At 43.2% G+C, this 104,502-nt stretch overlaps 8 protein-coding genes and 2 long non-coding RNA genes across 15 annotated transcripts; 6 read left to right on the forward strand and 4 right to left on the reverse strand.

The window, feature by feature from the left end:
* The first annotated feature begins 10,562 nt into the window (after positions 1 to 10,562).
* Positions 10,563 to 19,382, forward strand: LOC129842542 (transcriptional regulator QRICH1-like). Of its 2 annotated transcripts, none has more exons than XM_055911127.1 (12): positions 10,563 to 10,650; positions 12,171 to 12,446; positions 12,682 to 12,762; positions 12,974 to 13,078; positions 13,198 to 14,343; positions 14,897 to 15,056; positions 15,280 to 15,434; positions 16,165 to 16,279; positions 16,499 to 16,607; positions 18,058 to 18,218; positions 18,477 to 18,567; positions 18,745 to 19,382. In XM_055911127.1, exons 2-12 carry the CDS (start codon positions 12,201 to 12,203, stop codon positions 18,932 to 18,934), a joined length of 2,559 nt encoding a protein of 852 aa, XP_055767102.1. In that variant the 5' UTR covers positions 10,563 to 10,650; positions 12,171 to 12,200; the 3' UTR covers positions 18,935 to 19,382. The 2 variants fall into 2 exon arrangements, with proteins under 2 accessions (XP_055767102.1, XP_055767097.1); XM_055911122.1 differs by lacking the exon at positions 10,563 to 10,650 and adding an exon at positions 10,768 to 11,089.
* Positions 19,383 to 19,554: 172 nt separating this feature from the next.
* Positions 19,555 to 26,485, reverse strand: LOC129842889 (uncharacterized). 3 transcript variants are annotated; one of them, XR_008757705.1, is made up of 5 exons: positions 26,399 to 26,485; positions 23,229 to 23,316; positions 22,865 to 22,985; positions 21,815 to 21,884; positions 19,555 to 21,690 (listed from the first exon to the last, which is right to left on the reverse strand). It is a non-coding gene; the product is annotated as an uncharacterized LOC129842889 (long non-coding RNA). The 3 variants fall into 3 exon arrangements; XR_008757704.1 differs by lacking the exon at positions 26,399 to 26,485 and adding an exon at positions 24,080 to 25,147; XR_008757703.1 differs by lacking the exon at positions 26,399 to 26,485 and having other exon boundaries at positions 23,229 to 25,144.
* Positions 25,657 to 36,670, forward strand: LOC129842744 (WD repeat-containing protein 82-like). The gene is made up of 9 exons (XM_055911376.1): positions 25,657 to 26,001; positions 26,461 to 26,561; positions 26,953 to 27,019; positions 27,106 to 27,205; positions 29,957 to 30,073; positions 35,000 to 35,155; positions 35,471 to 35,540; positions 35,804 to 35,946; positions 36,084 to 36,670. Exons 1-9 carry the CDS (start codon positions 25,841 to 25,843, stop codon positions 36,111 to 36,113), a joined length of 945 nt encoding a protein of 314 aa, XP_055767351.1. The 5' UTR covers positions 25,657 to 25,840; the 3' UTR covers positions 36,114 to 36,670.
* Positions 36,671 to 42,645: 5,975 nt separating this feature from the next.
* LOC129842906 (uncharacterized) lies at positions 42,646 to 50,095 on the reverse strand. Its single transcript, XR_008757707.1, has 2 exons — positions 50,006 to 50,095; positions 42,646 to 43,395 (listed from the first exon to the last, which is right to left on the reverse strand). It is a non-coding gene; the product is annotated as an uncharacterized LOC129842906 (long non-coding RNA).
* On the forward strand, positions 49,381 to 51,635 carry LOC129842759 (cytokine-inducible SH2-containing protein-like). Its single transcript, XM_055911400.1, has 2 exons — positions 49,381 to 50,180; positions 50,778 to 51,635. The coding sequence occupies exons 1-2, from the start codon at positions 49,772 to 49,774 to the stop codon at positions 51,245 to 51,247; spliced, it is 879 nt and encodes a 292-aa protein (XP_055767375.1). The 5' UTR covers positions 49,381 to 49,771; the 3' UTR covers positions 51,248 to 51,635.
* A 3,411-nt stretch (positions 51,636 to 55,046) lies between these two features.
* Positions 55,047 to 61,112, forward strand: LOC129842815 (transforming protein RhoA-like). Its single transcript, XM_055911473.1, has 5 exons — positions 55,047 to 55,156; positions 56,265 to 56,422; positions 56,753 to 56,873; positions 58,691 to 58,821; positions 60,414 to 61,112. Exons 2-5 carry the CDS (start codon positions 56,267 to 56,269, stop codon positions 60,585 to 60,587), a joined length of 582 nt encoding a protein of 193 aa, XP_055767448.1. The 5' UTR covers positions 55,047 to 55,156; positions 56,265 to 56,266; the 3' UTR covers positions 60,588 to 61,112.
* Positions 61,113 to 61,531: 419 nt separating this feature from the next.
* Positions 61,532 to 71,072, reverse strand: LOC129842699 (transmembrane protein 43). Its single transcript, XM_055911331.1, has 12 exons — positions 70,822 to 71,072; positions 70,293 to 70,436; positions 69,933 to 70,067; positions 69,438 to 69,532; positions 64,194 to 64,243; positions 63,884 to 63,953; positions 63,657 to 63,727; positions 63,403 to 63,530; positions 62,900 to 62,974; positions 62,516 to 62,617; positions 62,222 to 62,339; positions 61,532 to 62,084 (listed from the first exon to the last, which is right to left on the reverse strand). The coding sequence occupies exons 1-12, from the start codon at positions 70,834 to 70,836 to the stop codon at positions 61,882 to 61,884; spliced, it is 1,206 nt and encodes a 401-aa protein (XP_055767306.1). The 5' UTR covers positions 70,837 to 71,072; the 3' UTR covers positions 61,532 to 61,881.
* A 5,175-nt stretch (positions 71,073 to 76,247) lies between these two features.
* On the forward strand, positions 76,248 to 81,069 carry LOC129835265 (rab GDP dissociation inhibitor beta-like). Its single transcript, XM_055900827.1, has 11 exons — positions 76,248 to 76,289; positions 78,050 to 78,157; positions 78,247 to 78,343; positions 78,478 to 78,612; positions 78,816 to 79,014; positions 79,098 to 79,229; positions 79,347 to 79,446; positions 79,617 to 79,788; positions 79,926 to 80,070; positions 80,195 to 80,249; positions 80,517 to 81,069. The coding sequence occupies exons 1-11, from the start codon at positions 76,248 to 76,250 to the stop codon at positions 80,667 to 80,669; spliced, it is 1,338 nt and encodes a 445-aa protein (XP_055756802.1). The 3' UTR covers positions 80,670 to 81,069.
* Positions 81,044 to 84,702, reverse strand: ndufaf3 (NADH:ubiquinone oxidoreductase complex assembly factor). Its single transcript, XM_055911461.1, has 5 exons — positions 84,502 to 84,702; positions 83,867 to 84,062; positions 83,552 to 83,618; positions 82,915 to 83,015; positions 81,044 to 82,624 (listed from the first exon to the last, which is right to left on the reverse strand). The coding sequence occupies exons 1-5, from the start codon at positions 84,633 to 84,635 to the stop codon at positions 82,529 to 82,531; spliced, it is 594 nt and encodes a 197-aa protein (XP_055767436.1). The 5' UTR covers positions 84,636 to 84,702; the 3' UTR covers positions 81,044 to 82,528.
* A 96-nt stretch (positions 84,703 to 84,798) lies between these two features.
* Positions 84,799 to 103,193, forward strand: LOC129842555 (NCK-interacting protein with SH3 domain-like). Of its 3 annotated transcripts, none has more exons than XM_055911154.1 (13): positions 84,799 to 85,494; positions 92,725 to 92,837; positions 95,295 to 95,472; positions 95,592 to 95,667; positions 95,935 to 96,506; positions 97,907 to 98,077; positions 98,428 to 98,514; positions 98,700 to 98,838; positions 99,246 to 99,326; positions 99,534 to 99,662; positions 100,401 to 100,490; positions 100,665 to 100,837; positions 101,032 to 103,193. In XM_055911154.1, the coding sequence occupies exons 1-13, from the start codon at positions 85,324 to 85,326 to the stop codon at positions 101,245 to 101,247; spliced, it is 2,196 nt and encodes a 731-aa protein (XP_055767129.1). In that variant the 5' UTR covers positions 84,799 to 85,323; the 3' UTR covers positions 101,248 to 103,193. The 3 variants fall into 3 exon arrangements, with proteins under 3 accessions (XP_055767129.1, XP_055767138.1, XP_055767146.1); XM_055911163.1 differs by lacking the exon at positions 84,799 to 85,494 and adding an exon at positions 85,506 to 90,889; XM_055911171.1 differs by lacking the exon at positions 84,799 to 85,494 and adding an exon at positions 90,905 to 92,535.
* The last annotated feature ends 1,309 nt before the right edge of the window (positions 103,194 to 104,502 follow it).

A 104,502-nucleotide genomic window follows, 5' to 3' on the forward strand; every position in this document is an offset into this window, starting at 1 on the left:
CAGACACAGATGCATAAATGTATAGAGAAATAAGGTTAGTTAGATTTGTGTATTATTTACTGTATTTCAGTGTAGTGGGAGGGTTTGGTATAAGGTAAGCAGAAGATGGATGTATACACAGTTTACTTCACAGTATATGTAAATATGCATGACAAAATACTCATAAGAGTGTAATGCCGAGTTAGGGTGGTTATAAGAGTGTAGAGTTTTCCACTAATGTCTAGGTGTGTTTGAGAATGTTTGTATGTACAGTACCAGACAAAAGTTTGGACATGCCTACACATTCCAGGGTTTTTCTTTATTTTTACTATTTTCGACATTGTAGAATAATAGTGAAGATATCAAAACTATGAAAAAACACGTGTCACGCTCGTTGATGGAAGAATCAGACCAAGGTGCAGCGTGGTAAGCGTACATCATTTATTTTGATGAACACGAAAAAACAATAAACTACAACCGAATGTGACGCTACATGCAGTGCAGAAAGCAACTACACACAAACAAGATCCCACAAACTAAAGGTGGGAAAAGGGCTGCCTAAGTATGATCTCCAATCATAGACAACGATAGACAGCTGCCTCTGATTGGGAACTATACCCGGCCAACAAAGAAATAGAAAAACTAGAATGCCCACCCAAATCACACCCTGACCTAACCAAATAGGGAATAAAAAGGCTCTCTAAGGTCAGGGCGTGACAATATGGAATCATGTAGTAACTAAAAAAGTGTTAAATCAAAATATATTTTATATTTGATATTGTTCAAAGTAGCCACCCTTTGCTTTGATGACAGCTTTGCACACTCTTGGCATTCTCTCAACCAGCTTCATGAGATAGTCACCTGGAATGCATTTCAATTAACAGATGTGCCTTGTTGAAAGTTATGTTCTGGAATTTATTTTCTTCTTAATGCGTTTGAGCCAATCAGTTGTGTTGTGACAAGGTAGGGGTGGTATACAGAAGATAGCCCTATTTGGTAAAAGACCAAGTCCATATTATGGCAAGAACAGCTCAAATAAGTAAAGAAAAACGACAGTCCATCATTACTTTAAGACATGAAGGTCAGTCAATCTGGTAAATTTTAAGAACTTTTAAAGTTTCTTTAAGTGCAGTCGTAAAAACCATCAAGCACTATGATGAAACTGGCTCTCATGAGCACAGCCACAGGAAAGGAAGACCGAAGGTTACGTATGTAACCATGGTTATGTATGTAACCACGGTTATCTGAGCTATTTGGATCACTCCAATATATTGGTTTCACTCCGCGGCGGAGGGATACATCGAGGTAAGGATTTACAGATTTACTCCTGTGTACACCTGTGTCACGGCTGGGGTCCGCCCCTATATATAGACCCCAAGGCCAAGACACACGTTCTCTACATCATCTAGCACCGTAGAAGATTGGAGTGATCCAAATAGCTCACATAACCGTGGTTACATATGTAACCTTCGTCATGTTTCACTATATTGGATCACTCCAATATATTGGTATACCCATACCAGATTAGTCTGTGCTAGAGGGACCTGGCCAGCCAGCGGCGAAGACCCAGCACGGGACCAAGGCTCAGGGTCCGTCAATGTGGAAGGGGGGTCCCGGTACAGTCCCCAGAAGGGGAGGCGACGCCCAGGACCGCTGAATCAACCGCAGAGGGAGGTGCCACATTTACTATCAGCTAAATTGTAATTATTCGATTTATTGCCTACCTCATGCCTTTTGCACACATTGTATATAGATTCTCTTTTTTCTACCATGTTATTGACTTGTTTATTGTTTACTCCATGTGTAACTCTGTGTTGTTGTCTGTTCACACTGCTATGCTTTATCTTGGCCAGGTCGCAGTTGCAAATGAGAACTTGTTCTCAACTAGCCTACCTGGTTAAATAAAGGTGAAAAAAAATAAATTTAAATTAAAAAAAAAAAAAACTTGATAGTACCTAGCAAAGGTGCAAGAGGAAGCCCGGCTGGCCGCAACACAGATATCAGCAAGGGGCAATCCTCTCAGTAGAGCCCAGGACGCAGCCACACCTTGTGTTGAATGTGCCACCACAGATCCCAGCACTGGCCTGCCAGCCAGGCGGTATGCTGTCTTAATCATTTCCGCGATCCATTGAGAGAGCCTCTGCTTTGATAGCCCAGCCCTCAGGACTTTCTCACCATAGCAGACAAAGAGCTGGTCTGTTGTTCTCACTGACCGTGTCCGCTCCACATAGACAGCCAGTGCCCTCACAGGGGCACAGCATGCCGGAGGGAGGCCCAGACTGCCCCGCCACTGCCGGGGGGTCGTGAGCAGACAGGCTTAAATGGATGTTCACATGCCTGTCTGACAGAACCTGCACCAAGGAAACACTAATATTGTGCACCAAACACTTCCTCCCTGTCTGACAGAACCCTGAATGAAGGGATGGGGCGGAGAAACACACTCCTCCCCTCGGGGTCCATCCGGGAGCACTCAGAACTTACCGAAAGAGCATGGAGCTCACCCACCCTCTTCATGGAAGTAATCGGTACCAAGAAAGCCACCTTCATAGCGAGGTGTTTCAGGGAGGCAGACTCCAACGGTTCGAAAGGCTGCTTTGCCAAAGTTCCCCCGGCCTGAGACAGCAGGTCCAGTCTCAGGGGAAGTTGCCAAGGTGTCCCAGACAACAGCGACAGGAGAAGGCTGAACCAGGGTCGTCTGGGCCAGTATGGGGCCACCAGAAGCAGACGATGCTCTGCCAACCTGGTCCTGTCCAGCATAGCCTGGATCAGGGGAAAAGGGGGGAATGCGTAAAGCTCCAGCCCTGGCCAATCGTGAGCCAGAGCATCCAAGCCCAGAGACCCTGGTGGCTCAGACATGGAGTACCACAGGGGGCAGTGCACATTGTCCAGGGAGGCAAACAGGTCCACCTGCACCCTCCCAAACTTGTCCCACAGGTGGGGCACCACCTGGGGATGTAGGCTCCAGGCTCAAGGTGGTGGGCCGTCCCTCGAGAGCATATCCACTGCCACATTCAGGATGCCAGGTACATGTGCTGCACATACAGTGTCCATGCACTTTGTGAAAGTGCGGGTGCCAAGGAGAGGCCGAAGGGAAGAATCATGAATTCGTAAGCCCTCCCTTCGAAAGCGAATCGGAGGTACTGCCAATGAGCTGGGTGAACAGGAACATGGAAATACGCATCCCTCAGGTCCAGCGTCACAAACCACTGGTCCCTGGACATGGCCTGCAACACGCGGGCTGGGGACAGCATGTGGAACCTCAGTACCTTTAAGTACCCATTGAAGTTGCGGTGGTCCAGAATCAGTCGAAACCCTCCATCTCTTTTTGGCACCACAAAATAAGGGTCCGACACCCTGGGAGATCTATGTCGTGGCCCGCTTGAAGGAATAGGAACCGGGTGAGGGATCAATTACCCAGTTCCTCTGCAAATACAGGGAAGACCCATGTTGGAAAAACAGGCAGACAAAAAACAGCAACCAGGTAATGGATTTGAATTATGTGCTTTTTTGTGTTTTTTTTTTATACCAACTGCAATATTACCTAGCTGGTTTAATATCCAAGCAGTAAATACTGCACCACATGATGGAGTAACTCTGTTAAAGAACTCCAAAGTTAATGTCTCAACGTAGTGGAGCCCACCACAATACTCTTACATTCTGCAGGGGAAAGAACAAGAAAAACAACTTGTAGGGTAATTAACAGAGAATCCGCGCCACAGCATGTCAAGCAATTCACAACACACACAGAACAAGCCAGTCGGCAAGTTGTGTAAGGTAAATACAGTTTGTGGCAGCAAGAGCCACCAATATTTAAAGGATGCACACGGAGTTGTAGTGTAACGCTAACGAAACACAAACACGACAAACCACAGGCGGAAGATACAGATCAACTGCGAGCAGCAAGTGTAGCACTCAAGAGGAGGGGTTGGCCATGTGGCCAGCTGCTCCAGGCTGCAAACAGCCAGTGAGTATACTTCCACGCAAGATATTACACTTACCAGTGACTAACAAAGCGAACTTCAGAAAGTTTGTACTTCAAACCATACGGACGTCCGCCGAGAAAATGAAAGAGAATGTGTGTCGCGGCCATGGGGTCTATATATAGGGGCGGACCCCAGCCGTGACACAGGTGTTCACGGGAGTAAATCTGTAAATCCTCACCTCGAATGTATCCCTCCGACGCTGAATGATACCAATATATTGGAGTGATACAATATAGTGAAACATAACCAGAGTTATCTCTGCTGCAAAGGATAAGTTCATTAGAGTTAACTGCACCTCAGATTTCAGGCCAAATAAATGCTTCACAGAGTTCAAGTAACAGACACATCTCAACATCAACTGTTCAGAGGAGACTGTGTGAATCAGGCCTTCATGGTCGAATTGCAGAAAATAAACTACTACTAAAGGACAACACTAAGAAGAAGAGACTTGCTTGGGCCAAGAATCACGAGCAATGGACATTAGACCGGTGGAAATTTGTCCTTTGGTCTGATGAGTCCAAACTTGAGATTTTTGGTTCCAACCGCCGTGTCTTTGTGAGACGCAGAGTAGGTGAACGAATGATCTCCGTATGTGTGGTTCCCACCGTGAAGCATGAAGGAGGATGTGTGATGGTACTTTGCTGGTGACAATCTCTGTGATTTATTTAGAATTCAAGGCACACTTAACAAGCATAGCTGCCACAGTATTCTGCAGCGATACGCCATCGCATCTGGTTTTCGCTGAGTGGGACTATCATTTGTTTTTCATCAGGACAATGACCCAAAACACACCTCCAGGCTGTATAAGAGCTATTTGACCAAGGAGAGTGATGGAGTGCTGCATCAGATGACCTGGCCTCCACAATCATCCGACCTCAACCCAATTGAGATGATTTGGGATGAGTTGCACCGCAGAGTTTTTATTATTATTTTTTATTTCACCTTTATTTAACCAGGTAGGCTAGTTGAGAACAAGTTCTCATTTGCAACTGCGACCTGGCCAAGATAAAGCATAGGAGTGTGAACAGACAACAACACAGAGTTACACATGGAGTAAACAATAAACAAGTCAATAACATGGTAGAAAAAAAAAAGAGAATCTATATACAATGTGTGCAAAAGGCATGAGGTAGGCAATAAATCGAGTAATTACAATTTAGCAGATTAACACTGGAGTGATAAATCATCAGATGATCATGTGCAAGAAGAGATACTGGTGTGCAAAAGAGCAGAAAAGTAAATAAATAAAAGCAGTATGGGGGGTGAGGTAGGTAAATTGGGTGGGTAGTTTACAGATGGACTATGTACAGCTGCAGCGATCGGTTAGCTGCTCGGATAGCAGATTTTTAAAGTTATTGAGGGAGATAAAAGTCTCCAACTTCAGAGATTTTTGCAATTCGTTCCAGTCGCAGGCAGCAGAGAACTGGAAAGAAAGGCGTCCAAATGAGGTTTTGGCTTTAGGGATGATCAGTGAGATACACCTGCTGGAGCGCGTGCTACGGGTGGGTGTAGCCATCGTGACCAGTGAACTGAGATAAGGCGGCACTTTACCTAGCATAGCCTTGTAGATGACCTGGAGCCAGTGGGTCTGACGACGAACATGTTGCGAGGGCCAGCCGACTAGGGCATACAGGTCGCAGTGGTGGGTCGTATAAGGTGCTTTAGTAACAAAACGGATGGCACTGTGATAAACTGCATCCAGTTTGCTGAGTAGAGTATTGGAAGCTATTTTGTAGATGACATCGCCGAAGTCGAGGATCGGTAGGATAGTCAGTTTTACTAGGGTAAGTTTGGCGGCGTGAGTGAAGGAGGCTTTGTTGCGGAATAGAAAGCCGACTCTAGATTTGATTTTGGATTGGAGATGTTTGATATGAGTCTGGAAGGAGAGTTTGCAGTCTAGCCAGACACCTAGGTACTTATAGATGTCCACATATTCTAGGTCGGAACCGTCCAGGGTGGTGATGCTAGTCGGGCGTGCGGGTGCAGGCAGCGAACGGTTGAAAAGCATGCATTTGGTTTTACTAGCGTTTAAGAGCAGTTGGAGGCCACGGAAGGAGTGTTGTATGGCATTGAAGCTCGTTTGGAGGTTAGATAGCACAGTGTCCAAGGAAGGGCCAGAAGTATACAGAATGGTGTCGTCTGCATAGAGGTGGATCAGGGAATCGCCCGCAGCAAGAGCAACATCATTGATGTATACAGAGAAAAGAGTCGGCCCGAGAATTGAACCCTGTGGTACCCCCATAGAGACTGCCAGAGGACCGGACAACATGCCCTCCGATTTGACACACTGAACTCTGTCTGCAAAGTAGTTGGTGAACCAGGCAAGGCAGTCATTAGAAAAACCGAGGCTACTGAGTCTGCCGATAAGAATATGGTGATTGACAGAGTCGAAAGCCTTGGCCAGGTCGATGAAGACGGCTGCACAGTAATGTCTTTTATCGATGGCGGTTATGACATCGTTTAGTACCTTGAGCGTGGCTGAGGTGCACCCGTGACCGGCTCGGAAACCGGATTGCACAGCGGAGAAGGTACGGTGGGATTCGAGATGGTCAGTGATCTGTTTGTTGACTTGGCTTTCGAAGACCTTAGATAGGCAGGGCAGGATGGATATAGGTCTGTAACAGTTTGGGTCCAGGGTGTCTCCCCCTTTGAAGAGGGGGATGACCGCGGCAGCTTTCCAATCCTTGGGGATCTCAGATGATACGAAGGAGAGGTTGAACAGGCTGGTAATAGGGGGTGCGACAATGGCGGCGGACAGTTTCAGAAATAGGGGGTCCAGATTGTCAAGCCCAGCTGATTTGTATGGGTCCAGGTTTTGCAGCTCTTTCAGAACATCTGCTATCTGGATATGGGTAAAGGAGAAGCTGGGGAGGCTTGGGCGAGTAGCAGCGGGGGGGGGGGGGGGGGGGCGGGGCTGTTGGCCAAGGTTGGAGTCGCCAGGTGGAAGGCATGGCCAGCCATTGAGAAATGTTTGTTGAAGTTTTCGATTATCACGGACTTATCAGTGGTGACCGTGTTACCTAGCCTCAGTGAAGTGGGCAGCTGGGAGGAGGTGCTCTTGTTTTCCATGGACTTTACAGTATCCCAGAACTTTTTGGAGTTAGAGCTACAGGATGCAAATTTCTGCTTGAAAAAGCTGGCCTTTGCTTTCCTGACTGACTGCGTGTATTGGTTCCTGACTTCCCTGAACAGTTGCATATCGCGGGGGCTCTTCGATGCTATTGCAGTTCGCCACAGGATGTTTTTGTGCTGGCCGAGGGCAGTCAGGTCTGGAGTGAACCAAGGGCTATATCTGTTCTGGGTTCTGCATTTTTTGAACGGAGCATGCTTGTCTAGTATGGTGAGGAAGTAACTTTTAAAGAATGACCAGGCATCCTCAACTGACGGGATGAGGTCAATATCCTTCCAGGGTACCCGGGCCAGGTCGATTAGAAAGGCAGAGTGAAGGAAAAGCAGCCAACAAGTGCTCAGCATATGTGGGAACTTCTTCAAGACTGTTGAAGCTGGTTGAGAGAATGCCAAGTGTGTGCAAAGCTTTCATCAATGCCAAGGGTGGCAACTTTGAAGAATCTCAAATATAAAATATAACACTTTTTTGGTTACTACATGACTCCATATGTGTTATTTCATAGTTTTGATGTCTTCACTATTATTCTACAATTATTGTATCTTATAGGAGTGGGAAGAAAAAATGTGCTTGTGCATTGATAAACACATCAAAGCACACAAAAGTAATAAAATAAAGATGGCACTTCTAAAAGCCTATTTCACACCATAGCCTGCTGAATTGAAATTAAAATATGTGGCACTGACTTGGCCAGGTTTGAGTTTCAGCATTGTCTAAACGAAGAGTTTGGCGTTCAGCTAGCCATGTGCGACATGCACACACAGTTACAAACCTGCCCGAGTGAGCGGGATGCTGACGAGCGGTATCCACCGTTGTAGTATGGATGAAGCCTGAGCTGGAATGGGAAGCTAACTGAAGATGGCTATGTTTAGAAACCCCTGTAGATCTAGCTTCACTCGAAGCATACCGCTCTGGTGTCACTGTCAACCAACAAACACAGACTAGCTCACAGAAAATAAGAAACACTCTTTTACACTCCCACGCGCAATAAACTGTACACACTGAAATAAGATAACATTCCTATTATTATATACTACAAACTTATACAAACTAAGCAGCAATATTCCATGAGAAGGCCTCTCATTCCACAATCATAACACAGTGCCCTTTGTTGTGTGTGCTGTGAACAGTTCAGAACAGGTTGACATCATGTATTGGGTACAACTTGGGATAAAAGAAACATCCCACCTCTCATCATACACACCTCGTGCATTAACTTGAGTATGAGTGGTCCTATGTGTGTGTCACAGGAGGTTGGTGGCATCTTAATTGGGGAGGACACGTCGGCTTGTGGTAATAGCTGGAGCGGAATAGGTGGAATGGTATCAAATACATCAAACACATAGTTTCCATGTGTTTGATGCCATTCCATTCGCTCTGTTTTGGCCATTATTATGAGACGTCCTCCCCTCAGCAGCCTCATGTGGTATGTGTACCATATTTTTAGGTGTGAGGAGGTCTATTACAAGTGTTCTGGGGAATGGAGCCATGAACATATCCACTTGACAGCCTTCCATGGGATCATAGAGAGGCTAGAGGAGAGACCGTGGGAATTAACTCTTTCCTGTCCACTGTCCCAGCAAGGTACTATACACATGCAGCACATCTCTTCTGGTCCACCTTAAGAGAGCGGAGAGGCAGCCTGTTGTGGGTAGAGCAGGGGTAGGCCCTCACTGGCACATGCCTGGCTCTTTAAGGCAGACTGGGGCAGTTGTATTCCTGTTTAAAGGCACACACACACAAAAAGTTATACCTCCAAATGAACCTTGAATACTAACTTCTACTCTAAATTAACCATTACGCAGAAAACAGTGTGGAAGCATCCAAATTAAGTTCTTTACCTTAACACAGTAAGTTTAACACTCCTTTCGACATTAAAACATAGGCTTTTTAACATATGGATTTTTTTCCCTCCGCAATTGAGGAATTATTATAATATTATATAATATAAATTATTATAAACAGCCTATATATTTTCATGAGGAATTTGTTCTGAATGGCAAGCACAGTATTGCATGTGCAACTAATTTTGCTATTGCAGTGTACATTTGTTGTGTCACATTTTTAAAAATTAGTCCACTGTTCATACAGCACCAAAATGTTTTACATGTCAGCAGTAAAGTTTTCAAGATATTGCATTTTGCATCATCATGTGGCCAGTGACAATTTGCTTCTTGAAAGTCCAATATCTTGAAAATTTGATTGCTGACATGGAAACATTTTGGGACTGTATCAACAGTGGACTGATTTTAAAAAAATACTCAAATATATTTTTGGGGAGTGGATTTCTACTTTAAGAACCAGGGTTGTATGCAAACCTTCAGAGTTCATTATTCACTGAAAAAATAAGGATGGAGGAGATTCAATATGAGGACAGCATATTGTGCCTCTGTGTTTCAACTCATTGATCCTCTACTTCTTGATTCTTTGAATAGAATAGGCCTTAAATATCCTCATACTGAGCCTCAAGACTGAAGCAAATCTTATCTACTTGCATCCATGCCGTACTCGTGACCCTTTCCTAGCGAGTAATCGTGAGAATATGTGCATATCCATTCAATCTGAATGTAAAATGGTGTTCCAACAAATGTGTAGGAAATTGATCAATTAAATGTTGAAAGAAAAGTGCAAATTATTAGTGAAAGAAAAGTGCAAATTATTAGTCAAATAAAAATGGCTGGGCCTTGGAGGATTTACAAGTCACATCCTAATTTAAAGGAGATGTTCGGTCATTATAACAGGTAAACCCACTACAATAAGGAGGATATTTGTTTGGGTTCTGTACTACAACCTTGCGAGCGCTGTTCGCGTACATGCGGGCGATCCATTTGTCGCGGGGGCGAGCTGGACTCCAATACAGGTGCTGATGAGGTGTTCAAACGTACAGAAGTGCAGATAAATAAATTCGCTTGAATAGTTACAAGTAATGTCAAACTTTATTTAAAGTGCATTGTCACGAGGTCTCAACAACACTCATTGACTGTACAGAGGGAATAAATAATAGAGTAAGAGACTTTAGAGCAGACTGATAGAAAGAACAGAAGGGAGAGGACAAGGACAGTTGATGGGATGTATTCAATGTTGCCTAATAAATCAGACTGTGATACCAATTATTGGTATCCATTCTGAAGCAAAGCACTGCAAAACGTGGAAAGTTTCCTTACAAGCCTGAATGTTGAATAAAATTACATTTGAACTTACTTTGCTGGTTGTCTTTGTGGTTGGTCCATCAGTGTTTCGAAATTTGAGGCAAAATATCCACTAGAAAGTTTTATTTACCCTACTTTCAGAGACCCGAGTTTTAAAGTTGGTTTAGTAATACTTGGCTGTGGATATTTTACCTAAAATGTCGACCCACTGAAAGACCAACCCCACAAATAATCAGCAGAGTAGATCAAATATAATTGTATTTAATATTCGTGATAGACAAGGGACGATTAGTTTTTTTTCTATGTAATTGTACTTGGCTATTGCGTGGCTAAGACAGCATAGGTACAGCGGGACTACTACAGTCAATTATGTATCATTGGATGCATTACCACACACACACACATCTCATATGTAAGTGTATGTTGACATTATCTTATTTATCTAATTTTACACCCTATTCATAATTACTATCAAATAATGTATGTCGTGCAATAAGAAAATAGTTGCCCGCGGTGTCACCAATCTACTGTCTCGGGGGCACGCGATGCTCGTTCCCGTAAATATGAAATGTGTCGTTACCTAGACTTTGCAAGTGGAGAATTTGCGGTGTAGCCGAATGAGTGTCGCGACCTACTCGCTCTGTTTGATGCGGCTGTTGAGTGTCACAGAAGTCCGGGGATTGACGTTGTTCCATCGGGCCTACTTCCATAATTCTCTCTGTATTGATGAAATACTTTTCTCTGAGTAGTTAGACAAATATTATCGATTAACGCTCAGAATTTTGCTGGAGAAACTGTGGGCGAGCCAAATCTGTGTGTATTTTCCCCATATTGTTTTCATCGAAAGCAGGGTAAATATCGCTTAAATACTCACACGATGTAGCAAGCTAGCAAGCTAACGTTACGATATTGTTTAGTTTGCTAGCTAGCTGTTTAAATTCATAATTCTTGCAATTTATTCCATCGCTATAAAATGAAGACTTTACAAATGTCATTTGGAACGCAATTTACTTGGAGTTTATCGCGTTTTATTTTTGAACGCCGTGTCTTGGCGGAACCGAGGGTTTTGGTTTTATTTAAGGTAGCATGGGAAGATGCACTGGTAGCTAGTTAGCCAGCTAACGTTAGCAACTAGCTAGCTAGCTATTATAGAATACATAGCACAAGTTGCACGTATATCCATCACTCAAGGACAATTTATTCGTTATTGAAATGTTAACTTTATTCAGATTGTGGGATTGTAGTAGCTAGCTGAACTTAGCAGCTAGAAATAGACAAAAAACATAAGCAAAAGTAATTATGTGATATATGGCAAATTATACAGAGGCTGATGGCTCTTTACACTGCCCCAGTAGTACATGTAACTAGCTAGCTAATCATTACATCATAGTAATAACAACGATCATATTTTTTTCATAGACAGATACTGTATACCACAACCAATGATGTGCACGTCCAGAACATAGTGCCATGTGATCAGATAGTGTAATAATTGGTTCAAAGTTCGTCAAGGAAAGGGGTTTGCCTGTGCGCTTTGGCCCCATCTCGCTTCACCTACCGCTCTAATGCAAACAGGTAGCTTGGCCTTTTAATGTATACTAGACTTTGAGATGTTAGGCTGTACTGATGACAGGGGCTGTAGTCTTAATTGATACCAGAGTTAAATGTCATGCAGTCCTGCGCTGTGATGCTGTATAGGTGTGTGAACAATTGCTGCATTCAAAACAACTGGGCACTCAGAGAAAAACAAGCTCTAACTGGGAAAAATCTTTTGAAGGGTCATCCAACTTGGAATTCCAAGTCGGGAACTCGGGCATCTTTCTAAAGCTCAGACTTTCCAACCTGAAGATCCCATACCTCATGATTTTACCTAGTTTTTTTTTCTTAGTTCCCAGTTGTCTTGAACGCATCGTATGTCCCCTCCTTCCTCAGAAGGTGCAGTGGAGGGCATAGTGACTTGTCATGAACGAGCCCGTAGAGAGCGGTGTAGTCTCGTTTGACGAGTACGTGCGTCAGAAGGCCCGCAGTGTGCCCCAGCACCGTATGAAGGAGTTCCTGGAGTCTCTGGCCAACAAGGGCCCCGAGGCACTGCAGGAGTTCAGCCAGCAGGACGGCGACACCACCACCATGGTGTACCAGCAGGGGGGCAACTGTGTCTACACAGACAGCACTGAGGTGGCTGGCTCGCTGCTGGAGCTGGCCTGTCCGGTAAGAGGCGAGACCTTATGTGGTTCCTCCAGTAGTTCAGTTCTTTTGAATACACCTCAGGCTGCGTTTGTGCCCTTTTCCCTCATCTAGTCTATATACTTTGAAGAACAGATCACTTTACTAAATTGAGAGTAAAGCCCAACTCATACTTCAACATTGGTACTACCTATCTTATTGCTGCTATCATTGTCACTTTTGCTCTGTGATTGATTGATTTTCTCCTCTGGCTGGACAGGTGCAGGTGAACTCTGCACAGATCTCACCCCAGATGGCTGCTGGTGTGCACCAGGGGTCTGAGCAGCAGATACAAGTACAGGTGAGGCCTTATTGATTCCCACTCAATTATTTTCCAGACTGGACTCAATGGCCTCCTTATCCAAGGCATATTACCAAAAGCATCAGTTGAAAATGCAATAGTACGGGAAACACCGACCCTAACCACCCTCAGACATGTGGCATATAACGCATGGTGGATGTGACAGAAGTGTATGGTGCACTGTGTTTATTCTCCTTCCCTGTGTGGTCAGGTGCAGATCCAGGGACAGCAGGGTCAGACGGTGGACCTCCAGGGCATCCCCACAGCAGCACAGCTGGTCCAGCAAGGAGAGCTCACAGAGGAGCAGCACCAGCAGGTACACACGTAGCACTCTGCATTATTGAGTACACACACTCACACCATGTATTCTACTAACCAGGTAAATGTGTTGGTTTTGTATACACCAGCCTCAGGTATTTGTTCTGTGGCTTTTAGATCCAGGCCCAGTTGGTGGCAGCGGTGTCAGGGGGTCAACAGATTAGACTACAAAGCGGTCAACAAATCCAGCATATTCAACTACAAGGGGGCCAGCAAATTCAGCTCCAAGGAGGTCAACACATTCAGCTTCAAGGGGACTTACAGGGTGGCCAACAGATTCAACTTCAAGGGGGTCAACAGATCCAACTTCAAGGGGGTCAACAGATCCAACTTCAAGGGGGTCAACAGATCCAACTTCAAGGGGGTCAACAGATCCAACTTCAAGGGGGTCAACAGATCCAACTTCAAGGAGGTCAACAGATCCAACTTCAAGGGGGTCAACAGATCCAACTTCAAGGGGGTCAACAGATCCAACTTCAAGGGGGGCAACACATCCAACTTCAAGGGGGGCAACAGATCCAGCTACAAGGCGGGCAACAAATCCAGCACATTCAGCTACCAGGTGGTCAACATATTCAATTACAGGGTGGGCAGCAGATCCAGTTCCAGACAGTGGAGGCCATGTCTCCTCAGCAGCAGCAGGGCTCTCCCCGGGAGGCAGAGAGGAGAGCGGGCACCAGCGTCCTCCAACCTGCCAAGAAGCGCAAGGTGGACGTCCCCATCCAGGTGTCGTACTCCCTCCCTCAGGGCCAGCAGGGCCAGCAGGTGGTCCTGGCCCTCCCCCAGGGGCAGGGGCAGCAACAGCAGTTCCTGTCCCTCAGGCCCGACCTGCTTACTGTGGACAGCACCCACCTGTACAGCACCACAGGTACCATCACAGGTCCTGCCGGGGAGACCTGGACCATCCCTGTGTACTCCGGGGGGCAGCAGGGTGGCGTGCATCACATCGCCATCCCCCAAGAGGCTTACAACACGATGCAGGTGTCCTCCTCTGGTCACCACGACAACAAGGACAATAGGGTGGCCCACTCCTCGTCGTCGGGGACTGGGTCCGTCCAGTCGGGCGCCACGGTATCAGTCTCCGAGACGACGACGAACGAGGAAGTGGTGCAGACGCTTTTCCCGGCGCAGTTCATGAACGGGAACATCCACGGCCCGGTGGTGGTGCAGACAGTGGGAGGGGCTTACAACACCACGCAGCAACTCCACATCTGGGACCCCCAGCAGCAGCAGGAACACCAAGAGCAACAGCTCCACCTACAGGTCAGAACACGACCTACATTACCTGGGTTAGACCTTGACTTTGTCTTTGACTCAGATTCCAAGGTATTTCCACAACAGTGACGTAGATTTAGGCTGTAGTCTCCCCCAGTTAAGCAGGGGATGATTGGCTTGACTAGTGTAACACTTCAGCCTATTGTGGTGTTTTGGAAGCAAATTTCCATGTCACTAGTTTTAATGTCCCGAGTGGCGCAGCGGTCCAAGGCACTGCATCTTAGTGCAAGAGGCGTCACTGGTTCGAATCCAGTCTGCGTCACATCCGGACGTGATTGGGAGTCCCATAGGGCGGCGCACAATTGGCCCGGGTTTGGCCGGGGTAGGCCGTCATTGTAAATAATAATTTGTTCTTAACTGACTTGCCTAGTTAAATTTTAAAAAAATCCATATTTTCAGTGTTTGTGTAGAAATATCCAGTAATTTGGTGTATGGAATTGATATTTTCTACAATGAAGTCTACTCACAGGGTAAACCACAAATCGAAGAAGCATGGTGGTGTGCGTGTTAACATTTTAACTTCCTGTGTGTCCCCCTGCAGGGTCATGTGGAGTCAGAGTCCCAGGTGGAGGCCCCCCAGGAGCTGCTGCTTCCCATCTCCCTGAAGCCTGAGGAGGGCATGGACGTGTGGCGCCTCTGGGTCCAGCGCAAGAACACAGAGTTGGACAAGGACGAGCAGAACAAGCTGGCGCCCATCGGACGTGAGTCAACACAACACAGACTCCCACTCACTCATTAAACCACCCTCTCCAAGTATGTGTACTTATCTCTTTTATACTCTCCTTCCTGTCTGTCTTGTTGGGTTGATTCCGAATACTGAATATATTCCACTCTGAATATTGACAGTACTATTAGTTGGAGTTTGGATAAAAACGTCTTCTAAAGGACCATCTGACCTTTTTCTCTCCCTGTGTCTCTGTGCAGGTCGTCAGGCACTGCGCTTCCAGGAGGACCTGGTGTCGAGTGCAGTGGCTGAGCTCAACGTGGCTCTGGCCCTTATGACCCAAGAGGCCCGAGGGTTGGAAGGAGAACAGTTTGAGCCTGACGCCCTCTACTACATCTTCCTGTGTATACAGAAGGTACGCGTACCACTACTACACACACTCTCTCAATGGAATTCACATATCCATACAGAAAGGATGCATTTTCACTGACATCCTTAATACACACTCACATTTTCACTGACATCCTCAATACACACACACACACACACAGTTGTGGGAAAAAGTACCCAATTGTCATACTTGAGTAAAGTAAATATACCTTAATAGAACATTTGTATTTGGTTTTAAATGTACTTAAGTATCAAAAGTAAGTATAAATCATTTCACATTCCTTATATTAAGCAAACCAGATGGCCCCATTTGTTTTTTTTATTTACTGATGGCCAGGGGCACTCTCCAACACTCAGACATCATTCACAAACAAAGCATTTGTGTTGAGTGAATCCACCTGCTCAGAGGCAGTAGGGATGACCAGGGTTGTTCTCTTGAGAAGTGAGTGAATTGGACCATTTTCCTGTCCTGCTATTCATTCAAAATGTAATGAGTACTTTTGGGTGTCGGGAAAATGTATGGAGTAAAAAGTATCATTATTTTCTTTAGGAATGTACTAAAGTAAAAGTTGTCAAAAATATAAATGGTAAAGTACAGATACACCAAACAACTACTTAAGTAGTACCTTAAAGTATTTTTACTCAAGTACTTTACACTACTGCGCGTGCACACACACATACAATACAGATACTGACTGAAGTGTATTACAGTTGATTTGAGGTTGTTAATGCCGTTCTCTATTTTCTGCTTGCAGTACCTCTTTGAAAACGGACGGGTGGATGATATCTTCTCTGACCAGTACTACACACGCTTCTCCCAGTGGTTACACAAAGCCCTGGACGAGTGGAGGCCTGTCATCCATCCACTAGGTAAGATACAATCGGTTTGTGTTTCCGGGTGTAAATGTAAGAGAGAGTATAGGGAAGAAACTGCTGAAGACCTAAGGGTCAAAATGTTTTTATTTTTTTTATTTTTAAGCAAGTCTGTTTTTGTGACTTCCATACCTGAGTACATTTTTGTGTTTTGGGCTGCTTCCTGTCTCTTGAGAGGAGAATGTATGGTGATTGGCCACTGCTCTCTCCTCCCAGGGTACATCATTCCCAGTCATGTGACAGAGGAGATGCTGTGGGAGTGTAAACAGCTGGGTGCCCACTCACCAGCCACGCTGCTCACAACACTCATGTTCTTCAACACTAAGTGAGTCATACTGGACACATGATTCTTATTTCATACTCATCGTACTAATGTATCCTGTTCACCCAATAGACTTGTGGGTCATTCCATTGGATTTCAATCACTTTTTGACCGCACCCCTTTTGATTTGAACGAAACCTTCCATGCATATTTGTCCCAAGTGCTCAGAAAGTGACTTTTTGGACCTGAATGCCAAATCATTAATGCTCGATGTTGACCCATTTTTGCATACCCCACCCTGCCACGAGATATCCATGTCTTCATCACTGGAAAAGATAGACTGTTGACTTTAATATCATTTAAAAGCTTACAGACGCGGTTGTCAAAATATTTTCTAGTTTCTGAAATTTAAATCAAATGTATATGCATACGTTGTAACTTGCATTCTGCTTTACATCATCTGAAGTGTTTGTTGTGCCCGCCATCTGTTGAAAAACAGCATGCTCTTGAATACAGGGTGGCTGTCGTGTTTTGGGTACGTCTGTTAATTGGAGTTATATATTTTTTTATCCCCTTTTCTCCCCAATTTTCGTGGTATCCAATCGCTAGTAATTACTATCTTGTCTCATCGCTACAACTCCCGTACGGGCTCGGGAGAGACGAAGGTCGAAAGCCATGCGTCCTCCGAGGCACAACCCAACCAAGCCGCACTGCTTCTTTAACACAGCGCGCCTCCAACCCGGAAGCCAGCCGCACCAATGTGTCGGAGGAAACACCGTGCACCTGGCCCCCTTGGTTAGCGCGCACTGCGCCCAGCCCGCCACAGGAGTCGCTGGAGTGCGATGAGACAAGGAAATCCCTACCGGCCAAACCCTCCCTAACCCGGACGACGCTAGCCCAATTGTGCGTTGCCCCACGGACCTCCCGGTCGCGGCCGGCTGCGACAGAGCCTGGGGGCGAACCCAGAGACTCTGCGATGCAGAGTGCCCTAGACCACTGCGCCACCCGGGAGGCAGGAGTTATATTGTTTTTAAAAAATAATTTACATTTAAAGGTTACATTTTTTAAATATATTTATTCAATATTTTATGCAAGAAATTATAAGATAGTAAATTGTTTGTAAACTTTTAAATTATATAGAACTCAACCGTTTATCTTTTCCAGTGACGAAGACATGGATGTGTCATTGTGTGGTATGCAAAATGGCTCGACTTTGAGTTCCTCCATCTCCGAAATGTTTTGGCATTCAAGTCCAAAAGGTTCATTTCTGACCGCTTCTACCATGGGCAAATGCATATAGAACATTTCGTTCAAATCCAAGGTGGTGCGATTGAAATAAAATGGAACGACCCTTGTACTTGCCAAGTCACAATATAATTGTAATCCTATGTAGCTTTCATGTGATCAGGCCTAGTGGCTGTTGTTTTGATGGATGCGGGGTAGCTGATGTATGTGAATGCCGGGTTTTGTCTGTTGCGTGTGTGTTTTCGTTAAACGATTCTCTCTCCTGTAGGTATTTCCGTCTGACAACGGTAGAGCAGCACATGAAGGTGGCCTTCTCCAAAGTGCTGAGGCACACGAAGAAGAACCCGTCCAACCCAAAGGATAAGAGCACCAGTATCCGCTATCTGAAGGGCCATGGGCCCTTAGGAACACACCATGCAGGGCAGAAAGGTGAAGTCATCTTTAGAGTTCATAATAAAGAAAAATTAAGCTTTGTATATTTTAGTCACTCCAGATTTCCATTTTCCCAGTCACTCACTGACTGGTATTGGTCAGCTATGTGTTCCATACATTCAAAACTTTCCCTTTGGGTGCAAATTCTTTGCGCCTCTCTGACCGACCCAAGTTTGTCAACATTATGAGGTCCATAAGCCCCATCACTACTGGCTGATGATCACCTCTGACCTCTGTGATGTTTGAACTTTGCAGTGACCGATGACATGTATGAGGAGCAGACTGAGGATCCTGAGAACCCTCTGCGATGCCCAATTAAGCTGTATGATTTTTACCTCTTCAAATGGTGAGTAATGAGAACCCCCCCCCATTCTCAGTACATTTCTAGTCGCTAAGAGGATGCCCTTGCACAGGGTGACATTTTCCATGGTGTTAAATACATGCCAGAACATGCGTCTTCTACAGGAGCTCTTTGATTCATTTCTAATGATCCAATCAACATCTAACCCCCCGTCTCGCTCAGTCCCCAGAGTGCTAAGGGGCGTAACGACGCGTACTACCTTACGCCAGAGCCCGTCGTGGCGCCCAACAGTCCCATATGGTACTCCACTCAGCCAATCACAAGTGAGCAGGTGGAGCACATGCTCACACGCATTATCATGGTGCGGGAGATCCAGGAGGCCATCGCCATGTCATCGGCCAGCATGCACTGAGGCCGGGAGGGGAGGAGGAACTGAAATGGACACACTAACCCCTGAAATCAGCCCTCCTCTCTCTCTCAAACGTTAATCTTTGTGGTACCTCCTTCACTCAGTAACTAACTCTAAGGACCTCCAGTGGCCTCAGTCTCAACCCATCACACCTGCCAACCATAGGTGTGGGGGAGCGACCGATAGTGTTTACAGAGTGGACTTATGGGCCTTTTTTTAAGGAATAGACTCCTGCGTTTATTCATCTAATGGCACTTATGTCACCCTCAATGCTGTTATCTTTTTTGGGATGGTCACACGTGTACGTAAGCCACCACTTCACTTCACCATAGAATTGTTTCCTGGACTGAAGAGACGAGTGAGATGGATTTTGACAGTCACTAAATCAGAGCTCATCATGTACTCCTGTAGGCCGTTGCAGCCCCCAATAAAGATGAAATGGTCAGAAATGGATGGTGAAATATCGGATATATATTCAGTCATATAAATATATTATACATGGTGACTTCAGAAAGTATTCGTACCACTTGATTTAGTCCACATTTTGTTACAGCCTGAATTAAAACGTTCATTTTTTAATCTCACCCTTCTACACACAATACCCCATAATGACAAAGTGGAAACATGTTTTAGAAATGTTTGCACATTTTATTGAAAATGAAATGCAGAAATATCTCGTTTACATAAGTATTCAAACCTGAGTCAATACTTTGTCTAGGCACCTTTGACAGCTATTACAGCTGAGAGTCTTTCTGGGTAAAAGGCGCTGCATGGTCAAGCCATACAGCATTTACTGCGACGCGGCCTCCGCAGAAGTCAGAGCAAGCATATTTTTTGCGCTTCGCTGAGCTGTTGTCAAGCATAATTTGGCTTCAAGTCTTTAAGAGCTTTCCACACCTGGATTGTGCAACATTTGTCCATTATACTTTTCAAAATTATTCCAGCTCTGTCAAATTGCTGGACAGACATTTTCAGGTCTTGCCATAGATTTTCAAGTAGATTTAAATCTAAACTGTAACTCGGACATTCGGGAACCATCACTGTCTTCTTGGTAAGCCATAACAAATGGGTTGAATGCTTATTGACTCAAGATATTTCTGATTTTCATAAATTTGTAAAAGTTTATAAAAACATAATTCCACTTTGAAATTGTGTGTAGGCCAGTGACAAATCTCAATGTAATAATTTTAAATTCAGATTGTGTTACAATGTGGAAAAAGTCAAGGGGTGTGAATACTTTCTGAAGGTGCTGTACACTTCCCTATGTATTTAGTTGGATAATGATAAACCAAAAAATGATTAATTTGGCTCTGTATTCCAGCATTTTGGATTTGAGATGAAATGTTTCATTTGATTGTATTTTCATATGTTTTACTGTTTAGAAATGAAAGCACTATCTAGTCCCCCCATTTTTGAAGGTGTCAGAAGTATTTTGACAAATTCACTTGTAGTATTAAAGTATTCAAAATTGTAGTATTTGGTCACATTCCTAGCATGCAATGACTACATCAAGTGACTACAAACTTCTTGGATGCTTTTGCGGTTTGTTTTGGCTGCGTTTTCAGATTGTTGTTCGCAATAGAAATGAATGGTAAATGTATTGTGACATTTTGGAGTCACTTTTATTGTAAATAAGCTTATGTTTCTGAACACTTCTACATTAATGTGGCTGCTACCATGATTATGGATAATCATGAATGAATTGTGGATAATGAGTGAGAAGGTACAACGATCATACCCCCAAGACATTTGAACCTCTCACCATGACAGAGGTTAGCATTTTTGTTGTTGTTGAGGAGCATCGTTCACTCATTATTCAGGATTCGTTCATGATTATCCATAATCTTGGTAGCATCCACAATGTACTGTTCAGAAACATATTTTATTCTTACTTAACAATAAAAGGTGACTCAAGTGACACAATACATTATTCACCATTCCTATTGGGCAAATCATAATCTGAAACACAACCAAACTGCAAATGCATCCAACAAGTTTGTAGTCAAGTATGAAAATACCTTCAAATAAAAGGTGGCATTCTGTACTGTCGCCTCATAACATTTGATGTCATCCAAGATGCTAGAGTATAGGGCCAAATGTACATATTTTAGCTTCACTGTCCAAATAAATACGTAGGGGTATGTATATGGAAATGTACCCCCTATAACATGTTAGCCTCCACAGGGACTCTCCTGTGCCTCTTGTCCTCCAAGCTCTCAGGTCCCAGACAGGACAGGAGCCAAGAGCAGAGTGGATTACACACCAACAGACATTTAATGGGAACTCTGCTCACTTTTTTTACATGTATTTTTATTGCCATTTATGATCTCCTGTATGTATTGATATTCTAGTGGTGTTGGATGCTAAATAAGAAAGTCTGAAGAAAAAAAACGTGCCTTTGTACTGTGAATGAGAGTGTGTGGCTTTTTAAGAATTTCAGTCAGGCCTTAGCTCTTGGACTTGGGACAACCATTAGGTCATGGGTCACTTGAAGTGATGCCGCTCCGTATTTCTGATTTTAAAAGAGTCTTCTGTATCCTGTCTGCTCTGCAGAGGAGCCGCTGATGCATCATTCATCCTCTTATTTGGAATGGGGATCTGCAGTCATCGCAGGGTGCTGGTGGTGAAGTACTTCAGCAGGGCAGGACACAGTGATATCACTGGCAGTGTCAGCTGATGTGTGTGCAGGGTTAGGGAAGAAGGCAACGTGCCTTGCTTTGTTCCAATCCCAGCCTCGGTAACAAACCGTCCAGCAGTTTCTGAAGTAAAAAAAACAAAAACCATCATTGCATGCCAGTACAGTTAACTTAACTGGTACCAAAGAGGTCTAAAGCTTAGCCAACACTTTGTTGTAAAGCATCTATATTGTGAAGAGGTGTTTACCTAAGGTGGGAGTATTTGTGGTCCCCAAGAATATGACATCCCAGAACGTATGCCATATGGATCCTCACCCCTATGAGCAGGAGAGGATGGATGAGGCAAGAGACACAGTGAACAGGTTGCTACGCTGGTTCACAAGGTTGTTCAAACATGGTGCTACTATTAAAAGGAGCACAGTGTCTTCTATGACCTAGGTTAATGTGAGGTATTAGCGTGTGGCAGACCCCTCAACAACACGAAGACTAAAGAACAATGCAGGTTTTTTGAAGGACTTTTTACTGACTCGAGAGTTACGATACAATTCCTCTGATTTGACTCATTCGTTTTAAGTCGTTTGTTTGACCTGCTGGCCGCAATGAATTCTACAGCAGGATTAATACGGACTCCTCCGTTGACGTGCTCCGAACAATAACTGTCGGTCATATATTCTCGCAAGTTCTACACAGCTTTGTAGAACCAAAACATACACAGCCTCTGCTCAACAAACTCGAACTTGAGAATGAATCATTTGGGATGCTGCAGATCGCAAACAATATTATGCTTATCACCCTCAAGGCAGTCAAGCAATGCGTTCCGCCAAGACTCGCTCGCAATCTAGTCGAGTTGCTGCCACAACTCATTTCAAATGTACCGAGAAATAATTGTATTTAATGCCTAGCAATCAACAAATGTACATTGTCTAAAGCACCCTTTTACAAGTCTCAGTCACAAATGACAGCTCCAATAAGCCCCTTATGGTGAATGAGAGGGCTTGTAGAATCATGACTATTTTGAGTTTTCAGTTCATCATTCGCCGGTAAGGGTCCTGTGTTCTCTGGGCATTACTGACTCAAATGAACAAAATAAGTCGAAAGATTTGTTCTTTTGACTGAACGAGTCGAAAAGATTAGTCAGTAAAAAAGACCCGAACTCCCCCCCCACTAATGAAGACAGGTTCCATGTCATCTTTTTTGAAGTCATGTTATATAGCAATCAGTTAGGATGTGTGGAGTGACTGCAAAAACAGATGACTTGGAACCACACCAGATTCAATTACTTCAGAAGTGTCGCTACCTGTGATGGGCTGGAGCTCCACAAGGCTGCAGCCATTGCTGCTGTCCAGGACACGTACTGGGACACTGCCCCCTGGGCCTGCACGTTAGTCACTCCCTCTGTACACAGGACTCAGGCCTATCTGAGAGGGATTATGGGCCTTTAGGTTAGGTGTATACAATTACACAATATATTATGTACAAATATAGGATCTATAACAGATGCTAACTTCAAAACCTGAAGAACATTGCAGTATCTGCTGAAAGCCACCGATACAAACATGACGAGTTATGCACTCTACTGTCAATGTGTCACTAGAAGACTACAGCAATTGCCAGCATTTGGTAAGAAGCTTATGATATATTGTTCGAAAGCAGTTTGTTACCTTGAAATGAGCCTGAGCCCAGGTGAATTCTCTCTCTATGAGGGTTGTCAAGTCATCCCCTCATAGGGAACAGGCCACAGCAGCAATGCTGCATGGGGGAATAGGGAAAAAGGAAGATGACTGAAAGTGTAATGTAACCAGGAAGTAGCATGAGGTTCAGAGGCTACGTCACTGCTTGTTAGATACTACTGCACTGTCGGAGCTCGGAACACGAGCATTTCACTACACCCGCAATAACATCTGCTATGTCTATGCAACCAATAAAGTTTGATTTGAGGTGTGAATCGAGCCCAATAACCCTTGGGTCCAGGGCCAGACACATCACCGCTGCTCCAAGAAAACTAGGGAGCTAGTTGTCAACGGCAGGGTCATTACAAAAACTCTGCCATATGATGAGCTGCCTGGATCCTTATCTTAAACTAAATCTCTAAACACACAGACATCCATACACCAATATTTCCTCTCCACTTGGTGTTTTTTTGTGGAGGTTTTGTACATAGTCCGGTGCTTCATCAGTCCTTGCCAGCAAGAGGGCCCCTGTTGTCTCCTTGTCCAATCCAAGGCGGACTTTCAGCTGGGAGTGGGGCTCAGCCCTCAATGCCATCCATCACCTTGGCAAGGACTGGAAGATGTCCATGATATTCCTTTGACCCATTTAGGGGGAAGATTATTGGATTTAAATCACAGTGATTTTTGAAAACACCTCTGGGTATTAAGATGTATTTTTTACAAGTGACATTCAAATGAACAATCTCTTTCATGATATAATCCTTGACTGTGTGTTTGACCATATAAGCCTTATGTACCATAATGTAATAGGCATGTAAATACATTGCCTCAACACCCAATACCTTGAACAGAAGCTCCATATGGCTTATTGATGACAGCGAGCTCTGGATGTGGGAGAATCAGACCTCTTTGAAGGTGCTTGGCCAGAACGTTGGGGTGAATATTACTCAGCTGCTGAGTGAGCTGTCGCAGCTCGATGAACCTCTTTTAGCAGTGTGGACACTTGCCGCAATCATATACCGGGCATCACTGCATCTCAGTGCAAGAGGCGTCACTAGTACCTAGTTCGAATCCAGGCTGTATCACATCCGGCCGTGATTGGGAGTCCCATAGGGCGGCGCACAATGGTCCCAGCGTCGTCCGGGTTTGGCCGGAGTAGGCCGCCATTGTAAATAATAATTTGTTCTTAACTGACTTGCCTAGTTCAATTTTAAAAAATAAGAGTCGACTAGCATATGAACGCGGCAACTGACACCGAGGATAAGGGTGTCTATTCTGATCCACCACCAGTTGCATTTCCTTTCTGTTTCTCCTGGCGAATTTTGCGTGAAGGGTCCATGAATCTCAGATTCGGTCTCTTGTCAGAGAGACCCTGGTGCTGGTGCCTCTCGTCTCGATGCAGAAGCATGTGTCCGCGTGAGCAATGATGCTGATGCTCCCCTCCGTATGTGACAAATATTGCTCGTTCTCCCTGAGCGAATTAGCATTTCACATGTGCTTATAACATCCTTGTTACAATTCAGCGTTCCCGTCCTGTAGTTGTTTATGACAACTAGCCTACTTAAAAGATTTTATAAAGCTCATGTCGGCTTGTGCCTGAAGCTGAAAACACTGTAATCATAGTGGTGGTTGATTTCTTCACACCGGAAATTCTGTATATTGACTTCCCATTTTTCAGATTCGCACAAACACGTGAATGATTCTACAACGTTAGAAATGCTGCAGCTGAATGGATATCCAGTCTGAGCTATGCATTGTGCGAATAGGCTACGCAAATACTTTCATAATGCATAGTTATTTTGGAGTTGAGGCTAATCGTTTTGGGAATATTATTGGAGGGAAGGGAACATTATATTCAGTCAGTGGGCACACGTGTTTCATGAACAACATTATCGTGAACAACAATAGTGAAATCGGTGGTTTGCCTTAAAATTAAAATTCCCGCATTGAAACATGTAAAACTGATACAAATAGTGGAATCATGACGCAGACTAGATCCCGGTTGGCAATGGCATGTTTGTTATATATATATTCAACAAAATACAATAATTTGTTCATTTGAAAAAAGAACAAATCAGTTGAAATTGCACTGTGGGTGTATTAGACTTCAGAATTGCATTGGGGCTTATACATTTATGTACTGAGTTTTCATCAATATTAGCGCCATACCTATGGATCTTGGCACCCACAGAACACAACTGTGAAGAGTTTACACAAACATTAGCATTGTAGCGCTTATTGAAGGACTTTAAATGTGGGAAATGAACTCATTGTTGATGTTTGTTGAATTTATATAATATTCCAATTTTGTTTAATATTCTAGTCCAAGTGTGGCATGACTAAATTATTTTTGCGTTTGCAGCTGATTTAATGGGGGACTTTTATTTTGAAGTCAAACCGCAGATTCCACTATTGCTGCTCAAGCTAATGTTGTTCACGACACACCACACATGGCCCGACATTCAATGGACCAGCCTGCAAATTCCGATTTGTCAATACATCTTGCTGAGATGTCAGTCCGCCATTCTGTCCTCGCCTAGAGTGATAAAAAAATAAATAAAATAAAAAACATTGATTGATGTCCAAATTCTGCGGCTGTCGAGATGAAGATTACGGACAGCGTGTTGCGAAGTTTTAGGGTTGCTAGGACATTCCGGGAGAATTCGCAGAAAGTCAATTGTGTGGACTACAGCTCGAACGGCGAGAGTGCAATATCTAGTAGCGACGACGACTCCATTGTTTTATATGACTGTCAGGAGGGAAAGTGAGCACAATTAATCTTGTTTCATCAGCTGCAGTTTGCATGCCGTAACCTACACGTGCACAAAACAGGCTAGAAGACACATTTTCTGTGTGGGGCCTGTTGTTTGGGAACATCCCCGAGCTCTAGTCCCACATGGAGGTCGATTGTTCAAGTGGGCAAAAAAAGGTGTCCGAAAATATAATAATTCATGTTATATTACAATTATAATCTAAGGCTGGAAAATTATAAACCCATCAAGACATGGTTAATAATACTGTACAGTTTAAATACAAATAGTTGGCATAGAATGAAGATTATTTTATTAGAAGGAAACGGAAACACTGCATTACATAACCACAATATGTTTAACTTTGACATAAGTTACTGTGAATGAGAGAGAATCAAAGCTTTAATGTACCGTGTTGTCAAATTGTCTTGTCTTGTGTCATCATGTCCCCTTCTGCCCTCACCCCACTTCAGACCAATACGGACCCTGTACAGTAAGAAGTACGGAGTAGACCTTATCCGGTATACACACGGGGATGCCAACACAGTCGTCTACAGCTCCAACAAACTAGATGGTAGGAATTTCTGGAAGTTGAACAGCTCCAATGCTGCGTTTACACAGGCAGCCCAATTATGATATTTTTTCCACCAATTGGTCTTTTGACAAATCACATAAGATATTTTTACAGCAGATCATTTTCTGAGCTGATCTGATTGGACAAAATACCAAAGAGTGAAAAAAATATCAGAATTGGCCTGCCTGTGTAAACACAGCCTAATAAAAAAAGCGGTCAAGCCAACATACAGTATGTTAGTGTGTGCAGTGTTTTCCCTGTATTTTATAAAGTGGGGCGCAAAGATGCTAAAAACGTGATTTGCTGCTTCCATAAAATTAAATCAAACACGTGTTTGTGTCAGTTTTACAAAAGTATGACCTCACTCATGTCCTCTCTCTGACTCATCCAGATACCATCCGATACCTGTCTCTCACTGACAACAAGTACATCCGCTACTTCCCTGGGCACACTGATAGGTGAGACAACACTTTTGAGGGATTCATATACAGTTAATGGTTGTTTGGACACTAACATTGATTACACACTGTGTGGATGTTGTCAGGGTTGTTGCTCTCTCCATGTCACCGGTGGATGACACGTTTATCTCCGGTTCCTTGGATATGACCATACGACTCTGGGATCTGCGCTCTCCAAACTGTCAGGTGAATAAGAGCAGCCTTTAGAAGCCACAATTCTTTCACTGTGCTCTTTAGATGAGCTTGTGAAAAGACATATCAATGTATTTTATATCATGTAACAGGCCTTGAAATGTGTGTTTCTTTGTCTTAGGGTCTTTTTTTTTTTTTTTTTTTTTTTTTAGGGGTGGATCAGCTTAGTATTGCGGAAAGAATGTTGCTTCCAATGTAATTGTCTGCATCATTTCCATTCCCCCATATTTTTTGGGGTAAATATATATATCCATATACGTATGCATACATATACACATATATACATACACATACCTATATAGACATACATACTTTTTTAAAGAATATGCCTTTATTATTATTCCCCGCGACCCTACCACCAATCCCCCAATTGGAGTAAACTTATAAACACTTCTGCTTTTACCTTCAATTTCTACATCTTATACCTATCTTACAGACACAGTCCACTTTACAATAGTTCTCTCTTATTTGTTCTTAGTCCTTCCTCTATTTCTGTTGTCCATCCAATTTTATTTCCACTTGTAACTGTGCTATTTCACAAAAGCTCCGCACCTATACACATTTCACAGATCCCGTATGCCCTATATTGTTTATCTTGTTATTAGTCCCACCCTTCAGCTCCACCCAACCCCTCCCATCTATCTTCCAACATCATCCATTTCGGATTTCTATTTGCCATACATTTCTCAACTGTGCTGTGATGCTTCACAAAAGACCTGAACCTTCCTATTCTCATAGCTTCTACAGATTGTAAATTAAAAATAAACATCTTTGCCAAAATAATTATTATATTATTGATTGATTGACTATGGCTTTTCAAATCCCCCAGTATTGCTATCTGTAGCGTTAGTTTTAGGCAAATGTTGCAATTCTTCAGCCATTCCTGGACCTGTGACCAAAAACGAGCTACATATGGACAATACCAAAATAAATGATCTAATGACTCTGCCTCCTCACAACAGAATCTGCAGAGCTGGGAAGATTGTATACCCCATATATATAACATTCTATTAGTTGCAAGAATTTTGTACAGTAATTTATATTGAAAAATTCGAAGTTTTGAATCCGGCGTTGTTTTGCGTATCAATTCATAAACCATGTGCCATGGAATGGGTACATCGAAAATCTCTTCCCAACTATTTTGCAATTTGTATGGCACAGCTGTTAGTTTTTTGGTCCTTAAATGAAATTGGTATATGTTTTTATTTATCACACTTTTCTTTAACCATTTTTGTTCTTTAATACAGGGCCAACATACAAGTTCCTTACTTTTTCCCCCTTCTACTTGCCTCTTCCATTTTTGTGGTAATGCTGCAATTAATTGGTTGTAATTTTGGGTAGAGCAGACTTTTCCATATGTCTGTGTTAGCTGCATGTGTGACATAACTCCACCAGTCCTATTTATGATATCATTCACAAAAATTATACCTTTTTTAAACATTTCTTCGATAAATACAGTTTTTTTATCAATTATTATATTTGAATTTAACCACAATATTTGTTGTACTATTTGTTCCGTCCTTTCAGGTGGATTAAACTGAAATTGCAACCAACTTTCTAAGGCTTGTTTAAAGAATAAGGATATTTTGGAGATCATTTCCTTTTCAAACAACCGAAAATGAGCAGGTGTAATCTGAATAAAGGGAAAAAGGCCCTTCTTGAACATAGGATGAGACATTCGTACCAGTTTACTAGAGAACCAGTTTGGATTTAAGTATAACTTTTGTATGACCGATGCCTTTAGTGAGAGGTCTAATGCTTTAATATTTAATAATTTCTGCCCTCCGAATTCATATTCGTTATATAAATAGGCCCTTTTAATTTTATCTGGCTTGCCGTTCCAAATAAAATTGAATATTTTTTGTTCATATAATTTAAAAAACAGGTCACTAGGTGTAGGCAAAACCATAAGCAAATAGGTAAACTGTGATATGACTAAAGAGTTAATTAGGGTGATTTTTCCACAAATAGACAGGTATTTTCCTTTCCATGGTAGCAAGATCTTATCTATTTTTGCTAACTTTCTATAAAAATTTATTGGAGTGAGATCATTTCTTTCTTTTGGGATTTTTATACCGAGTATGTCCACATCTCCGTCAGACCATTTAATTGGTAAACTACATGGCAATATAAAATGTGTATTTTTTAGTGATCCAATACGTAATATGGTACATTTATCATAATTTGGTTTTAATCCAGAGAGGATAGCAAAGGTATCTAGATCCTCTATGAGGCCCTGGAGAGACTCTAGTTGTGGTTTTAAAAGAAAACATGAATCATCAGCGTACAATGACACCTTAGTTTTTAAGCCATGGATTTCTAATCCTTTAATATTAATGTTTGATCTAATTTTAACAGCTAACATTTCGATGGCAATAATAAATAGATATGCCGATAGTGGACAACCTTGTTTTACTCCTCTAGATAGTTTAAAACTTTCTGAGATGTAGCCATTATTTACTATTTTACACCTAGGGTTACTATACATAATTTTAACCCATTTTATAAGAGATTCCCCAAAATTGAAATATTCTAGGCATTTATATATAAACTCCAGTCGTACTTTATCAAAAGCCTTTTCAAAATCAGCTATGAAAACCAGGCCTGGTGTCCCCGATATCTCATAGTGTTCTATTGTTTCCAGTACTTGCCTTATATTATCTCCAATGTATCGTCCATGTAAAAAACCTGTCTGATTAGGATGAATAATATCTGACAAAACTTGTCTTAAAAAACTTGTCTTAGGGTCTTACTAATCCTTTGGGGAAGCCTGTTTGCTCCTATGATCCCGAGGGCCTGATATTTGCTGCTGGGGTCGACTCTGAGGCGATTAAACTGTACGACCTCCGCTCCTTTGACAAGGTAACATTGGAAATGTATTAGTGTTTGTAATGTACTATTTGTTTATTATGTATGTACAGCGCAAGTGAAAAGTTTGGACACACCTACTCATTCAAGGGTTTTTCTTTATTTGTACTATGTTCTACAATGTAGAATAATAGTGAAGACATCAAAACTATGAAACAACACCTATGGAATCATGTAGTAACTAAAAAAGTATTAAACAAATCAAAATAGATTTTAGATTTTAGATTCTTCAAAGTAGCCACCCTTTGCCTTGATGACAGCTTTGCACACTCTTGGCATTCTCTCAACCAGCATCACCTGGAATGCTTTTCCAACAGTCTTGAAGAAGTTCCCACATATGCTGAGCACTTGTTGGCTGCTTTTCCTTCACTCTGCGGTCCAACTCATCCCAAACAATCTCAATTGGGTTGTCGGGTGATTGTGGAGGCCAGGTCATCTGATGCAGCACTCTATCACTCTCCTTCTTGGTCAAATAGCCCTTACACAGCCTGGAGGTGTGTTTTGGGTCATTGTCCTGTTGAAAAACAAATGATAATCCCACTAAGCGCAAACCAGATGGGATGGCGTATCACTGCAGAATGCTGTGGTAGCCATGCTGGTTAAGTGTGCCTTGAATTCTAAATAAATCAGACAGTGTCACCAGCAAAGCACCATCACACCTCCAACTCCGTGCTTCATGGTGGGAACCACACATGCGGAGATCATCCGTACACCTACTCTGCGTCTCACAAAGACACGGTGGTTGGAACCAAAAATGTGAAATTAGGACTCATTAGACCAAATGACAGATCTCCACCGGTCTAATGTCCATTGCTCGTGTTTCTTGGCCTAAGCAAGTCTTCTTATTGGTGTCCTTTAGTAGTGGTTTCTTTGCAGCATTTCGACCATGAATGCCTGATTCATGCAGTCTTCTCTGAACAGTTGATGTTGATATGTGTCTGTTACTTGAACTCTGTGAAGCATTTATTTGGGCTGCAATTTCTGAGGCTGGTAACTCGAATGAACTTATCCTCTGCAGCAGAGGTAACTCTGGGTCTTCCTTTCCTGTGGCGGTCCTCCTGAGAGATGAGAGCCAGTTTCATCATAGCGCTTGATGGTTTTTGCGACTGCACTTAAAGAAACTTTCAAAGTTCTTGAAATTTTCCAGATTCACTAACCTTCATGTCTTAAAGTAATGATGGACTGTTGTATCTCTTTGCTTATTTGAGCTGTTCTTGCTATAATATGGACCTGGTCTTTTACCAAATAGGGCTATCTTCTGTACACCACCCATACCATGTCACAACACAACTGATTGGCTCAAACACATTAAGGAAAGAAATTCCACAAATTAACTTTTAACAAGGCACACCGGTTGAGAGAATGCCGAGAGTGTGCAAAGATGAGATGGCGCCGGAGGGGATGGCTGCCTTTTTATGGGCTCTTAACCAACCGTGCAATTTTGTTTGTTTTTTTCGCATTGTTTGTAACTCATTTTGTACATAATGTTGCTGATAAATGACCGAAAAAGCTTCTGGACATCAGAACAGCGATTACTCACCTTGAACTGTACAATTTTTTTTAATTTAATGAGTCGGACGAGAGGGATTTACTCCAGACACCCAACAAGGCCCTCATCCCCATCATTCGCAGGAGAAAGAGACGTAGATATCGCAGAAGGAGATCGGGATGCCTTGTGAGGATCCGGCGACGAGTGGCTAATCTGCCTTTACCATCGGTGCTATTGGCAAACGTACAATTGTTGGATAATAAAGTGGACGAACTACAAGCACGTATATCCTACCAACAGGACATTGAAAACTGTAATATCTTATGTTTCACAGAGTCGTGGCTGAACGACGACATTAAAACATACAGCTGGCGGGTTATGCACTGTATCGGCAGGATAGAACAGCAGCCTCTGGTAAGACAAGGGTTGGTGGTCTATGTATATTCGTAAACAACAGCTAGTGCACGATATCTAAGGAGGTCTCAAGGTTTTGCTCGCCTGGGGTAGAGTAGCTCATGATAAGCTGTAGACCACACTATCTACCTATATTCTTCAAAGCTGTCTATTTACCACCACAAACCGATGCTGGCAATAAGACCGCACTGAGCTGTATATGACCATTAGCAAACAGGAAACCGCTCATCCAGAGGTGGTGCTCCTAGTGGCCGGGGACTTTAATGCAGGGGAACTTAAATCCGTTTGACCTCATTTCTACCAGCATGTTAATTGTGCAATCAGAGGGGAGAAAACTCTAGACCACCTTTACTCCACACACAGAGACACGTACAAATCTCTCCCTCGCAATCCATTTGACCATAATTCTATCCTCCTGATTCCTGCTTACAAGCAAAAATTTAAGCAGGAAGCACAAGTGACTCGGTCAATAAAAAAGTGGTCAGATGAAGCCGATGCAAAGCTACAGGGCTGTTTTGCTAGCACAGACTGGAATATGTTCCGGGATTCTTCAGATGGCATTGAGGAGTACACTACATCAGTCACTGGCTTCATCAATAAGTGCATCGATGACATCGTCCCCACAGTGACTACGTACATACCCCAACCAGAAGCTATGGATTATAGGCAACATCCACAGTGAGCTAAAGGGTAGAGCTGCCGATTTCAAGGAGCGGGACTCTAACCCGGAAGCTCATAAGAAATCCCGCTATGCCCTCCGATGAACCATCAAATAGGCAAAGTGTCAATACAGGACTAAGATCGAATCTTACTACATCGGCTCCGACACTCGTCGGATGTGGCAGGGCTTGCAAACTATTACATGCTACATAGGGAAGCACAGCCGCGAGCTGCCCAGTGATACGAGCCTACCAGACAAGCTAAATTACTTCTATGCTCGCCTCGAGGCAAGTAACACTGAAACAAGCATGAGAGCATCAGCTGTTCCGGACAACTGTGTGATCACACTCTCCGTAGCCGATGTGAGTAAGACCTTTAAACAGGTCAACATTCACAAGGCCGCAGGGCCAGAAGGATTACCAGGACGCGTACTCCGAGCATGCGCAGACCAACTAGCAAGTGTCTGCACTGACATTTTCAACCTCTCCCTGTCTGAGTCTGTAATACCAACATGTTTCAAGCAGACCACCATAGTCCCTGTGCACAAGAACACTAAGGTAACCTGCCCAAATAACTACCGACCCGTAGCACTCACGTCTGTAGCCATGAAGTTCTTCGAAAGGCTGTTCATGGCTCACATCAACACCATTATCCCAGAAACCCTAGATGCACTCCAATTTGCATACCGCCCCAACAGATCTACAGATGATGCAATCTCTATTGCACTCCACACTGCCCTTTCACAGTTGGACAAAAGGAACACCTATGTGAAAATGCTATTCATTGACTACAACTCAGCGTTCAACACCATAGTGCCCTCAAAGCTCATCACTAAGCTAAGGACCCTGGGACTAAACACCTCCCTCTGCAACTGGATCCTGGACTTCCTGACGGGCCGCCCCCAGGTGGTAAGGGTAGGTAACAACACATCTGCCACGCTGATCCTCAACACGGGGGCCCCTCGGGGGTGCGTGCTCAGTCCCCTCCTGTACTCCCTGTTCACTCATGACTGCATGGCCAGGCACGACTCCAACACCATCATTAAGTTTGCAGACGACACAACAGTGGTAGGCCTGATCACCAACAACGACGAGACAGCCTATGGGGAGGAGGTCAGAGACCTGGCCGTGTGGTGCCAGGACAACAACCTCTCCCTCAACGTGATCAATACAAAGGAGATGATTGTAGACTACAGGAAAAGGAGGACCGAGCACTCCCCCATTCTCATGGACGGGGCTGCAGTGGAGCAGGTTGAGAGCTTCAAGTTCATTGGTGTCCACATCACCAACAAACTAACATGGTCCAAGCACACCAAGACAGTCGTGAAGAGGGCACGACAAAACCTATTCCCCCTCAGGAGACTGAAAAGATTTGGCATGGGTCCTCAGATCTTAAGAAAGTTCTACAGCTGCACCATCGAGAGCCTCCTGACTGGTTGCATAACTGCCTGGTGTAGCAACTGCTCGGCCTCCGACCGCAAGGCACTACAGAAGGTAGTGTGTACGGCCCAGTACATCACTGGGGCCAAGCTTCCTGCCGTCCAGGACCTCTATACCAGGCGGTGTCAGAGGAAGGCCCTAAAAATTGTCAAAGACTCCAGCCACCCTAGTCATAGACTGTTCTCTGTGCTACTGTACGGCAAGCGGTACCAGAGCGCCAAGTCTAGGTCCAGGAGGCTTCTAAACAGCTTCCACCCCCAAGCCATAAGACAGCTGAACATCTAATCAAATGACCATTTGCATTGCCCCCCCCTCCCCCCTTTTGCGCTGCTGCTGCTGCTCTCTGTTTATTATCTATGCATAGTCACTTTAATAACTCTACCTACATGTACACGTTATCTCAATTACCTCGACTAACTGGTGCCCCCGCACATTGACTCTGTACCTGTATCCTCTGTATATAGCCTTGCTATTGTTATTTTACTGCTGCTCTTTAATTATTTGTTACTTTTATTTCTTTTTTTTGTTGGTATTTTTCTTAACTGCATTGTTGGTTAAGGGCTTGTATTCAGCATTTCACTGTAAGGTCTACACCTGTTGTATTTGGCGGATGTGACAAATACGATTTGATTTGAAGCTGTCATCAATCAAGCAAAGGGCGGCTACTTTGAAGAGTCTCAAACATAAAATATATTTTGATTTGTTTAACACTTTTTTTGGTTATTACATGATTCCATATGTGTTATTTCATAGTTTTGATGTAGAAAATAGTAAAATAAAGTAAAACCATGGAATGAGTAGGTGTGTCCAAACTTTTGACTGTGTATGTCAGGTTTTACCGTTAGAAAATGTGTATGATGATCGCCCTCAGTTGTGAGTTGCTGTGGTGATGTCAATTTGTTGTTTACTTGTGTTCAGGGCCCATTCGCCTCCTTTGAGACTCTGTTTAGCCGTGTCTGTGAGTGGACTGGACTGAAGTTCAGCAGGGACGGGAAGCAGATTCTCATCTCTACCAACGGGGGTGCTATTCGGATCCTAGATGCCTTCAATGGATCTGTGCTGCACACTTTCTCAGTGAGAGAACCGTTACCACACTGCACTGATAGACCGGAAGTGCATATTCTTCACACACATATCTACGAGTATGCACATCACAGGAGGTTGTTAGCACCTTAATTGGGGAGAACGGGCTCGTGGTAATGTCTGGAGCGGAATTAGTGGAATGGTATCAAATAGTGTTTGATGCCATTCCATTTGCTCTGTTCCCGCCATCATTATTAGCCGTTCTCCGCTAAGCAGCATCATGTGATGCACATAGCTGTGTCTAGTAAATACATAGTTGTTTTCGGACTGGCTGAATCAAACGTGTCTCCCCTGTGTATTCTGTAGGGCTACAACAACAGTAAAGGCATTTCATTGGAGGCCTGCTTCACCCCAGACTCAGACTTTGTCATGATTGGTAAGCCCGACACCTCCAATTTCCATCATTAGGACTTAGCAAACTAGGCTGTCTTACCCAGCCCTCCCTGATCCACCAAAGTCTGTCAGAACAACTCAACACAATTTCAAGTCTGAAGCACTCAAGCCAATTCCAGAGTCACCAATTAGCCATTTGACCCTATGAACTGATATTATTACTCTGCCTATCAGTCCATATGTTTGTCAAACTTTTGTCCCCCAATCCATAACCACCTAACCCTCATGTTGTCCTTTATGCCCCAGGTTCAGAGGATGGGAGGGTCCATGTGTGGAGTACAGAGAGTGGGATGAAAATAGCTGTTCTGGACGGGAAGCATTCAGGACCAATCAACACACTGCAGTTTAACCCTAAATACATGACGTTTGCCAGCGCCTGCTCCAATATGGTGAGACATACACACACACACACACACACACACTTTCATCAGCCTAAACACACCCACACAACCATGCTTAGACACACATTAATTGTCTCTAATTTGCCCCTGCCAAAATCTACCACACGCTCTCTCTCTTTTTGCAGGCGTTCTGGCTTCCCTGTGTAGGAGACTGATAAAGGTGTGGGACCACAGAGACAAACTGTCATCATCATTACCAGGATGCCTTTCTCCTTTCATGTTGCTCTGAGTATACAGAGACCGAACACTATGGACTCTAACGGCACCATATGAAATTGTAGGCACATTAAGGCATTGGTGAAAGGGATTCCACTGACGATTAACCACGAGGAGAACTGTCACTCTGTAAACTGATTTATTTGCCAAATGGGGAAGGCTACATGAGGGAATCACTAGAGCTGTGGGAGACAGTAGTTATTGTCCACTGTGACAGGTGCTTGTTGAAAAGTTTTTATATGAGTAGAGAATACCCGTGGTGTACTACTGACTAACACTTGCTTTTATATATCTCGTTTTTTTCAACTGTGATTCTGAGCAAGGTGCCACAATGTATTAATTAGCAGACAATTATGACCTTTTAACTTTTTAATACAGTGACAACTCCAATCAAGTATGCATTTTAACTGCGGAGACATGTTTTATTGGGAATTCAATATTTGTTTATTTTGTACTGTTTATTCAGAAAGTATTAAAGTGTTTTACGTCTAATGTACTTAAACTGGTGTTTTTCATGTGTGCGTGCACTCCTTGTCTGAAGGACAAGTGGATAAACAGGTTAATGTTTATCCCTGCATGTTTTTCTTTTTTCAAAAGTCTTATGGAATGTAGGCCTACATTGAACACCACACGTTGGCTGCTACTTTAGGCTGAATGACAACAGCTATTTCCATGTTAATATGTTATGGGATGCAGTTTCTCTATTGTTTTTGATGGTAGGCTGACATTATGATCAAATGGCCACAGTAGGCTACTTGGCCACTGTTAAAACTGTCATTTAAAGCGGGTACAGCCTCAGTGTTCACACAACGTTCAAGTTTGCTCTCGGCAGACCTGAAATCTGCTCAGTGCTGAGAAACTTTGGGGGAACATTACTTGCTCCTCATCTTTAAGCCACAAGACACATTTTTATATTAAGCTTTTCACCTGCATCTCTTCTTTTTTTTCTTACGGGCCTGGCATTCCCTTTACAGGAGGAGGTCAAACTCTCTCTGCAGCAACTCAAGCAGAAACGTATCAACTCCATACAGCTGGTGATCTGGCCTCACATAACAAGCATAGAAAACAAATATTTTCCCTTCGCTTGTGGACTTCAGTGCACAACACAACAATGTTATGTGACCAGCAGCTAAAACTTCTCCAAGCGAAACATTCATACCATAACCACTAACCGCTACACAGCCTACTTCGTTGTCACCATATTAACGTTACAGTCAACAAACTAGAACTCACGCGTTAGTACAAACCAACCAAAGCAAAAACAAGGACATTTCTAAGTGACCCCAAACTTTTGAACGGTAGTGTGTATATTTTGTACACAATAAAGAAAGTCAATTATGAGTCAACATTTTAATATTGGTCCCAGGGGTGATCAAAGCAAAGAACGCTTATATTCTTGATCTGACTGAGTTCTAATTGTGCATGCCTACTGGCGAACAAGTGGAATCATGAACAGTGGTTTGTTCATTATGTTCGCTTGTGTCCCCCGGATTTGCCTCCTGAATTTGCCTTTTTAGAGACGTGAAACGAACTACCCCAGCTCGGAGTCAGCTCAAGTAGGCAACTAGAGAGGCTGCTGACAGTGTGTTTGCGAGAGGTCGGACCAAAGGCAATTTTAAAACCATCAGTCAGGTGCCCACCCGTCTAGCATCACTACTCTGGACGGTTCTGACTTAGAATATGTGGACAACAACAAATACCTAGGTGTCTGGTTAGACTGTAAACTCTCCTTCCAGTCCCACGTTAAGCATCTACAATCCAAAATTAAATCGAGAATTGGCTTCCTATTTCACAACAAAGCATCCTTCACTCATGCTGCCAAACATACCCTGTAAAACTGACTATCCTACCGATCCTCGACTTCGGCGATGTAATTTACAAAATAGCCTCCAACACTCTACTCAGCAAATTGGATGGAGTCTATCACAGTGCCATCCGTTTTGTCACCAAAGCCCCATATACCACCCACCACTGCGACCTGTACGCTCTCGTAGGCTGGCCCTCGCTTCATACTCGTCGCCAAACCCACTGGCTCCAGGTCATCTACAAGTCTCTGGTAGGTAAAGCCCCACCTTATCTCAGCTCACTGGTCACCATAGCAGCACCCACCCGTAGCACCCCCAAAGCCAATTCCTCCTTTGGCCGCCTTTCCTTCCAGTTCTCTGCTGCCAATGACTGGAACGAACTGCAAAAATCACTGAAGCTGGAGACTCATATCTCCCTCACTAACTTCAAGCACCAGCTGTCAGAGCAGCTCACAGATCATTGCACCTGTACATAGCCCATCTGTAAATATCCCATCCAACTACCTCATCCCCTTACTGTATTTATTTATTTTGCTCCTTTACCCCTCAGTATCTCTACTTGTACATTCATCTTCTGCACATCTATCACTCCAGTGTTTAACTTGTTCTCAACTAGCCTACCTGGTTAAATAAAGGTGTAATAAATAAAAATTAAAAGATGAGGAGCAAGTAATGTTCCCTCCAATTATTCTCAGCACTGAGCAGATTTCAGGTCTGCTGAGTGCAACCTTGAACGTTGTGTGAACACTGAGGCTGTACCCGCTTTAAGTTACAGTTTTAACAGTGGCCAAGTAGCCTAATGTGGCTATTTGATCATTGTTACGGATACAGGTATTCTGTGTGTATCCTGTGTGTATTTCTGTTCTCTCCTTCTTCCCTACTCACAGGTGACAATCATCATTCCCCAATCAGTCATCAATCAGTCGCTAATCGGAAGACACCTGCTCCCTTTCCCTTACCCAATCACATTCCCTTTCCCTTGGTTTAAAAACCCTGTCAGTTGTTTTCTCTGGAGCTCAAATCTCTCTGTCAATGCCATCTGTCTATAGGACTCTTGTTTGGTTTGCAACTACATGTCACTTTGTCCCCACCTGTGAGTATTGTTTTTGGTTATGGTGTTTGAGTTTTTGACGGTGGGAAAAGGGGGTAACCAGACAGGTTGCCCATGGGCATACATTACCCGTAGGAATACTTTGTATATAAACACTAGTTAGAACTGGGCGGACCACCCCCTGTATTTTTGGTTAGTTAGCTGTTGGTGAAGTAGGCTAGCCTAGCTTAGGGGTGTTTTGTGGATACTTATTATTTCTTTCCTTGGGTCCAGCTCAGCCCCTTTTCCTGCCCCCCCCCCCCCCCCCCCCCATTACCGTGTGTTTGTAAATAAACCCTGAGTGTTTGACGGTAGATATTAGTTGTCGTGGTTATTTTGTTCTCACTCTTACTTTCACTACTATAATTTGCATGAGTTATGTTACGGGTCCCATTACATTCCCCCCCCCCCTAGACTGTCGGGCAAAAGGGATTCGTAACGATCATAATGTAGGCCTACCGGGGAGGCCTACCATCAAAAACAATAGAGAAACTGCATCCCATAACATATTAACATGGAAATAGCTGTTCTGTCATTCAGCCCACAGTAGCAGCCAATGTGTGGTATTCAATGTAGGCCTACATTCCATGAGACTTTTGAAAAAAAAAAAAAAAACGTGATAAACATTAACCTGTTTATCCACTTGTCCTTCAGACAAGGTGACTGAAAATGGTGTTGTGGTGTTTGATGCAAGAAACCACGTTATAAAATGCATTATTATTCCCATACGATTATTACAGAGAATAAGACAAATTATGCTACCCTCTGCCTATTGGCTACTTAGCTTATTCAAGCCTGTTTCAAAATACAACACTACCCCTTTAAGACATAAATGTAATTAACTGACTAGCTTTTCAAAGATGTCTAGAAATGTACGCATTTTGTGCTCATGTAAGAACTAATTAGCAAAGGATATGAACAAAATGTGCACATGTGGCTACATGCAGCTCTTGCTTTGATCGCTAAACAAGCACATCTACTCATGACCAGAGCTGTAAAGACAGCCCAGATCAAAGTAAATGGTACAGATCCATATATGGCAAGGGTCTATTTGCATATAGGCCTACTGATGCTCTGATTGGTTATGTCGCACTGGTCTGTGTAGAGTTCGGGTTGAGTCTTAAGTGTCAATGCAATAGAATCCCACTCCGATGAGTTCTGCCTATAACAAAATCTCTTGCATAGTTCATTTTGTTTCAGTATGTTGCATTAAGTGTCTAATATTGCGTTTGTTCGATCACAATTTCCCCAGTAAAGGGAAAGTTTTATTGTGTAAACTTCTGTGAAGAGAGTAGTACACAGCGTTGTACAAGATGTTCAGTTTCTTGGCAATTTCTCGCATGGAATAGCCTTCATTTCTCAGAACAAGAATAGACTGAGTTTCAGAAGAAAGTTCTTTGTTTCTGGACATTTTGAACCTGTAATCAAACCCACAAATGCTGATGCTCCAGATACTCAACTAGTCTAAAGAAAGCCAGTTTTATTGCCTCTTTAATCAGAACAACAGTTCAGTTGTGTTAGCATAATTGCAAAAGGGTTTTCTAAAGACCAATTACTGTTTTAAAATTATAAACTTGGATTAGCTAACACGACATGCCATTGGAACACAGGAGTGATGGTTGCTGATAATGGGCCTCTATACGCCTATGGAGATATTCCATAAAATATTTGCTGTTTCCAGCTCCAATAGTCATTTACAACATTAACAATGTCTACACTGTATTTCTGATCAATTTGATGTTATTTTAATGGACCAAAAAAATGCTTTTCTTTCAAAAACAAGGACATTTCTAAGTAACCCTGAACTTTTGAACAGGAGTGTATGTTTATGAATAAAAATTACCGAGGTCCAGACCTCAAAGCACACTCAGAAGAAGAAAAAAAAAATGCAACAAAATATAGCTAGTTGTAGCTAATGCTTTCAGTACTAAATTCCTTTTTTCCCCCACCTTTATTTAACCAGGTAGGCCAGTTGAGAACAAGTTCTCATTTACAACTGCGACCTGGCCAAGATAAAGCAAAGAAGTGTGACAATAAACACCACAGTTACACGTGGGATAAACAAAAGTACAGTAAATAACACAATAGAAAAATATATATACAATGTGTGCAAATGGAGTAAGGAGGTAAGGCAATAAATAGGCCATAGTAGCGAAGTAATTACAATTTAGAAAATTAACACTGGAGTGATAGATGTGCAGATGATGATGTGCAAGTAGAAATACTGGTGTGCAAAAGAGCAAAAAAAAGTACAGGAAAAACAATATCTGGATGAGGTAGGTAGTTGGCTAGGCTATTTACAGATGGGCTATGTACAGCTGCAGCGATCGTAAACTGCTCAGATAGCCGATGCTTAAAGTTAGTGAGGGAGATATAAGTCTCCAACTTCGGTGATTTTTGCAATTCGTTCCAGTTATTGGCAGCAGACAACTGGAAGGAAAGGCGGCCAAAGTAGGTGTTGACTTTGGGGATGACCAGTGAAATATACCTGCTGGAGCGTGTGCTACGGGTGGGTGTTGATATGGTGACCAGTGAGCTGAGATAAGGCGGAGCTTAACCTAGCAAAGACTCATAGATGACATGGAGCCAGTGGGTCTGGCGACGAATATGTAGTGGGGGGCAGCCGACGAGTGCATACAGGTCGCAGTGGTGGGTGGTATATGGGGCTTTGGTGACAAAACAAATGGCACTGTGATAGACTGCATCCAGTTTGCTGAGTAGAGTGTTGGAGGCTATTTTAAATGACATCGCCGAAGTCAAGGATCTGTAGGATAGTCAGGTTTACAGGGTATGTTTGGCAGCGTGAGTGAAGGATGCTTTGTTGCGAAATAGGAAGCCAATTCTAGATTTAATTTTGGATTGGAGATGCTTAATGTGAGTCTGAAAGGAGAGTTTACAATCTAGCTAGACACCTAGAATATGTGGACAACTACAAATACCTAAGTCAGAACCGTCCAGAGTAGTGATGCTAGTCGGGCGGGCGGGTGCGGGCAGCAATCGGTTGAAGAGCATGCATTTAGTTTTACTAGTGTTTAAGAGCAGTTGGAGGCCACGGAAGGAGTGTTGTATGGCATTGAAGCTCGTTTGGAGGTGGCCAGATGTATACAGAATGGTGTCGCCTGCATGGAGGTGGATCAAAGAGTAACCCGCAGCATGAGCGACATCATTGATGTATACAGAGAAAAGAGTCGGACCAAGAATTTAATCGGTGGTGACAGTGTTTCCTAGCCTCAGTGCAGTGGGCAGCTGGGAGGAAGTGCTCTTATTCTCTGATCGTTTGATTGGATGGACAAGATGATAGTTCATACTGCAAGAGCTCTGATAGGTTGAAGGACGTCCTCCGGGAGTCGTCATCATAATGACTGAGTAAGTCTATGGAAGGGGGTGAGAACCATGCGCCTCTTAGGTTTTGTGTCAATGTATCCATAAGACAGAAAATAGCTGTGCTGCGGCTACAACATGGTGCTACCGTAGAGGGTGCATTTGAGGCTATTGTAGACCATTCTGAAACAGCGTGTTTTAATCACTTATTTTGTGACGTGAATATATTTAGTATAGTTGTATATAAAAAGGATCAAATGTTTCACCATTTTTATTTTCTGAAATTCACTCTGAGGAGTCTCAACTGACTCAGCCTGATCAGTATTGTGATTGTGTGCGGAAACAGAGAAAGAGTAGATCTAGCTGGTCCACACTTAGCCCACAGAGACCCGTGAGCTTCCCTACAGGATCCCTATGAACACGCCCAGATACCACTTCCTCATCTTCAAACACTCCCACCAGGGCCGGCAACAGGAGACTCTATGTCACGCATCACACACACCAAACATCACACAACTGAAAGGTTGTAGAATCTCTCATCATCTTTCTCTCTTTCTGTCTCTCTCTCTGTGTTCATCTATTCCATGCCAGGGTACAGCTGTAGCATTAAAAAGCGGATGTTGTACTCCAGCCTAAGAACCGCCACTGAATGAGGTGGAGAGAGACTAGTGTCTAGAGATCGCCAAAAATGTTCAGCAATTACACGCTCTCCATCTTACCCTTACTCTTTATTTTACATTATAATATCCCAGTTAAGTGACTGCATGTATACTAATCTTGTTTTTCAACAGTGTTCTCTCTTTCTCCTGCCATTTTTGTACTTTCTCTCTCCTTCTGTGCGTGTGTGTGTATGCGTGCATGCATACAGATGGAGATTGACGGTGGGGACGGGCTGGCGGAGGAGTTTCTGTATGACGAGGTCCATCCCATTGAACACACTCTGAAGCAGGCGTTTGCCACGTGGACCAGGAGGGAAGAGGGGCAACAAGCGCCTCATCAAGGGTTCTGGAGAGAACAGAGAACAGTGCTAGAGAGTGACAGGAACAGAAACACATACAAACCTCCATGTATAACCAATCCTCTTTTTACTCAACTTTTTCGTCCCTTGTGAACCTGATAGTGCCATGGCGGCGAGAAGATGTTTTGGGGTGGGGGGTGCTGAAATTTCTCCCTGCTCTGCTGAAGAGTATTTTGCTCTGCTAATACAGGAGTAATAAAGGCCTTATGCTCTAAATTGGATTCATCAGGCTCAGCACCTTACCTTCCTGCGGCTATGGATAGTGCTTGTTTGAAGATAAACAAAGTCTCAAGACCTATTTATGTCATGCAACATAACTTGTGTATGTTCCCTTTTTCCACTCACTCCATTGTTTCACCACCTGTGACCTGTCCCCCATTCTAAAATAGGCACACCTTCTTATTGCCTATCCCCAAAAAGGCCAGTCAGATGAAGGTTTGATCAAAAACAGGTTGTAGTATTTTAGAATGCTCATTATTTGACATTATCTCACAATAAAATATATTTAGTGTGTATTTAATTTGTCTTCTGTTTTTACTAAAATACAATAGTGCATGCGGCATGTGTGTTTGTACATGCCACAGTGATAATCTGATTGAGGTTAAATGATATCTGAGAAATATTTTTAGGAAAGGCCTCTACCTGGAAAAGAACTCTAGTCTCTAGTCTACCCGATAGGCTTGCATATCTCAGCTTGTTTGTCCTGTAAAATAAAGATAGTAGCCTATATCTTAAAAAAGCTAAATTGGAGACGTATTTGTTTCTAAACACATTTAAACCTCTTATATGCTTACAAACAGTATTCACAAAGTTAAAGAAGCAACAGCAGCAACAGGGTTCCCCAACTGGCAGACCGAATTTGGCCCATGGGGGATTTTATTTGGCCCCCAAAATTTTCTGGATGTAAAAGACTGTAAGAACACCAGCAAATCAGCTCCAAGTGATTTTAATCTGTTCCAAAGTATTCCCATGCATAATAGAGAGATACAGTACACATTGAGTGTACAAAACATTAGGAACACCTTCAAGGTGTGTCAAGCGTTCCACAGAGTCCCGTGTTGACTCCAATTCTTCCCACAGTTGTGTTAAGTTGGCTGGATGTCCTCCTTTGGTTGGTGGATCATTCTTGATACACACGGGAAACTGTTGAGTGTGAAAAACCCAGCAGCATTGCAGTTCTTGACGCACTCAAAATGGTGCGCCTGGCCCCTACTAACAAACCCCGTTCAGTTTTGTACACGCCGTGTAATGTATGTGGTCATATAGAAATGTCAGAAAGGTTTGAAATTATTATGTTTTAGTCAAATATAATATATATGTTTGGGCTTCTTGCGGTCAGTTTGCAGTCTACAAATTATTTGTAATTAAGTTCTCAGCCCGCTGACGATCGCTCAAGAAAAAAATATTGGTGATGCAGTGGAGACCCGTCATTCAGCCCCAGTTTAGCTCAAGAAAATATATGTACAGTGCATTCAGAAAGTATTCAGACCCATTGATTTTATCCACATTTTGTTACCTTACAGCCTTATTCTAAAATGGATGAAATAAATAAAAATCCTCTTCAATCTACACACAATACCCCATAATGACAAAGGGAAAACATTTTTTTTTTTAAATGTTTGCAAATGTATAAAAAATAAAAACATAAATATGTTATTTACATAAGTATTCAGACCCTTTGCTATGAAACTCGAAATTGAGCTCAGGGGCATCCTGTTTCTATTGATCATCCTTGAGATGTTTCTACAACTTAATTGGAGTCTGCCTGTGATAAATTCAATTGATTGGACATGATTTGGAAAGGCACACACCTGTCTATATAAGTTCCAACATTTGACTGTGCATGTCAGAGCAAAAACCAAGCCGTGAGGTCCATATAGTTCTGAGACAGGATTGTGTCAAGGCAAAGATCTGAGGAAGGGTACCAAAAATATTCTGCAGCATTGAAGGTCCCCAAGAACACAGTGGCCTCCATCATTCTTAAATGGAAGAAGTTTGGAACCACCAAGACTCTTCCTAGAGCTGGCCACACGGTCAAACTGAGCAATCGGGGGAGAAGGGAGGTGACAAAGAACCCGATGATCACTCTGACAGAGGTCCAAAGTTCCTATGTGGAGATGAGAGAAACTTCTAGAAGGACAAGCATCTCTGCAGCACTCCACCAATCAGGCTTTTATGGTAGAGTGGCCAGAAGGAAGACACTCCTCAGTAAAAGGTATAGCACAGCCTGCTTGGAGTTTGCCAAAAGGCACATAAAGACTCTCAGAACATGAGAAACAAGATTCTCTAGCCTGACGAAACCAAGATTGAACTCTTTGGCCTGAATGCCAAGCGTCACGTCTGGAGGAAACCTGGCATCATCCCTACATTGAAGCATGGTGGTGGCCGTATCATGCTGTGGAGATGTTTCTCAGTGGTAGGCACGGGCAGACAAGTCAAGATAGAGGGAAAGATGAACGGTGCAAAGTACAGAGAGATCCTTGATGAAAACCTGCTCCAGAGCACTCAGGACCTCAGACTGGGGCAAAGGTTCCCCTTCCAACAGGACAACGAACCTAAGCACACTGCCAAGACAACTCAGGAGTGGCTTCGGGACAAGTCTCTGAATGTCCTTGAGTGGCCCAGCTAGAGCCCGGACATGAAGCCGATCGAACTTCTCTAGAGAGACCTGAAAATAGCTGTGCAGTGATGCTGCCCATCCAACCTGACAGAGCTTGATCGCTGCCAAAGGTGCTTCAACAAAGTACTGAGTAAAGGCTCTGAATACTTATGTAAATGTGATATTTCAGTTGTTCTTTTTTAATGCATTTGCAAAAAGGTATAAAAAACAGTTTTTCTTTGACATTATGGGCTATTGTGTGGATTGATGAGGGGAAAAAACGATTTAATCAATTATAGAATATGGCTGTAACGTAAGAAAATGTGGAAAAAATCTATAGGTCTGAATACATTTCGAATGCACTGTATGCCCCCTTTATTTATCCTTTGGTTCTGACTACAGGGAGAATACTGTAAGAACGGCCCATGTTCTGAATGCTGTCACTGTACATTTTAAAAGCGCTGAACAAATAGTTATATTGACTACCTCCGTCCTAGCTCGCTCATTAATGTCTTAATCGAAATTACGGATTGCCTCTCGTCCGCTCGTCGTCCCCTTATGCCATAGTTTGTCAGTAGAAACCACATTTGTTAAGCATATCAGGTATATTTTTTAAAAGGCAGTAAATGAGGCTGAATTAACTGTTTTGCTGCCAGACAAGGCTCTGCTGATAGCCAGGTGTAGCAGTGGTAAGGATTCACTCCATGGTGCTGAAAAGGAAGCTCTGCTGTTGGGACAGCTTTATGTAGGCCCTAACAGTTTGTGGGCACCGTTTGTCACCATTATAGTGAAATTAATGTATTGTTTGGTGTCGTGTAGTGGCTTTGCTGGCACTGAGTTGATGATCCCTGCTATAGAACATTAGGGGGCGGAGCATTATAAAGGGGCGGCCCAGTCAGTGGCTAAAGTCAATTTGAGTCAGCTTTTCTGGAAAGTCCTCTACTTGGAAGTCATCAGCTGCGCATTACTTGTGAAGCCAGCTGGACCGCTTCCATAGATCTGTCGCGCAGCAGAGAAGTAAACCGAGCACGTATGGAGCCAATCGAAACGCAGCGCAGCTCATAAGCGCAGTTCCGAGAAACCGAGTGGGCAAAATTGGCCCCTGCCACCGCCGCGGCTGAAATACAAAGCTATTCTTAGAATTAGATTCCTAGAACTTCCGTCAACCCGCAAAACTGAATTTACAAGAGAGGCGTTTTCTCACCGTCTTTCTGTAGAATAAAACATAGAACAGTTGTGTCTGGCGAGTGGATCACTGCGTTGGATCTAGCCTATCTATCTCTGCCAAGGTTGACACTGACACATTTCCTTATCACCATAAGAAGTTCTGATTTTCTATTTTTGGCAAAATATCAGAATAGTCTGTTGAGATGAGACATTTTTTTTGTCGGATTATTGGCGCCATGACAGCATGAACTCAGCGACTGTTCCTACAAATTAAGAATCACTGGATCTGTTAAATAGTTATATAGCCTATCACATTTTTTTCAACTGGATTCAATTTCATTATGATTGTGTGTTCAAAGGTAAGTAAAATGTATTGTTGGAACAATTATTAGGCTAGGTAATAATGTTTTCTTCTCCCTATATGCTCCTTTTAATTTCACACTTTGACTGTGCTGAGAAAATGTAGCTTCAGTTTTGACATCAAAATTCAGTATTAGCAGAGATCGTATTCGTTGTATCAGACGGAGTGTAACAAAGCCAGGATAATTATTAAAGGTTTTATGATATATATGATTTTATATTCGAAGATGGAATTAGGCCTTTATTCTCAAAAATGTCGGCACATTATGGCTGTAGTTTTAGCTGAAACTTTGAATGTTAATGGACCTTTTATCCAGAATGGAAGTGATTGCAGGTCAAGAATTCGGATTTGACCTTGTGACCTACATCGCCTTATATATCTCATGCTAGTAAACACATTTTGCCATGAGGCAATGAGGGATTCTTGAAAGACGGGACAATGTAATTTTTTGATTGTTTAATTCTAACATTAGATTAATTAAAATATGTAATAGAAATCTCCAAACATGTTTTGTTTTGTTTTATAACACTATTTAATGCTCCAGGGCAAATTCTGTTAGTATTTCGGCATGTTTTTTCCCCCCCAGATTTAGAACATAAAACAAAATGCATGAAGCAAACATTACCCCACAGGTTTAGCACAATAAATACTTAAATTCTTTAAGCATATGTTGCAGAAAAGTGAAACAAATATTTCTTTCAGAATATATATAAAGAAATATTGACTCCATCAGTAACAAAGTTGACAAGCCACTGATGGAGTTGATGACAGATACTCAAAACATACATGATTTTGCTTGTAAATGTAAAAGTTCACTACAAACATTTGTAAAATATGGAAAATTATTAATTTGAAAATCCCCAATTAAAACCATTCTATCAGCTCTTTCAACAAAAATCTGATGGAAATTAATTTTTTCTTCTTTATTCAAGTGGTATACTGGACAATTTAGAGTTGTGACCATGGCGATTCTAATATTATTTGTTTAAATCTATCAAAAGTAGAGAACTTTACATGAGTGCTTTTGTTGCACTACATGTAATGAGGACATACCTAAGGGGTCCTTATGGTATAGCTGACCCTGCTCATTCCTGGTTTAGGATTTTAGACAAATCTGACAGAGTTGACCAAATCTCTGGACATCTTTTAGGAATCACAGTTTTGGGAGAAATATTCTTTAAAGTCACAGAGGACTATTGAAAAAAACTACATATGATCGTTTTCAGTTATTAATATCCATTATAGGCAGTTTTTACCATTTTAAACACTTTTTGCATAGTTTGAAAATGGGATTCTTTGCTCCGGAGTAGAGCACTTCCAGGCATAGTCAACATAAATAATATGGAAACTATTTGGAAAATTCCAAAAACATATCTTTTCCTTTATAATATTCCCCATAAATGTACATTTTATGCTCAAATAATGCAACAAAATATTTTTTTCTCAACAATAGAAATAAGGTTTCCCTGCCAGACAAGGAGTGTCCCAACTTTCAAGAATCTCTGAGCTAATTTCCTGCTATTCTATGTATTTTGCCATGAGGCTGAGAGAAAATGGTTTAGTGTTAAAGCTAATTTCCTGTAATTCTAAACATATCTTTCTTATGAGGTGTCCATATGCTATCTGGCTGGCCAGACCTCCAGGGGAGGGGGATGTCTGACAACTATTTTTCTATGCTCTGCTGACGAGTATTTTACTCCACTCACACAGGTGGAAAAGGCCTAGTGTACTAACTTTGTCAACTAATATTTTTATTTAGATATATCATAGGGTGTTGCAGCACCCAGCTCCCGTGCTTCCCCCGGCTATGATGGTTGATAGTGAAAGTCATGGTTGATACTAAAAGTAGGAAATAATCTTCATTAGGCTACAAATTCCTGACACATTTACATACATAACATTCGCCACATTTTATCTAAATGGCAGCATCAGTGCCTTCGTGCACCCTGTCTGACCGTTTAACAAAGTGCCTCCTATGGGTTCATATCAGTGGAGGCTGCTGAGGGAGGACGGCTCATAATAATGGCTGGAACGGAGCGAATGAAATGGCATCAAACACATAGAAACCATATGTTTGATGTATTTGATACTATTCCACTGATTCCGGTCAAGACATTACCATGAGCCCGTCCTCCCCAATTAAGGTGCCACCAATCTCCTGTGGTTCATATATCCCCATTTGCCAAGTCTTGAAAGACTGTTTTTGTAGTCTGATATTCACTCATTTTCATCAGTCATGATTTTCTCTGGGTGTCCGGCAGCTCATGCTTTTTATTTCCCTAAACATCAAACACAAAGCAAGCTACATGAGCAATCTCACCCCCTCCCAGCACTTATCTTATTTGCCAACATTGTGGAGTGGAAATCACAACCATTTTGCCACGCCTATGACATATGTGTCTGTCTCCATAGTAACTACTGTGTTATAGCCTATCCAATCCATGCACTAAATGGACAATCCTTTCCTCACCTCAGGGCTCTGTTGCCAGGGCCACCTTCGGATATGATTGCCAGGACGATGAGCAGCATGCAGCAGGATCATGGTGAGAGAGGAGGGTCATGTCAGAATCCAGCGGCCCCTCTCTACGACTCTACAGAGGACCTCTGCTGCATAACCACCACCTTCCAGTACCTGCAGAACTCAGGTACGCCTACTAAATCAAATCAAATCAAATTTTATTGGTCACATACACGTGTTTAGCAGATGTTATTGCGGGTGTAGCAAAATGCTTGTGTTTCTAGCTCCGACAGTGCAGTAATATCTAACAAGTAATATCTAACAATTTCACAACATATTCCCAATACACAAATCTAAGTAGAATAATGTAATTAAGAATTTATAAATATATGGATGAGCAATGTCAGAGCGGCATAGACTAAGATACAGTAGAATAGTATAGAATACAGTATATGCATATGAGATGAGTAATGCAAGATATGAACACATTACTAAAGTGAGTAGTGTTCCGTTTCTTAAAGTGGCCAGGGATTTCTAGTCTATGTATATAGGCAGCAGCCTCTATGTGCTAGTGATGGCTATTTAACCGTCTGATGGCCTTGAGATAGAAGCTGTTTTTCAGTCTCTTAACACACCGCTTTTAATCCATGCCCCCCCCGCCCTCATTGTGTGTGATGTCCGTGTGTGTGTGTGTGTCAGTGTTAAAGTCTATGTAGATGCTGTAAGATGATTTACAACACAGTAGTCATGTGTAGTAACGTGTGGGGTCTGTTTCTGGCTCCAGGTTGGTACTGGGGGTCTATTTCAGCCAGTGAGGCTCGAGACGCTCTCCTGAAGATGTCAGCGGGAACCTTCCTGGTACGCGATAGCAGCCACCCCCTCTACATGCTGACCCTGTCAGTGAAGACGGCCTTTGGCCCCACCAATGTGCGCATAGAGTACATCGGGGGTCGCTTCCGGCTGGACTCCAGCTCTGCAGGTCCCCCTCACTTGCTGTCCTTCCCTGATGTCTGCAGCCTTGTACAGCATTACGTGGAGGACCCTCCTCAACCTAAAGCCAAACCCAGGCCGCCCCAGCCCGCAGCGAAGGGCAATGCAGTACTGCTCAAGTTGCTGCGTCCCCTACCCCGGGCCTTCCCCTCCCTCCAGCACCTTACCCGCCTCACCATCAACCACCACACTGACTGTCCGGACCAGCTGCCCCTGCCATGCCCACTAGTGCGCTACCTTCAGGACTACCCCTTCCAGGTATGACGTATGATGGTCATCTGGCAACCATCCCAGCCCAAGGAAGGGCACACAGTAGCACTAGCGACCTCCCAGTGAGGGCCAGAGGTTATTACCTTTTGCTTATAGGGTTAGAAATGGCCTCAGCTCAGCCGGACAGTGGCACCATGGGAAGCAAAGTGCAGTGTTGTCTGGGAAGAGTAGAACTATACACGTCTCACTGGGCCTCGGGTTTCTCATACAGACACACATGAACCAGACTCTTAAAATGACATTTTTACAAACATTTATACTGTTTACTTGAATATTTTGTCAAGGATTTTATAAGAATGACATTATATGGATTATTTGTCAATTCATGCAAATAAATATATTTTATAGTTAAAAAAATGTAATAAAAGATGTCTCTTGTTCATCTTGTCTAACCCATGGTCTATTCTAAACCATCACTAACAGACGTATAGAAGGTAGCAGTAACCTGGAAAAGGGAGTAATTACTCTACCAGGAATTATAGAGTGTAATAATAAAACCAACACCTTGCTGCAGTACGCTCTATTATCTTTCACAGATAGAAGGATGCTGATGAAATTGAAACAACAGGTTTCATAAAACACTCACATGGCAAAATTATTAGCATTGAGTGATTTGCTGGGAGCATTTCCACGGACACATTATGCCTGAGGTGTTTTCCGTGAAGTGGATTTAAGCAATGCTTAGAACATCTCTTATCAGGATTAGAGCCAGAGCCATGGTTATTTATACACCAACAGTGGATGGGGTGTACTCACACACATACAAACAGAAGCGCATACAAACACACACACACATGCGCACATGAACAGGAACCTGCGCACACACACACACACACACACACACACACACACACACACACACACACACACACACACACACACACACACACACACACACACACACACAGCATTGTGAAGCATTAGAGACAGGCTGACTATTTTGTCAACTTTACTTGCCGCGTAAATCCAGTTATCAAGTCGGGAAATTTGAGTTTCATAGTTCCGACTACTAGATCATGAATCCTGCATAAGTCTATTTTAAGTCTATCTAACAGAAATATTGCAGTCTAGACAATGGGGCACGGGCACCCTGGCGTAGGTTCTGAACTGTGTGGTTTCAGTCCGTTTCTACAGAGGGAGGAAACCCTGACTGTACCTAATAATTTCTGTCCGACTCTTTCCCATCAAAGCTTTTTCTACCACCCACCCTCCTCCCTCTTCCTCGTTGGTCTGTTTCACCTATGTAAAGCTAGCCACAATTAGGCTTAGCCACAATAGTGGAATATGCGGTTCGCCTTCAAAATAAAAATCGCTAATTGAAAGTAATACAAATGGATACAAATAATGGAATCATGCCATATTTGGGCTAGATGAGGCAAAACAAAAAAAAGTTGAATTAAATTCAACAAAAAAACAGGAATTAGTTCATTTGACAAAAAAGTACAAATCAGTTGAAATCGCACTGTGGATGTATTCCACTTCAGAATTGGGGGCATAGTTACATTTCACTGTACAGACTTACCTATATGGTATCAGTCTACTCAGTGACACCCACAGAACACAACTGTGAAGAGTTTATTAAACCAATATTAGTTTCAAAGCTCATATTGCGGGACTCTGAAACCACTGTGAAATGAGCCACGTTAATCTTACCAGTCAACCTACTATGTGTATTGCACTTTACAGCCTTGCCTATGGATTGTGGATCACTGAAATGTGGTATCAGTCTACTCAGTGACAGTACAGTGCCAAATGAAAGTCTAATATGCATAGTAGGTTGACTAGTAAGCTTAATGTGGCTGACTGGGGAGGTGATTTCCCACAGGCTGTACAATCCTGGCCAAATGTTTTGAGAATGCCACAAATATTAATTTCCACAAAGTTTGGTGCTTCAGTGTCTTTAGATATTTTTGTCAGATGTTACTATGGAATACTGAAGTATAATTACAAACATTTCACAAGTGTCAATGGCTTTTATTGACAATTACATGAAGTTGATGCAAAGAGTCAATATTTGCTGTGTTGACCCTTCTTTTTCAAGACCTCTGCAATCCGCCCTGGCATGCTGTCAATTAACTTATGGGCCACATCCTGACTGATGGCAGCCCATTCTTGCATAATCAATGCTTGGAGTTTGTCAGAATGTGTGGGTTTTTGTTTGTCCACCCGCCTCTTGAGGATTGACCACAAATTCTCAATGGGATTAAGGTCTGGGGAGTTTCCTGGCTATGGACCCAAAATATCGATGTTTTAGTTATATTACCGAGACACTTAGTTATCACTTTTGCCTCATGGCAAGGTGCTCCATCGTGCTGGAAAATACATTGTTCATCACCAAACTGTTCCTGGATGGTTGGGAGAAGTTGCTCTCGGAGGATGTGTTGGTACCATTCTTTATTCATGGTTGTGTTCTTAGGCAAAACTGTGAGTGAGCTCCCACTCCCTCAGGATGCTTTACTGCATGACACAGGACTGATGGTAGCGCTCACCTTGTCTTCTCCAGACAAGCTTTTTTCCGGATGTCCCAAACAATCGGAAAGGGGATTCATCAGAGAAGATCCCCAGTCCTGAGCAATCCAATCCCTGTACCTTTTTCAGAATGTCTGTCCCTGATGTTTTTCCTGGAGAGAAGTGGCTTCTATGCTGCCCTTCTTGACACCAGGCCATCCTCCAAAAGTATTCGCCTCACTGTGCGTGCAGATGCACTCACACCTGCCTGCTGCCACTCCTGAGCAAGCTCTGTACTGGTGGTGCCCTGATCCCTCAGCTGAATCAACTTTAGGAGACGGTCCTGGTGCTTGCTGGACTTTCTTGGGCACCCTGAAGCCTTCTTCACAACAATTGAACTGCTCTCCTTGAAGTTCTTGATGATCCGATAAATGGTTGATTTAGGTGTAATCTTACTGGCAGCAATATCCTTGCCTGTGAAGCCCTTTTTGTGCAAAGCAATGATGATGGCACATGTTTCCTTGCAGGTAACCATGATTGACAGAGGAAGAACAATGATTCCAAGCACCACCCTCCTTTTGAAGCTTCCAGTCTGTTATTCAAACTCAATCAGCATGACAGAGTGATCTCCAGCCTTGTCCTCGTCAACACTCACACCTGTGTTAATGAGAGAATCACTGACATGGTGTCAGCTGGTCCTTTTGTGGCAGGGCTGAAATGCAGTGGAAAAGTTTTTTTGTGATTCAGTTCATTTGCATGGCAAAGAGGGACTTTGCAATTAATTGCAATTCATCTGATAACTCTTCATAACATTCTGGAGTATATGCAAATAGCCATCATACAAACTGAGGCAGCAGACTTTGTGAAAATTGATATTTGTGTCATTCTCAACTTTTGGCCACGACTGTACATTGCAATATGAATGTTCAATGCTTACATGTGCTGAATAGTGAGGTGAAAGTCCCACAAGTGCTACAACGCTAATATTTGTAAAAACTCTTCACAGTTGTGTTTTTGTGGGTGTCATTGAGTGGGCTGATACCCCATTTCATGAACCCAAGATCCATACGTAAGGCTGTTTAGTAAAATGTAAGTATGCCCCCAATGCAATTCGGAAGTCTAATACATCCACAGTGTGATTTCAACTCATTTGTTGTTATTGTTGTCAAATCAACTATTGTCTTTTGTTGAATTTATATAACATTCCAAACTTGTTTAGCATGATCTAGTCCAAATATGGCATGATTCCAATATTTGTATCACTTCCAATTAGGGACTTTTATTTTAAAGGCAACCTGCAAATTCCACTATTGTGGCGAATCCTTATTGTGGCTAGCTTCACATAGGTGTCTGTTTCAGTGCGCCCCCTCAAATAAGGTTGGGACAGAGCTAGCAAGTCAAGAGTGAGGCCGATACATTATCCAGAAAACAACAATCTAGCTACATATTGGTCAGGTAAGGCTAATTATCTAACCAACATAACTCATAAACCAATATTGCAGTAATATAACCTCATTAAAAGCTAGCTAGTTAATCCGGTATCGCTATCTACATTTATTTTCCTCTAGCTGCAATATTGCCAGCTAGCAAGTTAGCCACCCCATCACTTCCTCCTCTAATGGCTTGCTAGCTTAACGTTACCAAACCAGTTATTTTTGATTACCTGATTCAAATAGTTAGTTCTGTTGTTTACGTGGTATTCGTGCCCTGTAATATCAGATATGGACCGCAGAAATTATTCATTACACATGTTGACCAGCTAGCTATACCTATTTAACGTTAGTAACTTTAATTTTGTATTGTGCTAGTTTAGCTAACTATCTAGCTGTTAGCCAAGTTAGCTAGCTGGGTACGTTAACAACCATTTGTTGGTTGTCTAGCTGAATTCATCATCATATTGTGGCCAATCAAACTAACGTTAGTTAACTTCTTAAAAATGGTTTACTTGTCAGGGGGTAGATAGCTAGCTACTAACGTTACGTTAAAATAAGATAATGAGTTGACGATTATCAGCCCACTCCGTTACTTTAGCTGTGTTAGCTAGCTAATGTTGTTCTGATTGTGCATATTTGCATGACAATCGAGACATCTTTGGCTTGGTTTCAGGGTTCACAAATCCTGCAGGAGTTTTCCCGATGATATGAATTAATCAATTATTTTAAAAATGCATCTTATTTTGAAGTGAGAGAGTTAGGCTTAACAATTTGAAGGACAGTTCCACCATTTGCTACATCTATCAACAAATCCTAATTATTAACTGCAGGGCTCTCAAACCCTGTTCCTGGAGATCTACTGTCCTGTAGGTGTTCACTCCAACACTAATCTAGCGCACCTGATTCTAATTAGCTGGTTGATAAGATGAACCGGGTTAGTTACAACTGGGGTTGGGGCAAAAACCTACAGGAGGTTAGCTCTCCAGGAACACGGTTGGAGACCCCTGAACTATGTAATATGTGGCCCATGCAGGACTTAACATCTGTTGTCAGTACCATCCATGTTCCAACTCTTTGTGACATGCAATGTATTTATGCCCGTCTCTCAATGTTCTCTATCATTTGTCCAGTCATGGCAGCCATCCGAAAGAAGCTGGTCATAGTGGGAGATGGCGCATGTGGGAAGACGTGTCTGCTCATCGTCTTCAGTAAAGACCAGTTCCCCGAGGTCTACGTGCCCACTGTCTTCGAGAACTATGTCGCTGACATTGAGGTCGACAGCAAACAGGTGAAAAAAGTCTCCTCCCTTTGTTTTTTCAACCTGTAGGACAATGAGTTAAAGTCTGCCAACACTGCCATTGCCTCCTCCCAATTTGCATCCTTCCTCGAGGCATACATTGCCAATAGTGGCAGACAGTGTTGGCAGATAATCATTTGATTTCTCAATGCAGGATGTTGCCCTGCTGTGTATTGATGTCCTATTGCTGACTCCATCAATAATGACATTTTAGGTTGGCCATTCGGCATCATGCCTTTTCAAGTAGGTCACGTACACTGTATCAGCTGTGACTGGGAAGTTGGGCACAGTTGGCTGATGTCTCTTGAAATCCTATGGCAGGTTGAGTTGGCACTATGGGATACAGCAGGCCAGGAGGACTATGATAGGCTCCGCCCCCTATCTTACCCAGATACAGATGTCATCCTCATGTGCTTCTCCATCGATAGCCCTGACAGTTTGGGTGAGTATTTAATGCCGCAACACGCAGACACCAACACATACATCTGTGTAGATACAGTTGAAGTCGGAAGTTTACATACACCTTAGCCAAATACATTTAAACTCAGTTTTTCACAATTCCTCAACTTTAATACTAGTAAAAATTACCTGTCTTAGGTCAGTTAGGATCACCACTTTATTTTAAGAATATGAAATGTCAGAATAATAGAGAAAATTATTTATTTCATAACATTCCCAGTGGGTCAGAAGTTTACATACACTCAATTAGTATTTGGTAGCATTGCCTTTAAATTGTTTAACTTGGGTCAAATGTTTCGGATAGCCTTCCACAAGCTTCCCACAATAAGTTTGGTGAATTTTGGCCCATTCCTCCTGACAGAGCTGGTGTATCTGAGTCAGGTTTGTAGGCCTCCTTGCTCACACACACTTTTTCAGGTCTGTCCACAAATGTTCTATAGGATTGAGGTCAGGGCTTTGTGATGGCCACTCCAATACCTTGACTTTGTTGTCCTTAAGACATTTTGCCACAACTTTGGAAGTATGCTTGGGGTCATTGTCTATTTGGAAGACCCATTTGCGACCAAGCTTTAACTTCCTGATTGATGTCTTGAGATGTTGCTTCAATATATTCACCTAATTTTCCTCCCTCATGATGCCATCTATTTTGTGAAGTGCACCAGACCCTCCTGCAGCAAAGCACCCCTTCAACATGATGCTTCCACCCCTGTGCTTCAGGGTTGGGAGGGTGTTCTTCGGCTTGCAAGCCTCCCCCTTTTTCCTCCAAACATAACGATGGTCGTCATGGCCAAACGGTTCTATTTTTGTTTCATCAGACCAGAGGACATTTCTCCAAAAAAGTACGATCTTTGTCCCGATGTGCAGTTGCAAACCGTAGTCTGGCTTTTTTAATGGAGGTTTTGGAGCAGTGGCTTCTTCCTTGTTGAACGGCCTTTTAGGTTATGTCGATATAGGACTCGTTTTACTGTGGATATAGATACTTTTGTACCTGTTTCCTCCAGCATCCTCACAAGGTCCTTTTGCTGCTGTTCTGGGATCGATTTGCATTTTATCGCACCAAAAGTACATTCATCTCTAGAAGACAGAACGCATCTCCTTCCTGACGGGTATGACGGGTGCTTGGTCCCATGGTGTTTATACTTGCGTACTATTGTTTGTACAGATGAACGTGGTACCTTCAGGCATTTGGAAATAGCTCCCAAGGATGAACCAGACTTGTGGAGGTCTCCTATTTTTTTCCTGAGGTCTTGGCTGATTTCTTTTGATATTCCCGTGATATCAAGCAAAGAGGCACTGAGTTTGAAGGTAGGCCTTGACATGAATCCACACCTCCAATTGACTCAAATTATGTCAATTAGCCTATCAGAAGCATCTAAAGCCATGACATAATTTTCTGGAATTTTCCAAGCTGTTTGAAGGCAGTCAATTTAGTGTATGTAAACTTCTGACCCACTGGAATTGTGATAGTGAAATAATCCGCCTGTAAACAATTGTTGGAAAAATTACTTGTCGTGCGCAAAGTAGATGTCCTAACCGACTTGCCAAAGCTATAGTTTGTTAACAAGAAATTTGTGGAGTGGTTGAAAAAAAAGTTTTAATGACTCCAACCTAAGTGTGTTAACTTCCGACTTCAACTGTATATACACATGCGTACAGATTCTGTTTTGTGACACGGGCCCTTGTTTTGGTGACAGAGCTTTGACAGAATTGGAAGGCACACTTACACACACAATAAGAGGAATTGTACCTGGACAGCCTTGATTAGTATTCTCTTGATTTCTGCCCTTCTCTCCTGTGTAGAAAACATCCCAGAGAAATGGACTCCAGAGGTCAAACACTTCTGCCCTAACGTTCCCATCATCCTAGTGGGCAACAAAAAGGACTTGCGTAACGACGAGCACACCCGCAGAGAGCTAGCCAAGATGAAGCAGGTACAGTCAGTCACACACACGCTACAGGCTTAAATTCAAATCCGGTCCGACCTATCCCGAGCCCGAAAAAAAGCCTGACTTCTAGAAAACAGTTGCGCCTTTACCCAGACCATGTTGTCATTGTGCATAGCAGCAGAATTTCACCTGTAGGTTATATTGACTGTTGAGAAGAAATCTAAGAAAAGTGAGAAGACGAAAACTCACCTTAGTTGTGTAGGGCAGGGATCATCAAATAGATTCCGCTGCAAGCCTATCTTTTCTTGAGCGGATGGTCAGGGGGCCGGAACATAATTTGTAGACTAAACTGACTGCAAAAATACCAAAAATATATATTTGACTAAAGCATCATTTCAAACCTTGCTTGAATTTGTATACAATCACAAGTATGTCGACACCCCTTTAAATTAGTGGATTTGATAATTTGTCACACCTGTTGCATACAATTGAGCACACAGGCATGCAATCTCCATAAACAAACATTGGCAGTAGAATGGCCTTACTGAAGAGCTCCGTGACTTTCAACATGGCACTGTCATGGGATGCCACCTTTCCAACAAGTCAGTTTGTCAAATTTCTGCCCTGCTAGAGCTGCCCCGTTCAACTGTAAGTGCTGTTACTGTGAAGTGGAATTGTTTAAGAGCAACAACGGCTCAGCTGTGAAGTGGTAGGCCACAAGCGCACAGAACGGCAACACCGTTTGCTGACGCACATAAAAGTCTGCTGTCCTCAGTTGCAACACTAACTACCGAGTTAAACTGCCTCTGGAAGCATCGTCAGCAAAAGAACTGTTAGTTGTGAGCTAAATGAAATGGGTTTCCATGGCCGAGCAGCCGAACACAAGCCTAAGATCACCAATGCGCAATGCCAAGCGTCGGCTGGAGTGATGCGAAGCTTGTTGCCATTGGACTCTGGAGCAGTGGAAACTGATTCTCTGAAGTGACGAATCACGCTTCATTATCTGGCAGTCCGACGGACGAATCTAGGTTTGGTGGATGCCAGGAGAACGCTACCTGCCCGAATGCATACTGCCAAATAAAGTTTTGATGGAGGAGGAATAATGGTCTAGGGCTGTTTTTCATGGCTCAGGCTAGGCGCCTTAGTTCCAGTGAAGGGAAATTGTAACGCTACAGCATACGATTACATTTTAGACTATTCTGTGCTTCCGGCTTAGCGGCAATTTTGGGGAAGGCCCTTTCCTGTTTCGCATTACAATGCCCTGTGCACAAAGCAAGGTCCATACAGAGCCCTGACCTCAACCTCATCGAACACCTTTGGGATGAATTGAAAAGCAGACTGTTTGAAGCTGGTGTACAAAGCCGAAAGTAAGAAGCAAAAATGAAACTTCAGACTGGGAAACATAGAAGTAGCATACACAGAACAGATCTATCGCTTCTTACTCACATTTCTATATGAATTTGGTCAGGTCGCCCAAAAAGTTACATGTAGCTTTAAGTTTAAAATACAAATTAAGGACAAAGTCCTGACTTTTTAGAAAAGTAAATATTTTACTACCTTTTTGTAGTACATTGGGGTCCTGATAATGGAAATAGGAAAATGAACACACACACGCCTAATTCTCCCCCACCCCACAGGAGCCTGTGAAGCCAGAGGAGGGACGTGACATGGCGAACCGGATCAGTGCCTTCGGCTACATGGAGTGCTCTGCAAAGACCAAGGATGGCGTGAGGGAAGTGTTTGAGATGGCCACCAGGGCAGCACTACAGGCAAGGCGGGGGAAGCCGAGAAATAAATGCCTCCTACTGTAAAGGGAGGCGTGAGGGACTCTGCCTCCTACTGGGGGCAAGGGGAACGCCAGAAAATAAGATCTATTCCCCCTCTGTCCCAAAAAAGACTGCTCACCAGTTTTTACTAAAGGTGTAATGCTTTTAATTTGTCTTAAAGTTAGTCATGTTTGTCAGTATTCAATGATGGGGTTATGGAAAAGCTTAGATTGTTTGTTTTTTTTGTACATGAGTGAATCTGCCATATCAACACTTCCTTTGTGAACCTGTACTGCCAATCAACTAAAGTGGTTAGCCAGGGGACCTTTTGTTGTCAAACCTGCCAATTAAGTGCTTGAACCCCGCCCACTGAACTGAGGAATGTCTCCATAGCCAATCAGGGTGGGGTACCCATACACTGACCCAAAGGCTTGATCATTTTCTGTTTATTGTTATGCACATACAGGCATAACATTTTTGAAATAAATGTGCTTCATATAAAGCCCTATATGCATCTATTCATATGCACACACGGAAATGTGGTGTCTATAATAAATACCTCTAAGACTTGACAGTGGAAGTTAATTGGAACAGGATGATAGATAATTAAATTTAAGCTAAATTGAGATACTGTATAGTAGATTGAATATCAGTGAGAGGAAAGTATTGTAGTGAATTGGGGGGGGGGGGGTTGTAGTCTCATCGGGACTCGAACCGAGGTCCAGCAAAGGTTCCGAACCTCTGAGGTCGCTAGGCATTAGGTTAAAGGTACTAAATTACATGCCTGACACCAATGTAGCAAATTCAGGTGGTAGCCCGGATCCAGCTACTCACGGCAACACCTTAACCATTACGCCAAGAGGTCTGAGCATCTTGAAAAATGTGGCTAGGTATTGGTTTTAAGGTCACCACAGTATCATTGTCTGCGTCGCTAGAACAATGAGTTTTGCTTACATTATCTGCCCATACTAAGTTTTCAGCACAGGGTGGACAACTTAAAGCACGTTTTATTTAACATTTTGTAACATACTCATTCATAAGCGGTACTAAGGTGTATACAATCAAATGCCTTACATGCTTAAATATCCCTTCTAAAGTCTTTGGTATTATTGCTAAACTTGTTCAATGATATTGTTTCAATATGTGCAAATGTATTTGTCTTATGTAACAATGTTCTGCACTTTTCTTAGATTGACCACATTATCTAAATTCCTGAGGGGTCTATCATTGAGCTAAGGGACTAGTTGGTCAAGTGAGGTGACAAGACAATGGATCTCAACTGATTGTCCTGCGAGGATTGGAGAGCTGATGACGAGGCTCGTTCAGTTCAAAAAGTTAATCACTGGTGTTTCTTGGCCGGGGCGCGAGAGCGGGCGATGACGACTGGAATCACAGCCATGGCGATCAGCCCCACAGCCACTAGGGGGCGGTAGAAGATCCAGCCAGAGGCAATGGTGAGCAGGGAGAGGGAGCAGGAAATACACAGGGCGAAGAGCTTCAGCCCCACGCTGATCAGCTCTCTAAGAATAGGGACCCAATCCACTGGATAACAACAAAATACACGTTAAGAGACACTGACATGCATACAGAGTAGTTATTTTTACTGGAACGTAACCGCATATCTATATGCTCAATAAAAGTAAAATGAGGTATTGGAGTTAACCAATGCTGTGTGTTACCCAGTGTGTGGATGATGCGGATCATCAGACTAATGCCAAGGAACATGAGTAACCAGCCTCCAGCCCTGAGAGCCCAGGTCAGCATAGCATTGTTATTATGCTCCCTTTCAAACACTTCCTACAAACAAAACCAACAAGCATGTGATCAAGGCAGCATAGAAAAATCCGGAAAAACAAGACATGGATCAGAGTAGGTACATTTCAGTGATGGCTGAATAGAGGATGTCAGAAGTCATCAGGGGGAGAGAAAAAAAATCGCATCCTTCAAAAAAAAAGAAAACCCCACCACCTCACCTCAGCAGTGAGCTCCTCCAGGTAAATTATCTCCAGTGTGTCTCCTGACTTGGTCTTAAAGGGCTTCAGGGTGTCATGACTCTGCATGGCCACAACACTGACCTGTGGGACACCAGGCTCTCAGATCAGTTACAGTACTCCAGTTAGCAATCAGTTGATGACAGGAGTTGTTCCACGGACAGCTCATTTGAAGAGGATTATGGACTTATGTAGTATTTACAGTGACATAAGGGGTACATGGGGGCAGCATTTAGTACACAGTGATTGATGCTAAATAATGACATAACAGAGAGTTGAAAACAACTACTCTCCATCGGGAGATGGAAATTTCAGAAGTTGACCAACCTGAGGTCAGTATAAAGCGCCTGAGCTCTATGTACTCACTGTCTGGGCTGGCCCAGGGTAGGTCCCCTCCCCACTGAGTCCTGCATAGGAGAAGCTCACACGCACGTCTCCCACCTAAACACAACAAATCACCAGAGTTTTAAGGTCACAATAGAATGGATATGACTGGCATGAACCTGTACATACCAGCCTTTATGTGAAAAGTTATAGGTTATGAAGGTGAGTTATTGTGTGAAAAACTGTAGGTTTGTGTTGGTGAGTCTGTAAAAAGCTATACATTTGTGTATGCAAGTCGTTGTGTAAAAAACTATATGTTTGCGTAGTTAGCCATCGTTAGAAAAGCTTTGTTTGAGTGTAAGAGATTGCCTGTCTAAACACAGCCAGCCATTTTCTGATCTTTTGACTATTTTCTGACCAATCAGAACAGCTCTGAAAATATCTGATTTGGCATTTTGACCTATGAGTGGGAAAAGAAGAAAAAAAAAAAAACAGAATTGGGCTGCCTGTTTAAATGCAGCCATTGTGTTGAGAGTGACACTCACCTCTGGTCTGCGGGGGTGTTGGGTGTGGTAGAAGTAGTCCTCATCAACTGTGAGAAAGGAGTCAGAATCAGGGGCGGGGAGACCCTTCAGACTCAATGTCTGGAAGTTCTCAATCTGATCCACCAATCCTCAGGAGAAAATAAAACAAATTAATCAATTAACCAATCAATAAATCATTAAGAATATCACTGGGATACAATTCAAAAAGGTTGTTAGACAAGCAATGGAGCTGTTAGCCTGTGTTCTGTAGATACCTTTGGAGAGCGAGAAAGGTCCAACCTGAACATCAGAAGCCACCACTGTTACACTCTCCACTGCCATGGCACTGTTTAAAAATAAAAATAAAATTCACCAGCATGTCAGGTACAGAGAGGACCAAATACCTCTGTACCAGTTCTTCAACATAATACCTGCTGTAGTTGTGACTGAGAATCAGTGAGATAGAAAGAATGAGACAGAAAAGACAAAATAATTTGAGTACCTCGGGTTGATGTGACCAATCTCTTTATCAAAGTTCCTGCTGTTGATAAGCTCTGCCTTCCACTCTGAATCTGAAGAGTTAGGATAAATTTGAAACGCGAGTCGCTGGCATGGCATGCATGTTGCTACTGAAGTAAGCACTATAGTACTTCACTGTGTGTACCACAGGAGGTTGGTGGCACCTTAATTGGAGAGGACGGGCTCATGGGTAATGGCTGGTTTCCATGTGTTTGATGCCATTCCATGCACTCCGTTCCAGCCATTATTATGAGCCATCCTCCCCTCAGCAGCCTCCACTGGTCTGTACTTACTGTAGTTGTACGTGGTCTCAGTCTTGGACTCTCCATCCTCGTCATAGTCTCTGAGGAATAGTCACTGGCAGGTTACACATTCAAATATACACATCTAACACACGTAGCTGCCAAAACACAACCACAGTATTAATTCTGAATGAGTACGAGCTATGGTTTCCTTTAAAAATTGTCTGTTAAGTAGTGAGTGAACGAAAAAAAAAAAAAACTATAGCATGTGCCTGAAAACCACTCTTTGTCTCTGCTGAACTGTTTACAGGCATACTAATAATTCAATATTAAACTGATTACGGCAATAGGCAGAGTATGGCAGTCATGTAAACACCTTACTCTGCGTCAGGTCATAATTGAAGTAAGCAAATGCTGATTAAAGCACCTGGATTTCTAGCAATCTTTTAAATGATTAGTTAATGTGAACGCCAAGAGTATATTTGATCTGTGCATGTGTTAGCACCAGACTAACGAGCCTCCCGCTCTTTTGCGCAAGTGAAGTGAGTTTCGGAAAATCTGAAAGTACAGTGCATTCAGGAAGTATTCAGACCCCTTGACTTTTTCCACATTTTGATACGTTACAGCCTTGCTCTAAAATTAATTAAATAGTTCCCCCCCTCTCAAATCTACACACAATACCCCATAATGACAAAGCAAAAACAACAGGTTTATAATTTTTAGCAAATGTATTAAAAATGTAAAACCGAAATATCACATTTATCGTGTTCTTGGTCACCTCCCTGACCAAGGCCCTTCTCCCCTGATTGATCAGTTTGGCTGGGTGGCCAGCTCCAGGAATTGTGTTGATGGTTCCAAACTTCTTCCATCTAAGAATGATGGAGGCCACTGTGTTCTTGGGGACCTTAAATGCTGCAGACATGTTTTGGTACCCTTCCCCAGATCTGTGCCTCGACACAATCCTGTCGTCTCAGGGGCTCTACGGACAACTCCTTCGACCTCATGGCTTGATTTTTGCTGACATTCACTGTCAACTGTGGGACCTTACATAGACAGGTGTGTGCCTTTCAAAAATCATATCCAATCAATTGAATTTACCCCAGGTTGTCTCCAATCAAGTTGTAGAAACATCTCAAGGACAATCAATGGAAGCAAGGATGCACTGGAGCTCAATTTTGAGTCATAGCAAAGGGTCTGAAAACATATAAATAAGGTATGTTTATTTTTAAACTTTTGCAAAAAATTCTAAAAACCTGTTTTCACTTTGTCATTATGGGGTATTGTGTGTAGATTGATTAAATAAATGTTCATCAATGTTAGAACAAGGCTGTAACATAACAAGTGGTCTGAACACATATGCATCTTCAAAATAGTTCACATACAAACTCTATGTCCGAACTCAGAATCTAACAGGCTTCACAAAAATAATGGTCGCTGTGTGATTGCCGATTTTCGGCATTTATCTAAGTCCCAGCAGGTAGCCTGATTTCAGCTGTGTCCATGTTAACAGGATTATTAGGGAAATTTTTCCTTGCAAAGCATGTAAAGGTTTTAATCAAACTATTACCTTTAATCTGAATATTGACAATAATCATATATTATGTGCATGTAAACATACCCAGTGAAGGTTGGTAAAAAGAGATCCGTCAGTAACAGGTAACTGATGAGTGACTGAATGACTGACTGATCCCTAAAGATTGGAAAGCTGCTACGGTCATCCCCCGCATCAAAGGGGGAGACACTCAAGACCCAAACTGTTACAGGCCTATATCTATCCTACCCTGCCTTTATAAGGTCTTCGAAAGCCAAGTTAAAACAGATCACTGACCATTTCGAATCGCACCGTACCTTCTCCGCTATGCAATCTGGTTTCCGAGCTGGTCACGGGTGCACCTCAGCCACGCTCAAGGTCCTAAACGATATCATAACCGCCATCGATAAAATACAATACTGCACAGCCATATTCATAGACTTGGCCAAGGCTTTCGACTCTGTCAATCACCACATTCTTATCGGCAGACTCGACAGCCTTGGTTTCTCAAATGACTGCCTCGCCTGGTCCACCAACTACTTCTTAGATAGAGTTCAGTGTGTCAAATCGGAGGGCCTGTTGTCCGGACCTCTGACAGTCTATGGGGGTGCCACAGGGTTCAATTATCGGGCCGACTCCTTTCTCTGTATACATCAATGATGTCGCTCTTGCTGCTGGTGATTCTCTGATCCACCTCTACGCAGACGACACCATTCTGTATACATCTGGCCCTTCTTTGGACACTGTGTTAACAAACCTCCAGATGAGCTTCAATGCCATAACACTCCTTCTGTGGCCTCCAACTGCTCTTAAATGCAAGTAAAACTAAATGCATGCTCTTCAACCGATCACTGCCCGCACCTGCCCACCCGACTAGCATCACTAATCTGGACGGTTCTGACTTAGGTATTTGTAGTTGTCCACATATTCTAAGTGTCTGGTTAGACTGTAAACTCTCCTTCCAGACTCACATTAAGCATCTCCAATCCAAAATTAAATCTAAAAATCGGCTTCCTATTTCGCAACAAAGCCTGCTTCACTCATTCTGCCAAACATACCCTCGTAAAACTGATTATCCTGCCTGTCCTTGACTTCGGCGCTGTCATTTAAAAAATAGCCTCCAACACTCTACTCATCAAATTGGATGCAGTCTATCACAGTGCCATCCGTTTAGTCACGAAAGCCCGATATACTACCCACCACTGCAACCTGTATGATCTCGCCCTCGCTTCATATTCGTCGCCAAACCCACTGGCTCCAGGTCATCTATAAGTCTTTGCTAGATAAAGCACCGCCTTATCTCAGCTCACCATAGCAGCACCCGTAGTACACGCTCCAGCAGGTATATTTCACTGGTCACCCCCAAAGCCAATTCCTCCTTTGGCTGCATTTCCTTCCAGTTCTCTGCTGCCAATGACTGGAAAAAATTGCAAAAATCACTGAAGCTGGAGACTCATATCTCCCTCACTAACTTTAAGCATCAGCTGTCAGAGTAGCTTACAGATCATTGCACCTGTACATAGCCCATCTGTAAATTTCCCACCCAACTACCTCATCCCCATATTGTTATTTATTTTTGTGCTTTTGCACCCCAGTATCTCTACTTGCACATCTATCACTCCAGTATTTAATTGCTAAATTGTAATTATTTCGCCACTACGGCCTATTTATTGCCTTACCTCCCTAATCTTACTTCATTTGCACACACTGTATATAGACTTTTCTATTGTGTTATTAACTGTATGTTTGTTTATTCCATGTGTAACTCTGCGTTGTTGTTTTTGTCGCACTGCGTTGCTTTATCTTGGCCAGGTCGCAGTTGTAAATGAGAACTTGTTCTCAACTGGCCTACCTGGTTAAATAAAGGTGAAATAAACAAATAATTTATGATTGTGTGCACAAGGCTACATCATCATAGTCCTGTCCACCAGTTAGCCCAACCCTACATACAGTGCCTTCTGAAAGTATTCACACCCCTTGACTTTTTCCACACTTTGTGGAAATTGAGATTGTGTCACAGACCTGCACAAAATAACCCATAATGTCAAAGTGGAATTATGTTTTTATACATTTTCACAAATTAAAGAAACTGAAATGTCTTGAGTAAATAAGTATTCAACCCCTTTGTTATGGCAAGCCTAAATAAGTTAAGTAGTAAAAATGCGCTTAACAAGTCACATAATAAGTTGCATGGACTCACTGTGTGCAATAATAGTGTTTAACATGATATTTGAATGACTACCTCACCGCTGTACTCCATACATAAAATTATCTGTAAGGTCCTTCAGTCGTGCAGTGAATTTCTAACAGATTCAATCACAAAGACCAGGGAGGTTTTCCAATGCCTCACAAAGGGCACCTATTGGTTGATGGGTAAAAATGAAAAAGCAGACATTGAATATCCCTTTGAGCACGGTGAGGTTATCAACTACACTGTCGATGGTGAATCAAAACACCCAGTCACTTCAAAAGATACAGGTGTCCTTCCTAACTCAGTTGCTGGAGAGGAAGGAAACCGCTCAGGGATTTCACCATAACTCCAATGGTGACTTTAAAACAGTTACAGAGTTGAATGGCTGTGATAGGAGAAAACTGGATGGATCAACAACATTGTAGTTACTCCACAATACTAACCTTAATGACAGAGTGAAAAGAAGGAACAGTATAACATTATTACAAAACATGCATCCTGTTTGCAATAAGGCACTAAAAAAAAAACTGCAAAGAATGTGTCAAAGAAATGAACTTGATATCCTGAATACAAAGGGTTTGGGGCAAATCCAACATCACTGAGTACCACTTCATATTTAAGCATGGTGCTGGCTGCATCATGTTATGGGTCTGCTTGTCATCGGCAAGGGATTTTTTAGGATAAAAATAAAATGGAACAGAGCTAAGCACAGGCAAAATCCTAAAGGAAAACCTGGTTCAGTCTGCTTTCCAACAGACACTGGTAGACAAATTCACTTTTCAGCAGGACAATAACCTAAAACACAAGGCCAAATATACGCTGGAGTTGCTTACCAAGATGACATGGAATGTTACTGAATGTCTTAGTTAAAGTTGCACCCCCCAAAAAAAGTATAAATAAAAATTGCCTTAAATCTATAGCGAGACTTGAAAATGGCTAACTTGACAGAGCTTGAAGAATTTTAAAAAGCATAATGTGCAAATCCAGGTGTAAAAACTCTTATTATAGACTTACTCAAAGACTCACCGCTGCAATCACTGCCAAAGGAGATTCTAACATGTATTAACTCAGGGGTGTGAATACTTATGTCAATTAGATATTTCATTTTTAATACATTTGCCAAAATTTCTAGAATTATGTTTTCACTTTGTCATTAGGGAAAGGGGGATATCTAGTCAGTGGTACAACTGAATGCCTTCAACTGAAATGTGTCTTCCGCATTTAACCCAACCCCCTCAAATCAGAGAGGTACGGGGGGCTGCCATAATCAACATCCATGTCTTCGGTGCCCGGGGAACAGTGGGTTAACTGCCTTGCTCTGGGGCAGAACAACAGATTTTTACCTTGTCAGCTCGAGGATTCGATCCAGCAACCTTTTGGTTACTGGCCCAACCCTCTAACCACTAGGCTACCTACCTACACAATGGGGTATGATGTGTAGATGCGTGCATTTTTTATTTATTTAATCCATTTTGAATTCAGGCTGTAACACAACCTAATGTGGAATAAGTCAATGGGGTATGAATAATTTCTGAATGCACTGTACCTACCAGATCATAAGACCCTGACTTACCTGCTCTCGCTGTACTCCACCCACTGGTACATCTCCACCTGTCTCTTCAGCTTCACCGCCTGCACCGCCACTCTGTAGTTTGGGTCATGGAGGGGCTAGAGAGGAGAGGGATGGAAGGAGGACGTGATAGCAGGTTAAGATCAGGGACCATATCCACAAAGTGACTCAGAGTAGGAGTGCTGATCTTTTAGATCATAATAAATAAGAATATATGGACAGATCCTAGATCAGCAGCACATACTCTGGAATGCTTTGTGGATATGGGCCCAGTTAAAGACATGACAGATCAGAAAGAGGCTTAAGGGAACACTTCTGTAAAGCATTTGAGAAGTAGGAGAACTGTAAATAGTAAGTGGTAGGCTTATATTGGTTTATTATTACCCAAGAGTTACAGCAGCGCTCAGTTGTACCAGCACCGTTTATAGAACTTGGGTCCAGTGATGAGACTGGTAAGGGGAATAGTAATGCATAGTGGTAAGTATTGTAGGCCTATACCTGTAAGGTGCGCAGTGGGCCTGTCAGGTGAACCAGATGGTTGTTGTTATGGTCCAGTGGGCTGGAGTACAGGTGCAGGGACACCACCTGAGAGAGACCCTCATCCAGGGAGGTAGCCGTTCTCAGGGCCCTTCCCTGTGTGGGAAACCAACTGTTGGACTACTGGAGGCCTATACCTGCCAAATAGCCTATTATACACACACTGCACACAACTCAAATAAATGGTTTATTTGAAATGTGCCACCCCATGTAATTGTCATATTCCAGACATCTTTCGTTTCAATGATGCAATATTCTAAAAATGTCCACTGGCATAGACACTTTACTGTGCTGCTACATACACTGTTTGAAACTACTCGCCTCATTGGTGAAGAGGACGTAAAATGAGAGGGCAAACAGCACAACACCAGTAACTGTTCCCCCTGCGGTTTCACTCAGACGCTCTAGGAAGCCGGGCTTGGAACCGCTGGTTGTCCGCGTGTGCTGGTCATGTTCTGCCGCTAACTGTGAGGACAGAAGAAATATGCAGGGCCCGGTTTCCCAAAAGCATTTTAAATATGCACTATGCAGAAATTGCTCCGCCATTTCCTGGTTGCTAACGTTCTAATAAGTCGACCAATTTCAGTTTATGTGAAGAAACAAGCAAGTTTAGAGAATCATTATACCATCCAAAACGCTGACATTTTCCATAATCAAAAATATTTTATTTTCAATTGTCGTGAATTGTCCTGAACCGTCCTGAACCGTCTGTCCATCACTACTCACTTTTAGGGCTGTGTAACGTTAGCTGGATGAAAATAAATATCAGAACGACTGATCAAATGCACGAAATTGCACTGACAAATGGCAAGGCTGGCTATGGTACGGTTAATAAAGAAATAAAACTTACTGTTGGAGCCGACATTGTCCACGCCCAACCGTGTATCAGCAAAGAGATGAAGTTAAATAAGTTTGCAGTTGGATATTTAAGTCCTTGATTCAAAATAGACTTGCAAGCATTAGCTTCCCGCTGATACTCAATTGGTCAAGCAAGAGACCTCAACACAATAAAGCAAGAAATTGAAATACGCGTTTCGTGAGGTAAAAGGACATTTGCCGTATTTTCTTGGGGTGCTGGGAAATGAAGGCAAGCTGTCATGATGGTCCCGCCCAATCTGTCCGCTTGAGATAAGCCCTTTTTTTTGTACGGAGGTCTATGAGAGAATGTCGATTAGAAATTTCATAATGTTTAGGCTTTTACAAATGTACTGATGAAAGTGGATCCCCGCGGAAATTCTGGCAACTTTGAGAAAAACGACTTAGTTGTTGTGCCTGTTGTCAGTGGTGGAAAACGTAGCCAATTTTCATACTTGAGTAAAAGTAAAGATACTGTAATATTTATATGTGTAAACATACTGAATTATAATTGGATGCATTTTACCGCCATATCATACTGTGCTATGATTGGTTAAGACCACCCAAATGGTTAGGTGATGGTCAGTTTGATCCTGGTTGGCGATATGTGAACATGCCAGTTATAGCTAGCTAATAAAGAGCTACGTTAAGAAATATCCTGTAGTAAAGAGCTACGTTAAGAAATATCCTGTAGTACTGCATTTTATTATTTTGTACAAAGCGTGCAAAACAAGACATGGTGTCAGAAGTGGGATTTTGACAAAGATCCATGCTGGACACATGGGCATGGAAAAGTGCAAACAGAGAGCACGAGACATTTTGTTTTGGTCCGGAATGTGCAAACAAATAGAGGACATTGTTGGTAAATGCGCCATATGTCTTGAACGACGCCCCTCAAACACCAAAGAGCCAATGTTACCTCACTGTATCTCAGACCGACCCTGGCAGGTCGTGGCAACCGATCTGTTTACCTGGAACAACGAGGACTACATCGTAACAGTGGACTACTACAGCAGATACTTTGAACTCGACAAGCTTCACAGCACCACATCTGCAGCTGTGATACACAAGCAGAAAGCAGCCTTTGCCAGGCATGGCATTGTAGAGACTTTAATATCTGACAATGGGCCCTGTTACAAATCAAATGAGTTTGAATCCTTCACAAAAGCATGGGAGTTCACACATGTCACCACAAGTCGGCATTACCCTCAAAGTAATGGCCTTGCTGAAAAATCAGTGCAGATTGCTAAATCACTCATGGATAAAGCAAAAGCAGACAAGAGAGACCCTATCTCAGTCTCCTTGAATACCGCAACACTCCAGTTGACAATTTCAAATCACCAGCCCAGCTGTTGATGAGCCGCAGACTTCGCTCAAACCTTCCCAGCACCAACCAGCAGCTGCAACCTGAGGTCGTCAGCTACAAGGAAATGCAAGGTATTCCTAGAACCGGGGCGATAAGTGAGTGTGAAGTTGAATCTCCCGAAGAACAATGCCCACCTGGCTTGCCGCGAATTCAGACGCTTGGCGGTCTGAATGTAGAACAGGTTTTTGTGGTTCGTCCACACAATGAAGGGGAGAATAGAACCCTCCAGCCAGTGACGCCATTCCTCAAGAGCTAGCTTCACTGCCAGGAGTTCTTAGTTATCGATGTCAAAATTTTTCTGCAGGTGAGTGCTTACGGGAAAGAACACACATGGGTGGAGATACTGATCAGAGGGGGGACGTTGAGACAGAACAGCACCTAACCCAGTGTCGCAGGCATCCACCTCTACAAGGGTCTGGCTGGGTGAGGATCGGAGCGGAAGTGAAGAAGTGCTTGAGTTCCAGGAAAGCTGCCTCAGGAGTCCAGTGGAATTGAGTGGAGGTGAGAGTGGTGAGGCACTGCTAGATGGCTGTAGTTGGGGATGAAAAGTCTAAAAATGTGCAACCCCCAGGAAATGCTGTAGCTGCTTCAGGTTTGAGGGTGCAGGCCACTGACTGCCCCTGACCTTGGCAGGATCCATACGTAACCGTCCCTGTGCAATAATATAACCCAGGAAAGACAGGAAGCATGGAACTCACATTAAGCTTATTCTCCAACAGCCATTGGAGAACTTGGCGACTGTTACTGGTGAGTCAGTCCTTAGAAAAAAATCTGAATGTTATCCACATAGACAAATTAAACGTCCAATCACATCCCTCAGTACATCATTGACTAGGCTCTGGAAAACAGTCGGGGCGTTAGTGAGACAAAAAGGCATGATCAGATACTCAGTGTTCAAGTGGTGTATTGAAAGCCGTTTTCCACTAGTCCCCCTCTCTGATGCGGACAAGGTGGTAGGCATTCCGGAGGTCGAGTTTGGTGAACACCGTTGCAATTGGGGTGGGGCAAAAGCAGGAAAGATGAGTGGCAAGGGACACTTGTTCTTCACAGTAATGTTATTCAGCCCACGAAAGTCTATGCATGGCCTCAGCGACCCATCCTTTTTCTTTACAAAGATCCAGCACCTACCGGAGTGGAAGAGGGCCTGATATGTCCTGCAGCCAGGGAATCCTGGATGTATCCCTCCGTAGTCTCCTGCTCGGGGACAGAGGTTACACAATCGGCTACAGGGGAGAGGAGCTCCAGGCTGGAGGTCAACGGCGCAGTCGTACGGCCGATGAGACGGCCGCGACAGGGCGTGGTGCTTGCTGAACACAGGAGCTAGATCGTGATACTCGAGAGGAACTGATGACAGGTCCAAAGGTTCGGGAATGGACTGGGGCACAGACAAGGCAGCGGCAGGGGCAAGGGCAGAACAAAGACAATTTGAGTGACAAAATTAACTCCAAGTGGTTACTTTTCCGGTGGTCCAGTCGATCTGTAGTTTGAGCAGCTTTAACCAAGGATGGCCAAGAACCAGGTGAGAGTGAGGGCAGTCGATTATGTGGAGACTGGTCCTTTCCTGGTGATTCCCAGAGAGACGCAGGATGACAGGGACAGTTCTCTCAGACACAGGCGAGGAGCTGTCCGTTGAGTGTTGGCATCGAGGGGTGAAGTGAGTGGAACAGTGTCCAGGCCCAACTAGATAACGATACCTCAGTCCAGGAAACTCTCAATGGTGCCCGAGTCGATGAGGGGCAGGCAGAGAAAATGCCTGACTCTGCCACACAAGAGTGCAATCTAGCAAGGGTCTGGGGGAGATGGGCTGGCGATTTGGCTCAACAGTATATCCCCCACAACTGCCGAGCCACTTCCTTTTGCTGGCCACCAGGAACAAGTGGAGACGAAGTGACCAACCTGACCACAGTATAGGCAGCATCTAGTGCTGATTCACCGCTGCCTCAGGTGAGAGACGGGCCCGGCCGAGCTACATGGGTTCAGGTTCTGGAAGAGACTTGGGAAGGGAGGCAGTCGGAGGAAGAGAACCAAGCAAAGAAGCAGATGTAGCATACAACCCTACCTGCCCTCTACCTCCGACGCTCACGAAGACGGTTGTTGATGGCGAGAGAGATGAGCTCCTTAAGTCCATCAGGCTCATCCCTGGACACAAACTTACCCTTGGTCTCAGTGAGAGCTTGCTGGAATGCTCCCTGAAGGGCCTCCTCATTACAGCCACTCTGGAGAGGATGCGAAACGCGATCAGCGACACTACGGGAACCTTTATGGAGGGACAGGAGTCGCTTAGCGCCATCCTTACCACAGACAGGGTGGTCGAAGACTCTCCTCAGTGAAGCTGGAGTAGGAGGAGCAGATGGGGGACTGTCTCCACGGAGGCTGCTGAACAGGAAGGACATTTTGGCCCATTCGCTAGCATAAGCGTAGGGCTGTTGCTCGTATACTAGTGAACATTGTACCAAAAAGGCTTTGCAAGCTCCGAGGTTGCCATCGTAACGCTCAGGGTCCGGAACAAACGGCTCACAGGGCAGAGGGACTCTGGGCTGGTTGCGAGAGCTGGGTGAAGGTTCGGCCCTACAGGTCCGAAAGGCTCCGTGAAAACTCGACAAGCTTGACAAGCTCCAGAAGGGTATTCAGAGCTTGGTCATGTTGCTCGAGCTGGGCACCTTGGCTGGTGAGGGTTTGGTGGAGAGGATCTGAGTCTGCTGGGTTCATATCTTGGCCAGATCGTATTATTACACGGAGTGGAGCAGGTGAACCCGAGAGCAGACTCCGACAAGGAGACTGGAATAAGTTAACCATTGTATTTATTGAAAAACGGGGAAGATGGGGTGCAGGCCAGGGAAAGCTCGGGCAGGTTGCAGGGAACAAGGTGCTGAGACAGAGGCTGGAGCGAGGGGAGTTGGGGCTGGGTAAGCAGGTCCGGAGAGGAATCCAAGGAAGCAGTAGAGTGGGGGGTGGGGGTCCAGGACAGGGTAGCGAAACTGACGAGATGTGTGACTGGACACAGGGACCAGAGTCAAAGCGGACAGAACTGTAGCAGAGAAGAAAACAGCATCAGGCAAGGGAAACCAGGCACAACACAAAAACCTGATCTATTCAGGACCAAACGGCTAAAAATGCAGACGAGCTGAGCAGAGGTTACGATCCGGAAGTGGCAAGGCTGAGTATATGTAGAGGTCTTGATTATGGAACAGGTTGCAGCTGGTGGGGATCTGCACTGCCTCCAGCACACCTGTCTCCGCCCGCCCGCCCACACACACACACACACACACACACACACACACACACACACACACACACACACACACACACACACACACACACACACACACACACACACACACACACACACACAGGGAGACAGAGAAAGAGGGAGAGAGCATTGGGGGAGTGGCGGCAGGTTAGGGAGACACAGGATGAGCAGTAGAGAGCGTGGCAGGCACAGATGTAACACTGATCCTGTTCAAAACAACAAGTGCCTCACCACTTACAAACACAAATTTACAGAGAGGATCTATCCATACTTTCACTGGACTGAGGGTATACCACAACATGTCAGTGCTTAACCAAACTTAAGTGAATGAGGGAGTTTTTACAATTTGTGTCTCCACAAAAGAAACACAGATTATTTTTTATATTTTGACTTGAACGTTCTTCAGCTGATATATTTTTTGTCGTTGTGTTTTTTACTGTACCTTGCTGTTGAACTGCAGAACAGAGTATATTCAGTTGTTAAAAAATTGTTGGAGCTTTAAGTGTCAAATGTTTGTGGCAAGAAATTATATTAAATAACAGGTTTGGGCATGTCATGGAATATGATTTGAATTTGAACATGATTCCATTGATTTTGGTGATTTATTATTGAGACACACAGAGATAAAGTTCAGTGCCTGTCTAATTACTTGTCGTGTCTGTGACGCTTGAGAGGATTATCATGACGGGGAAGACATGATAATGAGGTGTAGATGGAGAGAGTGAATCACACACACAGCCATACTTAACCATACTGGTGTTCATTGGTAGCAGAGGGACTTGGCCCTGGGCACTGATCAGTCACCATGCAGGAGTTTGATATCATAGTTTTGGGTACAGGACTGAAGGTAAGAGAAACTCACATTCCCTCACACATATTTAGTTCTACTCTCTGAACTACCCAATAAAGATACCATAAAGACTTAATACTATAAAAACACTTACAATCGTACACGTTGCAATTTGCATATTCATATTTATTCATATTCACCATATATGGTGTTAATGTGTATCATTGATTAATGAATCATGGACTGTACTTGCCAGGTTTTTGTCAGAATTTGAGTATAGAAGAAACACAGTGAATTCTATCAGCATGAAAGAATAAAGAAACGGAAGTCAGAGAATTTAGAGATGAGGTACATAGAACACAGTGGAGGCTGTTGAGGGGAGGACAGCTCATAATAATTGCTGGAACAGCACGAATGGAATGGCATCAAACCACGTGTTTGATGTATTTGATACCATTCCACTGATTTCGCTCCAGCCATTACCACCAGCCTGTCCTCCCCAATTAAGATGCCACCAACCTCCTGTGATAGAACAGTATTATTATATACAGTCGCTAGTGAAAGTCTACACACCCCTTGCACAGTCTTCACATTTGCTGCCTTAAAAATTCATTCTAAAGAGGATGACTTTTTTTTTTTTATCCTACAATCTACACAACCGACTTCACATTTTCAAAGTGAAACAAAGATTCTACCAACCTTGCACAACTCCTTGGGCAACATACAGGTAGCTCACAAAATAAAGGAAACACAGGTAAACTGGGTATACAAAGTACATTGAAAGCAGGTGCTTCCACATATGTGTGGTTTTCTGATTTAGATGAGCAATTAACATCCCATCATGCTTAGGGTAATGTCTAAAAATGCAGAAACATACAACTCTATTACCTGGGCTTTGCTATTTTCATATTTATTTTGATCCGAACAAACTCCCCAGTCCCTGCCGGTGACAAGCATACCCTTAACATGATGCTGCCACCACAATACTTGAAAATACAAATGGATCAACAACACTGAATTCACTCCACATTCTCAACCAAATTTACAGAGTTTAAGCAATTCTGACAAAAGTAATGTATACATGTTGCCCTAAGAGTTGTGTAAAGTTGGTAGAATCTTATTAAAAATGTTTCACAGCTGTAATGGTTGCCAAATGTGCTTCCCCCAAATATTAACTCTGGGGGTGTGAAGACCTAAGCAATTGAGACATCTCCATTAATATTTTTTTTTATTAATTTGGAAAATAGTCTATAACTTTCTTACACTTTAAAATGTGGAGTAGGTGTTATAGATCTGTAGGAAAAACATCAACTGTAATCCCAGAATGTGAAGAGGGGTGTGTGTAGACTTTCACAAAATATTGTATATTTATGGTACTATGGACAAAGTAATACTGATTAAATATAATACCTACCACTTTTGATCACATTTCTTTAAAATATAATATTTTACTTCAGTTCAATGCTATGTGTTTCATGTGTATTTTCTATAACATCAAGTGTCATAAATGTGTATTAATTAATGAATTAACCTACACACACACACAAACACGCACACAAACACACAAGCACACAGGTGATCCCTGGGCTCTCGAGGAACGTTCAAAGCCTTGCAGGCTGTCTAAGGAATTAGCATTATCATTTACCTGTCTACTGGAGCGCAGGTAGCCTAGCGGTTAAGAGCAATGGGCCAGTAACCAGAAAGTTACTGGTTTGAATCCCAGAACCAACAAGGTGAAACATGTTGATGTGCCCTTCAGCAAGGCACTTAACCCTAATTGCTCTGGATATGAATAGCTCTGACTCTATCTCCCTCAGGAATGTATTCTCTCTGGCTTGATGTCAGTGGGTGGAAAGAAGGTCCTTCACATTGACCGCAACCCTTACTATGGTGGAGAGAGTGCCTCTATCGCCTCCCTAGAAGAGGTTTGTATGAACGCATGCACAAACACACAAACATACAAAGCACTGAAGGGTTATTGTATAGTGTTAATTAGAGTGACTGTATTTTGTAGCTATATAAGAGGTTTCAGGTTCCATGTCCAGCTAAGCCAATGGGACGTGAGAGGGACTGGAATGTGGACCTTATTCCCAAATTTCTACTTGCCAGTGGTGAGGACTATGGTTAATATTATGTACATCTGTCTTGTCATCATACGTCTAATATGAATGTGAACGTGTTTGACTGTGTGTCATGGTCAGAGTTCATTCATATTGTTTTAACCTGTGTTTGTGTGTTTGTTCAGGTCAGCTGGTTAAAATGCTGGTGTACACCAAGGTAACTCGGTATCTGGACTTTAAGGTGGTGGAGGGCAGCTATGTGTACAGGGCTGGTAAAGTCCACAAGGTTCCTTCAACTGAGGGAGAAGCCCTAGCTTCAGGTAACGCATACCCATCAAAATAAATAATATTTGTAACTTACAAATCCTGTGTTTCCGAATCATTGATTCTAAACAAAGGATTGCCGCATAACAGTCAAAGCCAACTGAAATTCATGGACATGACAAATTGATTAACTTGATATCAAATACATACAATCATTCAAGGTCTCACACAGTGGTTGTAACATGGTGCTGTGTTTCAGATCTGATGGGGATGTTTGACAAGCGCAGGTTCAGGAAGCTTCTTCTGTTCATTCTGAACTTTGAGGAGAGAGACCCGCGGACCTACCAGGACATGGACCCCAACAGGACCAGCATGAGGGAGCTGTTCCGCCACTTCGACCTGGGACCAGACATCATGGAGTTCACTGGTCACGCCATGGCCCTGTACCGCAGTGACGAGTCAGTAGAAATATTACACAGACAGTAAGAAAGACGGACACACACACACACCTATCTCAATGGTTGTGTCCCTGTCTCCACAGTTACTTGGACCAGCCGTGCATCCAGACCATCAGACGGATCAAGCTGTATTCTGAGTCTCTGGCTCGGTATAACTTCAGTCCGTACCTCTATCCACTCTATGGACTAGGGGAATTACCTCAGGGCTTTGCCAGGTAACATAAACACACTCGTAAAGGTACTCAAGAATACATAAATACATTAACTTCAAGTTTTTTTATGGTATTGAACATGGCCGCAATGTAAACCCTTACTATTCCTGTGTGTCTCAGGTTAAGTGCAGTGCATGGAGGGTCCTACATGTTAAACAGAGGAGTGGAGGAGATTGTGATGGACAAGGGCAAAGTGGTAGCAGTGAAATCTGAGGGAGCAGTGAGTGGCTGGTGAAGTAGAGAGTGGATAAGAGCGAGCGAGAGATTTGAAGAGGGAATGAATGAATGAGAAATGGTAGAGCATGAACCGGAACATGGGCTGAGTATCAGTGTAGTAAATGAGTAGTTGGACCTAATCTTTCTATCTTCTTTCACTTCCTCTTTGTGAAGCTGTTCCGCTGTAAACAGCTGATCTGTGACCCCAGCTACGTGCCCAACCGGGTGAAGAAGGTGGGCCGGGTCATTCGGGTCATCTGTTTACTGAATCATCCAATCAAAAACACCCATGATGCCAACTCTTGTCAAATCATTATCCCTCAAACACAAGTCCACAGGAAATCAGGTATGACATCACAGATAGACCAGATATACACAAGAAGTTAGACAAAGGCCTAGGACCCCATATACTAAACAGGGAAAATATGAGTGCAGTATTTTAGCCTTGGGATGAATCAAAAATGGACCCTCTTTGTTTTTCAGATATCTATGTCTGTATGGTGTCCTACGCTCACAATGTGGCATCAGAGGGGATGTATATTGCTATGGTGAGCACCACTGTAGAGACCAGTAACCCAGAGAAGGAAGTGCAGCCTGGGTTAGAACTGCTAGAGCCCATTCAGCAGAAGTAAGTTCCACACAACCTACTGCAGACTTTTACATCCAGAGACACTTGTCTATTGTAATGATGCAAGGCTAATGTCATACATACAAAAACAGTTCACTAAAGACTGAATGTGATTGGTCTACAGATTTGTTTCTATCAGCAACATGATGGTGCCCATTGAAGATGGAAGGAACAGTCAAGTAAGGGTCGATACCTTCAATATATTGTAGCACCGTCAACCCCACAGCTAGCGTCCTCACTGAGATGTTCAGTTCACTTAGTGTAATGGCTGAGGTGTTGGGATTACAGTTGCTGGATCTGGGTTCGAGTCCCAGTTGAGGCTACCGACTGAATGCACTGTAATATACAAAAATGTGTTCATATTTCTTGGCCATTGGTTTGTACCAGGATTATGAATTGTGGAGTCTCTGGGTTTTGTTCATTGTGATCCTGACTCCCTTTTTCAGATCTTTGTGTCTCGCTCCTATGATGCCACGGCACACTTTGAGACGGAGTGTGAGGACATCAAGGATATGTATCGCCGCATCACAGGATCAGAATTCATCTTCGGTGACTTACGCAGAGACTGTGGTGGTGGTGATGATGATGATGAAGACTAAGCGACACTAAGTGGAGTTGCTACCATATTTGTCTTGAGTGGCTCAGTTGACAGAGCATAGTCCTTGCAACACCAGGATCCTGGGTTCAATTCCCTCTAGGGCGGGCCACCCATACAAAAATGTATGCACACTCATGTAATAACGTCAGCAAATATGACATTACTATTATATTGCGGCTGTCTAAAATGTCCTTGTTTTTACAGTTTTTTTAAGCAACCCTTCGATTCGCCTCTTGTATCTCCCAGAATGCCCAGCTTCACAGCTAATCTATCAGTCCTATTTATCATGTGCTTTGTGGTAGATGCTCTCATACTCTGATGGCATTGAGACTGGAGAGTGGTAAAGCTAAATAACTCAGTTGATTTAATACCCTGTCTAATAAACACCACACTTTATTTGACTGTGGTAAATGTAAAATATGGCCTGAGATTGTGTTTAGTGTGTGCTCGAGTGTGAATGAATGACCATGTGTTTGTGTGAAGTAGAACTGGATGGATGATGCTAAATGCATCAGAGCAGAGTAATTAGGGATACCCTTACCCAACAGATTAACTCCAAGAAGGACAAAGTTCTTGGAGTTGCGTTATGTTCTATTCTGAGACAGATAAAGCGGTGGTTCAGAGATGGGGGTGGAAGCCAAACGGATAGACAGACAATGAGATTAGAGAGGTTTACTAATCCCAGTGAAGGACAGTCACCTTGGGTAGATTACATACACATACTCCCATATGCTTTCACTGACAATTAAATAAATACAAAACATTGTATTTATATATATATATATATATATATACACTGCTCAAAAAAATAAAGGGAACACTTAAACAACACAATGTAACTCCAAGTCAATCACACTTCTGTGAAATCAAACTGTCCACTTAGGAAGCAACACTGATTGACAATAAATTTCACATGCTGTTGTGCAAATGGAATAGACAAAAGGTGGAAATTATAGGCAATTAGCAAGACACCCCCCAAAACAGGAGTGATTCTGCAGGTGGTGACCACAGACCACTTCTCAGTTCCTATGCTTCCTGGCTGATGTTTTGGTCACTTTTGAATGCTGGCGGTGCTCTCACTCTAGTGGTAGCATGAGACGGAGTCTACAACCCACACAAGTGGCTCAGGTAGTGCAGTTCATCCAGGATGGCAAATCAATGCGAACTGTGGCAAAAAGGTTAGCTGTGTCTGTCAGCGTAGTGTCCAGAGCATGCAGGCGCTACCAGGAGACAGGCCAGTACATCAGGAGACGTGGAGGAGGCCGTAGGAGGGCAACAACCCAGCAGCAGGACCGCTACCTCCGCCTTTGTGCAAGGAGGTACACTGCCAGCGCCCTGCAAAATGACCTCCAGCAGGCCACAAATGTGCATTGCCTATAATTTCCACCTTTTGTCTATTCCATTTGCACAACAGCATGTGAAATTTATTGTCAATCAGTGTTGCTTCCTAAGTGGACAGTTTGATTTCACAGAAGTGTGATTGACTTGGAGTTACATTGTGTTGTTTAAGTGTTCCCTTTATTTTTTTGAGCAGTGTATATATATAGTTTATTGCATCATTGGTAGCTGGCCTTATGTATTTACCATGATACCGATATGAAACACTAAATAACACTCCCACCAAATCATATCCTTCAATATTCGTCAGAAATCCTGTTCTTTTTTTCATTTACACATTTCATAACCAACCAACCCCCCCTTCCCCTCTGTGGGGAATGGTCACACAAGTACAAAGTTTGCAAATGCTAAAAAACATAATTCAGCACTTGAATGAGGACAGATTTATCCAGATCATCCATCCCAGTGGTGAAAGTAGTTCCTCTTTTCCATCGAGACCTCCTTCTGTCGTTTTTGTTGTTGCTACTCCAGCTCCGTGCTGATTGGAGGAGGAATCAGACCTGCCGCCACCACTCGCCGTTCACTGCTCAGGAAGTTAAAGGTTGCACAAGCGTTTGGCTGAGGAAGGTAAAGGGATGAGTGTCAGAGAGAAAGAGAGAGGAAAAAATGCTAAATTATAACTGCCCTTCACCTTATTCTATAGGCAGGGGCTTCCCATGTCTGTGTATGGATGGATAGCTACTTTCCAGGGGGTGGCACACAGTAACTTGATGTGAGAGAAATCTCAAGAGGACATTCTGAACCAGGCTTAGGCAAACCAGCCTATGAATGCGCACGCACTGAAATATATAGCACAAGCCCAATCCTTCTACTGTAGACAGATGCCAGGTGAAGTCAGGTGCCCCTACCGTGTCCTGCACCTCCACAGCGATGCCTTTGCTCTTGAGGAGGGCTAGGACTTTGGGGTCAATCCGCTCTGACCGACCCCCTGTGCCCAGGACCAGAACCTCTGTGGATACAAAACATTCATGAGACACATCATGGTCATACACAATAATTAAGTTGTTCAGGTGATAACACTGTACAATCATCATCATAGTCAAGCTCTGACGATCAAACATGAACTGGCAACTATTTAAGAGGGGGCCCATCCCAACAACACTCCAACTGTAGTCTTATCTCTCTCACACACACACCCTTGCCCACGAAGGTTCTGGACTCAGGCTGGGCCATGATAAAACCAATAGGGGATCACTCAGTTGTTGCCCAGTAACAGAGACTGATAGAAATACAAGGAGGTGACTCCGCCTAATCGGAAGGTATAAATATATGCTTGCATGAATTGCATGGGTGCTATGCAGCTGTAGCCTCCAGTTTGGGTGGAATAAATCTAGTCTGAGCTTCCTCTGGTGTCCAACTGGATTTGTACCAGAACCTAAACAGAATCTTGCATGAGTTTGTACATTCATAAATTAGAGTATGTGACTTTCTGTCTATCCTCATAACTCATATCAGCGTGACTAAAGTATAATTGAATTATCTCACCAATTCGAGGTTCCAGCATGTGGAAAAGGGCCATGCTCTCTACAGTGATGTCTTTATAGCTGCCTACCTGCAGGGGGCGACAGATGAGTAGCCAAAAGGACAATCAACATAATACACTGTTACATCTCATATTCTACTCATCATCACTCCTCATTTAGCCAGTTAAATATCTCACTCTCACACAGCACTCAACAGTATTACAGGGAGCAGGTAAACTGAAGAGAGATGAAAAAAATAGAACCATCATAAAAGGTTGACTTCTGGTGGGGATTAGAGGAAAGGTAAAACAATTAAATAAAAACAACGTTTTCCTACATTCCATTGGAGGATGGCTGGAGGTAGCACGGCACATGGCCCGAAAACACGGTTCCCATCGATGTTGAACCCTCTGGGGCTGTAGCTGTGGATCATTGCTCCAGCTCCTGGTTCTTTTTGCATGACAGACACTGTGGTACGCTGGTACATCTCATCATCACTGGGACCAAGCCTGTGGGCGCGAGATAGAAAGGGGCTGGAGAAGAAGGAGAGACATTAAGTTGCCTTTCCATCACATACTGTACCTGGCTAGTGGCTACAACTGGATGGCGTGGGATAGGGACATCAGACCTAGTTGATGTCTAAAAACGTTTGACAAACTTTGATATTGGGGTTGACTTTACCTTCAAACATGTATTGGGATGCCATAGCCATTTTTTAAATCAGATTTGATTAAATGGGTCTCGCTGTATTATGAAATAGGTCTCTCTGTACCTAGCAAGATGTAATAACCATAGAATTGGTATATTCTGCCTGGGATGTATCTCAAGTAGCAAGCTTTGACAGCAGCATCTACCAAAAGCTAAGTAGCCAGTCAGGGGGTAGATATGTCAAATTGTGTAGCTAGTAGCAGTTAGCACTAAAACATTGTCGTTTCTATTATCTAGATGTCTCGTTTCTCAGCATTACTGTACCTTGTGAACGCGGGTGGTGTCAGAGGGCTGAGCCGAAGACCATGTGAAGATCTGTGGAGAAACTGTCGTGCACAAATAGTGACAGCCATGTTGTTGACAGTTATGTACTTAATGCCCGTTGGAACCAAATACATTAAAACCAGGGTGGGAACTAATTATGTGTAGCACAACGTTTGGTTCTTCCGTTTGGGGACATCCGGTTATTTTATAACGTAACGGGTCTTGTGTAGATACATTCTATAAATCAGTGATTAATTGTATCAATGGCAGAGGAGGATGATTACATGCATGTGGTAAAAATAAAAAAATAAACATTATAAAGCACATAAAAAAAGTATATATTTCTAATCTGGAAATAGTTTCCAATCATGTCCTTCACTGGAACATGATAGGATGGACAGTCATAATTATGGCCCTATATCTGATGCACATGTGAAGCAAGTTTGCATACGTTGGATTTATATTGCAAAACAACAACAACAACAACAAAGAACGATAGGACGAGAAGCCTTTTCCGACAGCGCTGCCATTGATGAATTCGCCTGACTTCCAAAGAGGCGTGCCCGCTTGTGTGTTGTTCTGAGTGGGTGCGTGCGCGCCCCCTACTGTGTTTACGGGACAAGCTTGAAACGGTCAAGTCGCAAATTGGATTTTACAATGTAAATAGAAAGCAGGAGAATCATTCGCGAAGTCGTAAATATCTATTTAAAATTACCTTAGACTGGGTACATCAGTTATTTACTGAACTAGCTAATTGTGTATTTGCTGAAACAGTCATATCGGTGTTTTTAGGAATTACAAGTGGTTTAAAACAGAATAAATATGTATCGGTCTCTGTATGCTTTCCGATCCGCGGAGCCCAACTCGCTCCACTTCGGGGCCGGGGAGGGCTTTCTGATCCTGGAACGCAGCAACAAACACTGGTGGCTCGGCTCGCGCTGCAGTTCGGGCGAAACCGGCTACGTTCCCGCTTCTTACATCGAAAGGATTCAGGTATGTTTAACGGATTTTCACTTTCTCGATTAGTGAAAGTGGGACGTGGATTTTGACAAGCAGGTCCTCCATGCTAGCTTGTTAGCATGATAAAAGAGTGGACCACAGAGAATTGAACGAGGAGGCGAGGTCCAATTGGTGCGTGCATTCCAATAGACCTCACTGCAGTTACTTTTGTGGCTTTCAAGTGACGGTTCTCCCTGAATGGGAGACATGAGACAGATCATTTTGCTCTACTGCATTGCCTGTGCCTCAGTTGTTTCTCATGAATCAAATCAAATTGTATTGGTCACATACACATATTTAGCAGATTTTATTGCGGGTGTAGCGAAATGCTTGTGTTCCTACCTTGAACAGTGCAGTAATATCTAACAAATCATTACAATACACACAAATCTAAAAGTAAAAGAATGGAATTAAGAAATATATAAATATTAGGACGAGTAATGCCGGAGTGGCATTGACTAAAATACAGTACAATATAATACAGTACATACATATGAATTGAGTAAAGCAGAATGTAAACATTATCATACTAGACTTTTTGCTGCATTATTAAACAGTATTTTCCACATTCAATACGCTATGCTAACGTTTACATGTTAACAAAAATATGTTAAGAATAAATCAAAATGTTTCAAATGGGATAATGAGAGAGGCTCAGAGAGGCTTGGCAAGTTCGCAATGCCATCTGGGTGTGCACCGCAGGGGTCGTTGCGACATAAGCCAAAATTGCATGAAAATGTGGCGCAGCGTCTATCATTTGTGTGTCACGCGCATCTCAGATCTCGTGACTGATGTGAGATTAGAGCAAGTACAGTACATATGATATATTGCTAAACACAAATACAACTGTAATCAAATGTCTTATGCTTTCTATGGAGATAGGGAATTAACTGTGCCAAATATAGGTCAGTTAGGAAGTTGTAATAGTAGAATGCACAAGGTGCAATTTCGAATTTGGATTTTGCATCATCAGTTCCTCTTCTCATGTTAGTTGTTGCATACCTTAGAGAGCTATTTATAAGTTGTCAGAAATGTACAGATCAACTAGCCCATGTCAGCTAATGTTTTTATTTTATTTAGGTTTTTTAGCCCATAGATATTGTTGTAATTTTTTGGTCACTCGTATCACATGAGACATGGCAAAATGTATGGAATTGCAAGAAATGTAGCTTTAAAACGGCAACATTTTCTTTTTACCCCATGACAAAATATGTAGAAATGTTCTCCACTAACAAGAGAGGTGTGAACATTTTGTGGCATGAACAGTGCTTGTGCCCATAAAAATAGACCTGGCACGTGCGTGGCAGGTGGGGCGTGAGATGTTCCCCAATGCTGGAAGGGGGGCCCCTAGTGAAAATGTTTGTGAACCCCTGAGTTAGAGCTATGCTTAGATTGTGACAGAATACAGCTACTCTTACAGATTCATGCATGCATCCATTAGCCTGAGATGTACTCTTAAGGAGCCTACCGTTTCTCCTTAAAACACTGAATTTTAGGACCCCTTTAGGTATAAAAAAACCCCACTACTGTAGCCAGTAGAAACGCATTGAATAACAGATTCATAAATGGCTCAGTAAATATTTAAGTTTTTTGTGGACACACACCTACCTCCATACTTCCATTAATTTGTATGGGTTACCTTTAGACGAGTCTCGTGACACTGAAAACGGAGAACACCATGGTGAGAGTGTCTCCTTTCCACATTGGAGTCATATTTAGGGTTGCAAAGGATCGGAAACTATCCAGTAAATTTCCGGTAAATTAAGCCCAGGACTTTTGCTTAAATTCATCAAAAAAAGTTAGCTTATAGCAGTGAACCTTTTTTTTGTAGGATACACATAAGGCAATTCTAGGTCTTGGGGTATATTTTGGTTAAACTATCCCCAATTCAATGGAATTGCAACCCTCTGCATGCGCAGTGCACTCTTCCATCACATGTACAGTTGATTCTCAAGATCTTGCACATTAATGAGATGCTATTGAGCCCACACTACTACACTGTCTGAGCCAAGGACTACATGCTTTCTGTTAAGTTTTCATTACAAGACTGGGTGGGGTAAATATATTTATGACATACATAAGTTTTTGTTAACTAGTAAATAGTAGCCTACAGCAAAGTGTGTTTAAATAATTTCTAGCTTGTTAACAATTTCTGCTAGTTGGTTTCTGCTACCATGTGGGTTTTTAGCTTGCTTGAGCATGCTAACTGAGGAGTGTTAATTCACCTGTTTCCATCATGTTTCATTTTAAAACATTTATCTTACAAAGGAGTTGTTTAATCCAACTGCTAACTGTTTATCTGTACATGGAATTGTATTTGCTTCTTTTTTTTTTTTTTTTTTTTTTTTTACAAATGTTTTCCTAATCTTTACAGGAAAATGCCACAGGCACTATCTGATGTGTGGAGACATTTCACTGCAGCTAATGTAGAAGGAAAAGTTGTGTACATTTGCAAATAATGCGCCAAATCATATGTGAAGAATGCAACACATCTGGCCAAGTGCATAACGTTCCATCAGCACTCACAACAAGCAACCTCTGACAAAAGTCCCTCTACTTCTATTCGTGGTGAAAATGATGAATCAGACACCTTATCGATAGCAACAGCTCATGGTCCTCCTGGAATCAGAAGTTTTTTTGACTCAATGGAGGAACGTGGTCAGAGAAATGCGAATGAATGTCTTGCTCGAGCTATGTATGCAACTGGTTCACCTCTGATGCTCACAGGCAATGTGTATTGGAAGAGATTTCTGAATGTTCTTCACCCAGCATACACCCCTCCCAACCATGCTTGCTTTATCTACTTTTTTGCTGGATGCAGAGTTCAACAGAGTTCAAGTGAAGGTCAAGCAAATCATAGAGAAAGCAGACTGTATTGCAATCATCTCTGTGGGTGGTCGAATGTTCGTGGGCAAGGAATAATTAACTACATCATCTCCACCCCATCAACCAGTATTCTACAAGAGCACAGACACAAGGGACAACAGACACACTAGTCTCTACATTGCAGATGAGCTGAAGGCAGTTATCAATGACCTTGAACCACAGAAGGTATTTGTACTGGTGATAGACAATGCTGTGAACATGAAGGCTGCTTGGTCTAAAGTGTAGGAGTCCTTCCTACCATCACATCACACCCATTGGCTGTGCTGCTCATGCATTGAATCTGCTCCTCAAGGACATCGTGGCACTGAAAACAATGGATACACTCTACAAGAGAGCCAAGGAAATGGTTATGTATGTGAAGGGTCATCAAGTTATAGCACCAAAGTGAGAAGAATAAGAGCACCACATTGAAGCTGCCCAGCAACACCCGTTGGGGTGGTGTTGTCATCATGTTTGACAGTCTCCTGGAGGGGAAGGAGTCTCTCCAAGAAATGGCCATTTCACAGTCTGCTGATATGGACAGCCCCATCAAGAGGATCCTTCTGGATGATGTATTTTGTGAGAGAGTGGGAAGCAGCCTGAAACTCCTGAAACCTATAGTAGTAGCCATTGCACGGATTGAGGGAGACAATGCCATCCTGTCTGATGTTTAGACTCTACTCTGTAAGAGAAGAAATCTGTACTGCCCTGCCCACTTCACTGTTGCTCCAAGCAGAGGAAACTGCAGTTCTGAAATACGGCAAAAAGCATCAAGACTTCTGCCTGAAACCCATACACGCCGCAGCATACATGTTGGACACCAAGTATGCTGGCAAGAGCATCCTGTCTGGTGCAGAGATCAACAAGGCCATCACTATCGTGTCTTGCCTCCTTGGCCTGGATAAGGGCAAGGTTCTTGGCAGTCTGGCGAAGTACACTTCCAAGCAAGGGCGTTGGTATGGAGATGCAATATGGCAGTCGTGCTAACATATCTCATCAGCCACCTGGTGAAAGGGACTTTGTGGATCTGAGTCTCTTTCCCCTGTTGCCTCTATCATCCTCTAAATCCCACCAACATCAGCCGCTTCAGAGCGCAACTGGTCCTTGTTTGGGAACACACACACCAAAGCACGCAACAGGCTGACTAATACAAGGGTTGAAAATTGGTGGGCATCCGGGCAAATTTTAGGCTTTTTGAGCTTGACAACGAGCCATCCTCAACACGGTTGGAAAGTGACAGTGAAGATGAGGCCTCAGAGTCTGATGTTCAAGATGTGGACTTTGAGGAGGTCCAGGGAGAATACATGAAAGCCTGAGAAGAAGACAACCAAAGCTTTAGTTTCTAGACTATCATTTTACAGAACTTTGTTGAAAACGTTTTTGGGAGCTGCGATGGATCATTGGGGATCATTCAATATTCCCTTTCTTTTGTTGTTCAGTGAAATCATCCCAATGTGAAGAGTCAACTCATTAAATTAAAGTTAAATTCGTTTTAAAAAAAAATGGAATCATTGAGTTTATAAACCCTCCAAACAAACATGGTCTCTTTTTTGCTTTTCTGAGTAAGGTAGGTGTTTCAGCCTAGCTCAGTGCTTTCCATGGTTGTGGAGCAGCCAGCGGAAAATAAGGAGCGTAGGGGTTGGTAATGCTCTCTAGATGCACCGTGATTGGCTCAGTGTTCTGTCACTCATGGGGACACTACCTCACTGCCAAATCTAAGGGTAGACCTCGAAAATTCAAGCCCCTTGGGTGCTGCCATAGAGTTACATTAGAGGTGACCATCCAAGAAGGCTCAAGGTAATTGGCCACAGATAAAATGTCAAATCATGTTATATCTACGGTAGCTTTGATTGGACTGATGTTAACATCATACTTTCAAAATCTTAGCTAGCAGTCATCATTATGAGTCAAGTCAACAATCTATTGGCAAATCCTTTTTAATCCTTGTCATATGAAGAGAAATTATAGATAAAACGCATCAGTGCTCATCGGCCCTTGGACATAAACATTACACAATAAGTTGAAAATTGCAAATTTAACAGTGAGTGGTTTGTAAGGAATCAGAGGCTAACTGCAATCACTAGCCTGCTATTCAGTAGAGTGGATGTGTAGTCCCAATTCTGGGTTTAAGGGTCTCTTTTCCAAGTTTAAAATGCTAAACATTCAGCATTGGCCATGCTGTCAATCCAGCATGATTTCAGCCGCGCTCAAAACAACTGAACTGAGAAATCTGATTACAGCGAATTCAAGACAACTGGGAATTCGGGGAAAAAACTAGCTCCGACTGGGAAAGTACGTTTTGAATGGTCATCCAACTCAGAATTGTAAATCGGGAGCTCGGGCCTCTTTCTAGAGCTACGACCTGAAGATCACTGACGTCATCCTGATTCGACCTTATTTTTTTCCGAGTTCCCACCCAAAAATCCAGAGAATGCCAGACTTTGATGACAAAGTTAGATGACAAAATTTGCCCACGAAGGACCGCTGCGCCACCGTCCTGTTCAAGTAAGCACAGCACAACAAGGTGAGTCCAAAAATGTTCTGTATGCTGCTGCATAAATTATGTCATATGCCAGGGAGATATGTATACTGTAGCTAAGAAAGTAATACTACTTAATTCCGCCTGCTGTTCAGACTTGGTGGTGCACATGTAGCCTATAACCTGTTTTAGGGAAATGTAATCATTGAATATTGAAAGAGCTTTCATTGTCTGCTTATATGCCCACTTTATTTATCCTTTGGTTCTGACTTGGTGTACAGGGAGAACACTGTAAGAACACCCGATGTTCTGAATTCTGTTGCTGTACATTTCAAAAGTGCTAAACAAATAGATATATTGACTACGTCCCTCCTAGCTCGCTCATTAATGTCTTAATCAAAGTTATGTGTTGCCTCTTATCCGCTCATCGTTCTCTTATGCCATAGTTTGTACATCTCAATTGTCAGTAGAAACCACATTTGTTTAAGCAAGTCAGTCATATCAGCTATGTTTAAAAAAAAAAATGTAAATTAGTCTGAATGAACTGTTTCGTTGCCAGACAAGGCTCCGCTGATAGCCAGGTGTAGCAGTGGTAAGGTGTTGGGACAGCTTTATGTAGGCCCTAACAGTTTGTGTGCACCGTTTGTCACTGTTATAGTGCAATTCATCTATTGTTTAGTGGTGTGTTGTGTAGTGGCTTTGCTGGCACACATCCCCAAAATGTTTTCATTTGTTTGCCCTACCAAGATTTACATGTTAAAATCGCCACTGGTTTCATGGTCTGGCAAACACCGCTGTAGCTCGGCCAACTTCGACCTCAGATGCGGAAGGCCGACATTGGCAAATGCAGTAGATTGAGACGCATATATCTCTAGCTTAAACTGACGGATTTTGATGGGGATTTATTTGTTCCTTAGCCAAATGCTCCATCTAAACGTGAATCGATTCTCTATTGCGGTACGGTTCTAGAAACATAAAGCCCTTTACTTTCATATTACATCAAAATAATTTCACAAATGCAAAATATACACTTACACTCACTGTTTTAACCGGATTGAACACAGTTGCAGCCAACAGTGTTTTTCAGTGACAACACATTTCTGTTGGCCTTCGTCCATAACACACAGGTGTCGGGAGCATACTAGATAGCTAATTAGCACATGTGGTCCCTCTGTCTCCCGTCTGTCTTCCGCAAACACGCGCCATAACATGGATATATGGCCGTGTGGGAACACTAACCGTAACTCTATAAAGGTGTGTATCAATGTAACCTTTTGTTTTATGAAAGTTATTTCTCGCCGATATGAAAGAGAAGGTCCTTATGCTTCCGAAACCGTACAGCAAGCGACGTGTGTTAATGTTCAAACCTAGTGTCGGGGCTCTTAAAAAAATTAAATACAGAAGACACCTTCCTCCAATGACTCGTATGTGTAATGTAATGGAACTGAGAGTCATGATCAAGGGCTAGCATCCCATATGATGTCATAGCCACACAGATGGAGGCTCCAATGCACTTTTATTGAGTCAGTGTGAACTGCTTGTTTCTGAGTGTGTTTTGCTGAAATTTCATCTGACTAATCAGTCAAACGAAACAATGGTGAAACAGACCGATATTCAGTGTGCATTCTCTGACTGTGCAGCGGGATTTGCTGTGTCTGTCCGAGTGTGTCCCTGCCTGGGTCGTGTAGTAGGTATGTTCCTGTTCAAGAGGGTTTGGTTTTGGTTAGATAACTGTGCTGTCCTAGATTTTCCGCCCGGAGTCCCATTTTGCCTTCCAGCCAAATGTTTTGTTTGTTTTTGTTTCCAGTTTCATAATAATGAATGCTGATTATGAATATTTCACTCTCTCTCTCTCTGCCCTCCTTTCCTCTGTTCTTCAGGCTCCGGAGCAGGATGAAGTGTTACAGTCTATCGACAGGGCCATCGAAGGGATCCATAACGTGGCCATGAAGAACGGGGGCAAATACAACCTGGAGCAGCGAGACGTGCTACAGTGAGTACAACATTAGCATGCACACAAACACACACAGATGCATACACACACGCACACTCACGCACACACATTTTCCCATTCAGGCACGTGCACAAATAGGGCTCTACCTGTGCAGAGCACATGCCCCTTTGCCCTTCCAGTCTCCAAAGTGCCCTTTTCGGTGGTAATAAAATTCCCCCCTAAATGTTTTATTTTTTCAGAAATGTTTCGGTCATTTTTCTTCGGAACCCACTGCCCGCAAGTCATCGTCAAGTCATTTCAGCAAGTCATGACACCATTTCAGATTGTTCTGAAATGGTTTCTGTAATTAGAAACAGATACGATAAGCATTCCTGTTACATTTGTTGAAAGACAATTTGAACTAAGAAAATTGATTGAACCCAAATTGGACATTTCAATTGATAGGATTCATATAATATTCAATAAATATAGTACCCAACATCCGATTTGGAACAAACCTCTTCATAACAATGAAGTCATCCACGGACCCCCAACACCAAGACTACCCCAACGGCCAGTATACAGTATCAGTTCTCTATGTTTGACAAGTAGTGTATTGCTGGAGTTTTGTTTATTCATACTATGTAATCTCAGTGAATTTAATGATGTCCCCCCCTGTTCAGAGAAATTAGCCATTGAAGTTGCTTGCATTTCCCCTCATAAATTAGTGAAAGTACACCGTTTTGCCCACTGATGCTGCTGTTCCTGCTACTGCCACAACCTTTTATCAATTTTACTGGTCTCTTGTATGTATCAAGTGGATCAAAATTTTTTTTTTGCAACATTGGGTAGAAAACCATTAGCTTTTGCTCATGTAGAAAATAAATTGTGTGGTCATCCTCGCAAGTCAAGCCAGTCCTCCATCAATGCAATTCAGTTTGTCCAAACCTCTCGCCCACACGAAGGCCGGTTGGACGTACTGCCAAATTCTCTAAAACAACATTTTAGACGGCAAGTGGTAGAGAAATTAACATTAAATTCTCTGGCACAGCTCTGGTGGACATTCCTGCAGTCAGCATGCCAATTTCACACTCCCTCAAAACTTGAGACATCTTTGGCGTTGTCTGACAAAACTGCACATTTTAGAGAGGCATTTTATTGTCCCCAGCACACGGTGCACTTATGTAATGATCATGCTATTTAATCAGCTTCTTGATATTCCACACCTGTCTGGTTGATGGATTATTTTGGCAAAGAAGAAATGCTCACTAACAGAGATGTAAAATGTTAGAAAAATACACTTTTTTGTGGAACATTTCTGGGATATTTTATTTCAGCTCATGAAACACAGGACCAACACTTTACATGTTTAATTGATATTTTTGTTCAGTGTAGTATGAATAAACAATACACCAAGCCACAGCTTTATACTACTTGTCAAACATAGAGAACTTATACTGTATACTTGCCGTTAGTGTGGGGTGTGGTGGGTCCGTGGGTAGCTTTTGCCATTTTTTTTGGTCTCCCTCATGTCTCACTCATCGTTTGGAAGAATTTTTGTACAAATCGGATGTTAGTTACTATATTTGTTAAATATTATATCAATTCTATAAATGAAAAGGGCCAATTTGTGTGAAATCAGTTAGCTTAATTTCTCAGAGATCAAAATAATGTTGCAGGAATTCTAATCTTAGGTGTTTCTAACTACAGAAATTATATCAGAATAATCTGAGATGGTGGGTGTCGAAATCCTATTTCTTGTGGAATGACGCAGAGGTAAATCACAATCAGTAAAAGAAATCAGGCTAGCTAACTAGCAGTTTTACATCAGTCATCAACTTCATGATCAGCTGATGGACTTTACAGAAAAACCACATGATTTTACGTTTGAAAATCACATGATTTCACATGAAATCAGGCCCGCTTTCACGTGTAGTTTCATGTTGCTTGACATTTTTTCACGTTATCACATTAACTTCACACAAGATCACATGAAAACATGCATTTTTGGAACACTACACGTGTACACGTCAAATACATGTGTTTTTTCTGTAAGTGAGCCCACCCTTTTTTCACAATGTCAATAATGTCTTTAGGAGGCACTGTAACTAGCTTGATTACAATTGGTGATGATGAGTGAGTGTGTTACAGAAATAAATTGGCCTATGTAAAATAAAAAAATACAAATAAAAATGTTTTGGCTACTGAGGCATTTAGAGCACCTGTCCCCTGAAAAGGTCTGTGCACGGCCCTGCTCCTATTGTTATACCATACACAACCACGCATGCAAACTAGTTTCATGTTGTCTGATATTTGAATGGTCACTATGTAGAATCGTCATGCTGCAGGTTCCTGATTGGTGCATTTTCTGCATTGTGATCAGTTATCTTCATAAGCTCCATCTGAAATAGCCCCCTATTCATTATTTAGCCTGGTCCACTATTTTAGTAGTATTAAATGCTGTTTCAGACATAGCCACTCTCTCTCTCTCTCTCTCTGTGTGTCTGTCTGGAACAGGAAGTTGATCCATCACAGGAAGGAGACCCTGTCAAGGCGAAGTCCAACTTCATCCAGTCACAAGCAGGGCCTGCCCTCATCTACCAGCGAACTGTCCCTCAGCCACACCCCTCAACCACCCAATGGTGTCAGCCGCACCCTGTCAGAGAGTACCGACAATCTTCAAGGGCTTTACCAGGTATTGCAGACTAGTATTCATACACACCTGAACAAGAATACTTCATAGTCAATTTTTTGAGGAACCTGAGACAAGTGCATGCACATAAATATCCTGATATTTACTCTTCTCTCTTGCAGGTGCCTCCTCAGCCCCGCCGTGCAGCACCCATAACCCCTCCCCCTCCTGAGAAACAAAGAGCCAGCCGACGCCCAGGTGACTGTCTCACTATCACCATGGAGACGCAGAGCTACTCATCTTCTATCCAGACACACACAAGCGCACACACACACACACACACACACACACACACACACACACACACACACACACACACACACACACACACACACACACACACACACACACACACACACACACACACATATACACACTACTCATGCAATCTACTGCAACATTACTTCTACACTGACTCTATCCTCTCCCGCACTTCCTTAGTTTTCCTTGTTCTCTCGTTCTCAGCAGAGTTTTCCATTCCTCCACCTCCTGGCCCTACCCCTCCTGCCGGGACTGGCCTGTCCCCCTCGGTCAGCTCCGCCTCCCTGGACTCTGTCTCCTCCCACTCGGTGGTGTCCTCTGATGTCAGCCTGACAAGCGTTGCCAGCACCCCGCCCCCAGTGCCAAGTCGTGTGAAGCCCCCACCCCATCCTCCAGACAACCTGTCCCCCTCTACTCCCTCTCCCCAGCCAGTTCCCTCAAAGAAGGGCCATGCCCCCGAACCACCACCACCACAGCCCACTCCACCACCACAGCCCACTCCACCACCACAGCCCAGCACCGAGGACCAAACAGAAACCGACTGGCCTCTTGCCCCGCCCTCTGTCGCTGAAAGCACCCCCGGCAGCCCCTCTAACTCAGAGCCTGTTCCCGGGACAACAGGGGCGGAGCTTATCGAGCTGGTTCGGAGCAACACGGGCCTGAGTTACGAGCTGTCTCGGGTGGCGGTGGGTGTGGTCGTGGGTCACCTGCAGACCACCCTTCCTCAAGCCTCCTCTGCCTTAGAGAAGGTCCTCCTCTCATTGGTAGAGAGCAAGGTCAGTCACGTAACCGTATAGTCGTAGGATGTCAACTAACTTGCTCCAATATTTCATGTTAGGACTGTGTTATAACCACACCTTCCAGAACAGGGTTCTCCAACTGGCAGCCCGCTGAACGAATTTTGGCTGCAATGATTTTAAATTTTCAGAGTATTTTTTATTTTTTTCCCGTTTTTATTGTTGGACATAAAATACTGTAAAAACACCAGCAAATCAGCTCAAGGTGATTATAATTTTGGAAAATTGTTCCAAAGTATTCCCACATAATAGAGATTATATGTGATCCTATACAAATGTAAGCAAGATTTGGAATTTGTATTTGTATTAAGGCTCCCTCTTCCTGTGGTCCAGCAACATTAAGGCAGTTATATACAAGAAAAAATATATTACATTTCATAACACTTTTCACAACACATGAAGTGTGTTCCCTCAGGCCACTACTCCATACTCTACTATCACATATCTACATGACAAAATCCATGTGTACGTGTGTGTACTGTAGAGCGTGTGTCGTATGTGTGTCTCTTCACAGTCCTCGCTGTTCTATAAGGTGTATTTTTATCTGTTTTTGAAATCTGATTCAACTGCTCTATGTAGTACTGTGCACCCCCAAGATTCTGTTCTTGACTTGGGGATTGTGAAGAAACCTCTGGTGGCATGTTTTGTGGGGTATGCATGGGTGTCCGAGCTGTGTGCTAGTAGTTTAGACCGACACCTCGGTGCATTCAGCATGTCAACACTTCTTACAAAAACAAGGAGTGATGAAGTCAATCTCTCCTCCACTTTGAGCCATGAGAGATTTACATGCATATTATTAATGTTAGATCTCTTTGTACATTTAAAGGTCACCCTGTTCTGAGTCAATTGTAATTTTCAGAGGTCCCTCTTTGTGGCAGCTGACCATACTACTGAACAGTAGTCCCGGTGCGACAAAACTAGGGCCTGTAGGACCTGCCTTGTTGATAGTGTTGTTAAGAAGGCAGAGTAGCGCTTTATTGTGGACAGACTTCTCCCTATCTTAGCTACTGTTGTATCAAATTATTACGTTTTGGTCAAATATTATTTATGTTTGGGCTTCTTGCCGTCAATTTGCGGTCTTCAAATGAATTGTAAATTATATACCGGCCCCCTGACCATCCACTCAAGAAAACGTCGGCCCGAGGCTAAAATCTAGTTGACAACCCCTGCTCTAGGAAGTGACGTTGTCAAATGCGCACGTTATACATCCGCGCCTGACGAGAAACTGTACACAAAGAAACCCGGAAAGCCTGCAAACTACAATGCTCTTTATACCGACTATAATTGTGACAATGTTTCCATCCGAAGTGGCTCTTTGGCAGGTCAAACAGATTCCACGTGCACGTAACATACCTCCCCCCCCTGACCTCTCCCTGTAGGATCAGAGATCTGCGTTGCCACAGGGACAAGTGTGTCACGATGAACAGCGCCTGGAGGTCATATTAGGCGACCTCGCCCGTCACGTCGACGACTCTCAGCAGCGCAGCTGGGCCCTTTACGAAGACCACTCCCTCATCGCATGTTACCTGGAGGAGCTGCTGAAGATACTGGTGAGACACGTGAACTCGGGGACAGTTGACTCAGGGCTGGCACCTGGATAGCGGCTGTGTCCAAAATGGCACCCTATTTCCTGTTTAGCGCACTACATGGAGAATAGGGTTCTGCTTGGGACGGAGCCAAACTCTTTCTTTGATTACCTGTTGGGGTTTGATGTGAGAGGACCACTGAGACCTTTGTTGAATCTAAGGAAGTGTGTGTGTGTGTGTGTATGTGTGTGTGTGTGTGTGTGTGTGTGTGTGTGTGTGTGTGTGTGTGTGTGTGTGTGTGTGTGTGTGTGTGTGTGTGTGTGTGTGTGTGTGTGTGTGTGTGTGTGTGTGTGTGTGTGTGTGTGTGTGTCCAGACGGATGCAGATCCAGTGGTGTGTAAGAGGATGTGCAGGGTCAACCACTCTGAGCCAGTGCTGTCACTAGTGTCCTACTATCAGATGGTAAGCAATTCTACTCCCACACCGTCGCTACTGTTCTCCTGTTGCCCACCCAAGAGGACCGCACTATTGTTAAATGTGTTGTTGGTGCTAGGAATGTACTTCATTATCATAGATTGAGTGACGTCTCACTGGCACGTTGTAAGCGATGTGTAACTGTGTGTTACTTCCTGTGTGCCACTGTGCAGGAGCACCGAGTGTCTCTACGCCTGCTGTTGCTTAAGGTGTTTGGGGCGATGTGTAGCCTGGACTCTGCCCTCATCTCCACCCTCCTCAACTCCATCCTGCCCATGGAGCTGGCCAGAGACCTACAGACTGACACACAGGGTGAGGAGGCCTCCCCTCTCTCTCTCGCTCTCTTTCTTTCTTTCTTACTTCCTCTGCCTTTCTCTCTCTCTGTCTCACTCTCCATCTGCCTGTCTCTCTCTCTCTCGTTGTATCCATCTATTCCTCTGGCATCCATTTCTTTCTTTTCTCTCCCTCTTTGAGACCTCGGTGTCCTTCCTTATGTCTTTCTGATTCAGTCTCTATTATTCAGCATATCTGTGCCCCACTATATTTCTTTCATTAATGTGTGTGTGCCTGTATCTCTTTCATTAATGTGTGTGTGCCTGTATCTCTTTCATTAATGTGTGTGTGCCTGTATCTCTTTCATTAATGTGTGTGTGCCTGTATCTCTTTCATTAACGTGTGTGTGCCTGTATCTCTAACCCCCCCCCCCCCCCCCCCCCCAGAGCATCAGAAGATGTGCTATACATCCTTGGTCCTGACTATGATCTTCTCTATGGGGGAGCAGGTGCCATATCACCACTATGGTACGTGCAATATCCCCTAACCCTTACTATGGTACGTGCAATATCCCCTAACCCCCTTAAATATCACCACGATATTGCTTTAAAAGCCAAATGTGTCAGCTATAGAAACAAAAGTCTAAAATGTATATATTGATTGATTGATTGATATAATTGACATTTTCTCCTCTCTCTCTCTGTGTCTCTCTCTCTCCATCCCTCCCTGCACAGAGCACTTAAACGCTAGCTTTGTTCAGTTCCTGCTAGATGTGGTAGAGGAGGGTCTTCCCTCTGACCCCACGGAACAGCTCCCTGACCTCTGCGTCAACCTCATCCTGGCCTTCAACCTGCACCTCACAGGTGAGTGGACAGAGGCTTTAGACAGAGCAAACACCTTTTAGTTTTTAGCCATCTGCAGTTTCTACATCCATTTTGGACTTCACTTCTAAATGATTCATATGTACCCATTGATTCCTGAAGAACATAACTTATAAACGCCTCATGACGAGCTTAGTTCAACTATCGTACCCCGTCAGAACCCAAAATATAAGCTTGTTTTACTCTAATGTTTGTAAACAAAAGTAGTAGTAAACATACACTGTGTAGTCTCAAAATAAGGTTAAAACTATAATCGTTATATCATGGATGGTCATTCCTTGCATCCATAGATCTGTCTATAAATGTGAGAGTGGTTACAATTCTCCAGCCCCATCCCTCAGCTTTGTTCCCGAAACATTGACGGGTAAACGCTTTGTCAGAGTTTTAACTGCGGATTGGCACTTTAAAGGGCTACTTGACTACTTTTCAACCTCATATTCATCGTGATCTGCAGCACCATACCAATTTAATAATGTATTTAATCAATGTGAGGTGAAGAAATGGTGAAGGGCCCCTTTAATGTGCCATCAGAATAGTGAATCGGGAATGTTCCCTATCAACTGCTTTATGCTTTGGGATAATAGAGACCCAAGTCCTCTTTTGAAAGATTTTGAATTACTTGAACTGTGTGTGTTTGACCTTCGAAGTGTGGTATTTGTGGTAGTGTAAAGTGTGTTATTTGAACGTGGATACTGTATGTTCTGTCTCTCTCTCTCTCAGTGCCCAGCAGCAACGTGATAATGCAGACTTTGATCAAGAAAAACGTGAAGCTCTTTTCTGAGAAAATAGTGCTGCTACTAAACCGAGGAGGTGAGGCACACACTTGTTAACATGGATTTTATTCAATGCAATTCAATACATTTCAATTCAATCGTATTTTTTTCAACCCACTCTCATTCCATTGCCATTTGTTTTCTGTTTTTACATTCTATGCTTCCTTTTTCCCTTTATCTCTCTCTTACTTGTTCTTTCTCTCCTCTCCAGATGACCCTGTGTGTGTCTTTAAACATGCTCCCCCTGCCCCACACTCAGTACTTAAGTTCCTGCAGGATGTCTTCGCCAGCCGAGACTCTGCTAACATCTTCTACCGCACGGACATGATGGTGATGATAGATATCGCTGTTCGATGCATCTCTGACCTCTCATCTGGGGAAAAGGTGAGACTGATACACACACACACACACACACACACCACTCCTCTTTCCATTGGCCAGCCAGCAGGAACCCTCGCCATGACATCATCCCGAACAGGAAAGCGAATGTCCGCTGTATAATGACTGTGTTAATGGCCTCTCGCCCTCTCTCTCTTTCACCTTCCGATCTTTCTTTCTTTTTTTCCTCCTCCTCCCAGTTGAGAATGGAGTACCTCGCGCTCATGCACTCCGTCATGCGCTCCACAGACTACCTGGAGCACCGGCACCGCCTCTCCGACCTGCAGGGCGCGCTGCAAAGGATTCTAAGAGAGGACGACTCGGGAGCGGACGAGGGCGGGTCCACGGCCAAACAGATGGATAAGCTAATAGTGCAGGAGATCTACAAGGAATTCCCTCAGATCAGAGACACCTAGGACGACTGAATATGACAGCGGTGGTGTGCACTCATGAGCCGGTAGTCTGTCTCCTTTATACCGAGGGATGGTACTGTGGCACTTCCTAGGGTTGACGGAAGGACTGTAGTCAGCTACTTAGTTTCTGAGTGTTACAACCCTCCGTCACACTTCTTACAGTTATGAGATAAAAGACGGCATGAGCACCAGCTGTCGCGGCGGTTGATTGCATCCGTTGTGTCATGATTATGATAATGCTATGTAGCTCTTATGACGGAGGATTCAAGTTACCCAACAGCATACTGCATTGTGCTTTAAATGTGCTCCCTTGTACTGAGGGACCAAACTGCGGTGTGAACGGAGGGTCTTGTAACCCTGGGACTGGTGTGCTGTATACCGTCTTCTTACTTTCAGTCTATTCATGTTTCTTGATCACTCTTATTCCTCACCACCTGGCATGGCCTCACAGTATGTTACTGAGACACTTCAAAGAAAAGACAAATTAGGTGATTATACTGATAACAAAACATTCTGGTCCAGTTTCCTAGACACTGATGAAGCCAAGTTCTGGACTGAAAAGCGTGCTCAACGGAGAATCTATATTAACTAGGCTTAATCTGTGTCCTGGAAACCAGACCTCTGACAATAATACATAATACATTCTAGGCTTTGAGGTTAGTTTAATACTCACTATTTATTGCAATGGCAATGCTGCTACATGAGCCTCATTTACCTTAATATCTATGGCTGTGATTCTCTGACTGAGCACAACTTGTGACCCTGCTTTCGCCATTACTTGTGACCTTGCTTTCGCCATTACTTGTGACCTTGCTTTCGCCATTACTTGTGACCTTGCTTTCGCCATTACTTGTGACCTTGCTTTCGCCGTTACTTGTGACCTTGCTTTCGCCATTTCTTGTTACCTTGCTTTTTTCCCTACACTTTATCTACAGTAACCTCCACTCTAGGCATGGCTAAAGTATGACATGCTCTAAATTCTTCTCAACCAGACCACTCTTACTCTGCTCTGCTGCTTGTGCTGTAGATGGAACGTAACGGTACTGTAATAACAAGCTGTAACACGCTGCTTCTACATACTAAGCCTTGACTAACTTCCTATATCGCTATGGCTCTCTGAAAGGGAATGTAGTTATTTATTCATAGGAAATAATAAGGGATTGATAAGATTCGATTGGTCAGTATTTTTTTTTTTTTTAAATGTAGTCTGGGGTTAACTAAGGGACTTGTCACCTAGATTGATTGATTGCTTTGCCCTGATCATTTTGGTCTGAAATCTATCAGTTACCACAGTATGGTGTCTCCCATCCTTAGGATGGCACTCTACTATGCCCCCTACTGTAATTTAACCCTTTACTATAGTACCCCTGAGAATCAGCCTACAAGACACAAAGCTTATCTTCTTAGTTTCCACCAGTTTTGCACGACACACAATTTTTATTTTGCAACTCTCACTCTTACTGACTTCTCTGAGTCACTGTCTCCCTCTCTGTCAGAGCTCTTTCTCTCTTTGTGTCATAGTTTATTTTTACTTGGCTCTGTTAGAGCTAATAGGGGGAAGTGTTTATGTGGCAAAATAGTCGTGGCCGTCATGATGCACGTATACCTAACACACACTTAAAAGGAAGTGTTTACACAAACATATATACCAGAGTGTATTTTCTCTGACGTATGTGTTTTTATTATCCAGTGTTCATGCATAAAAGCTATGCATGTGTGTGTCTATGTGCGGTTTGTGTATATTTTCGTAACTATGTATGGTTTTATCATCGTCCCTGTAGGTTTGAGCCTCCATTGTCCCTTAAGGTACGACTGTGTTATAGCAATAAAACCAACTGAACTATATTTTCCCAATTAAATATATCTGAAATGGTTGTTCAGAGAGGGGTGGTGCAACAAAGTGTATTTTCTTAATGTTTACAATCAACTAATAAACATCTCAATGAACAGTGAGGGTTCCAGTTGTTTTTTGTTAGTGTACTGTACACATTTCGGGTAAATATCAACATTTTAATAAAACAAGATGATTTTGATGCATATTTAGCAATACCAAATGTTTGCCATTTATATGAAATAGTATTTTGAAAAAGTAGGGTCCAATATTTTGTGAGAGGAAATGTTTAATTCTTACTGTAGTGTAGGCCTATAAAAATATGAAGCATTTATGGTCGAACACTAAGGCTTTATAAATGGGATGCACTGTTGAAACGCTACATCCCGAGGGGTTCGTGCTGATTGTACGGAGATTGTGACAGCCGGTTAACTGGCGTCCCTTGACAAAGCAAGAACAAGATGTACGTCAGGAGAAGTGCAGTATTATCATAAGGAGCGTTATACTTGGAATACGGAGGAGGAATGGAGGGAAAAAGAGAGGCAGAGGAGTGTAAGGGCTGTCGTTCTCCTCTTCCTCGGATGAGGAGAGAAGGATCAGTGGACCAATACGCAGCATTCGGGAAATAAGCCATCTCTTTATTTGCAACGATGGCAACACGAAAACAAACACTTACAAATTTACAAAACAAAAAAACGACGTAGACGAAAAAACCTGAACATGAACTTACATAACTAACGTAAAACTCACGGACAGGAACAGACTACATCAAAACGAAACGAACAACCGAACAGTCCCGTATGGTACATACATATACGAACACGGAAGACAATCACCCACAAACAAACAGTGAGAACACCCTACCTAAATATGACTCTTAATTAGAGGAAAACGCAAACCACCTGCCTCTAATTAAGAGCCATACCAGGCAACCCAAAACCAACATAGAAACAGAAAACATAGACTGCCCACCCCAAACACACGCCCTGACCATAAACACATACAAAAACAACATAAAACAGGTCAGGAACGTTACAGAACCCCCCCCTCAAGGTGCGAACGCCGGGCGCACCAGCACAAAGTCCAGGGGAGGGTCTGGGTGGGCAAATGACCACGGTGGTGGCTCAGGCTCTGGACGCTGTCCCCACACCACCATAGTCACTCCCCGCTTCTGTCTTCCCCTCCCAATGACCACCCTCAAACTAACATCCCCTAAATGAACGGCCAGCACCGGGACAAGGGGCAGCACCGGGACAAGGGGCAGCACCGGGACAAGGGGCAGCACCGGGACAAGGGGCAGCACCGGGACAAGGGGCAGCACCGGGACAAGGGGCAGCACCGGGACAAGGGGCAGGTCCCGGCTGATATACTCAGGCAGATCCTGACTGAACGGCCCTCGACGCTCATGGCTGGCTGACGGCCCTCGA

Source organism: Salvelinus fontinalis, chromosome 3, assembly GCF_029448725.1.
Source record: "Salvelinus fontinalis isolate EN_2023a chromosome 3, ASM2944872v1, whole genome shotgun sequence".
NCBI lineage: Eukaryota > Metazoa > Chordata > Actinopteri > Salmoniformes > Salmonidae > Salvelinus > Salvelinus fontinalis.

What these genes read in the sequence shown, in the direction of transcription:
- ndufaf3 (XM_055911461.1), bottom strand. Translation starts at nt 84,635, where the DNA reads ATGTATTTGGTTCCAACGGGCATTAAGTACATAACTGTCAACAACATG. An exon ending in ACACCACCCGCGTTCACAAG is followed by an intron (nt 84,063 to 84,501) that starts GTACAGTAATGC and finishes CTTCTTCTCCAG; the next exon opens with CCCCTTTCTATCTCGCGCCC. An exon ending in CTGTGGAGGTGCAGGACACG is followed by an intron (nt 82,625 to 82,914) that starts GTAGGGGCACCT and finishes TACCTTCCTCAG; the next exon opens with CCAAACGCTTGTGCAACCTT.
- LOC129842815 (XM_055911473.1), top strand. Translation starts at nt 56,267, where the DNA reads ATGGCAGCCATCCGAAAGAAGCTGGTCATAGTGGGAGATGGCGCATGT. An exon ending in TTGAGGTCGACAGCAAACAG is followed by an intron (nt 56,423 to 56,752) that starts GTGAAAAAAGTC and finishes ATCCTATGGCAG; the next exon opens with GTTGAGTTGGCACTATGGGA. An exon ending in CGATAGCCCTGACAGTTTGG is followed by an intron (nt 56,874 to 58,690) that starts GTGAGTATTTAA and finishes TCTCCTGTGTAG; the next exon opens with AAAACATCCCAGAGAAATGG.
- LOC129842542 (XM_055911127.1), top strand. Translation starts at nt 12,201, where the DNA reads ATGAACGAGCCCGTAGAGAGCGGTGTAGTCTCGTTTGACGAGTACGTG. An exon ending in CAGAGGAGCAGCACCAGCAG is followed by an intron (nt 13,079 to 13,197) that starts GTACACACGTAG and finishes TGTGGCTTTTAG; the next exon opens with ATCCAGGCCCAGTTGGTGGC. An exon ending in AGCAACAGCTCCACCTACAG is followed by an intron (nt 14,344 to 14,896) that starts GTCAGAACACGA and finishes GTCCCCCTGCAG; the next exon opens with GGTCATGTGGAGTCAGAGTC.
- LOC129842555 (XM_055911154.1), top strand. Translation starts at nt 85,324, where the DNA reads ATGTATCGGTCTCTGTATGCTTTCCGATCCGCGGAGCCCAACTCGCTC. An exon ending in TAGTGTCCTACTATCAGATG is followed by an intron (nt 98,515 to 98,699) that starts GTAAGCAATTCT and finishes GCCACTGTGCAG; the next exon opens with GAGCACCGAGTGTCTCTACG. An exon ending in GGTGCCATATCACCACTATG is followed by an intron (nt 99,327 to 99,533) that starts GTACGTGCAATA and finishes CTCCCTGCACAG; the next exon opens with AGCACTTAAACGCTAGCTTT.
- LOC129842759 (XM_055911400.1), top strand. Translation starts at nt 49,772, where the DNA reads ATGATTTTCTCTGGGTGTCCGGCAGCTCATGCTTTTTATTTCCCTAAA. An exon ending in CCAGTACCTGCAGAACTCAG is followed by an intron (nt 50,181 to 50,777) that starts GTACGCCTACTA and finishes TTCTGGCTCCAG; the next exon opens with GTTGGTACTGGGGGTCTATT.
- LOC129842699 (XM_055911331.1), bottom strand. An exon ending in TGAGACCACGTACAACTACA is followed by an intron (nt 63,954 to 64,193) that starts GTAAGTACAGAC and finishes CTAACTCTTCAG; the next exon opens with ATTCAGAGTGGAAGGCAGAG. An exon ending in ACCCTGGGCCAGCCCAGACA is followed by an intron (nt 62,618 to 62,899) that starts GTGAGTACATAG and finishes GGTGTCCCACAG; the next exon opens with GTCAGTGTTGTGGCCATGCA.
- LOC129842744 (XM_055911376.1), top strand. Translation starts at nt 25,841, where the DNA reads ATGAAGATTACGGACAGCGTGTTGCGAAGTTTTAGGGTTGCTAGGACA. An exon ending in CTGTGCTGCACACTTTCTCA is followed by an intron (nt 35,156 to 35,470) that starts GTGAGAGAACCG and finishes TGTATTCTGTAG; the next exon opens with GGCTACAACAACAGTAAAGG. An exon ending in CTCAGACTTTGTCATGATTG is followed by an intron (nt 35,541 to 35,803) that starts GTAAGCCCGACA and finishes TTTATGCCCCAG; the next exon opens with GTTCAGAGGATGGGAGGGTC.
- LOC129835265 (XM_055900827.1), top strand. Translation starts at nt 76,248, where the DNA reads ATGCAGGAGTTTGATATCATAGTTTTGGGTACAGGACTGAAG. An exon ending in GCCCTGTACCGCAGTGACGA is followed by an intron (nt 79,015 to 79,097) that starts GTCAGTAGAAAT and finishes CTGTCTCCACAG; the next exon opens with TTACTTGGACCAGCCGTGCA. An exon ending in CAGTGAAATCTGAGGGAGCA is followed by an intron (nt 79,447 to 79,616) that starts GTGAGTGGCTGG and finishes CTCTTTGTGAAG; the next exon opens with CTGTTCCGCTGTAAACAGCT.